Genomic DNA, 144,179 nt, shown 5'->3' on the forward strand with positions numbered 1-144,179 from the left:
CCTCCAACCACCCCTCTTCCAATTACCCCCTCCCCGGAGTCCGTAATAACCCCGCCCCGATCTTTGGGGAATGGAGGGTCCTCCGAGGAGGACGATGGTGGGACTTCCGGAGCTGCCGTTTTGTCAACCGGTATGTTTTTCTTTCGCCTTTTTTTAAAGCACAAACTGTTTGTATGTAATCATGTGTCGTTCCTTTAATCGGGGTTTTTGGGTCGACTTTTGTGGATTTAGCAGATTGCCTTTACCTGTTCCTGCTGATTTCAACATACACATATCACACCTGGGGGAATTTGTACATAGGCCTTGTATTTTTTGCAGCCTCCAAATTTTTTTGTTTTGGTTTTTTTTTTTTTTGGGAGTGATTTCGTTGTATTTTAAAATTTCTAATGTGGTTTCCCTATTGTTGTATTAATCCACACATTTTTCTCACCCACAGAGGAACAGAGGCGTCGTCAAGAAGTCCAAGACTGTGTGGCCCAGATGCGCCAACATATAATTGGGGTGCTCATGGCCCTTGACCGTCTGTCTGGCATCCTTCGCCAATAGTTAATTTTTTGGTTGTTTTTTTTTCCAATTAAATTGTATTTTTCAAACATACGTTCCGGCTAATTCGTTTTTTGAAACCCAAAGATTGTTTACCCTGACATAAGTAGACTGTTCCTGCAAGGATTTACATTTTTTTAAAGTAAGATTGTGTTTTGTATTTGTATGTAAAACAGCCACAAGAAACACATAACAGTCACAATGTCATTTCCCTTTTTGGGTGTAGTGTCAATTAGATATTTCTACATTTTACAGGTTCCTAGTTGGTGTGCAAGCTGCTTAGGCCAATCTTACAAAGCCAAATGATTGTACAGGCTTCCTTTTGGTGTGGGTTTTGAACCTGAAAACATATTTCATTTTAGCTCAACTGGCGACAGTACTGGATTACCCCTTAGTCAAATGTACTGTGTGTGAACCTGGTTACACTTGCTGGTAACGTCCAAAAAAAGGAAGAACATTTCACTCTACAAACATTTATTTACAACATAACTGATAAATCAAAGTGGTCACTCACAAAAAAACACACAGTGATAATCTCAAATACAACACATACCAAACAAAAACAAACCAAAAACAACAAATCAAGAACTGGTTGACGAAGGACCATGCCAACATGATTCCACAAACATGGCGTTGCGATATGGGTTCCATAATATATTCCCAAAATGTCCAGATCCAGGTTTGGTAAGGGTAGCAGGAAGTAGTGAGCGTTGGAGTGCCAAAGATTATGTGAAAAAACAGAAGATGGTGAAAAAAACAAAAAAAAATTAGAGGTTCGCAAACAAACCCAAACACATTAGGTATAAACACTGTTGTTTTGTAAAAACTTACCTAAAAAATCTGGCCACCACATCATCGCGTATGGCCCCCCCACATACTGACCTCCGACCAACCTCGGGGGGGCCATCCTCAGGTAAGGCATCCTCTGGCTGCATTGGAACACCACTCCTTATGGCGATGTTGTGAAATATCCCACACAGGACCACAATTTTCGACACCATATCCGGCAAATACATGAGCTCGCCACCAGAGCGGTGGAGGCATCGGAATCGGCCTTTTAAAAGGCCGATACAGCGCTCCACCACTTGCCTGGTGGCTGTAAGTGCGGAATTATACGCACTTTGTGGGCCTGGTGTGGGAGCCAAATAAGGAGTGAGCAGCCAGGACATGCAAGGATATCCACTGTCTCCTGTGAAAAAGAATAGACAACATCAGGAACACTGTGTATCAAGCTTAACATTGTTATGTACTAAAGGTCTCCACTTACCCAGAAGCCACGCATCACCAGCTTGTAGGTTGTTTAATTTGTGCCATATCCCTGATTGCCGGATGACGAAGGAGTCATGTGCACTTCCGGGTAATTTAGCATTCAGGGACAGGATCTGGAGGGAGGCATCACATACCACCATTACATTCAGGGAGTGATAGTGTTTCCTGTTTCGAAATATGGCCTCCAGCCGTGCTGGAGGCTGAAGTGGTATGTGAGTACCATCCACAACCCCTATGATGTGTGGGAAGCCAGCTATTTGGTAAAAATTGGCCTTGGCCACACTAAGGGCACCCATATCCAAAGGCATTTGAATAAAATGATGGAGGTGCTTGAAAAGTGCCTCCATCACTGCCCTCAGGATCCGGGAAAAGGAGGACTGGGAGATGCCCGCCACTATTCCCACCGTTGTTTGAAACGATCCTGAGGCACAGAAATGTAACACCGCCATAAATTGCGTAAGTGGTGGTATTGCTGTTGGACTGTCAATTTGCCGCTAAAGATCACTTTCTATTAATGAGAGTGTCTATGATGATTTTGGGAGGTAGACGGTAGCGTCTTAAAACCTCATCATCGGGCATTCCAAAAAGGGAAGACAGACACGTGTTCGAAATATCTGGGGCCTTGCATGCCTACGATGCCTACGCCTGGGACGAGATTGAGGTTGGTCGGCTTCCGGGAGCATGGCCAGAACAATCCGCCCCAGATCTACCTGAAATTCTAAGATTTCAATGTAAGGCTTTTGACCCACCCCAAAAGTAAATTAAAACAACTTAGCTTGATGATACCATCCATTGCTGCTTACATGCCGGGGTATTGTCATGATACGTCCAAACTGAAATTAAACACAAAAATTATTTGAAACATTTCACTCTGTGCATTTTTGTTTCGAATTTTTGTGCTAGACCAAACTTAAAATATGCGAAACACACATTTTGCAAAACAGCAAAACGACATTTCACACAGTACATCAAAATGGGTTTAAATGTTTGCACAAAAAGCGAAAGGGAAACCTCAAAAAAGATAAAATGATTATTAAGCATTTAAAAAAGCGCAAATTAGTTCGCAAATACAAGTCACAAGAGTAAGTAGTAAAAATGCGCTAATTAGTTCGCAAATACAAGTCACAAGAGTAAGTAGTAAAAATGCGCTAATTAGTTCGCAAATACAAGTCACAAGAGTAAGTAGTAAAAATGCGCTAATTAGTTCGCAAATACAAGTCACAAGAGTAAGTAGTAAAAATGCGCTAATCAAATGGTCTTTTGGTTCGAAAATAATCAAAAACTAAAATAGAAGAAATTATGGATCCAAAATTTTAAAAAAAAGAAACACAATGAAACAACAATTGATCAAAAGTTAGACTTCACAAACGGAAAATAAAAACGCAAATCTAACCAACAAAAGAATCTCCAACCGCCAACTCCTTTCTACGCAATCAATAAACTCCAGCCAAGGTAACCTCCAACAATCCAAAAACGCCACCTCGACTAGAGACACACCAAGCCATAAATAGTGTTTCGTTTCCCGCACAAATTAAGGAGGGATCATAGGGACGCACAATCAATGATGCGGCCGCAAAATAAGGACGCATGTATAAATACGTCACGAAAACACATTCAAATTCTGGTGTATTTCTTGTTTGGACCTCAGACATGGCGACAGACCAGGGAAACAATGCCCAAGAGTCAGGCGGTAAGTCTTTCATGCATTTTGTATCAATGATTAATTTGAAACATAAGATTGGGCAAGTTGTGATTTTGTGAATTCTGAAAATTTACACAAATAGGTGAGGAGGATGACATGGAAGAGGCTGCTGGGCCCAGTATTCCGGCCAAAGCGGCCCCAAAAAAAAGGCAGCCACATTTCACAAGAAAGGCGATGGAGGTTTTGATCCAGAAGTGTGTGGACATCCTGCCACAGGCAGACAGGAATATGAGTCTAAGCCAGAAGTGGAGAATGTGGGAAGAGGTAGCCGTTGCTGTCAATAGGGTGGGTGATTATGTCCGTCTAGCCCGGGATGTCAAACGGCGGTAAGTAAACCCTTGCCCCCCCTAAAAACAAACACCATTTTAAACCAAAGGATAATGGCTTCCATTTTTTCCCACAGATGGGGCGACTTCAAATATCGCCTAAAGCAAAAACTCGCGGACAGGGCTAGGCATGCAAGGGGGACAGGTGGGGGTCCCACCCCTGTGTCATTGGAGTTGACGGATTTAGAAGAGCTGGCACAGGGGTGTGTGCAGCCTGTGGAGGTGTTTGGCATGTCCAACATGGATACGGACATGCCAGACTTTGCGGCTCCTCATGTTGGCCCAGGTAAATCTTTTGATGTCATCAACTCAGAAATGTTATTGGGTCAATATGTAGATTTTAATGTGAGGCATTTCTCTTTTTTCCTAACAGAGACACAGGCAGATGAGTCTGCTCCAGAGGGGAGCCTTGGCCGCCGAATTTCTGCTGGCTCTGCAGGGGAGGAACCAGTACATCCGGCTGAGGACCCTGCAGAAGCCAGTCCAGGGCAATCCCCCTCGCAGGCAGTGTCCCTCCTCACAGAACTCAATTTCAAATCGGATTTCCATACGGAGATTCTGCAGAGGATGGACGCCAGTCTGGTACGGGTGGCTGAGGCCCTGGAGCAAAATGCTGCGGCCAACGTGACCATTGGTCAGGCCCTGGCGGAAAATACCAGGGCCAACATCCGCATCGCCATTGCCCTGGAGCAGCTCGTTCGCCAGCACATGGTGGAGCCGACCTCCCTTCCTGCCGGAACATCAGGATCCTCCACCTCTGGCACAACATCAGCCAATCCTCCAAATGTGCCTAGCCCTGTGCCTAGTCCAGAGGCCACAACATCTGCCTCTGGACAGGCCAGCCCGATGACATCCCGGACCCGGTCTGGCGCCCTCCCTCCCCCATCCAAACGGGTGAAAAAACGGTGACAGCAATGGTGACTTTTCCCACAATCCTTCTGTGCTTGGCTCATATTCCTTTCTGGTCAAAACTTCCCTCTCCTTTCTTGTGAAATGTTATTACTTTTTTGTTGTATGTTTATGTCAACAGTTATGTTGGGCCAATTTGTTTGATTTTGGAACATATCTTTGGCCAAAAAAGATGTCCAAAATATTTAATTTATTATTTTTTTTTTTTGAGCAATAAATTGAAACAAAAAATCTGACATTGGATTGTGAAATTATTGTACAAATGGGTTACATTTAATCCTGGACCAAAAGGCAAAAACTGGCCCAAAATAAAAAAAAAAAAAAAAAATGGGCTCTTTAAGGAACGTTTAAAAATTCATATAACGAGGCAAATTCAAGAGGCACAAATAAAATGGTGCGAAAATTAAAACATGATGACATTATTGTTACAATAGGCCCTAACCACCAAATTGAGGGCAAAATAAACCCCCACAAATGTACGCAAATTGATTGTGTCATCCTGACATTAGCAGCTCTGAGTTCCACCTGCGTACGGTTTTGTGCCATCCCAAAAAAATGATTTCAAAACACATACCAAGCCGGTTCTCAATCCAACACTAATTGCTTTTCTGCCCGCCCGCGATTAATCGCAACAACATCGTGGAGTCCCGGGACGGAGGAGAAGGCCATCGCCAATGTGGTCGAGTAATCCAGACCCTAAGCTGTGCGAGCATTTTGAAGTGAAAGAGGATCATCCAGTGACGTATGAGTCGGTCCGAACACATTTTACGCTCGCATCTGCTAATGTATGTACACCCCAAAAACGCCTCGCCACGCCTGCGTTTTTCCATCTCCACCCCCGTCAACACCCTAAAACCCCCTGTTCTGTCAATCACATTTGACATGTCACTTCCTGTACGCTATTTTAGGAACGAGTCAAAAAAAGCTCGCAATCTGCCGTACGCACATGCGCAGTGTTACACCGACGCATGCGCGGTTAGTCAACATCGGAACGCAACGAGCGTACTGCTGTTAACGAGCGGCTCTGAATGAGGGCCTTTGTTGTTTCACTTTTCGACATAAAGAGTAAAGGCGCACATCCACTTGCTGATTTCAATGAGTGATTGAACGACAATGATATCGTTATCGTTCAATCGCTCATTCATTGTGCATGAATCAGGCACTAAAATGTCGGCAAATACCAGTGATGTGCGTTCACGCTGGTCATTGCTGGCATCGCTCCTTGCCCAAACATGCTGGTCAACCTGACGATATCCTCAGGTTGACCATGTTTGGGGATGATTGATGTGACTACACTGAACGACTGATCGTTCAGTGTAAGAACAGCACAGACTGTGAAACGATTGCACGATTACAATGTTGTAATCGTGCAGTCGTGTCACAGTTTGCTAGTGGATGTGTCCCTTAAAACTAAGTATAATGATTTTGAAGGGTGGATCGGTGGAAATAGCCACACTTACTTCAGGATGATTCACTGTTCACATTAAAATACAGCTTCTAAATTAATTGATCAAAACATGATGACTAGTATATTGCATTATACTTTGAATTTTATTATTTTTTTACATTTTGTTATAAAATATTATTCATTTATGAAATAGGAATATAGAAATTTAAAAAATCTTGAGAATATGTGAGATTTATAGTCTTAAGTTATGTGTATACTGTGATGAAGCTGCATTATGAAAGTCATTTAAGCTTGCTGTTCATGATTGGCTAATTAAGCCCTACAAAAATAATTAATTATACTATAGAAGCAGCACTTTTTATGTTTCTGACATGGAAATGCCCCTTTTAACATCACATGCAGGAGTTTTTATTAGTAAAGTTTATAGTCTTCGACCACTATATATACATAGTGTAGTTATTATTACTATTATGTAGCAGTTCCTATTATATATTTTCTCATGGGGTAATAAAATAAGTATAAAGTAAACATGAAAATGTTATTTGAACACTTGGGGCCTGATTCAGCTTGGCTCGCAGTTGCAAAGACGCACGGAATTGGCCGATGTTCGCTTTCTGCACATGCGTATGCATCGCCGTGTGCGAGCGGCTTACTGCTTACTGGAAAGCGATTGCAAAGACTACGCAGATTCATTGCAAAATGATTGACGGGAAGTGCCATTTGTGGCTGGATACGGGGAGGGGTCGGGCGAACGCAGGCGTGCCAGTGCGTCTGAACACGTTGCATGGGCAAGCATAAATTAGCCACTGCTAAACCAGACACAACTTGAGTACTCATTGCGTGCCTGGATGTTAGGAATTCCTGTGTTAGGTCTGGGCTTGGTCAAGTGTGCGTATGGGTCCGATGTTACCGATTGTTTCGCTATATTGTTCAGTATTACGGATGTGTGTATGGGTATGTGGGCGTCCTTATCTGAAGTTGTGATCGCACAGCAAAACATAGTGGGCGTACTAATGTTTTGCTTGTGATAGCAGATTAGCATACCTTTGCAGCGGCAGATTGCGCGCGTCTTTGCAACTGCAATCCAAGCTTGGTCTTCAATCTTTGCCGAACAAGCCACACAACTACTGTTTTCAAGTATCTAGTAATTGCTTTTCAACTAAAACTACCTCTCCTTCTATTTCTGTACAGAACATTTAAATATAATCATGTTTGAGCTGTCACAACGGCTGCACAAAGCCTTCTCCAAAGTTGACATGTCCTTCTATACTTCACCAAGTAAGGACGAGACACTTGGGAACAATAAAGCTGCTCCCCATTGTTTGCACCAGCAGCGTGCAAAGCTTCTAATGGTCAGAAAAGAAGGGTCCAATAAGGTATTGTGTATATATTTCATTCTAACAGTAATTTGTTGGGTTTATGAAAATAGATGAAGCTCAGGATTCCTTTCTGCCCTAAGCCCTATATAATTCTGTGCTCTAGTACACTTATCTTACCAAGTAACGCAGCAACAAACATTTTTCTTCTAATATGGTATAACTAGCACAGCTGTGGTATACCAGTTCCACAGTCATAATGTCGGCATCCGAATATTGCCATGGTCTGAATGTCAACATTGTTAATAATATTTCAAAAAAATACTTGATAAAATGGCGCTACACCTCAGAGCAGCTAAGGTTAAACAAAATGAGTCACCACTTCATAATAAACATAGAAAATACAGAAGAAAAACCTCACAAGTACTTAGAAGTCTTTTTCAAATATGAGTATAGTCCCAAATGTAGATGATGATGTCATTTCTCAGCGTAGCGTGTACTGAATCGGCTCTTACCCTTTCCATCTCGTATGGATAAATTATCCAACTTTTTAAGTGTGTGTAAAGTGTCATTAAAATAATGATTTATATCCACACCGTGAGTTTTTCTGTCTTTCCATGGGGATTTATGGGAAAACCAAAGGACTTTATGGAAAAGATACCTTTAGGAGTCTTCAATATGCTTTGCTGGTGTAAGCATATAGTAAGCATCATTCTACATACCTCTTCCTATTTGTACAAGGGTGTATAAAGTTTTCAGTATATATATAAGAAGCACACCTTCGGGAAATCTGTACATGGACTATCCCAGTAGTTCTTTGAATATTGTAAACTAGAAGGTTTTCTTAACATATTATTTTTCATTTCATTTTTTAAATTTATGAACCCCATGATGAAATCCTGAGAGAGTAAGATTGCTACGCAGAGAAATTACATCATCTACATTTGGGACTATACTCATATTTGGAAATAACTTCTAAGTGCTTGCAAGGTTTTTCTTCTGTATTTTCTGTGTCAACATTGTTAATGTTTACAGAGTCTACAAGTCAGCATTGACATGTCAACATTCACTATGTCGACGCTGGCACATTCTGAATGTTGACGTTCAGAACCATTCCACATCAGTGTCGACATTCTGAATGTTGACAGTAGGACAGCATACCAGTTGCACATATGAGCTGTAGCCAACAGGACTCACCCTTCACGGTCTGTAACTGTGGAGTACTGCTTCCTGGTGCTGGGTCTTGGAAGAGGGGACATAGTAAAAGTAATGCAGTTACTAGTGTGAACTGCTAACCTGAGCAGTGGAATGAAATGGTTTGTAAAATTAGAATTGCTTATTTGTAAAGTACTGAATAAGAATGGATTAGGGAAAACTATGTCAGTGATTATTAAACTATTGTACTTCAGGCCGTATTCAGTTAGTAGTGAAAAGCCGTTTTCGGCAAAACTTTTTCGCCGATGACGTCATTTTCACTGATTTCATTTTACCAATTTCAGCGTCTTTTTGCAGACGCAATAATGCAATGTAATAGGCAAAAACGTTTCGCCTATGAACACCCGGCAAAAAAAAGTGCAGAATTGGGGTGCATACTTTCGGAAACCACCCTGCACCCTTTGGACACCCCTCCCGACGCTAACTGCGTAAAAAAAAACGCAAAAAAACCCCACAAAGGACACCCCAAACAAGCACTTAAAAAAAAAAAGGCTAAAATAAATAAAGTTTGGGTACAAAATCAAAAACTATCGAAATAGCCTTTGGGGGGTCTGGAAGTATGGGGGAGGTTTTTTTTTATTGCAGATGCTTGCTGAAGGTGCGTTTTTTGGTGCACTTGTAAGCTTTTGTTTTTTAGTGATTTAGAACTATGCTTGCACCCATTTTCATGTACCCCAAATTTGATGGGACTACCTAATTTCCCCCCAAAAAGTTGCAAAATGCTCTTCTTCACCACTTGCTCAATGATGCTAAGTAGTGCCTAATGAGACCATTTAAAAAGCCCAAATACCTTTAGCAGGGTTATTCGGGGGTACCCCTAGTGAACCCCATGTTAGAGCATCTTTAGGGGGGGTGTCAGGCTGATTTTGCCAAAATTGACAGAACTTTTCGCCGATTTCCAATTTGCACATTTGCAATTGAATACGGGGATACGCAGAGACGCGTGCGATACTTTTTCACGCAGAAAAGCGGCGAAGATGGCGAAAAGTCCGGCAACTGACTTTTCGCTCCAAATTAAATACGACAGTGACAGTGAGGTGGTAGAAGCAAGAAATGGGTGGGGGTAAAGGGATAAATCAAGGAATAGTGCCATCTCAGTAAGTCCTCGTACCCACTGGTACAGTTACATGTGTTTTCTATATCATGATGTCACTGTGACTGTGATGTCACTGTGACAGATTGACAATAGATGGAATGCAGGTCTTGCTCCTGAAAGAAGTGGCTGTATGGCGTTATGTCACATTCTCCATCCACACTAGCTGGGCCGTATGGAACCTTAGAATTCATATTCAGCTGAATTTCAGTTTCAGAATCATACTGAATTCTGCTCTGATTTGCCACAGTTGTGCTGCAAAATTCCTTAGTGCTGGTCCTGATTTTATACACATTAAGACATTTAAAAAACAGATTCTTTAAAACCCTGCCTTAGCTGTGGGTGCTGGGATAGTGAACAGATAGTGAACAGACTTTGCAACTTTGACAACCCAGTGGTTTCCGTATAATGGACAAGTATCCCTTAGACCAGCTAAGAGCCCCATTATGCAAAAAGAGAGTAAATATAAACACACATCCACAATTACAATATAAAGTTTAATTGAATTCAAGACTTCCCTAAACGATTATTGACTATGCTATGAAATATAAAATATTCTTGAGTATTTATTCTTTACTCTTGGATTTAAGGTAATCACTTGTTGCCTATACTAATCCCTATATATACAATAACTTATTATCTCTGGTGTATTTAAACAGAGCCCACATTTTATTAGTTTGAATTATATGTGATTACCCCTTCTGTGCATCCTGTTTTAACAAAGTTATATTTTAATATATTTCTTTGAAATATGTAATATTTAATATGTTTTGCTGATTGATCTTTCTTTCAGGGCCGTTTCTTTTATACCTGTGATGCACCTAAAGCTGATCAGTGTAAGTTTTTTAAATGGCTGGATGAAGTAAAGGGGACACATCCAGACAGAGTGAAACCTGAATCAAAAGTGGTCTTGGGGGATATGAAGAGCCTGTCTAGCTATATAAGATGTCAGAATATAAAGCTGTATGAAGAGAGCCAGCTCACTATTAGGTGTGTGCTTTATGGGTCATTTATGTCCTTAATAAATTAGCATTTTGGTCATATGAAATATTTTAGATTCCAATGCCAGATTTACTTTTATTAACAGAGTGCAAAAGTGCCGTTACCCACAGCAACCAATCAGCCAATTGCTGGTATTGTCTAATGCTGGCCATATATCAGGCATCTGTTGAGCAAATTCCCCGTTCTGCCGATGCCTAGGTCAGGTGATCGGCAAAGTCCAACATGTTGGACAATCTTGAATTTGCCAACTCTGACCCCAAAATAATCCGAATTATCCATTCAGGAATTTTTAACATCCACCAATCGGCAGATGGGCTTCTGGGAATCAAAGATTCTGCCGACTGATGTATGGCCTAACTTACACTAGACTGATTGTAGCTGTTCCGTTACTACATTTGTAATCTGGTGCCACGTGTGACAACATGGGTGTATTCACCAGTAACTTTTTTCAGGTAATGGGGGTGGAGGGTGGCTTTGATCTAATGAACATTGACTGTAACATAATAAAGTACGGTCCCTCTAGGAGTAAATCTAGTAAAAAGTAAATGCTTCAAATAAATAACTAGAAACCCTCCTTTATTTATGGGAGTAGGGTTGGTCCAGTGTATTGTGAATCTAAGAAACTGTTGTTCTCACATTGTCTCTTACAGGAGAATGTCCTCATTACCAAAGAGACAGTTTGGGAAGTTTACAAAAGTTGTGAAAGCGGATTCAGAGTTTAGTGATGTATCAAAAACCAAACTTTATCTTAAGCTGAGTAGGAAAGATATTTCCTCTGTTTACAGTAAAGGTACAGTATGACTCTACTATGGTTGTTATAATAGGATATGTATGAAGTTACATATGCTTACAATGGGTAGCCAGACTGTTGGAGAATTTTGCAGGTTTTCATTAGACCTGTTTATTATCTGTAAACTGATATTTTAGTATAATCCTCTGATTTGTAAGGATTTATCTGAACAGCTTTGTATTTAAGTACAGCAGTTACTAAGTACTAACCTTAACAAAGTAATAGTTCATTGAAATTAAATATCATTGAAAGATATATATAATTCCAGAATCAAGAGGGCACTCTCTTTCAAAAAATAGAAAAAGCTTTTATTAACCATATGAACTTAGGGCCTGATTCAGAGCCGCTCGTAAGCTCCGAGCGATGTTTGCCCAACTGCGCATGCGTACGGATCGTTATACGCATGCGCGAACCAGTCAGTGCGGTCGAAATTCATGTGCTCGCAAAATAGCGAATGCCTGATAATTTGAGTGAGAGAAAGAGGCGTATGTGGGTGGTAACGGGGGAAGGTGCTTGAAAACGGGGAGTGGAGCTCCGAACGCAGGCGTGCTTAAAGGTCAAAACAGGCGTTTTATGGGTGTGCATAATTAAAACAGCAGCGTCATTGACCACGTCACTGGGTTATTTTATAGTCAGAACTGCTCACAAAATTGTGGTAGGAAAAACCAACCCCAAGAATAGCGAGCAGTTCATACCCTGGTCGATGTACTCGATTAATCTAATAGCGGAAATGACGTAGGATGCGAGTGGCCAGGGGGCGTATTTTAAAAAAAAACTACCGCAAGTTTGGTTCGCTCGTTCAGACCTAGAGGCGTGGACAGACCGCAAAGAGCGAACGGTTGATTTGAATAGCCACCCCTATTTTCTGGACGAGTGAGCGCTAATTGCGTCCGGCTCTGAATCAGGCCCTTAGTCCATTATTTTTCACCAATGTTAATCCAGCCTCATCAGGCAACTTTTCATCACCACCCAGTAAAATTTAATCAGTATTAGCCTCCTAGCACAATCCAGCTCTGCAGCGTCAGGCTGATCAATAATCACCCATATGTACGGTGCATGTCATAATTGCATATCCATTCTCTATTCGTCTGTCGACCCCAGTCCCTTTAGCTCCAGACCTTTAAAGACCAGCAACATCACATCACCTCTGCACACTATGGAGAAACAGAGGTGATGTGATGTTGCTGGTCTTTAACGGTCTGGACGAATTGAGAATGGATATGCAATTATGACCTGCGCCGTACATATGGGTGATTATGGATCAACCTGAAGGCTGCTGAGCTGGATTGTGCTAATATACCCCTGCTACTGCAAAAGTATAAGTCATGTGAATGACCACACATACACTAGCAGACGGATGGGGAACACAAAAGGACTAAAAAGTTAATTAATCTCTGCAAGGACTGAGATGCTGCCAGTACATTTGTAACACACATCTCATGTCCTCACATTCCTCTCCCACTTTTTAGGCCTTGTTCCCCGGGGGTGATCAGGAAACATTACTGACTGGGCGAGGTTGGGTGCAGGGTAAAGCATCTTGTGGGTGAGTGTGTCACCAGTGTCCCACAGAGTAATGTAACATAAGACCCAGGCTGTAAGAAGCAGTCTAGTTAGACAATCCGCATGTACAAATTTAGAATATAACATTTCCCCTTTTTCCACCAGAGGATTTAGCAATTCCCCCAAGTCAGATGTTAAGTGTTCCCCCTTCACATTAACCCACCCCTTTCCCCAGAGCATACCAATTGGGTGTCCTAATGCCCTCACTTCTGGAACACAGGGGCAGTGGGTACCTTCCCCCTCTCCACCTTGTACAAGTAACGGCTGCCCATGGGCAGGCAAATATTGGGGCTCTGTACATGGCACTTCCGTGGCAGTGTCCATTCCTTCCTCCCCCAAACACCAACTGGGGGGCTGACAACTTTCAGTGCAACATGTGGGCTCCTCAATGCCCCCCGATGAACCTGCTATCTGGAACAATGCAGTTAGTGGCTGCAGGGGAGCCACCAGGACAGGCTGGTCCTGTCCCAGCCCTCCCCCCTCAAAAGCCAGTGTCTCACCTGGAACTACTTCTGGGCTGTCCTCCTCCTTGGTAACTCCCTCTACTAGCCTGGTTGGCTGGATAACTGGTGGAGTACCACACAGGGTTTTAACTGCTGAACACTCCAAAATTATCTCCGTGAATGCCTCGTGTTCTGTGAGATGCAGGGGGCCGGGTTGTGCAGTACCTTCTCCCTGGGTTGGGAGAAGGGGTTGCAAGCGCTGTCTCCCGACATCCACCTGGTCTGTACTTGCTGGAATCTTACTAGGGGTAGGCAAATCCCCTGGCACATAGTTACAGTCCAAACCACTGTCAGGGTTATTACAGGGTTATAACAAATCCTCTTCTGATTTATGATCTGATGTTAGGTTAGCAGTCTTTGCTACCCATGTTCCATTTAAATCACAGGGTACGTACCAGCAATTTGCCGGCAACTCCTCAGTTTCCAAATAGCTAAACGGGAACAATTCTTCATCGTCTTCAGGTGGGGTTAGGATAGCAGGATATACACAGGGCATTTTCTCCTCAGCCTCCCCCAATGAAATAAATGAGTCTGCCATTACCAGTTCATCACGATGGGACTCCCCCAGCTGAATATGCTGGGCAGCCTGTGCCATCTGCGACTGGTATGCTTGTGGTCGGGAAGGGAGACAGTACCCCCCCAACCTCTGGGATCTCCTATCAAACACCATCCTCATAGATCCCCTGGCAGCTGGTTAATAGGTCTACATCTTCCACCTCAGAAAAAGGGAAGGTATAATGCGACTCCTCCTGGGGTGCCTGTATTGTGGGCACTGCTTCCTTCACTTGGGCGCTAGCCTCTTCCAGTACAGTACACTGGGCAGCTGTGTCCTTTGGGAGTGGGAGAAGCTGTTGCAGATGGTGCCTTTCCGCATCCACCCTACAACGCTGGTCCCGCGAGCCTGGGGTATCCAGGAGCCCCCGATCTTGGGCCCTCTTCCTCTGCCACAACAAAGCACGACTCCAGACACTCCAGTTGTTCCCACACACTCATCCGTGGGCCGTGACAGAGGATAAATGTCCGATAAGCAGTGAACGCTTTGGTGGGGTCCTCCTGGTCCTGGAGTATACACTGTAGGATTTCCCTGCGCGTACCGAATTGGCCATGGATGCCCCGCAGCTGGCATTCTGCTATCAACTCCTCCATGCACAGTTCTTCCAGAGGGCTTAGAGGCCCCACTGACAATGATTTTTCTCCACTGGTAACACATAATTGCAGGGCAGGCCCCTCGGTTGTCTGCTCGGGTTGCAGTGGTCCTATTTCGGATTTTTTTCTCTGGATTTGTCCAGGAGGACAACTTATCCTGGACCTGCCCTTCTGTCTTTGTACAGTGGCTTCCTTGTATCATTTGGGCCATTGTAACCTTCACTTCCTCTGTGAATTCTTCAAACTCTGGTTCATCCAGCATATTCCATGTGACTGCTTCACTTCTGCAGTGCATGAAAGCATCTCCCACATAACACAATTTGTCTGTTAAGCTGGATACTCTCCACCCGCTGATCATCCTCCGAGCTTCATTCCAGTACGCCCATATGTACTGCATCCTTATAATAAATAACATGTCCGGCTTCCTAGGCTGCCGACATGCCAACGTACCTCCATCCACGAGCTTCACTGCCCTAGGAGAGTTGAGGCACTGACTTTCTTTCCTTAGCACCATTTTACCTTTTACAGGACTGACGACCACTCAGTTGCTGGGACCACTTTACTGCAAATTCCTTACATATGGCCTGATCCTCTCTTCTCTATTGTGAGTGACTTCACGCTTTCACTGCTCCTTGATTGATGTCTGAATGATCCCACTGTAGCTGCCGCCAAATGTGAGGATACGGGGTTCTCTCAATCACCCAGACACCAAGCAGATGAAACCAACGTGATGGTTTATTTTTCCACAGCACACAGCAACAGATAATATGTATGGACAAGCGGTAAATACAGTGAACAGGCAATAAACAGGTAGCAGTCCAGAAAGAGGCAGTCCCAGTAGAGTATAACGTCCCAGAACAATTCCACGATATAGCTAGAGACCCCCAGTCCCCACAGTAGAAACTATCACTGATCACACTTGCAGTGAATAGCGCATAAGTCCACTCAATTGTTTCCAGGACCCCACACGTAGAAACTATCAGAGATCACACAGCAATGATAGTCCTTAGGCCCAACCGAGCGTTTCCAGGATCCCATACAGTAGAAGCTAATCACAGAACACACAGCAGTGAACAGCGTATAGGTCCTTGCAGAATTTCCAAAGTATAAATCCACATAGAACTGGTGATGCGTTCCACTAGCACCTTGGCAGAGCGAGGCCTCTTAGCCAAAGTCAGCGACTAAAATGTGGAGCTGCCTTCGGTGACCTGTTTTGAAATCTTCCCATTTCCCACGATATTGTGACCACCCAGGGTGGTTGCACCGTTTCCTGATTGGTGCGCGTCCCTTCTGCTGTCACTTTCTCCTACCTCCTCCGGATATTACTTCCCTGATGAACACCTGCTGGGTTGGTTCCATTCAGTCTATCAGATTCACGTGAGGCACAAAACAGGCAAATGGAAGGAGGAGTAAATCATGAGCGTCCCCTGGGGAGGTGGGAATTAACTTAGAGGGTCTTTTGTTCTGGGAGGTGTCACCTTGCTCTAGTGGTTATGAATAACACAGACATATGGACCAGACTAACATCAAGGCTTATCCAGTATTAAAAATTACAGTTACTTACATTATCACAGTACATAATATACCCCTGCTACTGCAAAAGTATAAGTCATGTGAATGACCACAAATACACTAGCAGACGGATGGGGAACACAAAAGGACTAAAAAGTTAATTAATCTCTGCAAGGACTGAGATGCTGCCAGTACATTTGTAACACACATCTCATGTCCTTACAATATGGTTAATAAAAGTTTTTTCTGTTTTTTGAAAGAGAGTGCCCTCTTCATTCTGGAATTATTAATGAACTAGTTTAGTATTATGCTGGCTACTTTAGGGTGAGCACCTCGTTGGTTGTGAACTCTTATGGTGAGTGCATACTATTTCTATGTGTATGTAATATGTATGTGTGTGTGTGTGTGTATATATATATATATATATATATATATATATATAATATATATATATATATATATAGTGTATATATTATATATATATATAAAATATACAGTAGGTCCCGTCAGTCCACACTCAATTTATTGAAGAATTAGTGCTGGGGTAGCAATTGAAGCAGAGTCTCCGAACTCCAAAACATATTTACAATATAAATTGCACTCACAAGACTTTTCTATTCAGCAGACAGGTCCTTTATTGGTTTTAAGAAAAAGCCATAGAGGGAATCAACGTTTCAGTCCTCACTGGGACTTTTGTCAAGAAATATATATAGTGATCGCGCTAAGTGAAAAAATGTGTGGGTCCCGGGGACCCCTCACATTAAAAATCAGTTCCTACTTCACTATTTCTGGGTCTCATCACATATTATGGTGGTGAGGTCAGGCAGCAGTTAGGACCGTGCTGGAGGAAAGGTAGCAGATGGGATAGAGGTGGTTATGGGCAAGCAGCAGTTGGGGTAGAACTGAAGGTAAAGGCAGAGAGAAGTTGGGTTAGTGAATAAGGCAAAGAAAAACTCTGTTTGGTGAGCACTCTTTGTAGATAAATGTAGTAGTAGATTAAGTATAAAATTTAACTTTTATTCTGTCTAATAAAATAAATACTACCTGATATCAAACAAAACAGGACAAACAAACATATAATCACAAAAATATCAGCAAAAAGGTTCATACAGTATATCACAAAATGTTGTAATAATTACACGTACAGTACATGTATATTAATATGGATCAATCACCCTATTGTAATGCACCATATGGAAGAAATAGACTGATATCTATATTACCAGTATGAAATTATAATGATCCTCTATGTTCATGGCGAAATATAATGAATACATATACTAATTAATTATTAATAGATTTTCACAGCATCATAGTTCAAGTTTGTACCCTTAATTGTATGATAAGGTCTACCAAATTTATTGTATACACATCTGAAGATATACCTCATATAAGAGTTAGAAAAGTCAGGGTAAAGGACTGCTAATCCTCAATCTGCTGCTCCCCACCTATGCCGCAGCTATCTGTGAGAAGTGAGTGATCTTAAGAAAGCAGTTACCCTTGGAAACAACAGACTGACAGGGACGTTACTCAATTTTTCATTTCTGCTGTCAGGTGTCTTACTGATGCATTGGACAACTGATGAGAAATTTACTAGTTGAGATTGGCCACAGTCATTCGCTCCACACCGGAAGTGATGCGGCAGCAGTAACCAGGGAAACGCCGGACGCTGTAACCAGTGACGACGGAAATCAACATCCGGCAGACGGCACTGGGTGTAATACCTCTCTATACACACCCATTTTACTATAAAACATACAATGGATATCAAAAGACAATAATGTTATGCCTGCCTCCTAAAAAAGGGCAGGATGGAGATGCAGCAGAAAATACATACTTCAACAATGCACACAAACACTAAATACAATAGGACCACATGAGAATGTAGAGAGCCAAACCAGACTAGACAATATTTAGCTGTATTAAGGATCAACCCAGAAATGCAGAAAACGTGAATTCTTCGTTTAGTCCATGGGGCACCATGGTACCAAGTTTATAAATCCATCGGCTCTCTTATCTTAACAGCATCTTATGTATGTCACCACCTCTTTTAAGAGAGGGCACATGATCAAAGGGCATGTACAGTAACTGAAGTCTTTAATGGAATGCCCTGCTTGAACAAAATGTCTCGCCATTGGAGGAGTATTTCCCTCTAGTTGTTTGAAGGCTTTTTTTGATCGAGGACCTGTGCATAGAGATGCGCTCCTTTAACATGCGGATAGTTTTTCCTACATATATTTTATTGCAGGGGCATACTATTATGTATGTCACAAACTTAGTATCACAACACATCCTGTGTTGGAAATGATATACAGTTCCATGAAGTGGGTGTGTGAATGTATTACCAATTTTCATAAACTTGCAATTCACACAACCTGTGCATCTAAATGCGCCCCTTTGAGAAGTTAGCCAAGTGGCAGAACTGGTGGAACGGGAACTAATGTCGTCACTTGAAATTTTTTCTCTGAGCTTTTTGCTTCTCTTGTAGCAGAATAGTGGTCTTTGACTACAGACGTCTTTAAGAATTGGGTCCGTCTGTAGTATGTGCCAATGCCTCAATATAGCTTGTTTGATTAGCCTTGAGGTGATTGAATATGTGCTCCCGAACATCATCCTTTTGTCCTGTAATTTGATTGGTCTTGTTAAAAGATCCCATCTATTTAATGTTAACCATTTTTGTATAGATTGTTCGACTTCTTTTCTACAATATCCACGTTGGATGAATTTATCACCCATGCTGTTGAGTGCCTCCTGCAGATCTTCTCTATTTAAAGTGCCCGTATTGCGTAAACACGCACTATAGCGCCTATTTTGCGATCACTGATATAGATATATATATAATATATTGCATGCAAAGCCTATTAATAAAGTAGTTAACAAAGAAATCATCTAAGAATGTCAGGGATCCAGTTAGTGAGACTAAACTTTGAAATAATTTAGAGATAAGTATAAGCTGGGGTCGGTTAGAAGTCTTTGGGGAAGTAGTGACTAATTCTAACCAGTTTTTCCCAATACTAGAATACTTACCAGATCTCCTCCGATGTTGATAAACCCCTTTCTTATATGGATGGGAAGCATTTATCGAATATTTCCACTGTGGCTGTGATACTGTAACATAGCATTTTGCATACAGATACACCCGCAGTCGCACACAGAATATAGGCATGCCGAATTTCACTTTAATCAGCAGAAGCTGCTTGTGTGTCCTAATCTCTTTGCTGTGAATAAGACACATTTGAAGCTAAAAGTCACACAAAAAGACGCTCAGCACTACTGAGTCACACCACGGCGTGGCACGACTAGAAGAGCTGTGTAACATGCAAGGAGGCTAGATGTATGTGTGGACCCGTATGTATGACATTACATTAAAGGAATTGAAAGTTCATCTTTGATGATTAAGGTGCATGTAATGTTTAGTAGGCATATTTAGGGTCATAATACACTACTGAACCTGGTATGATGCAACATAAAGGCAGTGGAAGAAGGGTCAATAAGGAAAAGGGTTTCAAAACATTTGCTTAATAATTGATCTAGGCAAGATATCTGACATCTTTCCACATGTGGCATCCAGGGTAGATACATTAAAAATGAAAATGGACAGGATCCACACAGATTGGTTGCAATAATTATTATGATGAGGCTTCACTGTCACGCCCAACCCATCCATATTGGTAGTATAGATAAGGGCCTTGTAGGTATGATGGCATATACAGTCAGGTGCATAAATATTGGGACGTTGACAGAATTTTCACATTTTGGCCTCTATTCACCACCACAATGGCTTTGAAATGAAACAAACAAGATGTGCTTTAGCTGCAGACTTTCAGATTTAATTTGAGGGTAATCACATCCAAATCAGGTGAACGGTGTAGGAATTACAACGGTTTCTATATGTACCTCCCACTGTTTAAAGGGGCCAAAAGTAATGGGACTATCAACTCAAAAGCTATTTCATGGACAGGTGTGGGCTATTCCCTTGTTATTTCATTATCAATTAAGCAGGTAAAAGGTCTGGGGTTGATTCTAGGTGTGACATTTGCATTTGGAATCAGTTGCTGTCGACTCAATATGAGATCCAAAGAGATGTCACTCTCAGTGAAACAAGCCGTCATTAGGCTGAAAAATCAAAACAAACTCATCAGAGAGATAGCAAAAACATTAAGTGTGGCCAAATCAACTGTTTGGAACATTCTTAAAAAGAAAGAACGCACTGGAGAGCTCAGCAACACCAAAAGACCCGGAAGACCACGGAAATCAACTGTGGTGGATGACAGTAGAATTATTTCCCTGGTGAAGAAAAACCCCTTCACAACAGTTGGCCAAATCAAGAACACTCTCCAGGAGGTAGGTGTATATGTGTCAAAGTCAACAATCAAGAGAAGACTTCACGAGTGAATATAGAGGGTTCACCACAAGATGTAAACCATTGGTGAGCCACAAAAACAGGAAGACCAGATTAGAGTTTGCCAAACTACATCTAAAAAGCCATTCCAGTTCTGGAACAACATCCTATGGACAGATGAGACAAAGATCAACTTGTACTAGAGTGATGGGAAGAGAAGAGTATGGAGAACGAAAGGAACTGCTCATGATCCAAATCATACCACCTCATCAGTGAAGCATGGTGTTGGTAGTGTCATGGCGTGGGCATGTATGGCTGCCAATGGAACTGGTTCCCTTGTATTTATTGATGATGTGACTGCTGACAAAAGCAGCAGAATGAATTCTGAAGTGTTTCGGGCAATATTATATGCTCATATTCAGTCAAATGCTTCAAAACTCATTGGACGGTGCTTCACAGTACAGATGGACAGTGACCCGAAGCATACTGCAAAGCAACCAAAGAGTTTTTTAAGGCTAAAAAGTGGAATGTTATGCAATGGCCATGTCAATCCCCTGACCTGAATCCGATTGAGCATGCATTTCACTTGATGAAGGCAAAACTAAAGGGAAAATGCCCCAAGAACAAGCAGGAACTGAAGACATTTGCAGTAGAGGCCTGGCAGAGCATCACCAGGGATGAAACCCAGCGTCTGGTGATGTCTATGCATTCCAGACTTCAGGCTGTAATTGCCTGCAAGGGATTTGCAACAAAGTATTAAAAAGTGAAAGTTAGATTTAGGATTGTTTAGTTTGTCCCATTACTTTTGGCCCCTTAAAAAGTGGGAGGCACATATAGAAACCATTGTAATTCCTACACCGTTCACCTGATTTGGATGTAATTACCCTCAAATTAAATCTGAAAGTCTGCAGTTAAAGCACATCTTGTTTGTTTCATTTCAAAGCCATTGTGGTGGTGAATAGAGGCCAAAATATGATAATTCTGTCAATGTCCCAATATTTATGCACCTGACTGTAGTACTAGCAAGTGCCACACTTCGTGTTATTTTTTACTCTATGACACACTGTTACTCTGTAGCATATTTGAATGTTGGCCTGAGTGTATTCTACTGTGATTTCATATGTTCCCATTGTTGAGGGGGAGGGGTTGGGTATTTTAGATTTGCATTTTGCCTTTTATCTTGGATTTGCATATTTTAGTTATACATACTGTTCTTTTTATGTAACTGATATTAATGGAGTGATGTAGTTTGCATTTAGAATCCTGTGAGGCACCAGAAAACTGTATATATTTAATACAGATAATGGTAAAAATAATGTTTCCATATACTGTATTTGCACAAATGTAAAATTGGAATTTTCTGTAAGGATCCTTCTATATATGCTGAGACAAATAGTGATCATACACGTTTGAAGCAAAATCATTACATTACTTTTTAATAATGTTTAGTGAATATGTTAGAATTGTTTGAGGTATTAATGTCAATCTATCACAACCCTGAGTGTAGCCTACAAGTTCAGTGGTCTGACCTGTACCAGACTATATCACAAGAACATGCCCATTTATTTTGACTTTGTCATCTTGACACTGAGCTGTAATTCATATTTATTCTATGTGACCTACTGTGTAATTTGTTTAGGTGATCTCTGGGTTGTTTCAAAGACTTTAAACTTCGATCCACTGGATACATTCATTGCAAGCAGTGTTTTCTTTGGTCCATCCTCTAACAATGATATAGAGATTTCTCCTTTGAACGGATATAGCCCTTCTAATTGGCCATCAAATAGTAAGTGATTGCCAAACCTATACAGATAACAAAAATGTTTGTCATTTGGATACAATCATTGTTAAATATTAGTATAGATTTGTTCTTTGTTAAGGTGGAAATATGAATAGCATTGTATATTTGCACAACTAATGAACCTGTCTGTCCTTATGCACTCATTGAGTAGACTGCACCAACTTGCACAGCATCAATCAGTAAATGTGTGCTATGACAAAGTAAGGTACAGAATAATACAATGTAAAACATATACACATATTAGGAAGATCTATAGAATATATCCAATTAGTATAAAGATCATACAATATTTAAAGGTTCAGGGATTTCGCCTCTGAAGATCCATCATTGGAGCTTTAAAGGTGGATGAAGTTTCACAATGTGGATATGACTAACTGCACAGGATCAGGAATTTGTAGGATATTGACACTGTACAAGGCTTACTAACATTTTCATTGAAGATGTCTTATACTACTGATGGCCTCCTCTCCATCACAGATCATGTCTCAAGTTACGTGGGACCTCTAGGTAATCCTGAGGGGTTGGAGTGGTGTGCCAGTATGGGCTTACTTTGCCACCCTATTGAGGGGGTAGGGGAGGTCATTTTACAGATATGCTTGCCTTCCAGGATCTCTGTTCCAGGGTCTTGCTACAGCCCAGACCAAAATGGTTTCTAGAGGGGTGGTAGCTAAGCCTTGGGAATCACAGGAGACAGTGGTCATCTGAAATCATTTTCATCCAGGATGCGTGGTTAGAAGCCGATCTGATGTCACTGCTCTGTAATTGATTAAACATATGCATTTTAAAATGTACATGATTATACATATCAACACATATCACAGAGGAAAAATACTGCAAAACTCTTCCTGCAGCACCAGCAAGATGTGGGAGCCCCTAGTTGTTTTGTGAGTGCCTGTAACATGAGAATACCTGGAACGTTGAGATGTATGTGCATTAAACGTCTGCCAGCCTATTGTTTTTTCATTAGTTTTTATTTCCATCTTGTGATGGGAAAAGCTCAAATAACAGGAATCTATATATTTCAAAGCGATGGTACTCCATTGGCTGTTGCTCATTGTGGTCAAGTACATTAAAATAAATAAATATATTTCCCTGTCCTAAATTATGTCCCATACCCCACCACACTAGTGTATTGCAATTTACAGATAATCACAGCATTGAAGTGAAATTGTCATGAAAATGTACAATCTGTTTTTGCAGTGATTGTCCATGCACTGCTAGTGTGTAATGCAAGCACAGAGCTGACATCTTGGAGAAATATACAGGAGCACTTTAACCCATCCACACTACCTCTCATGCCTCATCTCCTTGCAATGTAAGTATTGTGGTGCAGTTATGGCACTGCATGCTCAACTAGTTGTGAAAAGCTGCCTTCCCCTGACAGACAGAAGTAGCTTCGAAAGGAACCACTATTTCTGCATTGTTATGCTACAACTTACACCTATGGAATCGGTATGGGATGCCGGCAGTCAGGATCCCGGCTGTCAGGGCTAGCATACCGACAATTGTTGTTCGGTATGCTAACCCTCCCCCTCTCCCTACCCTAACCCTCTCTCTTCAGTGCCTAACCCTAACCTCTTCCCCTAGTGCCTGAACCTAATGTCCCCCTCCTCGCACTCTAAAGCTAACCCACCCCCTTAGTGTCTAACCCTCCCTGTAGTGCCTAACCCCCACCTACTTACCATCGGTATGCCGGAGGACGGGATGCCGGCACCAGGATTGTGATAGGTGCCGGTAATATCAGCGCCGGCATCACAGCTGCTGGGATACTGACTGTATCTTATACCTACACATGTTATGATGCATTAAGTATTTAACTATTTAAAATTATTTTTATTTCTTTTGTGTTTTGTTTCATTATGCTATATAGTAACACCCGTTCATCACCTTATTTATAAGAGTGGTCAGTGTTTGTTTGTGAGATTTAGATGCCCAGATGTATTTCCCTCGCTCCAGGTCCTCTGATACTGAGAACATTAATAAGATTTCTAGAGGAAAGTTCAAATCACCTGCCATTACTGCCAAAGTGTCCTGCAAATGTGAGATTCCTGATTATACCTATGTGCTGAGTTTAGCAATGGGGATGATTAAACAATTCTGTTTGAATGAAGACCAAGGAAAAGCCTTAATGCAAATAGCACATATGGTAGCTGGCTGTGATGGACACCAGAGGCAACAGACTTCCCCCATCACAATCATACATGGTAAGAGAACATGCTCGGTTTAGGCAGAAGTGTGTGTAACCCTGCCTCTTATCAGTAATAACCCTGTCATATTTTCACTTGTATATGGACAGACTTAATGATATATTGCTCACACTAATAAGAAAGTATGTAACTCTTGATTTCAATATTCTTAAAACACATTGACTCATTTGTAGAAGTATTGATGTACTGATTTTCTGTATTGTTTCATTAGATATACTGAATATAATTTAGAAATGTATATTTCATAATGGTGATATATGAATTCCATACAATTTATACATAAATGCTTTGTCTGTAGCATCCATTTTTGCAAAAGGCAGTAAGTAACGGAGTTCCCTAGTTGAAGTGTGCATCACTCATTACTAGTCTGCATTTAATTGTTTGGCATCATTATGGTTATATGCATAGGAGAATCACATTTAAAATGCAAATCAGGCTCATAATAAAGCAATCTAACATATTAATGCAAGTCTGCCTGTAAAAGACACTGGCATCTTGTACTTGAATGGTCTGCAATAGAGCCTCTGAATATGAATGCTATACTTGTGTATTTCAGGAGTTTTTGGTTCTGGAAAGAGTTACCTGCTGGCGGTGGTAGTTTTGTTCTTAGTTCAGCTATTTGAAAGCCATGATCCTGCCAAAGACCCTGGTTCATCTCACTGGAAACTTCTCATCTCATCATCCACCAATGTTGCAGTTGATCGAGTTCTTCTGGGGTATGTTTAGTATTATGAATAAAATGCATTATAAATACATATGCAATGTATCATTATATAACCTAATCAACTGGTTTATTCTTAATATCTCAAAAATACAAAACGAGAGAGGTTTTTGTCCTTTGGGTGACGCACACAAAAGTTATCTTTACTTATGTAGTAAAAAACGTAACATTTATTAGGTATACTTTAAAAATGTCCTTTTCTAAGGACAGCAAAATAGAGGTTAAAAATAGGAAAGTAGGGATGACAAGTGTATTAAAGAATGTGTAATAAAATAAAATGAACCCTGCTGTGTGTCTGTATTGCTACGTGGTATATAGTTAAATATTTAAGTTAGACTCTGGGTCATACAGATAATGAGAAGGTGAGAATTTTATTATATTCTATTGAAGTTGATCATATGGAAGCTAGTGAATATATAATATCCAATCATAGCAGATAAAGTAAAGCCTAATATATAAGACTGAGTACAGATATCCTGACTACTCCAGTCAGTATGTTGGTCACATATCTTTCACTTATTCCAGTATAGTGTAATATTTGTCATAATAAGTCTGGATATATACTCCACTTATTGATTTTATTATTGCTATTATTATTGCTATTTATATTAGCATTTGTTAAGATTCAGTGGATTTATTGGTCTCTTTCCCCTGACCATATATTATTATTATATATAATTCAGACTTTTCAATTCTGTTCAGAATCTCCTATCTTGCTTTAACCTTTAATGATGTGTATGTCTATTACATTCACGGTCCGAGATCAACTTGAATTAGTTATTTCCAACTTAGTGTGCATCAATGTTATTTCTCCCTACAAACTGTTCACTCTCTCCCATTGCCACATTGCCACTATCAAAACATTGAGAAGAGATACATTGTTGTACTACTACCTGAAATTATTCATTTGGAACTATGGCCATGATTCAGAGCCGGACGCTCTGACAGAGTGCTCGCTCTGAATCAGGGCAGTCCTTCTGAATTTTATAGTGGCCTCCTGGCCGCTCGTATAGCCGTGGGTGACCACCCACAGCTATAACGAGCGGCCAGGAAGATGGTCGCGATGGTCAAGACCATCACGACCATCGGGCTTGCGACGAGACCCTTGTGGTAGGGTCTCGTTGCCGCAAGCCCTGGAGTGCTTTTGGCTCTATCAGAGCCGAAAGCACTCCCACTGACATCACTTGTGATGTCAGTGGGGCCGGCCCCAGACGGTAGGCGTTCCCATGGGAACGCCTCCGTCTGGCCAGCCACGCCGCCGGCACGCCCACCAAAGGGGGCCTGCTATCACTTACCATCGACAGCACGCCCCCTTTCTAGCGAGACCCATAGCGACGGCTTGCCCGTCACCATCCGGGTCTCGCGCATGCGCATGACGGAGCCAGGTCCGTCGTGCGCATGCGCACTGGGCCAACATCGACCCACTTGCGAGCGCTCAGCGCTCGCGAGCGGGTCTGAATCAGGCCCTATGTTGTTAAATGGCTCATTTACATCAAAGTCCCTTTAATTAGAATAATTTCCACCAAGTTATTTTATATTATCCCTTTAAAATATTTAGAGGTTTCTCATTGTAGTCTGCATGTGCTTCCTCTAATAACTGTTATCAGGGTAGGAATGGGAGTACCTGATGATCTGCAATTTGCTCCTAAATGCCAGAAAACAGATGAAAATGGTCGTCAGACAAGTTTGTTAAATTTTTGATCTAAACAATTTGTCCAAACAACAGTTTTGGTCCATTTTCCAGCGTTTGGGAGCAAATTGCTGATTGTCATTTGCTTTCATACCTTACCAGATTTTCATTCCAACCAATCAACTAGTTGGATGGTTGGACAAAAAATCTTTACATGTGTATCCAGCTTTATACTAACAAAGAATGTGGAGATACCAAAATGCTATGTGGGAAATTGTCCTAGTTACAGGGACATGTTTGACAATCGAATCTCTGAGTCATATAAACTTGGACGGAATAGAATGTTGATTTGCTGCTGTAATTGGTGATGTTTAGGTTGTTTGGGAGTGCACAAGTTTATTTTTATGTACAAATGTGTCCTTATACACCTAGCATCTATATGCCAAGTGGCGCGAGATGCCTGGCACAACTGTGCCGCTCCGAGAAGTGTCGCGTACTTTCTTTTTAAAAAAAAATAATTTGTGTCTTATGCACATTGCAGACGCAGCAAAATACCAGTCATCGTATAATAGAGACGGTGGGCTGTTAGTTTAACCACTCAGGAAATAGTATGAAGCACATACAAAATTACAGATGAAGCACAGCGGAACTTGGCGTAAGATAAAACTGCGGCTGCTGCATCGCGGCACTTCATATACAGATTCAGACACATTCGCACACACATGTAGAAATGCTGCACATCAAACTGATCAGTGTAAACTAGGAGAGCAGTTTTGTCGCTTAGTTATTTATGCAAATAAGATGCACACAGTTTGCGCATGTGGCGTGCTGAGATGGGGATGCTTGGTGCGACTGAAACCTCAATGTATGAAGACACATCTGTACTCTAAAATACGTTCGTTATTGGAATCTGTAGATTAGATTGTCTGTCTCAAATAAAACAAATTACTGTTTTCTAAGCTCAGTATTACTATATTGAGGCCATTATACTGAAGTGTTCTTGTCTGCCACATGTCGCAGATAATCTCCTCCTGCCTGTATTTTATGTGTGCATTGCCTGCAGGCCTCAGCCAGCATGCCTCCCACACATCTGTTCTCTCAATCCGCTCTCACCTACCTGCGGAGATGGGTTTTTTATAGTAATAATAAATACTGGCTAATTTAGGTCAATTACTGCAGTAATACAATAACACCTCCCAAGTAAGCTATAGAAGTCTCCAGGATAAGTGTGTCTTTTATTTTAAACATACGGCGGACATTAGAGCGTGTCATGGTGTGAATGTGCTAAGCAGATACAGTTGGTAAGGCATTTCGGTTGCTGTGTTTGTTATAGCTAGACATAAAAATAGTGTTAAAATGTAAATATACTCAATACATTATCTCTGAGAAAATTAGTTGTATTTATCCTGTGTATTACTCTGTCATATCTTTTCAAAATGGTGGCAATTGCGAGCATGAAAAATTTAGCTAATGTTACATTTTAATGTAAATAAATATAGCATTACTAATCCATAAAGTACTGTACATTACAGGCTTGTACTAGATAATGATGCTAAAATTAGATTAGTAATTAAGATTTTAGTTGGTAGTACATAAGCAATAGCAGTGTGCTCCCCAGAAAATTTTTCCAGCCAGGTGGCATCAAGAAGTAGCCGGGTGGGGGCCTTCGCAATAATAAAATATTTTAAATCCTGACCTTTATAATGATTTAAACTTGAAATAACAATTTATATATTAATTATCTTCTTAGAGGCCCAGATACTGTCCCCACTTGCAGGCTACACAGAATATATTTTTTATACAGCTCTACAGATACTGGCCCCACTTGCAGGCTCTCTTTAATCAGTTCAGGTGATTGTTCCCGTCTGAACTTTTATACAGGAGGAGGAATCTTTGCTCTCCAGCCTGACACCGCCCCTGCACTGTGATGGACAACTACCCCCCCGCCCCAATGCCACATTGCCTGCTCGGCACTCACCCCTGCCCCATTGCTGTGTTCCCTGCCCGAACCTGCCCCAATGCCGCATACCCTGCCTGGCACCTCCCCCCGCCGCAATGCGCCGTGTCCCGTTACCTGGCACCTTCACTTACATGTCCTTATTGCCGGTGGACACGGAGCCTTCATTGTGAAGAACGTGACGTCAGTGCAGCTTGGCGTCGCATCCGTGTCCGTGGCAACAAGGACACATTGATGGTGACCAGGACTGCGGTGCATTGGGGCATGGAGAAGTGCCGGGCGGTAGGCTGTTTCTGCCAGGCGATGCGCCCGCAGAAAACAGCCTGGGGAGACCACTGCATCACCCATGTTTTTGGAATTGACCCAAACGTTACTAACCACTGGTTTAAAGAATAGATTGTTTATAGATGTGATGAATCTTTTGATCTGTGTGTTTAACATTTATATGCAGTTTAATAAAACAAATGGAACTGTACATCCACTAAACGATTAAGTTGAGCGATTGAAAGTTATTGTTCATTCGTTCATAAATCGTTTGCAAAAATATCCCGCTCCCGCTGGCCGTTTAGACCTCTATCATCGGGCAAACATGCTGGACAATCTGCTGATAACGTCAGGTTCAGCATGTGTGCATATGATTGATGTGCCTACACTGAACGACTGCTCATTCAGTGTAGGCACATCACAGACTGACAAATGACTGCACGATTGCAATGTCATAATCGTGCAGTCGTTTTGAGGTCTGCTAGTGGATGGGCAGCATTAGAGTAGAGCACTTATCTTCTGGATCAATCCTTGAACATGTTCATCGGGGAATGTGTGACGAAATGTCACTTAGGACGTGCGGAGTGGTCCAGATTAAAATTCTTCAATCCCCCGCTAATGGTTCTCAGTTTCCTCCATGGTGTAAATCACAGAGGGAAAAACAAATAACAAAACAACCAATGTGTAGATCTGTTTTGTTCACAGAGGAGTTCTAAGATGATAAGAATCCACTATATCCCACACATACAACTCGCTAGTGGAGTGTGAGTCATATATCTTGGAAAATGAATTCTCCTCTGTATGTGCACCATTCTTTTAAGTTTCCCCCAGCCAAGATAGAGAAGTGGAAAAAAGAAGAATCACAGGGGGCTTACCCCACTCACTCTGCAGTAGATATAATCAAGTGTATCAAGGTTTCTTTATGTATATGCATATAGGAAGGTGATATAATCGTATCAAGATATCTTTGATGTATCAAGTCTCCCATACCAAAGGAAAGATGGATGTCCACCAAAGTTCTTAATCTTAAAAATGTATTTATTCCATAACAAGCAATGGCTACTGAGTCCAGACAGTACAAGGTAACAGCAGATCTTATACACTCTTTAGCTTTCCGGATAAGAAAAAAAAAATGTGCATGTACCTTAGTTGGGTTTCAGTATAGTTGCCAATCCTAATTCCATAAAGGTAAAAACACACAAACTGACGTGTTTCGACCCTGAGGGTCTTTATCAAGGTTAGTCACAGTAAGTCTCCCCAGTGTATCTTAAATACCCACAGGAAGGCTGTCATTGGTGAAGGCGGAACATACACAATTAGCTAAAATCAACTAAAGACTTAATGCCTCATAGTCTAGCCTGCGTTAAAAACAATCCTCAAGTCTACTGTATGCCTCTACAAACAAATGTGAAGGGTACAAAGTTGGAAAATAAGCCTTTACCTGCATTTATCGGCATTGCGTTCCAGCTCCTGGAACGCAGCCGTTTCCGGCAGTACTGCCCGGCAATTCCCCACAGACGGGGAAATTGGGCTCTAGTGTCTGGAGGGTGACAGGCTGCGTTCCAGCTATTGGAACGCAGCTATATCCATCAAAACTCCCTGACAGGGGAAATCTGGCTCTAGTGTCCGGATCGGTGGTATAGGTGAACTCTATATAGAGTAAAATAGCCCTATTTACTACTTTATGTAAGAAGAGTCCCAGATCACTTGGATCGGGCTATAAAATAAAACACTATGCCTCATATAAAATATTCTGCTATAGAAGGATATTATTGTGAAAGATATCAATACCATTTCTCATATTCATAATAAACAGCAACAAATGTAAATCATTTGGTAAAATAAAAAATCGGGTAAAATAGTAGCCTCTATATCTCAAACAGTGGTTCAAGACAACATGAATCCGTATTGGACCACACTTACTTTCACATAACAGTTGAATCCTTTGGTCAAATGTAAAATAATATTCATTTTAAACTATATGACTAAGAATTTCAAAAAGGTCCTACATATAACATAGCATAAATAAAGTAAAATTCATCATAATAAACATGGAATATACACACTAAAGTGGGAGATAGTTTGTATGCAGTTAACTACTATAGTTTTTTACAGTATATTTATATAATAAAATCAACCGCTGATGGAAAGGATGTCATCACGATGGCACATGTGTACGATGCACACCTCCCATTGAGTTTAATTAAAAAAACTTTGACACACTGATCAGGGACTGCTACCCTGGTAAGAGCTGGCAGCCAGTAGCTAACTGGGGAGTGGTGGCAGCCACCAAAGGCAGTGAGGGGGCCTGGTAGCCACCTCCTAGGATGCTGCGTTGAGTGAGAGGGGGCGCTGATCCCAGGTGCACCTGGTACAGGGAAGATTTCTCATAATGGAAATAAAAATGTTGTAAATTGTATATAATTTTACCAGTTACTTACTGGTAATATTAAAGTTACTTACTTACCCTTACTGCTGGTTATGGTCTTCATTAGGACTGGTACAAACAGGCACTGAAAAAAAAAACATCTAGTTCAGTGGTTCCCAAACTTTTTTAAATCACGGCGCCCTAGAGTATCAGCATTGTTTTCAAGGGAGCCCTAAGCCAAAAGTTTGTTTTACTGAGAAAAAAATTATTAAATAAATTGTGCTTACCTGTCATCCTCAGGTTCAGTTAAGTGGTGATGAACAGGTCTGCGCTTCTGTTTGTCCACATATTTACATTACATTGACTATAAATAATTTGATTTTGGTACTGGACCACCAACCTGAGGCACCCCTGCAAGTGTCCCGAGGCACCCCAGGGTGCCACGGCACACAGTTTGGGAACCACTGCTCTAGTTATAAGTGTAGACAAAGCCTTGCACTAAAAGCATATTCACAAAGTTTCTCAGCAGCAATAATGTACCATGTACTTAGCGTTTCTATATCACTACAAAGTTTTTTTTATTGAGCATTAACCGTTCTGAAAGCTGCTTGTCAGCAAGTGTGTGTGTGTGGTCAGGTCCATTTGCTTACATTATTTTATAGGCGATCTGTGTTAGTGTGCTTTGTAGGCTTTAATAACACATGTTAAAATAATCATGAAGAAAGCCTTTATATTGCTATTTTGACTGTTCACCACCAATCAGTTCTCAAGTGCTAATGCATGAAATCATTACACATTGGGGTATATTTACTAATGTGCAGGTTTTTAGAAGTGGAGATGTTCCCCATAGCAATCAATAATATTCTAGCTATTATCTGCTATAAAATGCTAGATAAATGATAAGTAGAATGATAAGTAGAATCTGATTTTTCTATGGGCAACATCTCCACTTCTAAAAACCCACACTTTAGTAAATATACCCCATTGTGTAAAAACATGTGGAACTCAAATGTATTTTATGTTTAGCAACTGTGTCTAATGCAGCATATTGTCCTCTCTATGAAACAGATTACTTGATCTAGGATTTGACCAGTTTATTAGAGTCGGAAGCATTCGGAAAATTGCAAAGCCCATCCTGCCCCATAGGTAAATATAGGTCTCTGTGTTTTGTATAGTGTTGTCAATAGTGGATTTAGGGCCTGATTTGGCAGACATCGCTACTGCGATTACAGCTGTGAAAATATTCTAATGCTTGCAAAACCGCCGACATAAAGATGCCCACTTCACATCCATCCACTGTCTCTTTTCTGTGTAAACATCGGTACCCACGACCACTCACGAAGCATTTGCACCAGGTCTGACCTGCCGCAGACCCTGCAAGTCTCTGCGCACTAAGGGCTCACAAGCTGCGTATGCAATCGCAGTGGCTAATTTATGCACACCCAAGCAACTGTGTTCAAACAAACAGGCACTCCTGCGTTTTTCCTACCACTCCCGCGTCACCACTCCCAAACACTCACAGCCTGTCACTCACTCTGCAGTGGATTCCTCTGTGCATGCGTAATTGCAGTGCTAACGTAGCGCACGCGCAGTGCGACCTATAAACATGTCCAGGGCCGCAACTAGGGGGGGCTGGAGGTGCACGTGCACTGTGTGAGCCGCTGTACCTGGTGCCAGTGACCTCCAGCCCGGCGCTGCAGAGAGGCTCCAAGCCGGACGTCCGCTGGTAATATTACCAGCGGGCGCCCGGCTCCTTCTCTGCAGCGACGCGGTGTAGCCGGAGCCGGAGGCTGGAGTTTTCTCCCGAACTCCAGCTTCCAGCTCTCCCCACGAGCACTATGGGGGAGACGTCATGACATCTCCCCCATAGTTCCAAGGAGCAGCCGGCGGACCGGACGCGACGCTGGATGCAGGAGCGGGGTTCAAGGTAAGTATTTTTTTTTTTTAATAAGCTGCACTACAGGGGCATTATTATGGGGGCAGGGGAATTACCACAGGGGCATAGGCAATAAGGGGCATTACTATTGGGGCATGGGCACTACAGGGGCATTACTATTGGGGCATGGGCACTACAGGGGCATTACCACAAGGGCATTACTGTGGGGGCATGAGCACTACAGGGGCATTACTGTAAGGGCACTACAGGGATATTACTATGGGGGCATGGGCAATACAGGGGCATTACTATGAGAGCATGGGCACTACCGGGGCATTACTATGAAAGCATGTGCACTACAGGGGCATTAATATGGGAGCATGGGCACTACAGGGGCATTACTGTATGGTGGGCACTACAGGGGCATTACTACATTACTATGGGGGTATTAACATATGGGCATTACTATGGGGGCATTACAATATGGGCACTACTGCAGGGGGAATTACATGGGGGGCGCCAAATTACTGTCTTGCCCCTGGTGACAAAAATCCTAGTTTCGGCCCTGACATGTCCAATGGCTAACAATCGCTCAATCTGCGTAGTTAGTTGCATTTGCGATCACTGCTGAATCAGATCCTTAGTACAAATTATACTTTAGATGAAATGGTTCTGTTTGTCTGTGTTTCTCACATTTGTTTATTAGAAAAAAATAGGAAAAAGTCCCATTTTACTGAGCGGTTAACAACCCATGGAAGAAATAATTTGATAGAGGAAAAAAAAAGAAAAGAAAACCAGCACGCTATCATGTAGCAGCTGGTAGTGGGTTGTCAACCCCACAAAATAGTAAATAGGAGAAAATATATAAACAACCAGCACTTGTATATAAATATAAAGTTAAATGAGAAAAATATGTATTATTTCATAAGCAATAATTATTATTATTATTATTATTATTACATTTTATTTATAGGGCGCCACAAGTGGTCCGCAGCGCCGTGCATACAGTAAAGGTTACACAGAATATTACATTACAATACAGTAACCAAATATAAACAGAACACAAGGAGCAATTAGCAACACAATTCTCCATACACAATACAGCTGGGAAGGTGAAGGCTGTCATAGAAATGCTAGAGAAGAAGGCTGTGAGACAGTGGGGAGGAGGACCTTGCTCCTAGGAGGGTCAATAATCACATTTAATACAAGAATATTATTATAAAAGACAATTTAAAAATAAAAATTCAATTGTTTGTATAAAAAAAGACCAGATAACTATTTTCATATATAGCCATAATATAAACAAGGCAGACTCCCATAGGACTAGAATAAAGTGCACTGCAGGAGGAGTGTGGACTGTACAAGTGCGCCTCTGAACCTATTTACTCTGGAGCCCTGCCGTGGAACATAAACCCACCACTCTCTGGTTCTGATTACGCCACTGACAAGAGGTTCTGGAACTTCAGCCTTACAAACTACAGGTGGATTACAATTACAGCCCCATAAATTGCGGAATATACGCTAAGAGGACTGTTTATACCATCTAACACTTGCTAATTATCAGCTGCTTATATTACTGGGCTTCATGAGAACTGGTCCATATGGACATTTTGACAAATCGACTGCACTTTATTCTAGTCCTATGGGAGTCTGCCTTGTTGATATTACTGCTATATATGAAAATAGTTATCTGGTCCTTTTTATACAAACAATTGAATTTTTATTTTTAAATTGTCTTTTATAATGATATTCGTGTATTAAATGTGATTATTGCTTCTGAAATAATACATCAGTTTCTCATTTAATTGCTTTATATTTATATACAAGCGCTGGTTCTTTTATATAAGAAATAATTTGAGTCTGAATTCATTACACATTTTTACCCCATGCAAAACTTTACCCTTACCTTACAGGGCTATAATGCACAAAGCTGGATGTGGTATATTTTGTCGATATTCATTATGTCGACAATGAACATTTTGACATGTTCATAATGTCAACATTAACCACATTGACACTGATGTAATGTCGACATTGTTAAAGTATCGACTTGCTTTTGGTCTGTTGCTATGAATAACCCTAATGGAAATGTCAACATTTTGCAGCTGTCGTAATTCATCGATGCTGACATTTTGATGTCGACCTTGTAATTGGAGACATTGTATTGTATTTCTAATGCCTTTTCACTTTTTATATAATAAATTGTGTGACATAAATGCTTCATGCTCAGGCCAAGGAAACTGTTATACACTGTAATTCCTATAGCATTCTGAGTTTGTAAGGTGAAAGATAATAGAACGGTTTTGTAAAAATAAGAATAAAAATGATTTTGTGGTTGTGTTTCTATAATAATATAAACTCACGAGTGACACTTTTTTTTCAACAAGTATTTTTATTGAAAAATGTTTTCAATAACAAAGCATCAAAACAATAAAATAGAAAAAATAAATATAAAGTACATGAGCATAATATCCTATCAAAATGTAAGTGGTACGTATACATTCACGGATATCAAATATGGTATACAATCAAAGCAACAAAATTCAACTAGGAAATAGAATACAATCTAAAGCCATTAATACACTAGTATCCGTCATACACTTGCTAAGTCTATGCACAGCAATACAAAAACTGTTGTTTGTACCCCTACTTATCTGTCACTGTGGACCTGCATTATCCTTAATAACCTCTAGTATTCTGTGTCATTGTACAGCCTTCATGCTGCTGGTTCAGAGAACGAAAGTGAGCAACTCAAAGAGCTTCTAGCACTTTTAAAGGGAGATGACCTAACTCCTGGAGAAAAGGCTTATGTTCGAAAAAGTGTTGAACTACATAAACTGGGTACCAATAAGACACTGCTGGGCCAGGTAGTAATTATGTGCATGACTTTTCATTTAGCTTTGTTTTCAGTAGTATTAAGGCCCCATACATCAGCAATTGATTGCAGCAATTGTGCAATTTGCAATCGATTGTGTATAAAAATCTTCCCCTTTTTCAATCGATGCAGATTGCAGAATTGCCACAATCGATTGTGTATAAAAATCTTTCCCTTTTTCAATCGATTGCAAATTGCAGAGTTGCTGAATTGCTGATGTATGGGGGCCCTTACCCTTCCTTCCAGTGTACTGTATAGTATGAAGTTGTTTAATGTACCAAAAAAAAATTAATTTCTCATTCATCTGATCTGGGGGACACTGGTATGTGTACCTTGGGTGTAGAGGGCACCGTACCAGGAGCAGGCACATAACTCATATTGAACTTGTTTGAAAATCTGATTCACCCCCAGCATCCAGTTATGCCTTTTGATCCACAGGAAATCAGTTTTCACTTTTGTGCCTCGCAGGAGCAGCTGAGGGGAGCAGAAAGGAAGACCCAGGGGGTTCCAGGTTACACACCTGTGACCTCCGGGCACTGCACACAATCTCCAGCAACAGAGACTGAAACTTTTCTGCAGCCATCTTCTTTCATGCGATTGGCAAGTTTGGGTACTGACTTCCAAGGTTCTCATGATATACCCGGTTACTCTCTCTCCTTGTCTAGATTGAGTACTGACTTCCTGGCTTCTATGTTCTGCAATTGGTTATCTCAGTATCATTTACATGGAGAGGCGAGCTCATGTGTTATGTTTCCTTCTTTTATAAGGGTTTCTACTATATAAGCTATGGCCTTGCGTTGCGCTGCTTTTTACACTTTGTATTGATGCAGACTTGCAATCTGTTTGTTATTCTCAATCATCTTTCCATCATCGTACTGTATTCACTGAGTACATTTTCCTTACGCAAAGTGGTGTCTGCTGTTTCAGCTAAAGGGTTTATGTGTCTGTACTCTCTCCACTATAATTGTGGCGTGCTGACCCTTTCGTCAGCTAATGTATCCCGTCCATTTTACTTGGTTGAGTCCAGCTCCTGCGCTGTCTCAATACAATATTCTCCCTATTTTACTTTTTTGTGTACTGCCTTCTAGCTCACGTGTTGTTACGGTACTCCCTCATTTTTATAATTATCTAAATAAATATACTGTATATAGTCAATATGTAACATTATATGTAATATATTGGCCACAAACCGAACATTATCACCAAAGCTATCTATACAGCAATGGAATATCCTTGTGCAGATATGCACTTAATAAATGGAAAACATAAAATACTGTAAATCATCACATTAGCAGATGCTCCAGTTACAGCAATTCTCTCCTCTTGACTTTCTCTATACAATCTGCTACTGATGACAAGCTTGTCCTATGTGCTGAGAATAGTTTTAAGTAGTTACAGGCCACATAAAGGATTAGCATGCCTGTGAACTCGCACACGATTGTGTTGAGGGCAGAGGCGGGCTGGGCCGGGGGGCAGGGTGCCATGTGCCCCCCGGGCAGGTAAAATTTTAGTGGTCCAGGGCCGCCCGCAGCCGTGCTCTGCATATACATAGCACGCTGTGGATGGCCGTCGGCTGGGGCTGGTCCTCTGCTCCATCGGATGTCCTACCTCTTGCTCCGCCTCCTGATCCCCGTGCTGAGTGAACGTCATCACCCTGGGCACCCTCGCAGCGGATCCCCCGGCCATTGATAATTGCAGTCACAGTGCAGTGCAGTTCGAAGGTGGCTAACATGGAGGCGGAGTCGGGGCAGGGGGCGGGGCTACACGGCAGTCAGAGGCCAGGCCAGCATCATGAAGGGAGAGAGGAGGTGATGGAGGAGACAGTAAAGTGAGTATATTGGCTGTAAGGTGATAGAGAGGAAGGGGGGGGGGGGGGGGAGTTTCTGTGACTGTGTATGTATTTGTGTGTATAAGTGTGTATGTCTCTGTATGCATGTATCTGTGTGTATATATGTGTATCTGTGTTTGTGTAACTGTGTGTATGTCTGTGTAAGTGTGTGTATGTATGTCTGTGACTGTGTGTGTCTGACTCTATTTATGAATGTGTGTGTATGTGATTATATATGGACTGTGTATGTGTATTAATTTGTAACCATGTATGTGTGTATTAGTGTGTGACTGAATGTGTGTGTATTATTGTGTAACTATGTATGTGTGTATTGGTGTGTGACTGTGAATAAGTGTGTCTGTATGTATGTGTGTAACTATGTATGTGTGTGTATGTGACTATGTATGACTGTGTGTGACTGTGAATAAGTGTGTCTATGTATGTGTGTAACTATGTATGTGTGTGTATGTGACTATGTATGACTGTGTGTGTGTGTATTGGTGTGTGACTGTGAATAAGTGTGTCTGTATGTATGTGTGTAACTATGTATGTATGTGTGTGTATGTGACTATGTATGACTGTGTGTGTGTGTATTAATTTGTGACTAAGTGTGTATTAGTGTGTGACTGTATGAATGTGTGTGACTGTGAATAAGTGTGTCTGTATGTACAGTATGTATGTGACCGATGGCTTCCTGACTACATCCCGTGCTGTACATACTTAATTTTTATGTTTCTGGGTGATTATAAAGATGCAGTCATAGTAATTTGTTTTTTAAAAAACTTTTCTTCATTTTATCCTGATTGTTTTGGGCTGTGCAATAGAGTAAATCTGCCTCTAGTTTTAAGGTGGCCATACACGGTGCGATGTACCGTGTAGTGCGACTGCTGATCTGCCAGCAGACGGATCGTGCTGTCACTGCCGGCAATCGTACAGTCCCCGCAGACCGCACGATATGCCGGCTCCCCCCTCCTCTATTTGCATGGGATCGTACATTGCATCCCAGATCAGATGGTTCTGCAGGAAGACCTGGGGATGCGATGTACGACCCCGCGGAACCGCACAGCCCTTCCTGGTTGTCCCTTCACTGGTTTTCTCCACACTCCTTCCAAAAAACTGGTCAGTGTGTGCTTTGGGCAGGTCACCAGTTCTGGTTGGTGTTTACATGTTCCTGGTAAGGTTATGACTTTCTCCTCAATGCGATAGCATCCATGACAGGATGAATTTCTGTACCACTCAGGCTCAACTTTTCTCCTTTTGCTCCATTCTGTTGCTGGAGGAACTGCTGGCACATGAGATCCTGCATCATCCATGCCTAGTGCCACATTACAGGTTCTCCTCTTCGACACTTGCTTTTATAGGCTTTTGTCTTAGAGAAGACTATTCTTGAGTACAGGCTGCTTTACTATTTTGCTCTTAGATATCTGCTCTTTATTGCAATCTATGAGGGGGACAATGTTATCCTGTTTTGCTGATGTGCAGAGCACTTTTCCATTCCCTGGCTTCCGGATCCAGTTGGTCTTCTGGTAGTTATGGGCAAATTCCACTTTGGTGTCCCATTGACAACCTTCTCTCCTATGACTTGTGGGTAACTTGGTGATGGCTGTAATGATGCATTTTCAGCCAAGGTTCCTTCCCATTCAGTTGTGGCTTATCCATCTTCAGTGTTCTCCCCAGAATTTTTTTCCAGCCGGGTGGCATCAAGAAGTAGCTGGGTGGGGGCCTTCGCAATAATAAAATGTTTTAAATCCTGACCTTTATAATGATTTAAGCTTGGGGCACTCTCCCTGGCCCCTGTACGCTGCAATGCTAAATGATGGGCACTCGCGCCCTGCGGCACAAACAAGTGAATCGTTCCTGGCCACTTTAGACTAATTGAATTCTCCCTCAAATAGTTTTTTTTAGTAGAGTATTTGAACTATTTGAATGTCCTTTGCATATCCTGTCCTAGCTAATTCAGTAGGTGGAGTAGGTCCAATCTGCAGCAGCTGACCAGTCCCTGTGGGTCTGTGGCGTGACAGGCATAGAATGTGTTATCCATGTGCTAATGCTTGTTTAGCTCTTCACTTAGAAGCAGATAGTTGCTGCACCTCTTGGAAATGCACAAATGCATTGACTCCATTACTGGCTGCTCCTCCCATTATATGCAGATTACAGTATATTGGGGTAGAGAGGGTTTATCAGATGTTCTATTACTGGAGAAAGAACTGGCTCAGTAATCTACCTATTAATGAACCAATGCAACTCCCTCCCGCCGACAATGCGCCGCATCCCGTGGTCCAAAACCCTCACTAATGTTTCCTTATTGTCGGAGGACACAGATTCCCGACAGACTGTGATGTCGGCGCAGCTCGGTGTCACATCCGTTTCCGTGGCAACAAGGACACTTTAAGGGTGACCGGGCAACAGGATGCAGCACATTGGGGTGAGAAGTATTGCCGGGCAGTAAGTTGTACAAGGACACGGCGCATTGGGGCGAGTAGGTGCCGGGCGGTAGGCTGTTTCTGCCGGGCGATGCGCCTGCAAAATGCAGCCTGGGGAGAACACTGATCTGGACCATGGATCATGGTTGTGGATTCATCTTCTGGTAATTAGATCCAAGTCTCATCACATTGGGGACATTTTATTTCACTGTATTTTTATATGGTGCTTTCATGTAGCACCTTATTAATAAATACATGTTTTTATGGTAATGCGCTATTGTATTAGTGTATTTTTTGTTTTATGTACTCTGGAGACTTAAGTCCATATTGGAAATAAAAACACTTTATATGAGTCTATTACTTCCAGACCTTTTTTTGTCTGGAATACTGCACTATGATTTGTCTCGTTTCTTATATGTCTAAGGCAGAGCTTGACAAATTTTTCTAAAACCTAGGAGCCAGGATGAAAGTGTAGGAGCCAGACCCCCCCTTCCCCCAGGGCAGCATTACTGAGCACCTACGCCCCAGGCAACCAACCCCCATGGCCACACCACTAACGGGGTACCCCAGGTAAACCACCCTTCCACAGCCACATTATTGAGCAGCTAACCCGCCTCTCCAGGTAACCAACCCCCAGAAAACAACCTCTCAGCAGCAAAAAAAACCCGGGCAACTAAAGCCACCACCGCCAGTGGGCGAACTAGAGAATGGTGGGCCCAGATGCAAGAATATGCTTTGGGCACCCCTATGCAGTGCCCCCAGTAGTGGTCCCCCCTATGCAATGCCCCCAGTAGTGGTCCCCCCTCTGCAGTGCCACCAGTAGTAGTCCCCCTTCTGAAGTGCCCCCAGTAGTAGTCCCCCTATGCAGTGGCCCCAGTAGTAGTCCCCACTATGCATTGTCCTTAGTAGCGCCCCCCTATACAGTGCCCTAGAAACCCCCCCCCTTATACAGTGCCCCAGTAGCGGCCACCCCCCCTATGCAGTTCCCCCAGTAGCGACCACACCCCCTATGCATTGCACCCAGTAGTGGTCCCCATATATAGTGCCCCCAGTAGTGGTCCCTCTATGTAGTGCCCCCAGAAGTGGTCCCCCCTATGCATCGCCCCCAGTAGTAGTCCCCGCCTTGTAGTGCCCCCAGTAGTAGTCCCCCCCTTGTTGTGCCCAGTAGTGCTCTCCCCCTTGTTGTGCCCAGTAGTGCTCTCCCCCTTTTAGTGCCCCCAGTAGTGCTCTCCCCCCAGTAGTGCTCTCCCCCTTGTAGTGCCCCCAGTAGTGCTCTCCCCCTTGTAGTGCCACACGTAATAAAAAAAAATCACTTACCTGAAACCCCACCATCCGCTCCTCCGTTCGTCCTCCCGGGCCGGGCCGCTCTGCATTATGGGAGAGACGTCATGACGTCTCTCCTATTACCCACTGCAGGAGCCGGAAGATGGAGCGGCTCTTGCAGTGGGCGCAGCGGCAGTCAGTGAGAGTCTAACAGACTCTCATTGCCTGCCACTCAAAACAAACACACTGCTGCCGGCGGCTGTGTGTTTGTCAGTCACTGTCACTCCATCTGGTCAGCGCTACACGCGCGGTGCAGTCTGTGTCACAGAAACACAGACTGCCCGCGGCCTGCATGGCGCTGCGGCCCGGGGGGCACATGGCACCCCGGCCCACCCCTCCACTGACTACAGGGCCCGGGGGTTGCTGAAAATCTGGTCGCCAGGCAACCAAATCTGGTCGCCATGGCGACCTGGCCCCCATGTTTTGTCGAGCCCTGGTCTAAGGAAAATTGGGGATCTATATTTGGGAATGAGATACCAGTGATTTGTACCTTAACCTCAAGGAGACTTCACGTTCCATTGAGGAAAATAAACTTTTAGATGTACACTCATGGCGCGTACAGACTAGACGATAAAAGTGAATGATAATGATATCGTTCAGCAATATATCATTCATATTGTCAAGTGTGTATGGGTCGAACGACCAACGATGTGTGCTCCCGTTGATCGTTAACGATATTCCCAGTCGGCTGTACATGCAGCCGAATCTGGGGATGTTGTGAGCGATGCCATGTTGCTGAATGCAGCATGGCCCTGCTACCCCCCTGCTGTCGTTTGTCGTTGGTCGGCACTTGCCGATGCCCGGTGGGCCCGCCACTGACTAGTGTGTATGCAGCTTTACCATTTACAGGGTGAGTGCAACCAATTGAGGGTATTTCTCCTTCATCCACTAGGGGACACTGGAGGCTTCAAGACAGTATAGATGGTGCTAAGTGGGAGCTGGCACTTCAAAAAAGTTTTAAGTGTGACTAGCTCCTCCCCCCTCTATACCCACCTACAAGCCCAGTCTTAGTTTGTGCCCGAGGGGAGCTGGACGTGTATTACACTCTTCCTCAGGGTTTAGTATTTCAAGAGCACTGCTGCGCCGAAGACATTGAGGACAGACAGGCAGTAGCTGCACTGCCTGTCTGCAAGGAGCTGCCGAGGAGACCTGCTTACAAGTGCACGCACTTCGCCTGGAATCCCTGACTACAGAGACCTCTGTCTCCATATAGGGGATGCTGCTGCTTGCAGCACGCATAGCGGACCCCCAGCAGTCATTACCGGAAGCGGGCAGCTCCGTGAGTACTACCTGGCTCCCCGACTAGTGGGGTAGCCAGGTTAACCCTACATAGGCGGTTCATAATGCAGAAGAGCTGCCACGATTAACGGGGCAGCCAAGTGTATAAGTGCGCATATTTTAAAATAGGCGCCATAGCGGGGGGGCAGAACTTAGCTCAGTAGCCCTGCTCCTTCCTCCCAGCGGCCCCAGCGCTTCTCTGGAAGTGTGCTGGCGGCCATTACAGGGAAAATCAGCATCTGCTGCATATCAAATACACTGCGGCACAAAACTGGTAGCCTAACCTGGACTGTAAGAAAACAGTGGGGTTTAGGCTGGTCAGGAGAGCATTTAAGGCAGGTTAGTAACTACTTATCAGTGGTTATTTCCTTCTATGCCTAACGTTTTCTGGTACTGTGAGGAGCACTGTTAGGCAAGTGTGAGTCTGTCCTGCCTCTCTGTAGTTAAAAAGGTCAAAAGAAGAAACTGGGATACACTTTACTGTTGTTTGTGTGGGTCTGTATGTAGCATGACTGGCAGATCTAAAGCTCCTCAAAAGTTATTTACCTGCAAAAAGTGTGCAGATGAGTTTACACAGGGGCAGTCATCTACCTCCCGATTGTGTGACAATGGCAATACTGAACAACAATCTGCAGGGATGTCAGAACCACCGTCTCAGACACAGATTATTTCAGTTATGTCCTCTCTCTCTACTGAGCTGGAGGCTTCCCGCAAAGAAAGAGAGGTTTACAGGTTAGCGGCTCTAGAGGATCCAGCATGGGAGAGGTCCTTAGCAATATCCATGGAGGGGATTTCAAAAGCCATGACTCTTTCCCGTACCACAACGAGATCCTGTCCTCAGGTCTCAGAAAAGAGACTGTTACCCTCAGTCCTCCAATCGGAGGAGGAGGATTTACCAGATTTAGAAGAAGGCGAATATGCTCCAAATTCGCCTAAAGAACTCCAGGAGGAGTCTGAGCCGGTATCCGAGGGGATAGAGGCTTTGATTTCTGCAGTCCGACCGGTATTGCAGATACAAGAGGAGAACACAGGTCCTGCTCAACAGTCTTTCTTTCTAAAGAAACAAAGACAGACTATTGCTTTTCCAGTCTCGGAGGAGCTGGATTCTCTTCTAACGTCAGCTTGGGAACATCCGCATAAAAGATTTCGGATGTCCTGGCGGTTATTATCCTTGTCCGGCAGATAACGACTCCCCCCTACAGTAGATCCATCAGTATCGCGGCTGTCTAAGAAGACTACGCTACCAGTTCCTGGGACCACGTCTTTGAAAGACACATCTGACAGGAGATTGGAAAACACTCTCAAGTCCATTTACACAGCTGCAGGGGTGACTCTGCGTCCTGTGATTGTAAGCTGCTGGACTAACAAAAAAAAACCGACCTTCTCTGGTAGTTGAACTCGGTACACCTACTGAAGGGAAAGAGATTCGGAGTGTGGGATTGGACTCTTCTCACCACAGACGCGAGTCTGAGAGAAGGGGGGCTGAGATTCAGGAACATCACTTCCATGGCCGCTGGACAGCACAGGAAGCGAGTCTGCCGATTAAACATATTGGAATTGCGGGCAGTGTTATACGTGATTCAGACAGCAGATCACCTCTTGCGGGGCCGAGAAGTCAGGGTCCAGTCGGACAACGCCACAATAGTGGCGTACATAAACAGACAAGGCAGCACCAGAAGTCGAGCGGCTATGAAAGAAGTAAGCAGGATACTAACCTGGGCAGAAAGGTTCACAATGGCAATCTCAGCAATCTTCATTCCAGGCATAGAAAATTAGGAGGCAGACTACCTCAGCCGGCAGGATGTGCATCCAGGGGAAGGCGCACTACATCCGCAGGTTTTTCAACAGCTGGTCCAACAGTGGGGTCTTCCACAGGTCGACCTCATGGTATCCAGGCAAAATCATCAACTGTCCTCTCTACTGCTATCGGAAGATAGACCCAGTGGCAGTGGGCACACTGTTAACTCTGTGGCAGTTCCAATTTGTTTATCTGTTTCCTCCGTTTCCTCTTCTCCCTCGGATTCTACAACGCATCAAAATAGAGAAGGTACTATTGGTAGCTCCGGATTGGCCTCGCTGAGCTTGGTATTCCAATCTTCAACTTCTACTGATCGACAATCCATGGCTCCTTCCTCTGAGAGTAGATATCTTACTACAAGGTCCTTTAGTCTATCCAGACTTAAATCGGCTACGTTTGACGGTGTGGTTGTTGAAAGGGCCATCCTGAAACGTAAAGGGATCCCATTCAGGCCAATCCCTACTATGCTTAGAGCTCGGAAGGAAGTTACTTCTAAACATTACCACCGTATTTGGAAGACTTATGTTTCATGGTGTGAACATAGAAAGGCTCCTCCTACAGTATTCAACCTAGCCAGACTTCTGCTTTTTCTGCAAGCAGGTTTCCCATCCGGTCTGCGGTTGGGTTCTCTGAAAGTTCACATTTTCCACATCAACCGACCTTTTGTGGTACCGGTTCTTCCACAGGATTCACCTTCTTCAAGATCCTTGGATATTGTCAGGGCTCTCATATTTATGTGGAGAGGACTGCAGCCATACGTAAAACAGACACACTATTTATTTTGTATGATGCAGCTCATCCTGGTTGGCCAGCAGTTGCTGGCCAGCTGGATTCGTCTGACCATCAGACAGGCGTATATGGCCTCATCTAAGGAGCCTCCGCATACAATTAAAGCACATTCCACTCGCTCTGTGTTCCTCGTGGGCGGCTGCTCACGGGGTTTCCATGAAGTCACTTTGCCGAGTGGCTACTTGGTCTGGCCGACATACCTTTGTTCGGTTTTATAGATTTGACACGTTTGCGGCCTCTGCAGCGCAGTATGGCCGGTCTGTTTTGCAGGGTTCTCAGTGCTCTCCCACCCGTGTTGGGAGCTCTGGGACGTCCCCACTGTCTTGAAGCCTCCAGTGTCCCCTAGTTGATGAAGGAGAAAACAGGATTTTGGTACTTACCGATAAATACCTTTCTCCGATTCCATACAGGACATTGGACGCCCTCCTTGCGCTGTTCCTTCCTGCCAGGGTTGTGGTCGTGTTATGTTACGACTGTTAGAGAACTGTTTGATGTCTCTGGTTGTGTTACTGTTATCTCAACCTTTTCATATGTTCTGTGTACTTGCTTCGCCTCCTCCTCTTCCGTTTGTCTTTTTCTCAGCTCCCCACGGGCACAATTTCCTAAGACTGGGCTTATAGGGGGATATAGAGGGGGGAGGAGCTAGTCACAATTTAAAAAAAAATTAAAGTGCCAGCTCCCACTTAGCACCGTCTGTACCCCACTGTCTAGAAGCCTCCAGTGTCCCCTAAATCGGAGAAAGGGATTTATTGGTAAGTACCAATGTCCTGTGTTTTGTCCAGAATTCATTTGAGTATTATATTATGATCATTTGTTTGTTTACACATATGTGAAAGTGAGACCCACATGAACAATTGAAGACCTATTTGGACGGGGAAAAATAGCTAATAGCTGTATGTCACAGTGTGTGAAGCTGCTGTCTTTTACACCTCATTCCATATCACCAACAGTATTTCAATCCTAGGGTGTTACATTCTTTATTTGCTCGCTGGCTTATCTTTGAAATCTCAAAATTACATATTGCTGCATTTGTTATTGTGTATATATGAAATTAAATGTATGTATGTGCATATGTATATAATGATATGGCTGCACTAGCACTGTGTATATTACTTTTTAGCTTTATCTTTTTGGGAACCAACAGACTCCCTTACAAAGCTACAGTGCTGTATTAATGGTAGACGCCTTAAGGCACTTTCTTACTCCCCTTTCTTTAATTCTGCTCTGGTCACTCTTGTGTAGTGTGGTTTTGGTTAGGGGTCCTCTTTTATCGCTAATATAGGCTTATTAAATTGCTAATTATTTCCTATGGATCTAGACCTCATGGGATGTAAAGGGGAAAAAAAACAACCTTTGTAACAAGTTTACTATTAATTTTGTGCCTTTTCCTGGTATGGCGCCCACTACGCCACAAGGTATACTAGTGTCCCCCAGATGGATTTAAAGAAATTAATTTAAATGGGAGTACCAAAAATCCTCTTATGGGCCACAAACTAGAAATAGCTCTTTGAATAATTATAATAGAAATAATTTATACTCTAATTCTGCTTAATTTAAGGTGCGTGTGGTTGGTGCTACATGTGCATCATGTCCTTTTGCTTGCTTAAGCAACCTGAAATTCCCAGTTGTGATTCTCGATGAATGCAGCCAGATGACTGAGCCAGCCTCTTTGCTTCCAATTGCCAGGTAATGTTTTATTCTTACATAGAATTTTGACGGCAGAAAAGAACCATTTGGCCCATCTGGTCCGCCCCCTTAATATTGTACTATTGTTTATTTTATGCCTCTCATCAGATTTTTAGACTTGAGCACAATACTGTAAAGTAGTATGCATATGTTATTAATGGATCTGTAACTTGTTGCCCTCCACTTCTAACCATATTACACCTTGAGTGTATGATGCTTAATTATTATTTAACATTTACTTATGACACACCACAAATAATGGGATGCGGTCAGGATACCGGCGGGCGCTATCCCGCCCACCGATATCCCGACATGGGATTAAAGATAGGTGTCGAAATCCCAACGCCTATCATTAGCCCCACTACTAAATCCTGACACCCGGCATACCGGTGTGAAGGTAAGCCGGGTGTCTTGGCGTGTAGCCGCGGGGGGGAGGGTTAGATTTAGGGACCTTCGAGGGGGACTTAGGGTTAGGCACCCCCCCGGGAGCGTTAGGGTTAGAGTAGGGAAAGGGAGGGTTAGGGTTAGGCACCCCTAGGCGGGGTTAGGTTTAGGGTGCGGGTAGGGGGGTTAGGTTTAGGCACCACTAAGGGAGGGTTAGGGTAGCGAGAGGGGAGGGTTAGAGTACTTACTGGCTGTAGGATTTCGACCGGTCGGGCTGCCGCTGTCGGTATTTGATCCGACAGCTAAACAGCCGCCGGCATTATATACCGATTCCCATCTTTTAAAATGTGTCAGTAAGTAATGAATACACCTGTGAGATCTAGAAATCTTGCCCTGTTAAGCACTGGAGTTGGCAAACACTGACTTATACATTCAAGGGGAAATCTCTGGAATGGTCTGCAAAACCAACCTTTACATTATGGTGTGATATTTACTTAAACAGCATCTTACCATACATTGTCATCAGCTTTAATTGTTTTAAAATAGCTGTATTTCTATTTTGTGTATTCTTGGGTATTCTCCTCCATAAGCTCTGTTTCATTATTTGTAACACTTTAATGTGTTTTGATAGGCTTTGAAATATCGGAATAGAAATAATTGTTGACAACGTTTTGCAGATAATTTCACTCATTCAAATTAAAAGTATATATGAATTATATCAGGGGTGGGGAATCTTTTTTTCTGCCGAGGGCTATTTTGATATATATAACATTATTTGCGGGCCTGGTGCAGACCTCACCCCCTATATGTGACGTCACACGGGGCGGGGCCACAATCGCCAGTGATTACAGCAATGCCCGGAGCTTAGGGCAGCGGTGTGACCGTCTGAAGCGTCCTAAGGACGCTCCAGGCGGCACTGCTGCATAGATTCTGGCTGCATGGTGCCATTCTAGTCAGGCTAGCAGAAAAAAGCTCAGAGGGCCAGACCAAATTATTCCACGGGCTGAGGTTCCCCATCCCTGAATTATATAATGCATTGATGATGATCTGTTTTATATTAATCCTCTCTGACATTTGCAGATTTCAGTGTGAAAAGCTGATCTTGGTTGGGGATCCAAAGCAGCTGTCTCCCACTATCCAGGGCTCTGAGTTTGCACATGAATATGGATTAGAACAAACTCTTTTTAGTCGGCTTTGCTTAATGGTATAATCATTATGTTTATTATTTAGGAATTGTCTGTCTGTTGTGCTTCACATTTTATTCTCTCTGCATAGAACATACGAGGTGGAGGAAGAAAAGGTTGAGGATAATGACTGGAGCTGTAAAAGTGACAGGACAAAGGATAGGGAAAAAATAACAAGGCGCAGCCTAGAATTAACCCTGATCCTTCCCTTTAGGACCAGAAAGTGACAATGTGAATAGGTGATTGGTTAAAAGCTGGCGCTGGGAACAATGTACAAACAATAGGAATAAATGGTGTATCAAATTAAATATAACTTCCCTTGAGTATAGATCTTGTGTTGAACCAGAAGATGAAATCTGGGATAGCAATGATTCTGTATAAAAATTGTAGTGTAATACCATACAAAAAGGATGTAGTAAACCCAGCACAATGGCACCTTCTGTACATAAATAGTATTACAAGGATAGAGTATAATATCATTGAAGAGGGTATAGAAACCTGGTTTTACTACAACCTTATTGATTGATATTACACTATAATTTGGTTGATGTCCCATCACTGCTCCGACCCCCTTCTGTCTCATCCCACCCCCTCTCTGCCCACAGCGCTGTCCCGCTCCCTCTATGCACAATCCAGTACCATTTAACACTGCGCTATCCGCTGCTCTGTTCCCCATCTGTCCATTTTGCCCTCTCTCTTTCTCCTGCGGCTGCATATTTACCTCCCGGCTGGTCTTCCTCTCTTGCTAGTGTCTGTCCCATCTCTCTAGCAGTGGAGGGGCCTAGTGCACCCCGATTCCCACCGTTCATGTATATATCAGACGGGACAGACATTAGCGGATTATATAAATTAAAATTCTGTGTGTTCTAAAATTCTTTACTTTATATCTATGATATCCAGGGCCATCAAGCAGTTATGCTAAGGACTCAGTATCGCTGTCATCCTGCTATCAGCTCTGTAGCTAATGAACTGTTTTATGAAGGGCATCTTTTAAATGGAGTGACTGAAGAAGACCGGAAACCTCTTTTAGACTGGTTACCCACGTTATGCTTTTATAATGCCAATGGTACAGAACAGGTGCGTTCTTAAATAGTTTTATTTTGTAATTCCGTTTTCTTTCTAATCCTTATGTTTTGTACATATTCAATCTTCTCTTTCAATGCATAAATTATAAGTACAAGAGCAGATATATTGTTGTATTTCATCTATACATTGCACACATACCAGGAACATACATTTTCATGGGTGTGTATAGACAGACAGTCAATGGGTCAATACCAGATGGTCAACAGGGTCAAATGTCCGACATGAACTAGGATCAACAAAGAAAAGGTTTACACTTTTTTTTTTTTCAATTATTATGAGCCTAATCTTTCCCCTGGGGCCTAACCCTAACTGTCCCCTTCTGCAACCTAACCCTCAGCCAAGTGCCTAACCCTCATCCTAACCTTAAAAATGAAAAACCATGTGCAGACCATTTGTGTGTCGGCCATTTGACTCTGTCAACCATCTGGTGTCAACCTATTGACTCTATTTAGACACTGTAGATCTTCCATCCGGATACCCATTTTGATCAGATGACCGAATTATAATTAGGGTACAATACATTCAGTAACTTTGTAAAATGATTGATCAGTGACAGTATGCTAAATTAGAAGATGGAATAAAGCTTCTGTTTTACCAGAGTAGTAACACATATTATTTTATTATATATTCCATATATATTGAAGTTTAAAACGCTTTTGTAGGATCCACTTAGAAAATGTAACATTATAAATGGTGGCCCTACTTTATAAATTGGGGCATATACAGGGAATCTGTATGAATGAACGCCAGCAGGCCGAACAGCGCAGATCCCGATTGAGGTAAGTAAAGTACCTAACCCTCTCCCCCCCCCCCCCTAACCCTCCTTTAGTGGTGCCTAACACCTCCCCCCCTAGTGCCTAAACCTAATCTCCCCCCCCCAGGGGTGCCTAACCCCCCCTTCCCCTAGCCTAACCCTCCCCAGGGGGGGGTGCCTAATCCTAAATCTCCCCGGGGGTCCATAAACCTAACCCCCCTCATTCCCGGCTTCATGGATACTTACCCCCGACGTTGGACAATTGGTCCGGCGTTCTGTCGGGGTCCCCGCGTTGGGATTAACATAGGCGTCACTAACTGAAGTCAGTTCAGGCCTACAGCGCTGAGCTCACTAAGATGGCGCCTGACGCGGCTCTAGTTGAGGTAACTTATATAATTAAGGGCGGAACTGCGCGCCCTGCTGTAAAATGGCGGCCTGACTCCGCAGCACAGCCACCTCTGAAGCTGCATTTACTGTTATGGCGGCTCTACTAAGCGTCGCTGTCCACTTGTAAAGTGACAACACTTATGCAGCCTCAGACCGCGGGAAGCCCGTAGACCGAAAGACCGGTTCCTTGACCCCATAGAGGCGAAGGTGGGAGTGGGCTATTCTAACTAACTCCCACACCCTAGTGCACCTAGTCTCCTGCTAGCAGGGACTGAAGCGCTTACAAAGAAAATTATTATAAATAAAAGCTAACTAAAAAGTCAGAGAGAAATAAAAACGTGCCTTACTCCTGTGGCACTAAACTTAAAACTGAGGTTATGTGCAGGAGGGAGAGGTTATAGGGGGTGGGGTTTCAGTTTCTGGGTTTTTTTTTAACTAGTTCAGTGCCAATCTCCTATACCTAGACCTCAAACCCACATGTAATGGCTAACCGCAGTGTTCCCCAGATGGATGATAGAGGAAGGGATTTTACGGTGAGTACAAAAATCCAATTTCTGTTCAGTTTTATTAGTTTCTAATAATACATTTTCCTTCTTGACTTGTGCATAGGTGCACGGAAATAACAGCTTCCATAATGTAGAAGAAGCCAACTTTACAGTGAAGCTTATCCAGTCTCTGATAGCAAGCGGGATACAGGGATCCATGATTGGAGTAATAACCCTCTACAAATCTCAGATGAATAAGGTTTGTTTCTAGACATATGGTACAGAGTCTGAAATGAGGAATACTTATAAAGGGAATTCCAACTTCAATCATTTTAATTTTGTAGTCTAATTTTCTATTAATTGTCCTTGTGGAGAGTCATCAACAGCATGGAACAAGGCAAGTTCACGATGATCAAGGACTTACAGTATACTTACATGTTCTTATCTTGGAGTGTACCAATGTCTTCTCACATCATCTTCAGTTTCAGGCCCTACCTTTCAGTCTAGCCAAAGCACAGATGATTTTCACCAAGATTATGGCTGTGATGGCTCACTTACCTGATAACCAGCATTATTCCAGCACAGACCTTGGAGACTCGCATGTGGATTATCAAATTTTCAACCTGACTCCTTCCTAACGGATGATCTTCCTGCCTTATGTTCTACGCCCTTCACCAGGTGTTCTTACCAGAAGAGAAAATCCTCTCGCTGCAGGGTCTCACGAGGCCCCTGTTGGTTTGCAGGCAGATGACTGTTCACCTTTTATATGCAGGCTCGGGTGAAGATGGTGTCCACCTTTGAAGCAATGACATTTGCACAGTTTTATTAACAGGCATTCCAGATTGACCTGATTTTGAATTGGAACAAGTCTGACCAGAGCTTTATCAGTCAGCTATCCAGGGATGGAAGGGACTGTTAAAGCTCAGCTAGTAGGTTCAGGTCTCTGCATATTGGTTTTCTTTCAGAAAGGTATAGGCCTCCTTTCAGAGAGTAATGCATGTTGCGCCTCCATACGTCCCTCCTGGAGCTCCATTTGATATCAAAGTATTGCTGACAGCTCTGCAGCACTCTCCCTTCAAACCGTTGAATTAGATGGATTTGAAATTCCTTATCTGGAAAATTGCTTCCTATTAGCTGTCTCCTCTACTCAGAGAGTTTTGGACTTGCCGTTGTCAGGGCTTTTTTACATCTATATGGCACATGATTTTTGCAGGTTAGACGACCGGTTTGTCCTTTTTTCGATGTCCACAAACATGCTGGCCAAATGCTGAGCCATTGTCCGGTGAATTACTATGAATTCTCCAGGCTTACCTTGGGGCATGTAGCCTATTCCTGATCCTGTGAGGGTGTATTCCATGAGTAAATGGATTCTGGGCAGGGCAACACAGCGCAGCATGGGGCGTTTGCTGAGCAGTTGTTCAAACCGGCAACACCTGCAATGAATTTGATAGATTTCATACTTTGGGCGGAATTCAATTCTCTCCAGCCCCTATCGCGCCCAACGTAGCTATTCTATTCTTGCTCCTGTCGGGCGCGATCAGCTGCCAAGCGCTACACTTCAGCTTGCAGCCCCTGGGGGATGAGAGCTGAAATGTGCGAAAAGTGACATGTTTGGGCGCCCAAACATCACTTTTCGCGATCGCGCCCAGCACTTTGGTCGGGTTTAGCTGCTTTACGCGGCTAAACCTGACCTCTATGGGCGCGATCAGCATGAAATTCTGGCACAATTGAATAGCGGCCCGCGATCTCCTGTCACTTTAGACGGGAGATGCGGGCCGCAAAATCAATTGAATTCCGCCCTGTGTGTCCAAAGATGCCAGCTTTGTTTGTATTGTGACGTCCCTATGTTTTTCTCCTGTGTTCCCAAATGTCTGTGTGAGAAAACACTGTCCTCGATTTAAAAAAAAAATAAGTGTTTGTTTTGTTTTGTTTTTTATCTTTTTTTATCTATCCTCATTAGGATTGTTCTCATTGAAAATTATATACATTATTTCTCCCACTTGTTCTGGACTCCTGGCCTGTATTGGAGTTTTTTTGTTTAGACAAAATGGAGGCTCCGAGGCAGCCACTGTTATATGGAGGGGGAGGATTTTTTAAGTTCTTTAAGTGTCCAAGCTCTGTGTACTACTTCTGCACCCATGGCCTTTTCCAGGACTATGAGAAAAGGATTTAACGCAAGTACAATAATCCCATTTGTTCATCTCTGTATGTTATCTTACCCCACACAATTTCTGGTGTGGGGTAAGATGCTTTATTTTGTACCCATGGTGCTGCACTGACCACTACTTGCTACAGGCTCTGCACTGTATGAATCCTGGATTTAAGCCACTACACATCCACTGCACAACTCTGAAATTTCCTACATTAAATCCCTATGTCCTCCAGATTTCACCTTCAAAGCAATCAACCCCAAGCCTTCATACATCTCAAGTCTCTTAATATATTTTCCTTCACATCCTTGGATGTCCTTTGTGACCCATGTCTCACCTATCCACTGATAATGGCCTTTCCTTTATACCTACAGTATTTATCTAATGCCACTACCCATGTCTGGAGTTCCTAATGCCCAAACTGCCTATGCTCCCACCTATACTACACACAACTGTCCCATTCTCCACTCCAGGGTAATCATAGTAGGTTACATTACAGACACTTCTCAAATCAGTGCAGTAAAGTCAGTGCTACAGTCATGGTTACAAGATTAGTAATGGTACTCTAATAATATAGTCTCCCTAGGGGAAGTAACAGACAAAATAAATAAAGGGTTTTGTAGAGAACCAATGTAACCCTAAACCTAGTTAATGATAGATATGCCTCTTTTTTTCAGCATGTCTTGTTAACATTGTATCTTGGAGTGTTTATAGCGTTGCCAATGCTATTTTATTGTTAACAAAATAATAATCTCTGTGTGCAGATTTCCTGTATGCTTGCCTGTGCTGCTCAGTGCAACCCAGTAGAGGTGAAAACAGTCCAGGTGTCCACTGTGGATGCTTTCCAGGGAGCTGAGAAAGAAGTCATTATCCTGTCCTGTGTCAGGACAAGGCAGGTCGGATTCATAGACTCAGAAAAGAGGATGAATGTGGCACTAAGCAGGGCAAAGAAGCATTTATTGATTGTCGGCAGTCTTGCCTGCTTGAGAAAGAACAAGCTATGGGAGCAGGTGATCCATCACTGTGAAAGTACGTTGAAAGCATGTTAGGAAGCATCAGTCGAAAAATCAAGTTTGGAGTTTTGAGTTCCAAGTTTTAACAGAAGTCAAAACATGTTGATGTCGATTTGAGTGGAGATGATTGATAAGATTTTACATGCTTTGCAAAAAACTTTTTTGCACAAAGCAAGAGGAGACTCTTATTCACAGTAAATATTCTAAATATACATCCGAGGTCTAATTTCATATTTTCGCCGTAATTTTGCAGAATCACCACCTTTTTATTTATTTTAAAGATTTTACATTCACAAAAAAAATAGTTTTGATAGCACCATTTATCAGGTGGTATAACTGAATTTTTGAGGCTACTATACATAAACTAGAAGAATAGGTCCTCTGGTTCTATAGCATACTGTAAATTTACCAATTAATACTGTCAAATATACCAATTAATTTGTAATATAATGTGATTAAAAACTCTTAATATACTCAAAAAAGACAGCATGACACAAAAAGTGTGAAGGACAGTTCTTTTTTAGCCTTAATATACACGGAGTGGCCAAGCTATTATGACCACCAGGCGATTTATGCAAAGTAGCCATTCTGCAGGATATGACGTAGGATATCTGTATAAGAACAGGAAGACGAAGGTATGCAAAGGCTAATGAAGTGTATCACTCATGAAATAATGACTAATTGATGCAATCTGATGGACTTTGAATGTGGAATGATTGTTGGCATTCGCAGCAGTGAACATTCGCAAATCAACTGCATGGGTAAATTGTTTGAGGGTGGCAGTGTACACAGAGTGGAGTAGCAAACAAAAATGTTAAGTAACACAGGGATTGGACAGTAAATTAATGAAATGGGTCACGTGACCAGACGAATCACATTTTTAATTACACCATGCACATTGTGGGGGTCAGGATATGGAGAGAACAGCATGAAAGCATGAATCCTTCTTACATTGTAATGACTCTTCAGGCTGGCAGAGGCAATGTCATGGTATGGGACATGTTTTTATGGGAGTATTTGGGCCCTTTGACTCGAGTGGACAGTTAGTAGAATCCATATCTAAATGAATTGAAGCCGTGTTAAAGGCTAAATCTGGCCTAACAAAGTACTAATCCGGTGGTCATAATAATTTGGCTACTCAGGGTCTCTATCCCAAAATCCCTTATCATTTTACAGGGCTTCCGTCCTGCTTATGTAACATTGCCAGGCGATAGCATAGAGAAGCTCATCTATTACTTGGCAGCCTACAGCTGCATAATATTTTTATATGGGAGCAAGTGGATTATATCACGTTTTTCACTCAAAACTGATTGCTAATGACAAAAAATAAAAATAACAAATGTACAGGTTAAGCTTAGCTGATCAGGCTTCTCTAGTAATGATTATGTCATGAGAGACATGTGCAGGCACTTTGCATCTATGAACAACCCCTGCTATGTATTAACTGCTTCTTTCTGGATCCAGCCAGTGGGGGAGTTAACCTAAGTGATTGGATCCCAGGTGACCTGGTGCATAAATGTTTGACACCAGTGAGGATACCCAAATGAACTGTTTCAAGATTATATCAATATCTTTAGCCCTTCTACTCCATTGAACGTTTCTGTCCTACTTGAGCTCACTAAATATATCAAGTTGAAGGTTCTACAGTGGTTATGTTTGAATATGCCAAATTTACAAATATGTAAATGTTTTTGTATCCAGGGCATAAGAATGGATTAAAACATGTGAGTCAGAGTGATGACAAGCTAAACGCTATACTTGAGCTTTACCAAGAAAAGAAAGAAGAGGAAGTTTCAAGTATGCAAAAGAAACCTGTCAAAGCAACAGTTGGGAAGGTAACAGTAATAATGGTTTTGTAATATTAGATGTTGCTGATGTGCCTTTTTTATGAACTTTGATGTTATCTTTATCATGCAACCTTTAGTATGTGTGTGTGTATATATATATATATATATATATATATATATACACACAGTCAGGTCCATAAATATTGGGACATTGACAGAATTTTCATTTTTTGGCCTCTATTCACCACCACAATGGCTTTGAAATGAAGCAAACAAGATGTGCTTTAACTGCAGACTTTCAGATTTCATTTGAGGGTAATTACATCCAAATCAGGTGAACGGTGTAGGAATTACAACGGTTTCTATATGTGCCTCCCACTTTTTAAGGGGCCAAAAGTAATGGGACAAACTAAACAATCCTAAATCTAACTTTCACTTTTTAATACTTTGTTACAAATCCTTTGCAGGCAATTACAGCCTGAAGTCTGGAACGCATAGACATCACCAGTTGCTGGGTTTCATCCCTGGTGATGCTCTACCAGGCATCTACTGCAAATGTCTTCAGTTCCTGCTTGTTCTTGGGGCATTTTCCCTTCAGTTTTGTCTTCATCAAGTGATATGCATGCTCAATCGGATTCAGGTCAGGGGATTGACTTGCCATTGCATAAAATTCCACTTTTTAGCCTTAAAAAACTCTTTGGTTGCTTTTGCAGTATGCTTCGGGTCATTGTCCATCTGCACTGTGAAGCGCCGTCCAATGATTTCTGAAGCATTTGACTGAATATGAGCATATAATATTGCCCGAAACACTTCAGAATTCATTCTGCTGCTTTTGTCAGCAGTCACATCATCAATAAATACAAGGGAACCAGTTCCATTGGCAGCCATACATGCCCACGCCATGACACTACCACCACCATGCTTCAATGATGAGGTGGTATGTTTTGGATCATGAGCAGTTCCTTTCCTTCTGCATACTCTTCTCTTCTCATCACTCTGGTACAAGTTGATCTTTGTCTCATCTGTCCATAGGATGTTGTTCCAGAACTGTAATGGCTTTTTTAGATGTTGTTTGGCAAACTCTAATCTGGTCTTCCTGTTTTTGTGGCTCACCAATGGTTTGCATCTTGTGGTGAACCCTCTATATTCACTCTTGTGAAGTCTTCTCTTGATTGTTGACTTTGACACATACACACCTACCTCCTGGAGAGTGTTCTTGATTTGGCCAACTGTTGTGAAGGGGTTTTTCTTCACCAGGGAAATAATTCTTCTGTCATCCAACACAGTTGTTTTCCGTGGTCTTCCGGGTCTTTTGGTGTTGCTGAACTCTCCGGTGCGTTCTTTCTTTTTAAGAATGTTCCAAACAGTTGATTTGGCCACACCTAATGTTTTTGCTATCTCTCTGATGGGTTTGTTTTGATTTTTCAGCCTAATGATGGCTTGCTTCACTGATAGTGACAGCTCTTTGGATCTCATATTGAGAGTTGACAGCAACTGATTCCAAATGCAAATGTCACTGCTAGAATCAACTCCAGACCTTTTACCTGCTTAATTGATAATGAAATAATGAGGGAATAGCCCACACCTGTCCATGAAATAGCTTTTCAGTTGATAGTCCCATTACTTTTGGCCCCTTAAAAAGTGGGAGGCACATATTGAAACTGTTGTAATTCCTACACCGTTCACCCAATTTGGATGTAATTACCCTAAAATTAAATCTGAAAGTCTGCAGTTAAAGCACATCTTGTTTGTTTCATTTGAAAACCATTGTGGTGGTGAATAGAGGCTAAAATCTGAAAATTCTGTCAATGTCCCAATATTTATGGACCTGACTGTATATATATATATATATCTATATACACTGTGTAAATGTGTGTGTGTGTGTATATATATATATATATATATATATATATATTATACTGTATGTGTGTGTGTGTATATTTAAATATATTTAGATTTATTGGTGGCATGGTGGAGGTTTTGCCGACACTGTTTCTAAGCTAAGCTATGGGGCTAAATATAATAGGTTGCCATCTTCTGATGCAGTTACAGGCTCTGTATTGCATGAATATAAACTGTAGTCTCCCCATATTTTTAAAGTGAATACTTTTAAAGGCTAAGATAAGCTGGTGTAACCTTTAAAATGATTGTCACTTTAAAAATACGGGGAGACCCAAATAAATCCCCCCCCCCCCCTTCCCCGACATCGGAAGATCACAACCTATTACATTTAGCCCATGGTATGCACTATGGCAAAATTATGATTTTTCTTTTTTTTTCCCGTGGAATCTAAAGCAGTACATTTTTTAAAGGTATAATCAGGTTGGTATTGCCTTTATAAAAAAAAATCTTTAATTCCCGCAGCAGTATTGATGACTTTTACCATATAGCAGCCTATTACATTTTTCCTCTAGAGCAGGGGGTTCTCAAACTCGGTCCTCAGGACCCCACACAGGTCACGTTTTCCAGGTCTCCTGGCAGGTGCACAGGTGTAGTCATTACTTACTAACACATTCTCAAAGTTACACTGGTGGAGCTATTTATTTCACTTGTGATTCTGTAAGGAGACCTGCAAAACATGAACTGTTCGGGGTCCTGAGGACCGAGTTTGAACCTGTGCTCTACAGGGATCTTATTCCCTGAAGCGCAGACACCTCCCTGTCCTAACAATTAGGTTCCTAGAGAATGTATGTGTTGATTTGTGCTGCATTTTTCCTGGAGTGATGAGGATGGGGTCATAGACAATTTGGTAGCCCCTCTAGAATCTGATGAGTCACTTCTTGCAAGTGATTCTGTCGAAAGTTTTATCAAAGTGGTATTTTGTCATTGAACATTCAGGATTCACAGACCCAACACAAAATTGTCACTTCACTGTGTACTTGGGACCTTCAGAAGTGTTTCTCCCTCAGGACAAAATGCGCTCTCTTAAGGAAAGAAAATGCTGCAGGCATGAAATCTATATTAGGCTGGAAGTCCTACTATGCGTGGTATGAGGAACAAAACATTTCCAACTAAGATTTTTCCAATTTTTGGTTTATTACTTTTTTCCTCCAGAGGAACCTAAAGATGCAGCGTTTTTATACAAAGGAGGCCACATTAGGCTGCCTAATCTTTTTCTGTGGGACCAGACCCTAGTTCTGAAGTTCTTGTTTTCCAATACCATTCCTCCTAGGGGTGGGTCATACCCTGTATACATGCCCCCCTGCAGTCTTGGAGAAAAGGTTTGTATCAGGAAATACAACAATCCCTCTTTTTCTCACTTGCTGAAAGGATTGTAAAAATGTCCTTTTCCGGAATGTAAGTAACTATAGAACAGAAACGGATCAATTTCTTAACTATTACACAGCAGTTATATCAGATTACCAACAACTGCCCCCACCTGCTAATTGGTTCATCCAGTGGGGAATGGTCTCAATAGGTTCTTAATCAATCATTATTGAAGTTATAGGTACTCATGGGCCCAGACAGAGTCTGTGTTCATTGAACCTTGGTACCTAATTCAACACAAATGACTGCCCCACTATGGACTGTCAGCATGGGAATGATATACCATAATGTAATGGTCTCACATCAGGTATAATTAATTGTCTTGCCAACCTTTTAATTATTCTTTTGCAATAGACATTTACAGTATATATTGCCTTCTGCTAGACTAGGGATGGGAAACCCCCTGCCCGGGGGCCTTATAAGGCCCTCGGTATGATTTGGTCTGGCCCTCAGAGCTTTCTTCTGCTAGCCTCATTTGGCTAGCTGGGTGCCTAGAATGGCACACTGCAGCCAGAATCTATGCAGCAGTGCCACCTGAAGCATCCTTAGGATGTTTCCGACGGTCACACCGCTGACCTTACATCATTGCTGTAATCACCGGGGATTGTGATATCACGCGGAGGGGGCAGGCCTCCAAATAATGTTATATATATCAAAATGGCCCTCTGCAGAAAAAAGGTTCCCCACCCCTGTGCTAGACCATTGTAGAATTTGTTTGTCAAACCACCACTAGGGGGAGCCCAATGAAAATTTCATTAGGTGCATTTACTGTATGAAAAGCACATTAAGCAATACTGACATTTAATTGTAGTTCTCAGAGATGAAAAGTTTGACATTTATTGCTTGTGAATCTCTCTTACAGACCCGAAATGATGAAACACAGTAGAAGAATTATGTTCAACTTCAATTATGAGAGAGAGAAGACTTCCAGCATTATTCCTACCATTCTTTTCATTGTGACTTTCATCAGAACATCTTTATACAAACTGGCACTGCCAGGCATTTTGCTATGTGCTAACTCTAAGAGCTGAAACTATAAAATGAGCATCTTATTTCTACAATTGTTTTGAGTGCTGTGTATACTGTATGTGTTTTTCTTGCTGATACTGTAAATTACTCATGATGTAATATCAGCATTGTCACACGTTTCTCACCTTTATGAAGGGAAAATTCACAGATTTATTTATTTTGTATGAATTCAGACATTTCCAAAAATCTGCTGTTTTGCAGAGTACAGTAATATATTTGTTTTAAAGGTTATTCGTCTATGTAAGTATTTTTCTATGTATATATGGAACATTGAAAACAATGACTAATAAATGAATTGTATAATTTACACTAGGTGGCACTATAGTACTTTGTATGTTAATTAAAATCTACAGTGTTGCTGTTATTTTTATGTTGTGCATAGTGCATGTGCTGTGTAACTACATGTGCTGTGTAACTACATGTGCTGTGTAACTACATGTGCTGTGTAACTACATGTGCTGTGTAACTACGTTATCGCTACAGTTTTACCACATGCTAGACAGCCACTGATTATAAATGTGAACTGCATATCCAAAATGGAAATGTAATTTAATGGAATACTACTTCCGTTTTGCTTATTTAATAGAAAAATGAAACATCCTAATATGTAGAACTATCATATTGCCATTTAGTTTTTCGCCGCTAATTTATATATGCAAAGTTCTATGTATTTATTAACATGGTTCAATTATATTAAAGCAAGGAGCTTAGAAATTAATAAAAGCCAGATCTAGGGTGCCTTGAATTATCTCATTTAAATTACTGCTGACATCTCTGGATAGTTCCTTAAAATCTCAATCAACAATCCATTACAGCTCAACAGGAGTAAAACTAAATCCTCGTTTAAGTGTATTTATCCAATTCATTTTCACTCTTTCAAATGCTAAATCCATTTTAGCATATGCCCCTTCTTTCTCTCGCCTTTTTCTAAAGCCTAGCAGCTTCTATTACCCTTGTAAATATGAAAGATGCTAATCATATGACATATCACGTCTCAGTCGGAGCTTGGAATAAAGCCTTGAGATGTGGGATCATTGCTTCCAGACAACAGCTTCATCAGCTGGAAAGTTGTTTTTTTTTTTTTTTTGTCTCTTTGCCTTCAACTCTCAATCCCCTCTTTGTCTGTGGGAAAATGTAGGCAGTACCAGCTTCCCTGGCCATATGCTTCACACTGTATTCTGCTAGCATGCTTTCTGCGTGTGAGAGTGTGGCTATACAGGGGATCCCTCAGCTTGTGTTGGCATTACTTACAGATAATGTTGCCAATTGCTGGCTTTGCTGCTTAGATTTGTGTTTTTGTAAGGCCTGCTCCCAAATGCATAATCTTTAAGAGTTTATAGCAGTGATGGGGAACCTCAAGCCCGCAAAATCATTTGGTCTGGCCCTTGGAGCTTTTCTCTGCTAGCTTCATCTGGGTAGAATGGCACCCTGCAGTCAGAATCTATGCAGCAGTGCAGCCTGATGGGTACTTTGGAAGCTTCAGTCACACCACTGCCCTTACAACTCCCATGAGTATCCTCAGGATGCTCCGGGCATTGCTGTAATCACCAGCGATTGTGCCCCCGCGCAGGGGCATTTTAAGAGAGGAGGGGGCCCGTGTGCACTCGTGCGGGGCCCCCTCCTCTCTCCCTGGTGGCTGGCAGCTAACTTGCGCAGCTGGCCAGCCACCGGAGCATTAGTAGACTTCGGGCACACTCTAGTGCCCGGAGTCTACTGCGCATGCGCAGAACACCGGAAAATGGCTGCGGTGGTCATTTTTCCAGTGTTCTGAGCAGCAGTGACACCCGACGTGGGACCTTGGACAGGTAAGTTTAAAAAAAATATGGGTGCAGTACGGGGCCCCGCTGGAGCCGGGGGCCTGTGTGCCCCGCACACACTGCACCCATTATAGATACGCCACAGCCCCTGCGTGACATCACATGGAGGGGGCATGGCCAGTATCGGGCCCGCAAATAATGTTATATAAATGAAAAAGGCCCTCCGCAGAAAAAAAAACTTTCCCCACCCCTGGTTTATAGTCTGTGACAGAATTGCTATGAACTAGTTATAAAGGTCATTTCTTATTTAGTGCTGGAAAATGATATATAAAGATATATGGTTTCCACATTATTTATGGTTGTTAATTTTCCCTGTTCTATACCAGAGTTGCTATTAGCTGTTGTCCTGTGTGAGTAATACTGTGACTGCCACAAACATAGTCAGGACCTGGTACATTTAACATTTTCGTCTGTAATAGTGGAATTAGATGGAAGTGTGCACATATGAAGGCATTGGGGTCAATCCTGTTTGGTGCGATGTGCCGTTGAAATGTAGTTTAAACGCCGGCAACAGCCCTGCATCCCACACCCTTCGCTATCCGAGCCTGGATTCGCATCATTTTGCTCACAGCCCTATGGGGCTCCAAGAGATATTAGGCCAATCCGGGCTGCCGTAAAGTGCGGCCACTGCCGCGATGACTCGCACTGGCGACATCATAGCGGCTAATAGGATTGACCCCATTGTATGATAAATGTTGAAAGACAGTGATCCTTGGGAAGTTTTTATAGACAGATGGTTTCTTACTAAATCCTTTAGATGTTACAGATCACTTGAGAAAGTTAGAGAAAAGCTATTCTATACAGCAACACAGAGTATGTGTCAGGGAAGAAGTAGTTTAGTGTTGGGAAACAAACTTACACCCAAAATGTGGTAATTCCCATACATTTCATATGCCTAGCAAGACTGCTAGGTGAGCTCAAAGCCTTTACTTCTAAACAGGATTAAAAGGGAAAGTGAAAATATTATTCACCTGTGACCACTGCCCTGTTTACCAGACCCCTGATTACAATAAAAATCTCTTAGTGGAATGTACAGTGCTTTGCAGATATGTATTTAGATTACCACAACGAATATGTTTTTATTTGTAAAATGGCATAGCCTAACTTGGATAGCTGCCTGTAAAATCCCCTCCCTCCCTTCTTTTTTATTCCTAGTTCAAACCCCAAAAGGCTTTCAGCCAAATCATTAAATTCAACAGAGGTGGCCAAGCTAGCACAGCTTTTTAGTGATGCCGTGAAAAGAAAGGCATCCTTGAAGTTTAGAAGATGCCCAAGGAAAACTCCCTGAAAGACATGAAAAGATTGAGTTTCCATAGCTGTTGGAGCACGAGAGCAGTGTAACAGCACAAAGGGGGATTGGAGCACAGCCACTGGCCCATTGCTCCATCTCAGCACAATTGGGTCACTGAAATGGGGAATTAATTACCATTGGTGAGTGGGCAGTCCATTCACCACTGGCTGAGTTTTATTAAACGCCAATATAAATAACAAAACAACTCTTGTGGCTGCACTATTCCTACACGCCAAAGGAAGGATTATGCTGAGGATTAACATCTTAAAGTCTATGAGACTTTCTGACTCAGGGCTCCGAGCTCGTAATCGTATTTGTCTGCTGTATCAGCGATTAGTGCTCTTATTCTCCCACTTTTGCCTGGATGGCCAATGTCCCTTTTTGCTGGCAAGAGCTTCAACACAATAGGCTGTTCTTTTCTATGCATCTTTGTAGTATGAGAGGAATATAATAAAGCACAGTCTGACTGGTCTTAATCTTACCAATTGCACTAGGAGGGTTAACCTTTGTTGTTGTGTTAGAAGAGGGTATGTGGTCAGCAGGAGGTAGGCTCAAAATGTAGTGGATTTCTGTATATTTATTGCTCTATGGAACATGATAAACCTATACATACAAAGTTTGTATATATAATTTATATATCATCTGCATATATCCATCTTTTGAGCCCTGCACTGTGTTTTTGCATAGCTTTTGGCTATGTATTATAAATTCTAATTCATTATGACAGTCTATGTCACATTGGCAGTTATATGATAGGGTGCCCGTTGGCTATAAGAAATAAAACTAACCAGGTTGTAATGAAATACACTGGCTTCACATGAGACATGTGTTTCACAGCCAAAAACAGGATTATTTACAATACACAGCTTAGTATAACCACAACTTATTCTACTGTGTAGCTTACTATTTACTCTGCATGTGTCCCATACTGAGTCCTCTAGGATAGGAGGGTAAAATAAATGGGTTGGTTTCTTTAAGACAGGTGAATATAGTGTCTTACTATTAGATCCATTACAGAAGAAGTAGCAGTGACTTAGTGAGTCATGAACAGTATATGAAAGTGCCTTAAGTATTAAAGTTTCAGAACCACATATAAGGTAACTGAGCAACTATGGCATGGACATTATACATCAGTTGTAGCTTTCTATATATATCTTCACATGGCTGCTCATACCTGAAACATTCTTTTATCTGAGAGCCTAGAATATATGATGACTATTTATAAATGACAATTCAATGTATTTTTCTTAGTTTTTTTTTTTTTTTTTTGGGGGGGGGGGTTATTTGTTGTCTCTGTGTCTCTCTCTCTCTCTCTCTCTCTCTATATATATATATATATAAAGCCCCCTATAGTTCTTTCCAGTTGACCTATAAAATGGTAAAAGAAAGACTTGTTGCTATCCTGGTAATGCTACTTGTGGGGTCTATTTCTTTCAATGACTATATAAACACCTAGACTTCTGTGGTTATATTTCAACCCTTCAGACAAACAAAGAGATTCCTGTAAAACTTGGAGAGATCCCTTTCTTGCAGAATTGCTGATGGCACAAGCTGAAACCATTGTTTGTGAATTCTTGATCCTTGCCTGGTTTTGTGCCTTTGTTGATGTAAAGTAGGATTTCCCTACAAAGGGATGGAATTGAACAGTTTGACCCTCAGGACCAGTTCATGTCCTGGACAGTGGAGATGTGACTTTTCTTTATCACGTTAGGCATGGCTTTTTGTTTACATTTTATGGCCAATTATTATTGTACTCGTGATGAGCTATCTCATTGGAGCAAGTTCATCAACAACAAGATACATTTCTATAATTGAGAGCATGAGTTTGTTGTCTGCACATTACCATGATTACCTGTGGTTTAGAGATGTGTTCATAGTGGGAAGAAACCTGATTAGAAGGAGGAATTTGGTGTTGCCCATAGCCATATGTCTTGTACTGCGCAGAAATAAATGCAAACATTTGATTGGTGGCTACAGGTAACATCAACTGTGCAACAATTGCATAAATGTTTTGATATCTACAACACCAGCTGCAACTTATTAAAATTCACTTGTAGCTCGTGTAAGTGAGCAAAGTTATATGTAACTTGAATATATTTGTAGTCTACCATAAAATGCGGAATATACCTACACCATTTTCTGTACCAACATACTTTCACCTTCATCCATCTGAGGTACACTGCTGACCATGCGATAAAGTGAGCTTTTCTAGTATAATTCTCCCCTCCAACCCCTTCCTTAGTTTTAAATTAAGTGTTGAATGAGTAGGTAAGCACTAGATTAGTTAGCTAGCTTTTTTTGTTACTTTTAGCTGTCCTGCACCCATTTTCTTCCCCTCCTTACCTGCAGCTCGAGCAGCAGTATGGCAGCCAGGGGGTTGGTTCAGCTCGTGATGGCAGACAGTCTCTGGTGTAGATCTAGAAAGGAGCTTTCCATCTTCCAGTTGCAGGCTGCAGAGAGGTGATTGGTGCAGAGGCCATGTTTGATAAACTGGGAGCGGTGCACATTTGGGAACCACTACCAAGACACGTTCAGAGAGCAGCGCCAGAATTGATTGGATGCCCTCTCTATGATGCAGGGCTGCTATCCATTATCGATGACAGTAGTTCAGCAGCAGGAAGTACATCCGGACCAGGTCACCCTGCCTGCAGAAAGGAGGGGTGGCTGGATCTACGTCAACTATTGCTCCTCTTTGACCCAATTGAAAGTGTCAGAGTAGTAGGCAGATTTGCCCAGGGCCTATCCTTAATCAAAAATGTTACACACTGTGGTTAGACTGACCATCACGCAGACTGGAGGAGGTGCAGCAGATGGTACAATCCAACACCTGAAAGGAGGATTTATTGATGGCTGAAGCTCCTCTCTTCTCATTTCTCTCAGAGACATCCCAAACTCCAGATGCATGGAGTCAGTAAAGTTATTTACTCTGTGTGTGTGTGTATATATATATATATATATATATTCCTATTCAGATATGTTATGTATTTTTCTGCGTATGCTGTGTAGTTTTAAACTCAGTATAGTACTTGTGTAGATGGAATATATTCATTGTTGCAATTTTATAAAAATGACAGAAAAAGGGAACCATTCCAAGACTAAATCTGGAGGAGGGAAGACTAGGGGCCGGATGTAATAGGGTGCAAGTGTTCAGTAAAAATCCAACTCGCACCTTCCTGCTACATTGTAGCCTTTGATGGTAACCGCAAGGTTAATTGAGGTGAACCTTGTGGTTAACTTCATAGGCTACAATGGAGTTTTCACACCACTGAAGTCTATGGGGGAAAGGCTGCCCACACACAGCCAATCAGCGGGCAGCTCCTACGGAGGCGCCCGCTGATTGGTGGGCGGCTCCTGCAATGACAGGAGACACCTTGGTCCTGTCATTGGCACGGGGGAAGGGTATGTGTAAACACATACCCTTCCACATGTCTGTAAGGGTATCCCCATGGATGCCTACATGGACCGAAGAGGACGTGACCTACGCAAGGTATAGGTGAGTATTGTTTTTTTGTTTACAGGTGTCACGGATTTCTACATGGACAAGTGGATGTGTGCATGTATGCTCTAATAAAACTTTAATGTCAAGATTTGTGTCTCCTGTGTTTATTTTAATATTCTTTTGCAGGTGAACTACAGGTACCAGCAGGCCCGTAATGGCCCACATGCTGGTACTTGTGGCTTTCCAAGTACCAGCATGCAGGGGAGGCTTACTGGAACCTGTAGTTCGCCAGCAAAAGACAATATTAGTTCCTCTATTTTTTACAATATACTATACAGAAACAACCCAGCATCCACTGCCCAGGACTGGGGCCACTTTATTGGAGAGGGTCCCCACCTTCCCAGAGATCCCCATCCTGTTCTGACTAGCGGTAAGGGGTAATGCTTTGGCCGGGGGACCTGGTGAAAGGGTTTCCCTGGCTGTAACATTACTCCCCCGCTAGAAAGAGCCCGATGCTGGTTATGGAAAATACAGGGGACCCCTACTCATTTTGTCCCCTGTCTTTCCACAACCAGGACCAGCTCAGCAAAGCCTTGTGCTGGTTCTTAATACAGGGGACCCCTATGCATTTTTTCCCTGTATTTTAAGAACCAGGACAGGCTGTACAGATCCTGGGGCTCGTTATGCTTCCATTTTTTTTTTAATTAAACCGTTTTTTTTTAAACACACAGAAACATGCACGTGTCTCATGGATATGTGCATGTTTCTGTGGTATTTTGACCTACTCAGGCTAGACTCGCTAGCCTGAAGCTGGCCTATTCTGGAGATTTTTGGTAAAGTTTTGTGTGTGATGTGTAAAATTGCACCCTATTACATATGCATTCTTTATTGCTTTCTATTGGAAAACATCTGGATGCTATTTTACCCATGTGATTTTTAGTAGAGGCTGAAAACTTGCTATTTGCATGATACTCGCACCCTATTACATTTGAGAGTTATACAAACTGTGCGAATTTGCCTCAGAAATCGCATTTTTGACAATCACACACTATTACATCTGGCCCTAGTTCTCATCATTTTTGCACACATTGTCAGGCAAAATTGCTTAGTGAGCACCTACATGCTCTCTGTGCTGCCTGCAAGGAGGTCTGTGATTTGTGACTGGTTGCGGAGGTCTTTTCTCCTGGATTATCAGTAGGATCTTTTACGCAAATCTGTTTTTAGTTCAAAAGCCAGACAGTCACAGACTTATCTTAAATCTAAAAGATTGAAATACAAGACTAAATGTAGACAGATTCAGGATGGAATCATTGTAACCAGTTATAAACACATTTTTGGCATGTATAGGCATCAAGGATGCCTACCTCCTCGTGTCCAGTTGGAAAGGGCTTCAATGTATTTTAAGGTTTGCAGTCAAAGGAAGACATCAATTCGGGGCTCTCCCTTTCAGCTTAGCCACAGCCCCTTGTATCTAAGGTCATGGCAGGCCTTCTAAGATATATGGGAGTAAGGATTGTTGCTTAAAGCAAATTCAGGACAAACTCTGAAATTTGCTCTTCTAAGGGCTTGGAAATGCTACAGTCCCACGGCTGAATTATCAATTAGCAAAAGTCCAACATGATTCCCAGTCAATACATGAGGTTATTAGTTCTTGTTTTCAATATAAAGTTAGGAAGGGTCTTTCTGTCCACAGAAAAGATCATAGACATCCAAAAGTTGGTTTGAAAGACCGTGAAAGTTAAAAGTCCATTGGAAACTACTCGGAAAGATGGTGTTCTCGTATGCAAGACTGCATTCTTGGATTTTTCAGTTCCATCCATTGACTATCGACACTTCATCAATCTTTCACCAGAGAACCAGGTAAGAAAACATGAACAAGGGCAGGAGTTTCTTCAATCAGGACTTAACGGTAATCCCTATGGATGCTAGTCTCTAGGGACTTTGGTCCAGAAAGGAAATAAAGCTCCAATCAATGGCTTGGAACTAAGGGCCTGATTCAGAGCTGAACGCTCTGACCAGAGCGCTCGCTCTGAATCAGGGCCCTCCTACCTTTTTTTGGAGCGTCCTCATGGACGCTCGCATAGCTGTGGGTTACCACCCATAGCTATAGCGAGCGTCCATGATGATGGTCGCGATGGTCTTGACCATCGCGACCATCGGGCTTGCGACGGAGACCCTGCGGTAGGGTCTCGCTGCCGCAAGCCCTGGAGTGATTTTGGCTCTATCAGAGCCAAAATCACTCCCACTGACATCACTAGTGGGGCCGGCTTCAGACGGTAGGCGTTCCCATGGGAACGCCTCCGTCTGGTAGGCACGCCCCCGGTTCGCCCACCAAAGGGGGCGTGCTGTCAATCAACATCGACAGCACGCCCCCTTTGGTGCGAGACCCGGAGCGACAGCTTGGCTGTCGCAGTCAGGGTCTCGCGCATGCGCACGACGGAGCTCCCTCCGTCGTGCGCATGCGCAGTGGGGAACATCGACCCGCTTGCGAGCGTACTGCCGCTCGCGAGCGGGTCTGAATGACCCCCTAAGAGCAGTTCTGAAGACATTGAAGAAAGTGCAGTAGGTACAGTTAATACATGTAAGAACACTGCAGAGCAACTCCAATGTGCATTTTGCTTAAGTAGCTTTATCAAGGCTTTAGGCCAGAGGTTCCCAAACTCTGTCCTCAAGGCACCCTAACAGTCCAGGTTTAAAGTATATCCATACTTGACCACAGGTGACTTAATTAGTACCTCAGTAAATTTGATTTAACCGCCTGTGCTCAACTCTCTAAAACCTGAACTGTCGGGGTGCCTTGAAGACTGTGCTTGGGAACCTCTGCTATAGGCCTTAATAATAAAGGATTCAGCTGGTGTATTGCCACTTTTGGTCAGTAGATGTCCTTGAAATAGATATTTTACCCACATCTGCAAAGATGTAAAGAATGGATGCCTGTGTGTTAAATGGTATTTAATGTTTGATCTGCTATTTAATTATTCTGTAACAATTAAAAATACACATCTACTAATACCCCTTTCAGACATACGACCTGTGAAATTTACTGCTCAGACCCGGGAATTTCTCCTGTGCAAATTCCCGGGTATTTGGTCAAGACCCCCCTTTCACACTACAGAGTCTACCTGGAAATTTCCAGGTAGACCCCTTTCAGACATAAGCCGGGTTTTTTAGTTTCCAATATTACCTGCCTCTCCTCTGCCCTTCCTAGCCTATCCCCTCTCCAGCTGCCGCCGATTAGGTCATCATCACGCAGCAGGCAGCCGACCAAACACTGCAGCCAATTTTATTTTATTATTAAATTATTTATATCTGCCCTGGTGGTCTAGCGGGAGTGCGGGCGGCCCGCTGTGACAGAGACTCGACGGTGCTGTACACAGCCACCGGCGCGGGGGGTGGTGAGCAGCAGCGCTGAGCATCCTATAGGACGCTCTGCACTGCCAACGAAATGTAAAAGCTGCTTGATGCAGCCTGGGAGTAAATTCCCGGGAAGCACCATTCAGACATAAGCAGGGTAATTTCCGGGGACTTAAGTCCTGGGAAATTCCCTGGTCGATTGAAGAGTCGTCTACCCGGGAACGTGTTCCCGGATAGGTACCTTTCAGACACACACGGCAATCCAGGAATTTGGCCTGCTTGGCTGAGGCAGGCCAAATTCCCGGGATCTCGGTATGTCTGAAAGGGGTATTAGTTATAGCACTCTAACTTGCAGGTGGCTGTTGTTCTAAGAGCCAGGACCAGTAGGAGATTGTGCATTACTGTATATCCCACTGAGCTATACAGAGGTAACCACAACGACTTATAGTTCCAGTACACTTGCAAGGCAGTAAAATGCTAATAACAAATTACAGATTGAGTATCCCATATCCAAAATGTTTGGGACCAGGGGTATTTTGGATATTGGAATATTCCGTAATTTGGAATATATGTATACCATAATTAAATATCTTGGGAATAGGGCCCAAATATAAACACAGAATGCATTTATGTATTATATACACCTTATACACACAGCCTGCAGGTTATTTTATACAATATTTCCAATAATTTGTGGCTCACACAAAGTTTGTGTACACATACATGAAATTAATTTATGTTTCATATACACCTTATACACATAGCCTATAAGTCATTTTATATAGTATTTTTTATAATTTTGTGCCTTAAACAAAGTTTGTTTACATTGGACCATCAAGAAACAAATGTTTCACTATCTCAGTCATGATAAAAACATTCCGTATTTCGGAATACTTGGATATGGGAGACTCACCCTGTATTCCCAGCGCTGTCTAAAACCCTAACAATGACAAATCTCAGATTTACAGATCACAGTCCACTTCATCAGGCAGTAGACACTATTGCTTGAGAAAGAAGACTACGATCCATAAAATGTGTTGCTTTTGGACTCCGCACAGATTATTATGGATTTTAAAAATACTATTTTTAATATTATACTGTAAAGTTTTTAGTGTATGCCATTTTGCTCTTCCGATACTGATTTTTGCACTAATTACGTGTGAGTGAATTATAGGAACACTTTACTCCAGAACCCACCAGTTTATATATTTTATGATTAGATCATTTTTAAACATATTAGTTGTGTTTGTTATTGATGCTGTCTGTCTGTTTTTCCACCCTTAATTGCGAAGGGTGAACATTTATTTATACTATAGCTCATGATAGTATGTAAAATAACGCTCCAGAGTTGGTCCAAGATTTTCCATTTAATTGTTTTATACAGCGCTGGGAAAAATATATTTGCATATTCCCTGAGGAGTTATTTTGGGAGCTCTTTCTCTCCCCCAAGGCTACAGTCCTATTTACCCGCATGTACCCTTAAGGTGGCCAATATATATCCTTTGATCACTTAGGGAAATGCTAATGTCATTTACTGGGCTTGTCATTACGAGATATTTCAATCACAGCAAGTAGGCACTTCTCAAAGCACATAGGACCTCATTCAGAGGCGGACGGAGGATGCAAACGGTCGCTCAGAAACTGGGCGGCCACTTGCATCCTGACCGCCCGCCTCTGTTTCGGGCGTTAGGCTGTGGGTTTACACCCACAGCTCTAACGACCGCTCGGGTGATGGTCGCGATGGTCAGAGACCATCGCGACCATCAGGGCTTACGACGAGACCCTAGGGTAGGGTCTCACTTGTCGTAAGCCCCGGAGAGTTTCTGGCTCTGTCAGAGCCAGAAGCTCTCCACTGACATCACTAGTGATGTCAGTGGAGCCTCCCCCAAACGGTAGCCGTCACCATGGGAACGCCTCCGTTTGGGCTGCCACCCCCACGGCCCGCCTTCCAAACGGGGCGAGCTGTCAATCAACATCGACAGCTCGCCCTCTTTGGATCGAGACCCGCTACGACCGGCGCTGTCGGTCGTAGCGGGTCTCACGCATGCGCACGCCGGCGCAGGCGTGCGCATGCTCTGTGGGGGCCATCGACCCGGTCCCAGCGCATCGGCGCTAACGACCGGGTCTGAATGACCCCCATACTCCCCACACTCCAATTGAATGGTTGACAACCATGAATAGGCCAGTCCAAGGGGGGGGGGGTGAGGAATGTGCCTAATTCCTATGGATCCCCATAAGTGATTGGTTGCTGTGAATATAATCTATCAATTCTTGTTGCCTATTTTTTAAGGAAGCTCTAAAGCAGCCACTAATAGAGCATTTTATCTGATCTAATCTTATGCAAGAAAATATTAAGGATGAAGAAATTAAAATATATATATATAAATAATGTTTTCAACTAACTAGCAATATTTTCAGCCATAACAATCTTAACATGAAAATTGTCACTTAATTTTGTCAGACTTGTTTTTTTCAAATTCTTTGGAAAAATATAAAATTATTTGTATGTGTGTGTATATATATATATATATATATATATATATATTTTAGTGTGTGTGTGAGAATGATTTCAGCGCCAAATAGATTAAGATTATAGTTGAGACCTATGTTCTGGTAATATTTATCAATAAATACCTAATATGGTGCACTCCCCAATTTATACTATCTTCTTAATATTTAACTGTATTTATTCATTTACAAAGCACTATTGGTGCTCACTATCAACTTCATTGTCTTAAGTATGTATGTATATATATATATATATATATATATATATATATATATATATATACGGCAATGTGTACAACATTATTTTCTGGATATTGGTGATTAAATAGGAAAACACTATCTATTAGAGGAGAGGTGTCAATTACTGAGACCTCCAGCATGTGCCTGTAATCTGGAGGTTTCGGGGGATGTCCTGCATTGTGTACAGCTCTATTCAATTTACAACTAAGACACATCGAGCAGCATACATCAGGATTCTGAAAACATTTCCAAGGTCATTGTAATACCTAGCAGTCACTTATCCCAAATTTGTCACCTTTTATCAAGGTTATATTTGCACCACTTAGTTTTGAATGCTGAACTTCTAGGATTTCTGCTACTTTGTAAAAGTCATTGTAAACTGCCACTGTTTCCTACTGTCTTTTATCCACATTACCCTATGTTAAAAAGATTCTGTGCATTACTTCATAGGTGTTAATGCTCCATAGAATCCTGTGTAAACCCTGCATTCAGCATACAAAGGTCAAAACCATATAGATGAAACAACACTTCTGGGGGAAGATGTTTCAAGCAGTGTAAAGACTGGACAAGTTGCTCATATACTTTGTTTACCGGATACGGATATAATTTAATCTCTCTCTCTCTATGAAGTGTGTGGGTCTGTAAAGCCCTACTATAAACTAATTTCTACACATACCAGCATAGTACTAAATACATGTGAAATATTGACAGCCTCTTTGAACAATACACCTGTTCAGTGCAGACATACAAAAAAAAAGCATAGGGCACTTGCAGGGGTGCCATGGGTCGATAGACCACAACTAATTTGATTTGGTTCTGGACTGTGTGATAGACAAAACCAGTGCTAGTGGCAGCCAATGATAACATATGTGGACAAACAGAAGCACAACCCTGTCCACCCCACATAACTGAACCTAAGGTCAGGTCAGCACAATTTACATAATTTCATTGTTTTATTTCCCAATAATAAAATTATGGCCTAGTGGTGCTGTGAAAAAATAAAATGCTGATACTCTGGGGCACCGTGATTCAGGAAAGTTTGGGAAACGCTAATATAATGTAATACAATTGAAATACTACACTAGATCACTAGATGGCGCTTTTTCTCACCCTTTTTTAGTACACAGTTTCTCTTTAGACTGGATAACGACAGTCTCCAAGGAGAAAGAGCAGCAGCGATCCGAATTGATAGGAGTGTATTTCAGCGTGGGAGAACATAAAAGGACTTTTTAATTACACACTGACTTTTATAGGTGTAGCACTATTTCAGTACACTATATCAATACATTATGTATGTATTTAAGACAAGCAGTTATTTATCTGGTTGCACTCACATAGTAATCATATCAATCCTCCAGCGTGCGGCACTCCAAGCATGAATAATGACACTAGACTCCAGCGGCTGAAATAGTCAACATTTCAATGCATATCAAACAGCATTTTCATCAGGACAAACGTATAAAACAACATATTACCTTAAATAAGAACATACACCTTGTACAAAACTGTGCGGCATGACTGGGACGGGACCACACACCCGGCCAGCTTAGCGAGTCCAGTGACGTCATGGCGCACTGTTGCACCTTAGATCATTCACACTGTGTACCATCACCATAGTAATTCTAATCACAATACAATGATTCACATAAATGCACAAACTGGTATAAAGTCACAGCAAAGCAATCGAGGCTTTAATCTTAACTAAAGTAATTATTGAGAACCCAGACTTATTGTTCATTAAGACACCTAGGAGCTAGGGTGCCTAGTCAATGTATCCATTGAGTTTCACATTTAAGTAAACGTAAAGATCTATTACCGCCTCTGACTGATAAAGGAATATGGTCTATCATGCGGTATTTCAGTGAAGATAAAGAATGTCTAGCAGCAATGAAATGCCTGGCGACACAGACAACTGAGACTCAAGGAATATTTTTCAAAAAATTCACCACTCCCTGAGAGCGGGATGTACTAAAGGAAAAATGCGGTAAAAACCCTCAGGGTTTTGCCGCATTTTCCGTATGTATCAAAGGCTGGCCGCCATGGCTTCGATGCAGAGGGTAACGCCAGCTTTTGCTGGCGTTAACCTATAGAAGCCTAAGGGCTTATACTGCATTCGCGCTGCTATGTGGGATCCAATCGGTTCCCTCCCAGCATGCCCTGCTGCCGCCGCGTCACTCTGCGTGTGTGCAGATGGACTCCCGTGTCATAAACCTGGAAGTTCACTGTGCAGTGCTGATTGCAAAGGACAGCACTTATTGGAAGAGCTGCCCTTTGCAGTACTGATCGCATATGTTAGTACATATGCGATCAGTAGGAATGCGGTGACTGGCGGTATGTAGCTCCAATGTTAGTACATCCCGACCTAATAGTGATGTTAACAGACTTCCTCCGAAGTTACTCAAGCTGCAACTACAGTCTACTTTTGACCCCCTTTCATCCAATCCATCTATAAAGACTTTTAAGTGGCTGCTTAACTTTGAGGTGAACGCTGTTATTCCCAAAATACCTCAATATCGCTTTAAGTTGACAAAGGAAGAACATACAGCACAATTGAACTTGTCAAATGATGATAGCTTGATGTTTCGCCCAGCAAAGGCGTTGCATTAGTGACATCTTAATGATGTTAAAACCTACAGAATGCTTCCCTATGATCCATCTAAAACGGTCCTTGAGGAATTGGTTACAATCTTGCACAATGCCTTTGAACGTATCGATGTATTGACATAGAAGGCATTTATCCCACAATACCTGATGGTACCCATTATGTATACTACACCAAAAATCCATAAAAATTTGGTTGCTCCGCCGGGACTTTTGTAACCTGCATTCGCCATCACCCCTATTGTTTACTTGATACTTCTACATTATTGCGTAAACTTAATGAATTACCCATACTTCAGGGCAAAATATGACTATGCAGTAAAGATGTGAGCAGCTTTTATATAAAGTCATTCCGCATGCTGAGGGTCTTGCTGCCATAAGAAAGTTTTTGCTCGTTCAATACCTGCATGTGGGTCCTGATCTGGATGTTGTACTGGAGTTATTAAATCTTTCTCTCACTAGGAACTTCTTTCTGTATGGCAATAAGTTCTATCTACAGCTGATTGGGTGTGCGATGGGGTCCAGTGTGGCCCCATCATATGCAAATATTTATATGTTCAAAGATTAGAAGGCTTTGTTTTTTTGGATAATTCTGTGATATCTGGTAGAATCGCGTTTTATAAGCGCTATATTGATGACCTACTCTTTTTCTGGAGGGGCCCCAAAAATGGGAATCGGTATGATTTACCGACAGCGGCTGCCCGACATGGGTGAAAATCCCGATCGTCCCTAAGGTAAGTATTGACTAACCTAATTCCCTCCCCTAACCCTAACCCTCCCATAGGTGTGCCTAACCCTAACCCCCCCTCTAAGTGCCTAAATTTAACCCCCCATCCCCGCCACATAATCCTAAATCCCCCATGGGGGGCCTAACCCCCCCTTCCCCTAGCCTAAACCTAATCTGCCGGGGGGGTGCCTAACCCATAATCCCCCCCAGGAACCCTAAACCTAACCCCCGCGGCTATCCGCGCTCGGCGCCCGGCGTCCCATCGATCGGGATGCCGGGCGCCGGTTTCCCGGCGATGGTAAAATGACAGGTGTCTAGATTTAGACGCCTGTCATTTAACCCTCGCCGGGATTAAGCAGTCGGGAAGCTGGCTGTCGGGATTAGGTCCGCCGGCTTCCCGACTGCATACCCCAAAAATGATCTCATAGATGTCATTAATACACATAATAACAGCCCCAGCCCAGTGAAATTATCATGTAATATCAGCAAAGAGCATGTGAATTTCCTTGATGTTTGTATCTCTATTACTCAAGGGTTTCCGTTGATTAATACAAGTTTGTACTCTAAAGACACTGACAAAAATAATTTACTCTAACATGATAGTTGTCACCCTAAATCATTGATCTCCCATACTCTCAGCTAATAAGGGTTAAACGGATCAACTCTGACCCAGTGCTCGCTGAAGCACAAATAGATGAGATGATCAGCAAATTTGTTATGAGAGGTTATGATCTTAAACATCTCAATAATACCAAGAATTAAGTAATTAATCTAGATAGGGAATTAATACTGCAAGAAGGTATGCCTAAAAGTAATCCACAAGTTACACCATGGGTAAATCATTACTCACAAGCTAGTGGGCATACTAGTCGTATTTCCAAAAACCTATGGCCAGTAGTGCAGACAGACCCCGATCTCAGTCTGAACAATACGAAATTGATGTCCTGCTACAGATGTGGACGCAGCATTCATGACATCCTAGTCAAATCTGACATATCTGACATATCGAGTCTCGGTCCCGAGACAGATATTCGTGACCTTGGTAGGATGGGATGCTTCAAATTAGGGATGTGCAGGCTCGGTTCTACTCGGTTCCGTTCGGTTCTTTTTACCGAATCTTATTGGCTATCCAAAACTCGTGACAGCTGAAACCCAATAAGATCCGGTAAAAAGAACCGAACGGAACCGAGTAGAACCGAGCCTGCACATCCCTACTTCAAATGCACGTGGAAGACAGAAAGAACAATTAAAGAGCGTATAGCGGTCCATCACTCTGGTATAAGGCCGGCTATTCAGGCAATAGCGAGCAGCCTGTCGCCAGGCATGTCACTACTGCTAGATATTCTTTATCTTCCCTCTAATGGTGCATACACACGGTCAGATTTTTCTTCAGATCTGAACGATAACGATTTAAAAAATCGTTCATATCTGAAGGAAAATCTGACATGTCTGAATGATGAACGATGCGCGTTCCCGATGGTCAGATAACGATATCTGACATCTGATGTGTTTGCAGTCAGATTTGGACGATTCCATTCATTTTAATGCAGTTCAAAACGTTAGTCAAATCACTCATCAAATCGTTCAATCGTTCATCTGACACATCTGACAAATCTGACCGTGTGTATGCTCCATTATGGAGCATGAGAGACCATATTCCTTTATTAGTCAGAGAAAGTAATAGATCTGGATTGCCTACTTTGGAACGAAGAGGACCTGATCCATGCATAGGAGGAGGTGAGTATGGATTTTTTTATTACAGAAACACCATTGGATCATCTACATGGAGAAGAGGACCGATGGGCTACAGGTGAGTATGGGGCCCATTTATTAATGATAGCATTTTGCAATGCGATCAGGGCATGCAGTACCGCCCATGATCGCATTGCAAAATGCGATCATAGCGGCCGAATGTATGATCCGGCACATGCAGGGTGACGGGCTCCAAAAGGAGCCCGTTCCTGCGATGTGGCCGGAGGCTGCTGCTCATGTGCAGTCCCGCTGACTGCACATGAGCGGCGCCCATTGCCGGCGGAGAGATCTGCGCTGACTTGCGGTAAGTCCCCATAGGCTACAGCGGCAAACGCTATCTTCAGATGGAGTTAGCTGCTGGGGCCAATATCGGGAATGCTTCACATTCCCGATATTGATACATTTGGCAGCATCGCATCCCCCATAGAAACCTATGGGGGAGGCGGCTGCCAGCGGTAATACCTGCTGCAGTCCCTCCTTCATACATCTGGGGGATACTTAGTATTTGAGGTAAACCCCCGAAAACAGGTGTTTTTGGGGAATTTACCTCAAATTCCCTTTGATAAATGGGCCCCTATGCAGGGGCGGATTGGGATCGAAAACCAGCCCGGGAAATTTTTTTGAAAGCAGCCCTGATGGGGGCGGGCTCTGTTGAGAGGACGAGGTCCTGCTGAGGGAATGGGATACTCCCTCCTTATAGGGCCTGATTTGTACGCAGTCGCGGTGCTACTACTAACCCCTTGCAAGGTGCACACTCGTGTGTGTATGTGTGTGTATATATATATATATATACACAGTATATATACGGAAGGAAATGGCAGCGGCACTTGGAGACTGTCAACAAATATTTTAATGTGATCCCTCACATAGCTCCAACGTTTCGGGGCTCACATGCCCCTTTGTCAAGGTATATACTGTAAGCCCTGAAACGTTGGAGCTATGTGAGGGATCACATTAAAATATTTGTAAACAGTCTCCAAGTGCCGCTGCCATTTCCTTACGCATTCTATTCATCAGAAGGCACAGGATCACCTAATCGTTTGTTCAGCAGAGTGCCGGCGCATCCACCATGTACAGTGTGTATGTACGTATATATATATATATATATATATATACACACACACACACACACAGTATATGTATATATATATATATATATATATACACACACCCACACAGGGTATAAGTATAGCAAGTGGAGATGGGCGCCACTTTAGATGTACTGTATCTGTGTGTGTGTGTGTATATATATATGTATATATATATATATATATATATATATATACAGTCCCAGCAGGCGGCACTCTGAAAAAATGTAGGCAGCACAGGTACAAAGTGAAAAACCACCGACATTTCGGGGCCTCTTTATTGCCCCTTCATCAAGGTGGTTTTTCACTTTGTACCTGTGCTGCCTACATTTTTTCAGAGTGCCGCCTGCTGGGACAATATGCATGAAGCCTTATTGGGCTTTTTTGGAGGGCACCTGCACTTTTATTTATTCTATTGGAGTGCCACCCTAAGGGACCTTCTATATATATATATATATATATATATATATATATACGACTTTGTAAGGTGTGGCACTCCACGCAATAAACACACAGGAAACGGCTTGTAGAAAACGGTTAACGTTTCAATGCATCAGCATTTTCGTCAGAACAAATTCACAGTGCAAAAAACATACCTTATATACATAAGCATAATCACCCAGTGATAGTAAGCATGCTTGCTAAGGCGCGACTGCACGCCCGGGCTCAGGCAGCTCCCTGATGACGTCATCACGTCGCTCCATGAGTGACACATTCCCATCACCATAGCAACCCAGTAACAAAATACACGAGCTAACATCCAAAGAAACCAAACGGCGCTGCACCATACATATTACAATGATGATATCAACATTAAATACATTAGCACTCAACAAAGTGTCAAAGCACTACATATATTCCACCTACTCATAACTAGAACGGCACATATCATGCCCGCTATGATTCCCAAAATGCTGGCTATACTAATCGATATAGAGACCTAAGGCATAGATCTAGCACACTCACATGTACCTATTACATCAATTCTACAGAAATGAACTTAAGCCAAGTTGCTCATTAATCCCTCTAGGTGCCATGGTACCCAGGCGATGTATCCACCTAGTCTCACGCTGCATTAGCAATCTACTTCTATTGCCACCCCTAGATAGGGGGGGAACGTGATCAATCATACGGTACTTAAGCACAGACAAAGCATGCCTAGCACTGGCAAAATGCCTTGCAACAGGCTGATCACTTCTTCCTCCATTGATTGCCGTTCTAATGGCACTTCTATGTGCAGCCATGCGTTCCTTAAATGCCCGCTCGGTCTTGCCAATATAGGAAAGACCGCACGGGCATACAATTTGATAAACTACATATTGCGAATTACACGTGAGTTTATGCCTGATAGTATACCTAAAGCCCGAATGGGGATGGTAAAAACTGTCTCCAGGAATCATGTATCTACAGGTGGTACACGTACATCTAAAACATCCTAATTTACCATCAGATCTACTATCTGCCATGGGAACAGGGCTCGATATATCTGCTTTAACAAGGATATCCTTAAGACTACGTCCACGTCTATAACATGACATAATACGCGTGTCATGTAGTTTCAAATGCAGACAGCGTTCATTCCTGCCCATGCACGCTGGTCCTGGAGGCGGGCCGCAGCCAGCTTGTAGACGGAGCCGTCAGTAACGACTGACAGGCTCCGCAAAGGCTTATGGGGGATATCCCCCGTCGGCCATTTTTGTTAAGGTCACAATACTGCCCGATCGGAGCTGAGCTGATCTCCGATCGCGGCAGAGAGCAGGCCCTGGGTAAGTTGAGGAGTGGGTGAGGGAAGGGCGGCTGCCGGCTCCTAAAAGCTGTAAAAATGGGCCGGCCCAGCGGGAAATGGCCCGGCGGCCCAATCCGCCCCTGCCCCTATGTGAGATAGTGTGTGTGCATGTATGTTTCAATAAAATTTTACTTTCTATGGCGTGTGTGTTCTGTGTTTTTTTAATATTGATTTTGCTGTGGAACTACAGGTACCAGCAGGGCCGGAATGCCCCACGTGCTGGTACTTGTGGTTCTCCAAGTACTAGCATACGGGGGAGACTGTAGTTCCACAACAAAAGCCAATATTTTAACTCTTTACTTGCACCACACTTTACATAATCAACCCGGCACCCACCGGCCAGTGGTGCCAGGGATAGCCCCGGGCCATCAACATGGACCTGGGGTGCCCTTTATTGGGGGGCTCCTGGCAAAAGGGCTCCCCGGCTTTGGCATTACCCCCCCCCCCGCTAGAAAGGGTCCGGGTGCTGGTTCTGGTAAATACAGGGGGACTGTACGCATTTCCCCCCTGTATTTCCAGAAAGAGGACCGGCTCAGAGCCCAGTGCTGGTTGCGCTGAATATGGGGGACTCCTACGTCACTTCTCCCCTGTATTTTTGCAACCAGGACTGGTTCTGAAAAGCCTGGTGCTAGTTGTGCTTAATACAGGGGACCCCTACGTCGTTTGTCCCCTGTATTTAGCACAACCAGTACTGGGTCTCCAAAGCTCGGTGCTGGTTGTTGTTTTTTGTTTGTTTTTTTTACACAGGTTTTTTTTTTTTTTAAATAGAAGCACAGACGGGTCGCACTGATCCCGTCCCTGCTTCTGCGTTTGTTTATTTATACACAGATGCAGGTATCATGGATTTTTCAGGCATCTGTCTCCTGCTACCTCCCTCAGGTCCTGCCGCCTGCACCACCTCCATCTGCACTATCGCTGCTGATAACGCCCGCTACCGTCCCCTGGTCCCAGCCGCAGCTATCAGCCACTACCTCTCCCCCTAATGAAAGCTAATGACTGATTTCTTCCCCCGAGCCCACCACCGCTGCCGCCCGCACTGGGCAGCCATCTTGGTGCACCCAAGTGAAGCCACAGTGAGTACACCTGCTGGAGGCTCCTACTGAGGCTGCGCAAGGAATTGAATCTTCCTATCTCTATAATGGCGCAATTGTGAGGTAATAGTTTCAAAACTGTAACTTTCTCAATTACCTGAACCAGAAAAAGGCCCTACCCTGGAACAATAGCTACCTAATAAAACAAGCCCCAAGTTTAAATTCGCCCCCTACCCTGAGTTATGCCTTCCCAAAATCCCCGATAGAGAACAGCAGAAAAGTGGTCCTAACTGAGAGTGTCAGAAAAAAATTACAGTTGGAACTTTAGATTACTCCCAAATCCTAATTTTTTTTGTTTTTGTGCTGAAATTTCGCATGAGGTGAGGTGTAGCCCTTTAAACACCATGCCCCCTCCCCCCCCTCCGGAATTCTCTATGGAGATTTCCATTTTTTTTCAGTTCAGCCTTAATATAAGGACACGACTGTGATATTTTATATATATATATACAGTCAGGTCCATAAATATTGGGACATTGACAGAATTTTCAGATTTTAGCCTCTATTCACCACCACAATGGTTTTGAAATGAAACAAACAAGATGTGCTTTAACTGCAGACTTTCAGATTTAATTTGAGGGTAATTACATCCAAATCGGGTGAACGGTGTAGGAATTACAACAGTTTCAATATGTGCCTCCCACTTTTTAAGGGGCCAAAAGTAATGGGACTATCAACTCAAAAGCTATTTCATGGACAGGTGTGGGCTATTCCCTCACTATTTCATTATCAATTGAGCAGGTAAAAGGTCTGGAGTTGATTCTAGGTGTGACTTTTGCATTTGGAATCAGTTGCTGTCAACTCTCAATATGAGATCCAAAGAGCTGTCACTATCAGTGAAGCAAGCCATCATTAGACTGAAAAATCAAAAAAACCCATCAGAGAGATAGCAAAAACATTAGGTGTGGCCAAATCAACTGTTTGGAACATTCTTAAAAAGAAAGAACACACCGGAGAACTCAGCAACACTAAAAGACCCGGAAGACCACGGAAAACAACTGTGGTGGATGGCAAAATAATTATTTCCCTGGTGAAGAAAAACCCCTTCACAACAGTTGGCCAAATCAAGAACACTCTCCAGGTTGTAGATGTATATGTGTCAAAGTCAACAATCAAGAGAAGACTTCACAAGAGTGAATATAGAGGGTTCACCACAAGATGCAAACCATTGGTGAGCCACAAAAACAGGAAGACCAGATTAGAGTTTGCCAAACAACATCTAAAAAAGCCATTACAGTTCTGGAACAACATCCTATGGACAGATGAGACAAAGATCAACTTGTACCAGAGTGATGGGAAGAGAAGAGTACTGAGAAGGAAAGGAACTGCTCATGATCCAAAACATACCACCTCATCATTGAAGCATGGTGGTGGTAGTGTCATGGCGTGGGCATGTATGGCTGCCAATGGAACTGGTTACCTTGTATTTATTGATGATGTGACTGCTGACAAAAGCAGCAGAATTAATTCTGAAGTGTTTTGGGCAATAGTATATGCTCATATTCAGTCAAATGCTTCAGAACTCATTGGACGGCGCTTCACAGTGCAGATGGACAATGACCCGACGCATACTGCAAAAGTAACCAAAGAGTTTTTTAAGGCTAAAAAGTGGAATGTTGTGCAATGGCCAAGTCAATCCCCTTACCTGAATCCGATTGAGCATGCATTTCACTTGATGAAGACAAAAGTGAAGGGAAAATGCCCCAAGAACAAGCAGGAACTGAAGACATTTGCAGTAGAGGCCTGGCAGAGCATCACCAGGGATGAAACCCAGCGTCTGGTGATGTCTATGCGTTCCAGACTTCAGGCTGTAATTGCCTGCAAAGGATTTGCAACAAAGTATTAAAAAGTGAAAGTTAGATTTAGGATTGTTTAGTTTGTCCCATTACTTTTGGCCCCTTAAAAAGTGGGAGGCACATATAGAAACCGTTGTAATTCCTACACCGTTCACCTAATTTGGATGTAATTACCCTCAAATTAAATCTGAAAGTCTGCAGTTAAATCACATCTTGTGTGTTTCATTTCAAAGCCATTGTGGTGGTGAATAGAGGCCAAAATATGAAAATTCTGTCAATGTCCCAATATTTATGGACCTGACTGTATATATATATATATATATATATATATATATATATATATATACAGGGCCGGCTCCAGGGTTCTGAGCACCCTGTGCCAGCTCTTGAGAGAACGCCCTAACCTCTCGGAGAGACCGAATTTGGGGGCATGGCCTAATTACCATAGGCCACTGTTGAGTTCAAAAACTCTCCATTTGCAAGTATGGATAGGTCTGGAAAAAAGCCCTTTCGGGTACCAGTAATTCGACCAGTGACACCGTATTGTAGAGGATATGAGTGCCAGTTAAAGAAGTATATATATATATATATATATATATATTTCCAGAAAGATCAGCTTTCCCAAGAAATGGGATGTGAGCTGCTTTTTCAATGCTATGTGGTATCCAGACAGCCACTAGAAGGAAAGGTGCGCAACTATGTATTACCGTTTTTTATTATTCTTTATTAAAAAAAACAACATAAAATATACTAACAATAGTGTATAGAAATATCAGCTTATCTGAATCGAGTCACGCGATTTGGTAATTATATACTAGTGTTACTTATGTTTCGATGAAGCGCTGCAATTAGGATAGGGATGGATAATGTCATAATGATGTTTTTTTTTCTATGCAAAAAAAAAAGAACTGGTACTCACCTACAATTGCAAGTCGATATAAGATTTACAGTATAGCAGCATCAATGCTTATTTTATTTGTCTCTGAAATAATTTCTTCCTATTTCTAGAGCAAGTTCTAAGAATTAAAAATTATACAAAAAAGTGCCGTACTGTAGAGTACCATAAGGACAAAGATAAGATAGGTAGGAACTGTAGGTGATACTGTAGGTAGGTAGGTGATATTAATCAGATAAAAGATGACTTTTATCCCTAACTAAAGTTGATAAAAGAAACTTTGATAGACGCCCTAATGTAGGATATACTGTACACAGATGTAAAAGAAAAGAACTGTAATATCAGGACTCAGGGCTAGTACCGAGTATACAGAATTGCAGACTTTGTTGATATATTTTCAAAAGGACAAATGACTGAAAAAAGTAAATAGGAAAACGCGTTTTATTTAGAATTATTGTACAAACGAACTTTCCTCATTTTAAAAACAAAACAAAAAAATACATATTGTCATTGTATACTGTACGACTTTGTGTTGCCATAGCATAGAGTGTGTATGTGTGTGGTGACTATTGTATACAGTATCACTGTGACTGTGTTGCCATGTACAATGGAGAGTGTGTGTATATATGTGTTGTGACTAATGTATACAGTATGACTGTGTTGCCATGTGCAGTAGAGTGCGTGTGTATATGTATGTGGTGACTATTGTATACAGTATGACTTTGTGTTGCCATGTGCAGTAGAGTGTGTGTGTATATGTGTGTGTGGTGACTAATGTATATAGTATGACTTTGTGTTGCCATATGCAGTAGAGTGTATGTGTGTATATATGTGTGTGTGGTGACTATTGTATACAGTATGACTTTGTGTTGCCATGCGCAGTAGAGTGTGTGTATATGTGTGTGTGGTGACTATTGTATACAGTATGACTTTGTGTTGCCATATGCTGTAGAGTGTGTGTATATGTGTGTGTGGTGACTATTGTATACAGTATGACTTTGTGTTGCCATGTGCAGTAGAGTGTGTGTGTATATGTGAGGGTGGTGACTCTACCCCCAGCTGCCTCCCCTCCATCCCATCATCATCAGCTGTGGTCACACACATGGTGCTGCAGGCGCGCGTGGCGAGGGCCCCCCTGGCCCGGGACCCGGCTCCTATCATTGGCTGCCACAGACCCACCTATTCATTAATGAAATTAGCGGCACGCTTCAGCCGAGCGGGAGCCACCAATGGCCGTGCAGGAAGCCGGGGAGCGGGCGGCTAGCAGCGGCCAGGAGTAGGGTAGGAGGAGGGGCAGTGAGGAAAACAAGGGGGGACGTGGGGAAAATGAGTGATGATAATGAAAAGAATAACCCTGAGAGGGGGCACTGTGCCCCGGGGTAGCTGTCATTGTGTTGCTGGCTGTATATAAGGGGGTTTAGAGGGTCGTGTGCCAGACGCGCAGCCACTCAGCCACAGGCAGCTCAGCAACTTGCGCTCGGAGGGCAGGACGCGTGCCAGCCCAGGGCGCACCACCAGCGCTGCCAGAAGCACACCCGGGGACACTCTCACCAGCCGGCAGCAGCGCTAGCTAAGCAGGTAAGGAACAGCTCTATGCTAGTAATAGTGCTATTACTATTTATTCCGCAGAGACTTCTACACAGTAGTATATAAATCGTGCGCTGAGGTGACCCCTGTGCCAAGAACTCAATGTTTGTATATGGAAGAGAGATGTATAGTAAGATGTCAGTGTAGAAGGTGTGGGGAGGATGCCTGGCAGCAGTACTGTATAGTAAGATGTCAGTGTATAAGGTGTGGGGAGGATGCCTGGCAGCAGTACTGTATAGTAAGATGTCAGTGTAGAAGGGGTGGTGAGGATGCCTGGCAGCAGTACTGTATAGTAACATCATGTCTGTCCCTTCTTGTCACAGGAGAATGATGATACACCAGAAAGAGTACAGAGAGGAGGAGGAGCTGCTGTCCTCTCCCTGCTCCGTGTCCTCCTCCAGCAGCCCGCCCTCACCCCAGCAACAGCCCTCCGCCGCCGCCTGCAGTAGTTCCGACGACGAGCAGCTCCTCATCCCTACCGCTTCCCTGCACCTGCACCCACAGCCGGAGGAGGAGGAAGGCAGCAGCAGCAGCAGCAACAAGAAGCCGAGGCGGCACCGGGCTCGCAAGAGCGGGGAAGTGGTGACCAAGATCAAGAAGGGCCGGCGCCTGAAAGCTAACAACCGGGAGCGGAACCGCATGCACCACCTGAACTCTGCGCTGGACGAGCTGAGGGAGGTGCTGCCCACCTTCCCGGAGGATGCCAAGCTCACCAAGATAGAGACTCTGCGCTTTGCGCACAACTACATCTGGGCGCTCTCTGAGACTCTGAGGCTGGCGGAGCAGCTTCACCCCGGGCCCCCCACCGTCCTGCTCACCGACTCTCCTCCATCTCCCAGCTCCTCTACCTCCTCCTCATGGAGCTGCACGTCCCCTTCTTCCTCCTGCGGGTCACTGTCCCCGGCCAGCCCGGCAGTCTCGGATGCCCTAGACTATTGGCACCGTTTACACTGTGCCCAGGGCAGCCTGGCATACAGCTGAGCAATGCCCCGGTGAAGGACCACATAGTGGGGGTATGCTTCCTATAGAGGGTTAGATGGTGACAGTCATAGTATGTACCACATCGCTCTTATCAGTCCTGGCTCTGCGCCACAGTGACCATACAGGTTACATGCCAGCTACAACTTTCCCATGCATCAGCTGAATGGAGGAAGCACAAGTCAGACGGGAGGATTATTATCCGGTGACTGTAATGATGGCTGGTCATTTTGCCAGTGGGAAAGTTAGTGAGGTATAAACAGGCCTCATGTTACTGTATGTTGTCATTTATATCGTTGGCCACCCAGTCATGAGACATGTAATGGTTTGTGTAACTGTCACTTATGTTAGAATATGATCATGAGATTCTGTTCCTAAAGATAAGGGTATGATAATCTGTCACATCTTATTTTCCTTCTGCCTGTGTTTGGCTGTGCTGGATTAACAGGGTGGCCAGGGATGTCGCACAGGGGCCCCCAAATATCAGAGCTCCCCCCCACATAGCTATATCATCAGTGTGGGGGCATTGTGTCGTAATGTCAACTGGAGCCTCTAAAGTGTGTCCAACACATTTGTGGTGCTGGGAGTGTTTATACATTATACTTCTTAATAACATTGCCACTATATCATTTTGACAATTTTAATGGTTGGGTCCCTACAAACCTTAATCCAGCCCTGGTGATTGGTGTGGGAATTCCACCTGTCAGACCAAACTCTCCCTCTGACTCGCACTTGGTCCACTTTGCCAGATTTGATCACAATACCTTTTTGTTGTGCTATTCTCCATCCCCATTTCCATCTGTCCTGTATGATTTATTTGGGGGAAAAAAAGTTGTTCTCCAGAAGGCCAGGTTAGAAGTCATCGTATAATTTGTAGGCTTTTGTTCTCCCTGAATGGAAGCGTGAAAATGTAGGCTGAACTCACTATCAAAAGGAGAAAATGTGGAAAAAAAGGGAGAAATAAAAAGGGAGGTTTCCTTCATACATTATTTATCTTAGCTCACAGAGGATGAGAAACCCCCTATTCTTTTAGGAGATTATATGAAAGCAGCAGAACAGTAGCATGACTGTGATCAGATACATGTGTTCACTTTTATTTATTACAGATGACAATTTCACGGAGTATATGTATTTTTTTGTATATTTTTGAAAGAGTTTATTCTAGAATGTATTTACAGCAAGAAAAACAAATCTTGTGCTAATAATTATTAAATAAAATTTATAATTTTCTTAATATTTGCCTATTTCACTTTTTTCTGTGTTTGCAATATATATATATATATATATATATATATATATATATATATATATATATATATATATATATATATAATTTTATTTCTAGCAGAATGAAAACTTTCCTCATACAGTTTAAGCTTGCATAATTGTCTTAGGATCTAATTAACCATATATTAATAATAAATGGAAAAAAAATATATCTAAAAGCAAGTTAACAGTGTTAGCCACCAACCTTCTTTGGCACAGGGGTTACGTCAGTACACAGTTTATTTTTCCAAATAATGTAAAGACGTACAGGGGAAATATATAATAACAGCACATAGTTGGTGTAAAAAAAGACATTCATTACAAATACCCCAATGCGTGTCATCTCTATAAACGTTATACTATCCTGCACATCAGCATGTTCCACATTAAAGGTCTCACCTCTAATTTTCAGGAAATAGATGCATTTGTTATTACAGTACACTCTATAACCTAGAACATGCCAGCCTGCAGTCAGTATCAATTCTATTGTGTACCATGTAAACAGTAACCATATTCTAATATTGTGCCCATGAGATATCTAACATAATAATAATTATAAGAAGAATAAAATGAAATCATGGGTCTCCAGGATGATCCCATACAAGGCTATCAGAATCAAAATAGTTTAGTACTAGTCTAAAGTGTTAACTGTACAATCAAGTTGCAACAAATATTGGCACTGATTTTTTTTTTTTACAAATGTCTTGGATCTTTAAAATGATAATCCCACACTTTAATATAGTGATTATATGTACCTATTATTCTACAGCACAACCTTCATTGCATTATTCAGTGGAATCTATTTAGTCTGCCTACAAGAATTTAGTGCACATTGCATCAAGTGTAAATGTTCTGCTTTCTCTGATAACTCAAGCTTTTTTTTGTAAATTTGTGAAAAAAAAATCAGTATATAATTCAAATATTAAAAATAATTAGATTTATATAGATCTTTTGTGATAGGAAACACTAGAGGAAGAGAAAATTAATAGATGGGGAAAAAAAAGCTTTCATACAAAAGAAACAGAAAAGTGATAATTTGGAGAGCGTTTACATAATACAGTAACATAACATTATATAGGAAAGAAGGAACCCGGAATGATGGGATTATATGTTAATTTTGGGGGAAGCTAATTCTAAAGAAAACTGGAAGAGTTTGAAAACATAAAAGTGGTGATATAAAGATGATGATGGTGGTGATACTCCTAGTGAAACAAAACTGAGTTTAAAGAACTGTACAGTGTAATGACAGATGATGAACACATATTTTAATAAGCCACAGGCGTTGGCTCACGTATGTCCTTTGGGGGTGACATTTTTTTATATCTAAATCTTAGTTTCCATGCATAATTTATACATTTGTGGAATAAAAAGAAATTCATAGTTTAGACATAATTTATTCATGTAAAATAGCAATAATTTGTCCCCAAAGTCATGTAACAGGCCCACTATGTGGAGAATTAGTATGCTAAATAAAGATGCAAATATAGTTAAAGCTTAAATATGGCTAATTAGCCGGAGGCATTCCTGTATGGGAAAGCACATGTGTTACGAGCTACCTGCCTCCTACTGAGTCTTCTTTAAACACTTGTCAGTCCTCAGGCTTGTGAATATAGATTGTCTACAGGCATTGCCCTGCCTGACAGGCTCAATACCCCTGGCAGAACCCAAGCACAAAGGCATTAAATCCTCTATGAATAAACATCCCTCCCACAGCAATTATAGGCTGCAGAACGCAGTGATATCATATACTGAACTTCGTTACCAGTAATTGGGGTAATGCTAAAAAGGGCAAAAAAGCTGTGCTTCTATTCAGTAAACTCACAATTATAAATGTTCAATAAAGGGTGAGCAGATCTGACCATTATAATCGTATTCTCTCATTTACTCTGCAGTGCTGCCAAAGCCAAAACTTTCACTATTCACATTATCCAACCTGTTCCAGGCCCTACAATAATTTCATTGAATCACTTTTCACATGAAGTGACATTAATAATGTTGAGACACAAGTCAGTTATATTTACATGTATATACATTATCCTCCTGTATAATGTATATTTGCGTTCTTTAGCCTGTCTTCAGACTCCCTCAACAGGGCATGTTTTCCACATCTAATCAGGGCACATTTTTATTAATTGGTTACTGAGTTATTCCTTTAGATGCATATGGTACTAATTTCACCTCTGAATCTGTAAGGGGGATCTAGATTTGGGAAACATAAACTGTAGGGTTGCCTGAGGACAGGGATTAGTACACTGATGCCAGAAGTTTATGAGCAGCCCAAATAATGCCAGCCTGTGCCCAGTGTGCTGATATGGTAACTATTAGCCTTATTGGTGCCATGATAGCAAGAGACCTGTAAATGCTGCTTGACAGTTCCACATCCCATCAGGACAGAATATCATTTACCTCTGCTTCTACTATAGGACACAGGAGCACACACAGCGCTCAGTAGCACCAGCCCGTGGAGAAGATAGAAAATATATAAAACAGGAACATTCAGGGTAGACAAAATAAAATATATATTTCATTGGCATATAGAGTTTTGCAGAGGTTACACCCTGTAGTACAGGAAATTGAGATGTGTGGTAATGTAGCTTATTGACGCTCAAGACCTTGTGCACGTAGGGGCTGATTCAGAAATGTACGCTAATTACACATCCGCTGCGTCTTGTGGTGCCATGTAAATAAAGGATAATTTGCAGTGACTGTGCACAGAACTCGCCTGGCTGACTATTATAGCTATTGCCAATGTGTTTAAGCAAAACTTTAATACAACTCTGATAAAGAGAATATATGATTTGTTGATATTCTCACATCGATATCCAGAGAGAAATAATGATAATGTAGTAGGACAGGGCTTGACAAATGTTTCTAAAATCTAGGAGCCAGGATGAAAGTGTAGGAGCCAGACCACTGTCCCCCCAAAAAAATTACAGGAGTGAGCACAGCTCTGTGTGTTATGCAACTGTTATACACACTATACTAGTCCACAAAATGGATGCAGTTGAATGGATATAGTAAAATGGAGGCCCCCTCACTGCTCTGCACAGCTCCACCAGGGCAACATTCATGAGCACCTACCCCCCAGACAACCAATCTCACTACTGAGAGGGTACCCCCAGGCAAACCACCATTCTGCAGCGACATTGCTGTGCAGATTCCCCTGGGCAAACAACACCCCCTTCCCCATGGTCACATTACTGAGCAGCCAGCCCCCCCAATAGCCGCACAACTAGGGGGGTACCCGCCGACAAACCACTCCTCCGCAGCCATGCCACCCCCCTCGTGGTCACACCACTATCAATCTGAAGCCGCTCCGCAATCCCTGGCCACACATAGACCCTCTTACCAGAGAGCTCTATGCAGCCGGAGTTAGGATACAGCAGACAGCCGGGACGTACAGGAGGATAAGCACAGACTGGGACAGACAGCAGGAGTCACAGCAGGCCCGGGATGGAGAGGATGAGTCAGTGCAGGATGGGACGTACAGGAGAAGCCAGCGCAAGCCAGGACGGACAGACACAGCAGTCACCGCAGGCGACTCTCAGCACACGCACTCCTGTGCATTAAATGACCACTGCAATACTACAGACACTAATCTGCACTGGGGCTGATGAGGATCTGCTCCCGCCCTCCCTGCAAAATCTAGTAGCCAGGCAGCAAAATCTGGTCGCCATGGCGACCTGGCCCCCAGGATTTGTCAAGCCCTGTAGTAGGACATTCTTATAACTAATGCTAGGGACACATCCATCCAGCTGTCCGCCACGATTTGTTATGTGGTATGCACAAACGATATTGTGCATACACACTTGCCAATATGCCGTCCGAAATGTCTGGCCACAGAAACCAGTGGTGATGTCTTTATCGGCAGATCCTGGGCCAGCATATGGGTTTGTCAACGGGTCGGCTGAACAGCCAGCCAGATGTACCGATATATCTGCAAGGTATATCACCATCGGCTGTTTTGCAGGGCCGACGAGATATGTCTGTGAACGACAATGCTCACGGACATATCTTTTGTACACAGAAACAGATGCACATGCGATATGTCATTCATCAGCTGATTGAACGACATATCGCAGAGTGTGTACCCAGCATAGCATTGCAACTGAATCAGTCTTTGACTTAAACATCTGAATACAATGTAACAAGAGTGCTTAAGGGGCATATGTGTATCAAGCCCTTCTTTACTTAAAGCATGGCGAAACTGCAGTTTACCCATGATTTTAGGTATCGGGGCCAGATAGCAATAGTCTGAGCAGGCGATATCACAAAGCAAAAGTTAATTAGCGTGACAGACCACAGTCTACATTATTCTCAATCGGGCCTGCAGTTTGATTCCTACATAGCTTTCTGGAGTTTGACTCCAAAGGCTGATACCACCTTCAGATGGCACTGACGGCAGGCGGCGCCTTAGCAGTTCTACAGTCGTCACCTGAATTTAGTACAACAAGAATGTCTCTCTCACAGACATCCTAAAGCTGCACACACACCTAAAGATTTTCTGTCCAACCATCCAACTAGTTGATTGGTTGGAATGAAAATCTTGTAATGTATGGGAGTAAATGATGATCAGCAATTTGCTCCTAAATGCCAGAAAACAGATGAAAATGGACGTTCAGACAAGTTTGTTAAATGTTTGATCTAAACAATTTGTTCAAACAACAGTTTTTGTCCATTTTCCGGCATTTGGAAGCAAATTGCTGATTGTCATTTGCTTTCATAATTTACCAGATTTTCATTTCAACCAATCAACTAGTTGGATGGTTGGACAGAAAATCTTTATGTGTGTATGCAGCTTTAATATTGTGATAGGCAGACTCTTTGGCGCCCCCCAGACCCCAGCTCCCTAGGCAGCTGCATAAAGCTGCCTAATGGTAGAGCCGGCCCTGAATCAACTGCACTTCACTTTACTGTCAATTCACCTGATTCAGATTTGAGAATAGAGTAAGATGGAGCAATTAACTGTGAACCTGGACAAACCATGTTACACTGCAAGGGGGCAAATACATACTTTTTTTGTCATGCAGGTTAAATACTGGCTGCTTTTGCATGTAGGCCACAAATGCTGGCAAGCTTTATTCTTACACTGCAATTTAGATTTTAGTTTGGACCCGCTTCCCAAATCTAAATCTCTCTGCACATTTTACATCTGCCCCACCTGCAGTGCAACATGGTTTTACCAAGATGCAAAATCACTTGTTATATCTTAAGCTGGTCATACACCAGACCAACTTTCCAACATGATTTTATTTAAAAATATATATATATATTTTTAAACACAGTATATCATAAAAATAGCCATTTATGGTATGCTGTGCATGAACTTCAACTTTAAACACTTTTAAACTATCTAACCATCCCTAATCATTGGCCCTATATCAATATTCTTGATCAATAATGGATGTCTGTAATCAAAAGGACACATGAAATCAGGTATTCAATTAATATAATCATTTATAAATATAGATTTTTCAGGTATATCGGTAAAAACAATATATCTGTGATTGCGAAGCAGGGAGGGGGGCAGAGGATTTGCTATATTTATATGGGGGGTTGAGGGCTGCTGCATTTACATTTCAGTGATCGGTTCCACAGCACACACTAGGGTAGGATGCAGAGGGGCAGGGAGGTCCCTCTGAGATTGGCGGCAGCTGGAAGATTATCTTCCAGCTGTCGCCCAGTGGGTGTTTCTGACTGGTCGTATCTGATACCAGGCAAGTGGTTAATGGTGGGTACACACCTGACAGATATATCTGAAGATGATGGTTGTTCATACACACTGAACGGCCATCATCTATTTGTGCTCCCGGGTCCCGGCAGACGGGGTGTGACCCGGTGGGCGGGTCGGGGGCATGTCCCGCCCCCATCCCCACGGCTACCGCTGTGTGTGCACGGGCGGTCTGGAGACATATCTGTCCATCGGCTGTGCAGCACAGCCAATGCGATATGTCTGTGAACGATGCAGTTCACAGACATATCACGGGTACACATTGGCCAACGGGCAGCAGATATATTGGGCAATAAATTTCTGATTTGACAAGAAATGGTTAATTTTGTGATTTGTTGAGTGAAGAGGTAAGAATCCTCTAGATTGGACATATTAAAAGTTAAGTTTTACTTATCCATAGCAAATATTTATTTACTTTTGAAGTTTGTGCCCCCACACATGGTTTTTTCTTTCTTGATACTCCTGCAGACCATTATTTGACATATAACACACAACTTGTCCTTATCCATTACAAGAGAGTGTGGGTATATAAATCTAATTATACATACATTTTCTAATATATATATAATATTATATATCAAAGCATTATTTAAACTGATTATTGTAATTAGCAAAATATTACATTGTTTCCTCGCTCCATTTCCTGTCTGACCTCACTCTCCACCACTATTCCCAACTGACTTGTAAGCATGGAGTGTTCAGCCTAGCATTAGGAAATGACATGGCGCTCAGTCACGAGAGCCCTTGTCTTGGCACACGAGTGCTCTGTGTGTAGCCTATAGTCTAGTTCTCAGCCTGATGCAGACTCCCCAGAGACCAGCTCTCAGGGCTTTTAATTATTCAACACCAACTCTGCCTGTCTCAAGAAAACAGTATACTCTGGTTGGCGTCTGTTTCCTTGACAATAAACCCCATAGTAGATTTTCTAGTAATGTCCTATTTATTACAGGCTAATAATGACACTGCCACATGCATAAAAAACATATATACACATACTGTACATTATAGTGTTATTATAAATACTGCTGCGTTTCACTGGTGAAGTCACAGACAACAACACGTTATATAAGGCATGGAACTCAACTTGCCAAATTCTTAGTACCGGCACCGTTGCTTTGGTCAAACTTTTAATTTCTATAACTAGTTCTAGCAACAGGAAGAAAGTGGTGGAATCATATCAGAAATGAATAAAATAAACACCTGCACCTAATCCAGAGTATGGAAACTATTATAAATCTTATATCAACTTTAGGAGAACAAGCACCTTTTTTTTATAGAGAAAAAAACACTGAGTGTAACAGAAATTGTTTATGACTGGTCAGGTGCCTTCTAGAGGGGAATGACTGGTCTACTGCTGGGTACACACTTGTATACAGGTGTGCATACACCCTTAAGGTGGGTACACACTATACAGATATATCTACAGATCAAGTGATCTGCAGATATATCTGCAGATGATGGTTGTTCGTACACACTGAACAACCATCATCTGTGGCTGCCCGCAGGTCCCAGCGACCAGGGGGCGTGTTGGGGGCGTGTCCCGGTGACCAGGGGGCGTGTCCCACCCTCCTCGTGGCTGCCGCTGTGTGTGTACGGCTGCCAACCACCCGTACACACTTGCCGATGGACAGATATGCCTGCAGACATATCTGTCCATCGGCTGTGCAGCACAGCCAATGCAATATGTTGGTGAACGCCGGTGTTCACCGACATATCGCTGGTACACACTGCCTGACGGGCAGCAGATACATTGGCCGATCAATTGATCAGCCAATGTATCTTTCAGTGTGTACCCAGCTTTATGACTGATAAGTCTGGCCAAAGGAGCTGGCAGTGACGTCATTATTGGCAGTTCCTGCGACTGGCATGTGGGTCGGTCTGTCCATCATCCATGTACACAGGCAGATGTGCACAATATATTTGAAAGATATATCGCATCTGCACAGCTGACATTATATAACTGTGAACAACATTGTTCACAGATATATTGGGTGTACACGCTGTTCGATGGTCAGGACAATATATAGTTTGTCTGCTGTACGCACGATATATCAGCCAGTGTATACCCAGTATTAAACCGCTGCCTATGGGAGATGAAGGAACTTCCTAAAGTTCTCCAGAGGACATAGAAATCCTGGTGCTGTCTCAGACACAAATAATATATAGCGGTAATATAGTTAAAATAAATATGGAACAATTTTGTTGCTCACTCACTAGGAAATGAACTGATTGCCAGCAATAAATCCTCCCTAGTGTTTAGTTAGTTTGAAAAAAAGATTTTATTTTTATTTTACATCTACTTTTGTACTTAGGTTTCCAATAAAGCACATAGGCCTACAGAGCAAGATAGCAGATTTTGTGTAGTAGCCATGTTCATCCAAGCCGAAGGGTAGATTAGTGACACTGATGTCCTCAGTTTTACTGCAGAGAAAAAAATAGATTTTTGCAAAGAAAAAAAAAGAAAGGAAAATTGAAAACAGAGTAATACCACTTTTCCACCAAAAACCCGGGTCCGACCTGGGTTTTTGGACATGGTTCTGACCCAGGTCAGACACCATTTACACTGCACCTTTGATCTGGCTTACTCCCAGGACAACCCTATTCACACTGAACCCAGGTCTGCCCTGCTAAACCTGTGATGTCATAAAAAGTGGGAGGTGACTGCTCCGCAACCACCAATCAGCTCATTTTTGCCATGACCCAGGTCGGATAACCGAGGTCGCGCCATTTACACTGCACCATTACCCGGGTCCATCGTTGGTCCGACCCTGGTAGCAACCTGGGTAGGATTGCTCGGTTACTTGACCTGGGTTACTTTTCAGGGAACCTTTTACACTGAGCTGCGACCCAGGTAGACCCAGCGAAAACCCAGGTTTTTGCTCTGGTGTAAAAGGGGTATATCAGAGCCATGAATGAGGTTTTATGGAGCAGTGTTGTTCCCCCCAAAAAATGAAAACTTTTATTTAATGACAGTGGTGGTTCTAAAGAAGGGGTGCTCAATATGCGGCCTCCAGCTATTGCTGAACTATACATCCCAGGATGCCCTGCACAAGTTTTGCTATTAGGGCTTGCTAAAACTGTCACAGGGTATGCTGGGATGTGTAGTTCCACGACAGCTGGAAGGTGGCATGTTGAACACCCCTGTAAAAGAATTAGGAGGATGTACTTTTGATGTACTGCACATTACACCCTTTCCTGCCTCCTCCACGCACACTTAGGTGCACTTCCTGTATATGGTGGTGTAGGACAGGAGTGGAGAATAGTTGGACAACTTGATGTGCAGGGTGTATCATGTAGGCACACTGGGCATGAGATGGACACAGGAATGATCTGTGCTGCGTCTTCAGAAGTTATGTTAATGTAGCAGGAAAAAAAAAGACACCCATTGCTGGTTTCTCAGTTGCTACTCTGTCTGTGTCCGAAGACACAACATCGATCACCATTACAACCATCAAAACCCTATGGTTTGCTCAGAATGTTCAGCTGCTGAGGCCAGTGAAGCTGTGTTCAATGGTGCAATCACTGTCTTTGGCACGCCCCTAAAAAACTGGCGACGCCTACATATTAGACACTCCGCCGCGTTGCGGCTTACCCCACACTACGACTGGAGCCACAGCATTACTGCGGCACATGCGTGTTCCCAAAACATCGGTCAATGGTGATCAGGGCTGATTCAGCCCTACTGTTCCAAAACAAAGGCATTTTGTGCTGCACACGGCGTACGTGTGGTAAATGCAGTCCAGTATCTTTTCATTACGTGTGCATGCCTAAAACTATAATGACATGTAAAATTTCATCGGCCATGAGAATAGGAAAGGCTATAAGATTGCTGGGGGCCAGGATAAAAACCTTAAAACAAACACTTGGTAACAAAAGCTTCTTCTAATAAATGGTGAGGGTAAATTGCTGTGTCCACTGGCTTTGTTGCACTATTCAAATAAAACTAGAGCTCGTCCTTTTATTCACTTTCTCTTTTTCTCCAGATCTGTAAGCCACCAGCACCAGGCACCTGGAAATCATTCTGAGGTGCAAAATCCACTTTGCTCAAGTGAATGCATTAATTAAATAAAATCCTCTGACCATGAATCTTCTAAATGTGGTGGGATCTTCAGAGCGTGAAGCTCAGCTAGCAAAACACTGACTAATAAAATAACGTGTGATAATAGAATTAGTGAAATTAGGTTAGGCTAATAAATTGTGAGGAGCTCTTGTTTTTTTTCTACCAGCCCTGGGCTAGAAGTGCTAGCTTGCCTGATCTATTGTTTCCTATCTAAGCAGGGGGTTTATTGTGTGATCAATAATTCCTTTAAAAAAGTGAATATTTGCATAATCAGTTCTTTGAAGTGTCTAACATTCTGAAGATTGGTCCCCAGATCTGCAATAGGCCCTGAGTCACAAAAAGACTCCAATCTTTCACCGCAGTGACAGTGTGCAGCAGCTTGTCATAAACAGCTTCACCCTTCCTCTTTTTTCCAATGCCCTTTAATGACTAAACTTTAGGAATGCCACAAAATAGAGGTTGTGTTTTTTCTTTAAGTCAGGCGTGATGGATCTGATTGTTCTTCTTAACCTCTTTCCAAAGTCTACATTGAAGACTACACTGTCGGTACAGCAATTGCTTAAACAGAAACTTCCAGCATAATATCCACCCACTGGCTAAGAATATTCAGTTATCTTGATCCTCTTATAGAGAAGACTGCAGCAATCAGTAGGTCAAATTAGATTCAGCTAATGATCATTATCAATGTGAACATTGCTCTTTGTTAAGACAGTTAAATTGTAAAATATTTTCTAATCAGATAATACACTTTATGGACATTCTTATTACACACACAACGATTTTTTGAACGATTATCGTTAAATGATATCGTTTAACGATAATCGTTTGAAAAAAATCGTTCACTTTATGAGTCAAACGATGAACGATTTTTGTTCATGTGCGTTCACGTTTGTAGTTTGTAGTTTGTAGTTCAGTCAGACTTGTCAACTCAATGATTTTCATTAAGTTAATATGCAAAAATCGTTTGTAGTTCATAAAAATCGTTCATTACATTTAAATGAACATAGTAAATGAACAACTTTAGTAAAAGATTTTAGTTCATTTTTTCAAGGTTGAAAATCTTTTACTAAAATCGTTCATTAACTAAATCGTTGTGTGTGTATGCACCGTTAGTTTAAAGTGCCAGTAAAGCTGCTGCGATGGGGACTGTGATTGCAGAGGCTTCGCAGACCCATCGCAGAGTGATTGACAGGAAGCACCGTTTGTGGGTGGTGACTGGGGGGTTGGTCGGGGAAACGCAGGCGTGCCAGTGCGTTCACACGACGTTGCAGGTGCGTGCATAAATTATCCACTGTGATACCATACACAGTGTGAGGTCTTATAGCGTGCGTGGTTGTTAGCAATTTCTGAGTAAGGTCAGAGCTTGTGCAAGTGTGCGTGAGGCTGCGATGGTACTTGATTGTCCCGATGGTTACGCTATTCTGCTAGGTGTTACAGATGTGTGCAATATAAAGTGGGCGTCCTTATGTAGTGCTGAGTTTGCATTGCGATCGCAATGGATTAGTATACTATCGCAGTTGAACTGCATGCATATACAATATTGCGATCTGTAATGAATCAGGCCTGTAGTGTGGACTGTAGGCAATAATCATAATTTCTGTCCCCAATATCCTCTTCTGTATTGAAGAATAATTTTGATTAATCAATTGATTGTTATCAATATTATATTATATAAAGTATTTTAATAATGTTAATTTGAGATTTCTCTGTAAGTGAACTATTCACATTCAATTAATAATTAACAAAGTCTATGCACACTGACGCACAACACTGCAAAATAGAAATTAAGTACAGTACAGTAAATAAGGGTACAGTATGCAGCCCCAGATAAAAAAAATACGGTATGCAAATGTCGCAGCTGCATACAAATGACTGCGACAGTCGCATACTGTATTTTATATTTTCATTGGTGTTCTGCGTAAAAGTCACAAACTTCACTGCTGATACTGTATGTCGCATATGCGGTCTTTAATAAAATTAGATATTTTCATAATGATACTTGAACTCTAGTTTAATGCTGAAATATCCTCTAGTCTAGCAGCTTACACTACAGTATATTATTGCTTGCAATAATGTCTCAGACAGCGGCCTTATTCAAAGTACAAGCTTCTCATCCTGCTCAGGCCCCTAGTGCAATAACAGTGAGAATAATCAGGGGCTTGGGAGGTGTACCTGAGCAGTTGGCTTCTGTGGCTTAGTGGTTTGTTGAATGCGTAAAGCTGGCCATAATACACTAGACCATCTTTCATCCAACTAGTTGATTGTTTGGAATGAAAATCTGGTAACGTATGGGGGTAACTGATGATCAGTAATTTGCTCCTAAATGGCAGAAAACAGATGAAAATGGCCATCAGACAAGTTTGTTAAATGTTTGATCCAAACAGTTTGTTTAAACAACAGTTTTTGTCCATTTTCTGGCGTTTGGGAGCAAATTGCTCATACCTTACCAGATTTTCATTCCAACCAATCAACTACTGTAGTTGGTTGGATGTAAGTTGGTTTAGTGTGTGGCCAGCTTTACATAACCTTAAACATGGGTTTGATTCCTGTAGATACGGTACAGTGGTACATGGGCTCCGGGTAACTTTTTTTTTTCCCCGAAGACCGGATGCCTGCTTGACAGTGTCCATGTCTTGTCGTTTTCTTTTATATTTTTTCACAGTGGGGTTACCAGTGCCAGTGACAAAGGACAGGCAAGCTGATACCTGTAGTTCAGCTGTGAAAAACAATATTAACCATTTATTTAAACCATTACTTCGGTATCCACCACCTCCAGGGATGCAGGAAAGAGCCCTGGGCTGTTTAATGCATGGGAGGGGGGACTCCATTTTTGTGGGAGGGGTCACACTTTTCAAGGATTGATAACCCTGGGCTGACCAGTTTGGGGCTAGTTTACATTAGGGCAGGGGGACCCCAGGCTGTGTGTCTTCCTGCTGTAGTGTAAACCACCCAGCTGGTTCAGCTCGGTGCTGGTTAAACGAAAATAGGAGGATCCCCACGTCGGGTTTTTCTCCAATTTTCTTCTACCAGACCGGGCTCAGGGCTGGTTATGCTTTTGGGTCAGGGACCACATGCAATTTGTTTATTTTAACTAGGGGTGAGCGGGTTCGGATTTCTGAAATCCGAACCCCCCCGAGCCCCCCCGATCCGAGGCCGATCCGAGTCAGGCTCGACTTTTCCCGCCTGACTCGGATCTGAAATCGAGGCAAAACGTCATCATCCCGCCTTCCGGGTCTCGCGGGTTTTGGATCCTATATAAGGTACCCGCGTCGGCGCCATTTTCTCACTCGGCTGTGGACAGTGAAGAGGGAGGGTGGGAGTTAGGGCTGGCTGGGCTGTGTAGTGTAGTGTAGTGCAGAGTAGTGTTGTGCTGTGCTGTGCTGCGCTGTGCTGCTGTTGTCCATAGGGGCTGTGTCCACTACTTCAAAGTCCATAGGGGCTGGCTGTGTTGTGCTGTGCTGCTGTTGTCCATAGGGGCTGTGTCCACTACTTCAAAGTCCATAGGGGCTGGCTGTGTTGTGCTGTGCTGCTGTTGTCCATAGGGGCAGTGTCCACTACTTCAAAGTCCATAGGGGCTGGCTGGACTGTGTTGTGCAGTCAGTTGTCCTAGTTGTCCACTCCAAAGTCCTGTGCAGTGTCCCAGTCCTAAAGGGGTGCTGTAGTGTTGTCCAGGGGGTGCTCTGTCCGTCAGGGGTGCTCCCCCCAAGTGCTAAAAAAAAATATATTTTTTCTGTGTTTGTGAATTGTGTGCGCAGTAGCCGCACGTGCATCAACAAAGTAGTGCCAAGCGTGCGCCTGTGTCATAAGTAAAGGGCCGGCTGGCTTGACCGTTAAAGGGTGCTGTAACCCCCAAAGTACACTCCAAACCAAATAAAAAAATATTTTCTGTGTTTGTGAATTGTGTGCGCAGTAGCCGCACGTGCATCAACAAAGTAGTGCCAAGCGTGCGTCTGTGTCATAAGTAAAGGGCCAGCTGGCTTGACCGTTAAAGGGTACTGTAACCCCCAAAGTACACTCCAAACCAAATAAAAAAATATTTTCTGTTTGTGAATTGTGTGCGCAGTAGCCGCACGTGCATCAACAAAGTAGTGCCAAGCGTGCGCCTGTGTCATAAGTAAAGGGCCAGCTGGCTTGACCGTTAAAGGGTGCTGTAACCCCAAAAGTACACTCCAAACCAAATAAAAAAAATATTTTCTGTGTTTGTGAATTGTGTGCGCAGTAGCCGCACGTGCATCAACAAAGTAGTGCCAAGCGTGCGCCTGTGTCCCATAAATAAAGTGCCGGCTGGATTGACCGCTAAAGGGTGCTGTAACCCCCAAAGGGCACTCCAAACCAAATAAAAAAATATTTTCTGTGTTTGTGAATTGTGTGCGCAGTAGCCGCACGTGCATCAACAAAGTAGTGCCAAGCGTGCGCCTGTGTCCCATAAAAAAAGTGCCGGCTGGATTGACCGCTAAAGGGTGCTGTAACCCCCAAAGGGCACTCCAAACAAAATAAAAGAATATTTTCTGTGTTTGTGAATTGTGTGTACGCAGTAGCCGCACATGCATCAACAAAGTAGTGCCAATCGTGCGCCTGTGTCATAAGTAAAGGGCCAGCTGGCTTGACCGTTAAAGGGTGCTGTAACCCCAAAAGTACACTCCAAACCAAATAAAAAAAATATTTTCTGTGTTTGTGAATTGTGTGCGCAGTAGCCGCACGTGCATCAACAAAGTAGTGCCAAGCGTGCGCCTGTGTCCCATAAATAAAGTGCCGGCTGGATTGACCGCTAAAGGGTGCTGTAACCCCCAAAGGGCACTCCAAACCAAATAAAAAAATATTTTCTGTGTTTGTGAATTGTGTGCGCAGTAGCCGCACGTGCATCAACAAAGTAGTGCCAAGCGCGCGCCTGTGTCCCATAAAAAAAGTGCCGGCTGGATTGACCGCTAAAGGGTGCTGTAACCCCCAAAGGGCACTCCAAACAAAATAAAAGAATATTTTCTGTGTTTGTGAATTGTGTGTACGCAGTAGCCGCACATGCATCAACAAAGTAGTGCCAATCGTGCGCCTGTGTCCCATAAATAAAGTGCCAGCTGGATTGACCGCTAAAGGGTGCTGTAACCCCCAAAGGGCACTCCAAACAAAATAAAAGAATATTTTCTGTGTTTGTGAATTGTGTGTACGCAGTAGCCGCACGTGCATCAACAAAGTAGTGCCAAGCGTGCGCCTGTGTCCCATAAATAAAGGGCCGGCTGGATTGACCGCTAAAGGGTGCTGTAACCCCCAAAGGGCACTCCAAACAAAATAAAAAAATATTTTCTGTGTTTGTGAATTGTGTGCACTGTGGCCGCACGTGCATCAACAAAGTAGTGCCAAGCGTGCGCCTGTGTCCCATAAATAAAGGGCCGGCTGGATTGACCACTAAAGGGTGCTGTAACTCCCAAAGGGCACTCCAAACAAAATAAAAGAATATTTTCTGTGTTTGTGAATTGCGTGCACTGTGGCTGCACGTACATCAACAAAGGAGCAGCGCCAAGCGTGCGCCTGTGTCCCATAAGTAAAGGGCCGGCTGGCTCATTTCTTAAAGGGTGGTGTAACCCACAAAGTGCACTAGTCTCCACCAAAAAGAAAAAATAATTTTCTGTGTTTGTGTGCGCCTTAGCCGCACGTATATATCAATATAACATAAATGGAGGACCAAACTTTCTCCGATAAAAATAAAATAGGGAAAGATCAAGAACCACTTCCTCCTAGTGCTGAAGCTGCTGCCACTAGTCATGACATAGACGATAACATGCCATCAACGTCGTCTGCCAAGGCCGATGCCCAATGTCATAGTAGAGGGCACATATAATCCCAAATGACAAAGTTCAGGAAAATGACCTTGAAAAAAACATTTAAATCATCTGAAGAGAAACGTAAACTTGCCAATATGCCATTTACGACACGGAGTGGCAAGGAACGGCTAAGGTCGATCCCTATGTTCATGACTAGTGGTTCAGCTTCACATGACGATGGAAGCCCTCCTCCCACTAAAAAAATCAAAAGAGTTAAGCTGGCAAAAGCACAGCGAAGAACTGTGCTTTCTAAGAAGATATCACAAATCCCCAAGGAGAGTCCAAGTGTGGTGGTGGTTACGATGCCTGACCTTCCCAGCACTGGACGGGAAGAGGTGGTTCTTTCCACCATTTGCACGCCCCCTGCAAGTGCTGAAAGGAGCACACACAGTCCACTTGCTGATATGCAAATTGAAGATGTCACTGTTGAAGTACAACAGGATGAGGATACTGGTGTAGCTGGCGCTGAGGAGGAAGTTGGCGAGGAGGATTCTGATGGTGATGTGGTTTGTTTAAATCAGGCTCCGGGGGAGACAGTTGTTCTCCGTGGGATGAAAAAACCCATCACGGTCATCCCTGGGCAGAAGACCAAACATTCCACTTCTTTGGTCTGGCAATATTTCTATCCGGACAACAACTGTCTTGCCATATGTACCTTATGTAAAGGTGAAATAAGTAGGGGTAGGGACGTTAACCACCTAGGAACATCCTCCCTTATACGGCACCTGCAGCGCGTTCATAAAAAGTTACTGTCAAGTTCAGAAATTTTGGCTAAGACCGTAAGCAGTCCAGGGACACCTAAATCCCGTTGTCCTGTTGTATCCAAGCACCTGCAAACCACACCGTCAACTCCCTCCTCGTCAATTTCCCCCTTAGTCAGGATCGGAAGTAGTCCTGCAGGCCATGTCACTGGCATGACTGACTCTCCTATCCGGGATTCTTCCGGTGGATCCTGCATTGCTACGCCCTCTGCTGCCGCTGCTGCTGTTGCTGCGCTGGGAGTCGTTCATCATCCCAGAGAGGAAGTAGGAACACCACTACTTTTACTAAACAATTGACCCTCCAACAGTCCTTAGCGAGGAGGATGAAGTACGACAGCAGTCATCCTGAAGCAAAACGTATAACTGAGGCCTTGACTGCTATGTTGGTGTTAGACGTGCGTCCGGTATCCGCCATTAGTGCAGTGGGATTTAGACAATTGATGGAGGTAGTGTGTCCCCGGTTCCAAATCCCATCTAGATTCCACTTCACTAGGCAGGCGATACCGAGACTGTACAGAAACGTCAGAAAAAGTGTCCTCAGTGTCCTGAAAAATGCTGTTGTACCCAATGTCCACTTAACCACAGACATGTGGACAAGTGGAACAGGGCAGACTGAGGACTATATGACTGTGACAGCCCACTGGGTAGATGTATCACCTTACGCAGCAACAGCAGCAGCGTCACCAGTAGCAGCATCTCAGAAACGCCAGCTCGTTCCAAGGCAGGCTACGCTGTGTATCACCGGTTTCAGTAAGAGGCACACCGCCGACAACCTCTTAGAGAAACTGAGGGAAATCATCGCCCAGTGGCTTACCCCACTTAGACGCTCCTGGGGATTTGTGATATCTGACAACGCCACCAATATTGTGCGGGCATTACATCTGGGCAAATTCCAGCACGTCCCATGTTTCGCTCACACAATAAACTTGGTGGTGCAGAATTTTCTGAAAAGCGACAGGGGCGTGCAGGAGACGCTTTGGGTGGCCCGAAAAATTTCTGGCCACTTCGCCATTCAGCGACTGCGTGCCGAAGACTGGAGCGCCAGCAAACACTCTTGAACCTGCCCCGCCATCACCTGAAGCAAGAGGTTGTGACGCGGTGGAACTCAACCCTCTATATGCTTCAGAGGATGGAGGAGCAGCAAAAGGCCATTCAAGCCTATACATCCACCTATGACATAGGCAAAGGAGGGGGTATGCACCTGACTCAAGCGCAGTGGAGAATGATTTCCGTGTTGTGCAAGGTTCTCCAGCCCTTCGAACTTGCCACACGTGAAGTCAGTTCAGACACTGCCAGCTTGAGTCAGGTCATTCCCCTCATCAGGCTTTTGCAGAAGCAGCTGGAGAAAGTGAAGGAGGCGCTAAGACGGAGCGATTCCGCTTGGCATGTGGGACTTGTGGATGAAGCCCTTCATTCGCTTTGTCAGGATTCCAGGGTGGTCAATCTGTTGAAATCAGACCACTACATTTTGGCCACCGTGCTCAATCCTAGGTTTAAAGCCTATGTGGTGTCTCTCTTTCCGTCCGACACAAGCCTGCAGAGGTGCAAAGACCTGCTGGTGAAAACACTGTCAGCTGAAGCAGAACGTGACACGTCAACAGCTCCTTCTTCATTTTCTCCCGCAACTGGGGCTGCCAGGAAAAAACTTAGGTATCCTAAGCAACCCGCTGGCGGTGATGCAGGGCAGGCAGGACCAAGTTTGGACATCTGGTCCGGACTGAAGGACCTGGCAACAATTTCTGACATGTCTACTGTCACTGCATATGATACTGTCACCATTGACAGAATGGTGGAGGATTACATTGGTGACAACATCCAAGTAGGCATGTCAGACAGTCCATACCTGTACTGGCAGGAAAAAGAGGCAATTTGGAGGCCCCTGTACAAACTGGCTCTATTTTACCTGAGTTGCCCCCCCTCCAGTGTGTACTCCGAAAGAGTGTTTAGTGCAGCCGGGAACCTTGTCAGCGAAAGGCGTAGGAGGTTCATCAAAATGAATTATCAGCTCTTCCAGGGAGACCAGCCTCCAGAACGTACAGAGGGACCTGTGGTGGTGGATTCCAGTGGGGACGAGTTAATACTCTGTGGGGATGAGGATGCACACAACACTGAAGAGGGTGAGGAATCGGTGGATGAGGAGGATGAGGATGACATCTTGCCTCCGTAGAGCCAGTTTGTGCAGGGACAGATTAATTGCCAGCTTGTTTTGTGGGGGCCCAAACGAACCAATCATTTCAGCCACAGTTGTGTGGCAGACCCTGGCGCTGAAATGATTGGTTTGTTAAAGTGTGCATGTCCTGTTTATACAACATAAGGGTGGGTGGGAGGGCCCAAGGACAATTCCATCTTGCACCTCTTTTTTTTCTTTGCATTATGTACAGTTTGGGGCCTAGTTTTTCAAACTGCCATCCTGTCTGCCACTGCAGTATCACGCCTAGATGGGTCACGTGTTTGTGCCGCCCACTCGTGTCGCTTAGCATAGTCATCCAGCTACCTCGGTGCAACCTTTTGGACATAAAAACACTATTGTGAGGTGTGAGGTGTTCAGAATAGACTGGAAATTAAGGTTATTTAGGTTAATAATAGCATAGGAGCAGAAAAACCTACAAATTCTGTGATTTTAGCTGTTTTTATGCTTTTTTTCAAAAAAATACAGATCCAAAACACAAAACCCAGAACCCAAAACATGGAAGGGTGGTTTTGGCAAAACCAATCCAGATCCAAAACACGAAGAAAGATCCAGATCCAAAACCAAAACACAAAACACGAAAAGTGGCCGGTGCACACCCCTAATTTTAACCCATTTGTCACAGTACTGTATATAATATAATATTGATAAGAAAATCAAATGTAAAAATTATTATTCTATACCCCTGTCCTCAACAGGAATCAAACCAGTTGAGGCCATATTAAGCATTCAACTTACCACCAAGCCACAGGAGCCAGCTACTCAGGTACTGCTCCCCTTCCTTTCTGATGGCCCTTATTATTCTTACTGTTATTGCATAGATGCCTGGGTAGTATGAGAAGCTTGCACTTTAAATAAGGCTGCTGTCTTTGCAACATATTAGCAGTCAAATTTGCAACTTTTACACAAAACCCAGTAAAAAAATAAAAATACCGTATGCGACTGTCGCAGTCACAGGCACATGTATACAGTAGCGACATTTGCATACTGTATTTTTATTTTAGAACTGCCGCTGCATACTGCTACTACAGTAATTTACTGTAATGTACTTAGGGCCTGATTCAGACCCAGTCGCTATCTGTGTACGCTCGCTAGATGCGTATGCAAATTTTTCAAAGTGATGCCACGAGAAGCGATCGCTCGCCAAGGTATAAGCACGCCCACCATGTCTCAGCGAGCGGTCACTTTGTGTGAGCATATGCCCAATCGCAAAAGCAGAGCCGCCCACCAGCACACGTCATCTCCTGGAATTGTATTAAAACATTGGTACATCGAGCACCATCGTATGCTAAAGCAGTGCTTGCGGGAGCTTTACCCTAACGCAAGCATTGCAAGGAAATCAGGGTAAAAAAATGGCAAGTGACGTGTCCTATGACGCTGCCTGTTAATTATGCATGCCTCTGAAAACGGCGTTGAAACACTCTGGCACGCCTGCGTTCGCATCTCCAACCCCCCGTTATTAGTGTCCTGCCCCTGTTACCACCCACAAATGGCCTCTCCTGTCACTCATTACCTTAAGCTGCCTTAGCTGAGCGAGCGAGAGGGTTGCGAACGCAGTGTGCAGTTCGCGCACGCGCAGAATGAATCGTGCGCATGCTTGTATGCAGAACATCGGCCAGCTTGCGAGCGCACAGCGCGAGCGAGTGGCTCTGAATTAGGCCCTTAATTTCTATTTTGCAGTGATGTGCATCAGAGTGCATAGACTTTGTTATAATTACTTATTAAATGTCAATAGTTCACTTGCAGAGCAATCTAAAATTAACATTTTAAAAATATACTGTATATAATATAATATTGATAACAAAATCAAAATTATTCTTCAACACCTCTATCCTCAACAGGAATTAAACCCCTGTTTAAGCATTCAACATACCACTAAGCCACAGAAGCCAACTATTAAGGCGCTGCACACCTCCCTTTCTGAAGGCCCTGATTATTCTCACTGTTATTGCATAGGGCCTTATGCTCACGCTTATGCCCGGTGAGGAGACATAACTGGACACTTCGGTGGGGAGGACCGAGTTCTTATATCATTAGGCCCCACCCATCACGGAAAAAACCGTAATGAATCGTGGGACCGCAAGGAGGGGGCGGGGCCAAATTATGCATTTTTGCCCCCTCCATATGGAGCTGCGATTCCTGGCAATTATCTCTCCATCCTGCCTACTTCACTAGGAAGTGGACGGGATGCGGGAGATCTGGATACTCTTCCGGGGGTGCTGGGGGCTACTCCTCGTGAGCCTCCCGCAACAACCGGGAGAGTAGGCAAGTATGACTGTAAGCTGTTAGAGGATATGTCAGAATTTAACTAGAGTACAAGTCTCATCATAAAAACAACTAATTCTATTAAAGACTGCACGTGCGACACATTTGCAGTCAAGTTTGTGACTTTTACAGAGAAAAATCTCCTTGTGCACAGCTGGTGGTTTTCCATACCTTACATCTACAAATTTATAGCGTCTTCTTCCATGAGCAGCAGATCTGTCTACACTGTATAGTAGGTAATTGGCCTGCCTGTCAGTTGTTGCTGTACTGTAGTGATTTCACGCATGCGAAAATCACTTTACAGTGATTTAGCAAAGGCAACATCTGGTGGACATAAATCGGTATTACACTCTTCTGCATCTAAGGGCCTGATTCAGACCCGGTTGCAAGCGCTAAGCACTCGCAACCGGGTCGATGGTGGCCCAGAGCGCATATGCACGACGGAGCCGGCTCTGTCGTGCGCATGCGCGAGACCCGGATAGCGACGGGCAAACCGTCGCTCCGGGTCTCGCACCAAAGGGGGCATGCTGTCGATGTTGAGTGACAGCACGCCCCCTTTGGTGGGCGGGCCGGGGGTGGCTGCCCAAACGGAGGCGTTCCCATGTGTACGCCTACCGTTTGGGGCCGGCCCCACTGACATCACAAGTGATGTCAGTGGAGAGATTCCGGCTCTGTTAGAGCCGAAATCTCTCTGGGGCTTGTGGCAACGAGACCCTACCACAAGGGTCTAGTCGCAAGCCCGATGGTCGCGATGGTCTTGACCATCGCGACCATCTTCCTGGCCGCTCGCTATAGCTGTGGGTGGTCACCCATAGCTATGCGAGCAGCCAGGAGGCCGTTCTAAAAAAAAAAAAGACCGGCCCTGATTCAGAGCGAGCGCTCTGTCAGAGCGTCCGGCTCTGAATCAGGGCCTAAGTACACTGTGCTGTGACTGAATACATTACAATGCATCCTGATACGTGGATATGAGACGTGACTAGCTAGTTGTGCTACATGTCGTATGGATGCTAGATGAGCGAGGAGACATTTGTACATAGGCACCTTATCCCTGCGATGGATAATAGATGGGACAGCCGTGCTGGCACCACCAGGGTGTGACCAAATCTAACTAGAGCTCTTAGAGGCTCTAAACTTGTTTAACCAAAGCACTTTCCTTTGACTGTTCTCAAACTGTTATAGCTATACTATGAAAGGAAGAAGGGAACATTTATTGCCTCATGATATAAATCTGCCTCAGAACCCAGCAATTGTTGCTTATCCTTCCCAAGATACCCACCTTAGTTTGGTGAACTAGATTGTAAGCTTTGGAAGGCCCTACGGCTTTCATGCACCCTGGTGATCTTTGTGAGAGGATAACATACAAAGCTGTGGCTATGGACATCTAATTTTTTTAGCTATTTCAGCCCTAAGCATTCAGAGGATATCTCACAGGAAACATTTCAGTGACTTAGTACTGCAGGTCTCCATAGAGAGATTATCTTCTATTCTGACAGAGCCGCAATGTTATCACATGAAAAGGCAGTCATCTTAATAAATCGTGTACTGATTTCACCTGCTAACTTACTAAGATTTTAGAGAGAGTCACTAAAAATAATTAAATTTATATGCTCTAATGGTGCATATCCACTAGCAGATAAGGGAACGACAGTACGATTACAACATTGTAATTGTATAGTCGTTACTCTTCCCCTGCAGTGCCTACACTGAACGATATGTCATTCAGTGTAGGCACCAGCGGCGGCTCCTACCCTCTTAGATGAGGGGGGCTGCCGCTGCGAAAATGAGACGGAGGGAGGGTGCAATTACTCACCCACTGCTCCCGTCCTGGCCATGTCCTGGCGCATGTGCAATCGATCTGTCAGGCGCCGGGACCGGCGCATGCGCACTAGCGGTGGGGAGCCTTGCATGCGCATGCCACCAGCATCCAAAGGGCTGCATCGTCTGTAGGAGCCGGTTAGGGCTTGCGGAAAGGCAGAGTAGTGGCTCCTCCTGGAAGCTGCTTTCTGCTAATAGCAGCCTGGACTGGCAGTCTGAGACTGCTTGTATATGGGACTGGCAGGTAGCGCTTCCAGTAGGAAGCCACTGCCAGTCATACAGTGTAGCCAGTGCAGTCACGGACTGCACGGACTACACTGAGGTGGTGGATTTTACTGGGGGGGCTTGCAGTCTCGCAGCCCCTAGGCAAAATCCGCCAATGGTAGGCACCCTCCTTCATCTCTGAACATGGTCAATCTGTCGTTATCTGTCGATGTCAGAAACGACCAGCGGGAGCGCACATCGCTGGTCTTTTCCGACATTTTCATGCCCGATTTGTGCACGATTAATGAGCGATTATCATTCAAACACTCATTTTAATCAGCAAGTGGATACCTGCCTTAACACAAAGCAAGGTTGGTGTTGGGACAAGTTACAGACCAATTTAGTATGCAGGTACTTAATTAATTTTATAATTTCTCTTATGCTTGATCTGCAGTATAACCACAATGCAATCTCATTGCAAGCTTTCCCTATAAAAAGCCACCACAGTCCACCAGTGAAGTTAAAACTTCCAGACTTGAGAGTGCACATACTGTACATGTTATGAAGGAGGCTTTTTTGCAATTTAAATAACCCCAATTTGTCATTTTTTTACTTTATAATGTAACCCCTCCATTCTCTTAATTAAATTGCCTTCTCCTACGTTTTCTAGTAGACAGGTGAATATGTCATATCCAATGCGTGTCAGTGGCATATCAGTTGATCTTGTTATATGTTGTTTAAGATCTTTATACTGTGCACTGTGGGCGACCTGCAAGGGTTCCACCACATCGACGACCTCGATGCCAGCCTCTAGGCATGTTTTGTGTAAACAATATGAGATGAAGTGAATAATGGAATAACGCAGCAGTCGGTGATTAAGGTCCCCACAAGACGCGCTGATATATATAGCTGCAAATAACTGTCACAGTTTCCAGATAACCCAGCAGGTCACATGTTTCAGGTCACCCAGCAGGTGCACAGGGAGAGTTCAGTAGCTGACATACAGTGCAGAGCGGCTCCCCAGTCCCCTTATCAGCGTCATGTGACATATCAGATCTGTGACGCTGCTCACTGATTTGGGGTCTCAAGAGCCACTCTGCACTATATGCAGCAGTGCTGACTGTACTGACTGCTGAATACAGAGCCAGAATCACGAGACTCAAGGTGAGTAATCAGGGGGCTTGATATGCTCTATGTGGCTTGGAGGGGGCCCCCACAACTTAGTTGCCCCAGGGCCCCCACAAGCCTTAATCCTGTCCTGCAGACCACCCAGCAGGTGCATAGCGAGAGTTCATCAATTGTCACATTTTCCAGAGCACAATGGAGATGCATTGTAAATGGCCAGTGGACATTTTGCCACATAACAACCAATTACAATGCCAAAAGTCTTCTGCAAATATTCGGAACAATTACTTTAATTTGGTATATGATGTGCCCTGCTCAGACAACGGTATCATAGAAATATGTCACTCATAAAAGTTGTGCTTCTGCTATTAATATATAGATAGCTAGTCAGATACAGCCCTATCTAACCAGTATTCAATATAGAGATTGTTCTAGTGACTTTTGTTTAATACAGACAGCATTACAGTGACACTGTACAAAACAAAGTGCATTCTGGTTATTACTATTTGATACAATGTGAGAGTTGGTGTAACTTATACAACAGACAAGTAACATAGCTTACTAGTGACAACTGTACAGCTTCAATCCAATTCTGGAAATCAATATACAGTGCAAACCCACAAATGTCTGGTGATATAGAATGCAGACCAGCCCAAAACAATCTCTGTTGGCTTTAGACTGCAGACACTTCAAATATTAAGTAATTTTACAACGCAGACCCTCAATCTATGCTAGCGCAATTACAGAGACACAAATAGATTACTTACTAGAGAGGATGCTTAGCTGGGAGGGAGGGGGGACCAATGTACCCAGCAGATGGCTCCTAGTGCGGGTTGGGTATGATATCCCGGCTGTCGAGATGCCGCTAGTCAGAATACCGACAGTGCCATCCCGACAGCCAGAATCCCGGCAGCTATCGAAGTCAACGGGAAGTATTTTGCTACCCCCCTCCCTTAACCCACCTTTCCCGGGGCCTAACCCTAACCCAACCTCCCTAGTGCCTAAACCTAACCTCCCCCTCCCCATACCCTAAACCTAACAGCCCCTCCCTGGTGCCTAAACCTAAACTTCCCCCCTAATGCCTAAACCTAACCTCCCACTGCCCACACCCGAATCCTATCCCTCCCCAGTGCCTAACCCTAACCCCGCTACCTAACGCTACTTACCATCAGGGATGCAGACGATCGGGATACTGGTGCTGGGTTCCAGACTACATCCCCCTAGTGCTCCATTGCTTGGAACCATCTATTAGGTGTGATAGACATTGTCACACATAGTAGGCAAAGGCTGAAAACATAGTAAATGCATTAAAAAAGACGGAAACCATGTAAAGTGTATTGAAAAAGCCAGAAATCATAATAAATGCATTGAAAAAGCTGGAAATCATAGACAATGCTTTGAAAACTACACAAAAGTCAGATACACATACACACACACACAAACGCACACATTGCCATATACACACTGACTTGACACAAAACCCCCAGATCTACATTAAATTTCCTGCTTTTTTTTAAAATAAACTTTACATGGTTTACATCTTTTTTAATGCATTTATTATGGTTTACGACTTTTTCAATGCATTTACAGTACTACGGTTTCCGGCTTTTTCAATGCATTTAATATGATTTCCGGCTTTTTCAATACACTTTGCATGGTTTCCAGATGTTTCAATGCATTTACTATGTTTCCATTTTTTTCAATGCATTTAATAGGCTTCCGGCTTTTACAATGCATTTACTTTGATTTCTGTCTTCTTTAATATACTTTATATGGTTTCTGGCTTTTTCAATACACTTTACATGGTTTCTGGCTTTTTCAATGCATTTACCATGTTTCCAGCTTTACCCTCTTCCTTTGGAGGAGACAGCTCTAACTGACAAGGAGAGACCATACTTGGTGTAAAATGTGCCCATTCCACCCTTGCCACCCCGCCTCTACACATCTGTTTTGCAGAAACATGGACTCTGAAATTGTTTTTTACCACTGCCAGTTATTTTGCAAAGCTGTGCTTCCTGGACGCTTGCGGACGGTCACATGCACTTTATACACTCGCTGCTCTAGAGGCTTGTCTAGTTCGGTGCGGTGATTGACGCTAGATGCTCTAAATAGCAGCTTTCAGTGGGAGATCCTCGCCAGTTATGTGCTTATATTCCCGTGCTCTTCCTGTCTGCTATTGTGGTTTTATTTTGAACTCTGCTTGTGACTCTGACTCTGCAATGCCTCCAGTACTGATCTTTGCTTTCTATCTTGACTCTGCTATTAAAAGGTGCCTGATCCTATATTTGCTTCTTTCCATTCTCTTCTTTTGCTATTACTTACACAGCTTTTACAGGGGCTCTGTCATACTGCTCTCTACTGCTGAACTCTGCCCGCTGGTAACTTTTTGTTCTATATTCTACATTCCTCATCTGATACAGTGCATCCGGAAAGTATTCACAGCACTTAACTTTTTCCACATTTTGTTATGTTACAGCCTTATTCCAAAATGGAATAAATTCATTTTTGTCCTCAAAATTCTACACACAATACCTCATAATGAGAACGTGTATAAAGTTTTTTTTTTTTAGATTTTTGCACATTTAATAAAAAACCCCCCCCAAAAAATCACATGTACATAAGTATTCACAGCCTATGCTCAATACTCTGTTGATGCACCTTTGGCAGCAATTACAGCCTCAAGTCTTTTTGAATATGATGCCACAAGCTTGGCACACCTATCTTTGTGCAGTTTAGCCGATTCCTCTTTGCAGCACCGCTCAAGCTCCATCAGGTTGGATGGGAAGCGTCGGTGTACAGCCATTTTCAGATCTCTCCAGAGATGTTCAATCGGATTCAAGTCTGGGCTCTGGCTGGGCCACTCAAGGACATTCACAGAGTTGTCCTGAAGTCACTCCTTTGATATCTTGGCTGTGTGCTTAGGGTCGTTGTCCTGCTGAAAGATGAACCGTCGCCCCAGTCTGAGGTCAAGAGCACCCTGGAGCAGGTTTTCATCCAGGATGTCTCTGTACATTGCTTCATTCATCTTTCCCTCTATCCTGACTAGTAATCAGACCAGAGAATTTTGTTTCTCATGGTCTGAGATTCCTTCAGGTGCATTTTGGCAAACTCCAGGCGGGCTGCCATGTGCTTTTTACTAAGGAGTGGCTCCCGTCTGGCCACTCTACCATACAGGCCTGATTGGTGGATTGCTGCAGAGATGTTTGTCCTTCTGGAAGGTTCTCCTCTCTCCACAGAGGAATGCTGTAGCTCCGACAGAGTGACCATTGGGTTCTTGGTCACTTCCCTGACTAGGGCCCTTCTCCTGCGATTGCTCAGTATAGACGGCCGGCCAACTCTAGGAAGAGTCCTGGTGGTTCCGAACTTCTTTCATTTACGGATGATGGAGGCCACTGTGCTCATTGGGACCTTCAAAGCAGCAAATATTTTTTTTCCCCAGATTTGTGCCTTGAGACAATCCTGTCTCGGAGGTCTACAGACAATTCCTTGGACTTCATGCTTGGTTTGTGCTCAGACGTGCACTGTCAAGTGTGGGACCTTATATAGACAGGTGTATGCCTTTCAAAATCATGTCCAGACAACTGAAGTTACCACAAGTAGACATCAATTAAGCATAGGAAGATCTCAAGGATGATCAGTGGAAACAGAAAGCACCTGAGCTCAATTTTGAGCTTCATGGCAAAGGCAGTGAATAATGTACATGTGATTTTTTGGTGTGTTTTTTTTATTATTATATTTGCAAAAATCTCAAAAAAACTTTTTACACGTTCTCATTATGGGGTATTGTGTGTAGAATTTTGAGGACAAAAATGAATTTATTCCATTTTGGAATAAAGCTGTAACGTAACAAAATGTGGAAAAAGTGAAGTGCTGTGAAAGCTTTCCGGATGTACTGTACGGATAAGTTGACACTAATCAAACATATTAGAGAATATCAATAAACAATCACCTGTAAGAAAACAGTTCCTTTCAAATGAGAATAAGGCAGCAAACAGTAGGCCAGCTCAGCTTTTCCGTACAGTGGAGATGCTTTGCAAACCAGCATGCCTGCAGCTTGATGAAACCCTCTCCCAGTCCAGATGCAATGAATTTGCAAAATTCTTTGCAGATAAAGTATCCTCCATCCTCTATTCTGGAGTAAACTCTTCATCACCAGTGCCACTTCCATGCAGTGTCCCACAGGGTTCTATACTATCTCCCATGCTTTTTGCAGTATACATGCTACCATTGGGTGAAATAATCAGACGTCATGGCCTGGTGTACTACTGCTATGCAGATGATACACAACTGTACCTGTCCTTTGCTCCAGGTACAAAGGACCCCATAACAACCCTAAATGGCTGCCTAGCTGAGCTCCAGGAGTTGATGAGTGCCAGTTGGCTGCTACTGAACCCTGAAAAAACAGAGGTCCTTATGATAGGTCACAGGTCAGGGCTACAGCATAGCCAACCAACAGGACTTACGCTTGGGGGATCAGAATTATAAAACACTGAACATGTGCAGAATCTTGGTGTTATCCTGGATAGTGGCTTGACACTTAAAAATCAGGTATCAGCCACAATCAAATCCTCATTTTTTCATCTGAGGAATATTGCCAGAATCAAGCACTTAATTCCCTCAGAAGATCTGCCTAAAGTCATACATGCATTTATATCATCACGCCTAGACTACTGCAACGCCCTCTACCTTGGACTCCCAGCAAAAGAATTGCACCGCTTGCAGATGGTACAAAACGCAGCTGCCAGGCTATTAGCCAACCAGCCCCATTCCAGCCACATAACACCCACTCTCTACTCCCTTCACTGGCTGCCTGTCAAATGGCGAAGTGCTTTCAAGATTGGATTACTAACTTACAAAGCCCTACATGACCATGGCCCAAGGTACCTAAAGCAGCTTATGATTCCGTACCGTCCCACACAAGTACTGCGATCCGTTGACAAAGGGCTATTAACAGTACCTAGAATCTCCCGGAATTCGTCTGGGGGTCGAGTTTTCAGTTTTGGGGCTCCAGCCTTATGGAACTCACTTCCCTGCACAGTTCGAGAGGCCTCCACTCTAGAATCCTTCAAAAATAGACACAAGACTTACCTCATCACCCAAGCATTTCACTAATGTCCCTTGTTTAAGCTTACTTTGTGTTTTGCACTGTAAAGGCAAATGTAAAGCACTTTGAGTCCTTTAGGAGAAAAGCGCTATATAAATAAAATTATTATTATTATTATTATTACGTTAAAGTGGAACTTGCAGGTTAGTCACTTGAACCATCCAGTCTTCCATCTCCAGTGAAACTGGAACTGCTAATATTTTTACTTTGTGTTTAAGTTCTGGGAACCACCAAGTGCAAGCAAACACATAGCTTTCCATAGGAAATTGGCTTGCTATAGGTGATAGTCTCGCCAAGATTGGTTTTGATAATTTATCAATTGCGTGAGTTTCAAAACATTAGATAGTTCTTAGAAAATCTGGTTCTCAGCTCAAAAATTTTAAATGTGCCCCCGGTCATCCATATATAAAAAATCGGAGGTGTTTTATGTGCTGCATACCAAGTTTACTTTAAGGATTGTGTTGGTGGAAAATAGTGAAAATATATATAAGATCAGAAGGCACTCCCCAGACTTGTATGCAGTGTAATGTAGAATATAAATGATAAAATGCAAATGTCACAACTCACGGATGGATAGTGGATGTTAAACCATACTTAGGGATTGACTAGCCCCAGTACTGAGGTGTGGCGTGTAACGTACCAGCGGTATTCAACAGAGACACCTGCAAGGAGGTTTGCACTTAGCTGCGTCTGACACGCAGGTCACGGCCATCAGACTTTCCTTGTACAGCTGCTGGTGTTCTTTGGATCGAGCAGAATACAATACAGGCGTATAAAGTAGTCGACAAGCCAGGTCAGAACCAAACAGACAAGGCTGTACCAAGAGGCAGATGAAAGCAGGTTGCGGAGGATAGCCAAGGTCAAAACTGTAATACAAGTGCAGTACCAGGAAGAAGACAGAATCAGGTCTTGAACAAGCCAAGGTCAGGAACGATCAGGCAGTAATCACTAGGAATCCTGGAGTACAGTTTGGGAGCCTATACTCCAGAGTGTCCCCAGGAACCTCCTTATATAGGAGGAGACTTGAATTTGGCACCCATTTGTCATCACCAATGGCACGTCTAGCCCTTTAAAACTTTCTCTGAGTGGCCTCCACAGCCCTATGTGAGCCGCAGCCACCGACCCGAAGAAGGGGGAACAAGCCACCAGGATCGCACACAGCATGCTCCGAGCGGCTGCATAGCAGGAGAGCTGGCCTAACCTCGCAGCCCGCCACACAGCAGCACCATCAGGGAAGGGGAATAAAGAGCAAAAAAAAAAAACAGGCTTGTGCAAATACACAAGCCGCAGTCAGTATAGTGGAAGAAAGAAAATAAAAAAACCTGGCGCACTGGCTTCTAGGGACTGGCTTCTATGGCTTCTATGGACCGAGATGTCGACCCCTGAAGCTTAAATAAAAACTAAAACTTTTTATCTGCAAATATGATCTTTTTCTGAAGGTGTTTAGCCTTGTATCAATACTTGAAGTCTGCCCCAGCAATTATACCATCAGAACAATCGTTTTTTTCTTCTCTCTCTCTGGGGTATGTTTACTAAATATCGATTTTAATCAATTTTGATTGATTTTAAATTGATCTAAATTTATCCAAATCAATCTAAATTGATGTTATGTTTCTGGGGCTAAATCACACATTTACTAACACCACTTAACTGATGATTTTTCCAGCAAAACCGTCCAGAAATTGCCAGGTCTGCAGGAGAGTCCGGGAGTCCGATGAGATCCATTCTGTACATGTGTAGAACAAATTTCCTATTCAAAAACAAAGCTGGGAGGTGCATTCGCATCTTGTTAGTAGACGCACAGCTAGCTGCGTTTGCATCCCATATGACCACGTCAGTTAAGGCGTTAAAAAAAAATTGTCTGTCAGTAAATGCGATTTAGCCCCAGAAACACAACATTGATTTAGATTGGTTTAGATCAATTTAAAAAAAAGATCAAAATTGACCTTTAGTAAATAAACATCTCTCTCTGTCACTCTCTCAAAGTTTTTACATATTCCAACATGAAAATAAATGGAGGTGGGATACAGAAAAAGAACAGGAATAAAGGGGAAGGTACAAATACAGGTGTGAACAGATGACATACCAGTAAAGTAATCAACCTTACAGAATGAGCATGTAACTTCCACAATATAACAGCAAAAAAGAGAAAAAAAAACAATAAAAAAATAACAAATAGCACACAACAAACAGAAGGTTAATGGAGATTTGAAGATATTTCAGTAGAGGCAGTATTAGGATTAGGATTAAGGTTGGCAAGGTTCCTATGCACCCTAGGCAAAGCTACACAACCATATGCCCCCAATACCATCCAGTCAGCCCCTCACATACAGTACAAAGTTGACTTTTTAAAATATTATTAGATTTATTATCTGATTTATTAACAACATAAATTATAAAAATAATAACACTATAACATAACTAGGACATTAATTTTTACAGAACATGTACTTGAAGAAATGCTCATGAGAAATTAGAGAATTAGTTGGAACCTTTCTAGAGAAGCATGTAATTGATCTTCAACTGATCATTGCATACACACCAGAGCAGAATGATGTAAGTGAGTGTGCAAATCATACCATAGTGGAAAAAGCTTGATCTATGCTGAAAGATGCTATCCGGAACCAGAGTTTTGGCCAGAGGCAGTATTTACAGTGGTGTATCTGAAGAATTGTGCTCCCACAGTTGCTCTAAAAGACAAAATACAGATAGAGGTGTGGTCTGGAAGAAAGCCAAATATCAATAATCTCAGAGGCTTTGGATGCATTGCATATGTAGACGTCCCCAAGGAGTAGAGAGGCATTTCATGGATTTGGTATCTAGCTTAGATCATTCTTGGATACTGCCAAGAGAGCAAAGGATATAGACTTTGGGACTCCAAAAGGAGGATGCTTATAAAATCAAGATATGTTAAATTCCAAGAAACAGCAACACTTAAAACAAAGCTGAAATTGGCGTTACAGAGCAACTATGTCTTACTGGATATGCCAGCAGCTGGAGACATGCTTGAAAAAGAAACTACAAGTGTGGACATCCAACTACAGATAAGAACTTCTGCAAGCTCAAATAGTGGAAAACCACTCAAAAAATATTACAAGGAGTTTGCAAATATCACATTCTGTGAACTCCAAAATATCCAAGAGGCAAAATCAAGCAACGACTGGTGTCAGTGGAAATCAGTAATAAAGAAGGAGATGGCATCACTCAATGACAACAATACATGGACTATAGTTGAGAGATCAAAAGGGATATTTACTCAAGTGTTGCTTTTTAGAAGTTAAGATATTGCCCATAGCAACCAATCAGATTCTACTTAACATTTATCTAGCACCTTCTAGAAGATAATAGCTAAAATCTGATTGGTTGCTATGGGCAACATCTCTACTTCTAAAAACTCACACTTTAGTAAATATACCCCCAAGTCATCACAAAACAGTCAAGAGTAAGTGAATCTTCTGTAGAAAGATAAAAGCAGATGAGACAATCATGCATTACAAAGCACATTTTGTTGCAAAAGGCTATCTATACGCAGAAATCTGGTGTTGAGTACGATGAAACTTGCTCTCCAGTAGCAAGATAAAGTTCATTATGGTTGGTCATTGCTCTGTCTGCCTTGTACAACATGCTGTTATACCACTTAGACTCTGACTAAGCTTTATTAAATGGAGAATTATCAGATAATATAGCTATGGAACCTACAGAGCATTACTGAAAAAAAAAAAAGGGCTGGCTCTTCCAAAAGCTTTATACAGTCTAAAATATAGTGTTCAATGTGGGTACATCAAACTAGATGCTGTACTACAAGAAATGGACTTTGTCCGTTTGAGGACTGATTATTGTCTCTATCACAAATACATAGTAGAGAAACTACAGTATTATCGTTGTGTATGTGGACGATTTGTTACAAGCAGGCCAAGAACAGCACATCACAGATGTCTGGCAGCTGTTAGGACTAAAGTTCAAGATGAAAGATGTAGGTCTTGAAAACTACGTGCTAGGTCTGACAAAAAATCAAGATCTAGAGAAAGGGATCATATCTTTTGATTAGGAAACCTACATTCAGAATATACTCACAAAGTATGTACTGTCATACTAAGCCAATAAGCACTCCCATTGAGAAAGGTGTGAAACTAACTAAAGCCATGTTACCAATGAGCAAAGAGGAAACAGAAAGCATGAAGAAAGTTCCTTATCAGAACGCAAATGGCTATTTACCATGCGCAAGTGTTGGAACTCGCCCTGACATCACACATGCAGTAAGCAAAGTAAGCCAATTTGCAATTAATCCTGGGAAAAGGCACTGAAAGCAGTTATAAGAGCCTTAACCACTTGCCTGGCATGGGTGTATCAGTTACCCCCACAGCAGGCTTATATTCAACTGACATGGTCATCATGGTGACGACCAGTCAGAAACGCCCACTAGGCAGCTTCAGGAAGCTTCTTCCCGCAGCCGCCTCTGTCAAAGGGACCTGCTGGTCCCTCTAAACCCTCAGATTCCCCTCCACTGTGTCCCAATCACTTAAAGAGACAGGACCACACCCGTGAATTAAGCCTGTCATTTATTTAAATTTTGTGGTCACACTTGCTAGGGCATCCTGTTTTTCAAATGTAAGACAAACTTTTTTTGTCTATCTCCAGGTGCCTATTAACTGATATCCCTGGGTGTGGTCCTGTCTCTTTAAGCCAGGACCCATATTAATGTTTAAAACGTATGCAAACTTGAGCCAAAGGTGGCAGACCAAGATCATTTATCTGAGAATCAGTGTAGGGACTGGCCAGATGGGAATGACTGTGAAGTGGTGGTCAGCTTAACAAATTATTGCAATATTTTGGAACCAACATTCCCTGTATTCAAAGGAGTTGCAGTTTGAAAAGCAAGTGAGTGCAGAGTTTGTATGATATTTTTTATGTAGATGGTGTGGTCACATACCAAGGGCACCCCAGATGGTTGAGTCCTGTGGATTAAGGCTGTTATATATATATATATATATATATATATATCTCAGTCCCAATGGAGGCACTCACCAGATGTAGCCAAAATTATTTATTCCAGTGTTATATCAGAGGCCAAATTGGCAGACCTTTTCAAGCCAACAGCATATATCAACAGTAGCAACAATCAAAGGTATACACAATGTTCAGCCACAGCTCCAAGAACTGTCTTACCTTGCCATTAGAGCACCATAAATACATTTTAGAGAGAAATAAATTCCATATCCTCAATATGTAAGTCTTTCAGATATAGTTTGTGTTAAAATCACCAAATGGGTGTTTCTATGGATACAATCCTCCAGCAGTACAGGATGAGATGAGAGTCTCCAAATAGAAATGAAATGATTAAATGTATTGTCATTAATGAAAATGGAATCCGGATTAATGTCCAGCTCTGAATATAATTACCAGCCTCTATTGGATCTTCACGTCCTGCGAATAAAGCAATTGCTGCAGTCGGCGTGGTTCCAAATGGCAAAGAGTCCGCTGGATAGTAGTTATAGATGCCGGTCCGGAAGGGGTGATGATAAATCCAAATTGGAGCACAATCAGTAGAGGAAAACGCCAAACGCGTTTCGATGTGGAATCACCCACACCTTCGTCAGTGGCAGTATCCCCTTAGTGAAAAATGGTGACCTTATATACCATAATTGGATGAGGATAGAAAACATCTGAGAAGTATTTGATTAGCAATCAACCAAGCCGCAATAAAAATCACAAATTCAATCATTAAAAAACAACACACATATATAAATCACCTTAATTGTTATAATACAGAAAGAAATTTACACAAATTGCAAACCGGTATATTAGAAAGTGCCGATTGTATTGCGTCTGAATAGCCGGTCACATGATGTAAACACTGGGCACATGTATTAATTGGACCAATAGTGCGTGTTTCCTTGCAGGGTTCCGATCATGTGTCTAGACCATACCACGTGATACACGGAAACCAAAGTCAACTAGGGGCGGTGTTTTCTATTGTCAGAGGTGTGCACTATGCAAATAGATGGCATCGATCACATGATGTAAATAAAAATTATCTAAACGTAATTTGCAATCCGCAGGTTATAGGAGAACTTCATAAGTAGCCGGTCACATGGTGTAAACATTAGGCACATGCGTTGGTTTAGCCATTAGTGCGTGTTTCTTTACAGAGATCTGATCATGTATCTACACCATACCACGTGATATACAAAAACCAATGTAAACCGGGGGCGGTGTTTTCTATTGTTAAAAATGTGCACTAGGTAAATGAGTGACATCGATCACATAATGTGAATGAAAAATATCCGATCGTAATAGACAATCGGCATGTTACAAAAGAGCTTAATGAAAAGCAAGTCACATATTGTAAACATTGGGCACATACGTTAATTTAGCCAATAATGTGTATTTCTTTACAGGGTTCTGATCATGTATCTATATCATACCACGTGATACACGGATACCCATGTAGACAGGGGGCAGTGTTTTCTATTGTCAAAAGTATGTACTATGCAAGTAAGTGGCATCAATCACATGATATAAATAGCCGATCATAATTAACAATCCGCATGTTGTAGGAGAACTTAATCTCCAAAGAATTATTAAATTAATATAATACAGATAATAGATATACATAATAGTGCTTATACAGCCTAATCTCATAATTCTTTCTATAGAATCTACAATACATGTATAGACACTGTCATCTAGTATAGGAAGTGATTAAAGTCAATGCTACATTGCTCTAATTGTAATAACACATATTCTAGGTATACATACAGAATACATCAAAAATAAAATATAAAAAATAATAATAATAATAATAATAATAATAATAATAATAATAATAATAATAATAATAAATAACTAATAAATAAAAAAATAATAAATACAATTTAGGATTAGATATTGATCACATGATCCAAATCCAGTAAGTATTTGGGATGGAAGTTCAGATCATACTTAAAATTAGGTGTTCGCTTCACCATGACTGTCTCTAATAGAATAGATATACATCTGAAAATGACACATAGATCTGCACGTGTAAATAATTATACATTTAAACTACAAACAAAAACCTTGTTTAAACGGATGTCATATATCTCTTGATGGAGAACTTGATCGCATTGATACATAATGCTATAGATTCTTGACGACCAATAAAGATAAAAAATAAGCACTGGTCTACCATGTGGCCTAACTTGTCAATGATCTATTTTTTCTTCTTTCTTATCCCCCTTTTTATAGTAAATCAATCAACCCACCAAAGAACTTCTATAAGATGGTTATATAATCAATCAAATATATATCTGATTACAGGAAACATAATGCATAGTCACTTAAATCTAAATCATCCATCAGATTGTATTAACCAGAATTGTCATGGAGGAAAAGCGGTGATGGGGATCCTATCTACCTACAAACCTACATGGCAATCTAAATAATGGAATTAAGTTCAACAGTTTCATTGAGGCCCTCTGGATGTAAAGAATTAAGCTTAAACATCCAGAAGACCTCTTGGCGACAGAGAGTCTCGAATCTGTCGCCTCCTCTAGAGGTGATCTGAATTTGTTCCAGTGCTACAATCGTAAGAGATCTATGGTCACTATTATGTGTCTTCAAATAATGAGATGATAAGCTATGCGTGGAAACCTTGTTTATAATATTACGACGATGTTCCATAAAGCGTCTTTTTAGCGGTCTTGTGGTACGGCCCACATAATGTAGGCCACATCCACATGTTATCAGATAAATGATATATGTGGAATCACAATTGATGAAATTGGTTATGGTGTGAATTTCTTTTCCAGAGTCTAGGGGGATTGATGTAGTTTTTTTTTTGCCACATCGGTGAAAACCGGGTGGTCGATATTGTATCCAATTTTCAGAGTTTGTTACTATATTTAGATCTTTTTTCATTTTCGTTTTGAGATGACTAGGTGCCAGAATCGTTTTTAATGATTTCTTTTTTCTATAAATTGTCGAAGCTGAATAATTGGCTGAGACAAGTTCAGTTTAAAATTTAATCGCGGCGACGCCATCTTGCGAATGGCCGCAAGACTCCATTTTGGAAATGAGATCGCAAGACACCATTTTTGTGGTCAGCGTCAATTCAAGTTATAACTCAGGAGCTAAGAACAGATGGCAATGTTTTTGTTAACATACCAAGGGCAACTGGAAAAACAAGCTTTCTGAGTAAAAGTAAATAAGAAGAGACAATGGGTATTTTTACATACAAATTGGGAATCCCTGGATGCAGATAAAGTATAGTTGTGGCAATTGTAATATAATATCTACACAATTGGATTTGTCTGAATCCTAGACAGAATGGCCCCAAATTCCACAGCTTGAGGTGGTAATACATTTGCATTTCACACAAGAGTCTGTGAGAACAAAAGAGGTTTTGTTTTCCTTTGAACACACAACAGGTGGGGGCCTGCTGACAGAGGGCATGTAGAACTACAACCCTCAGCCATCCACACTGCTGGATGTTCACTTCGTGTATGAGAAATTATGCACTGAAATCTCACCCATTAATAACTAGCGTCCTTATATCAAACCCCGAATACTCACACACTACATATTCGCACACAAGGTTCCATTAGCATCAAATTGTATGATTCAAGTTGGTTAAGTTAGTTTAAATGCTAAGAAATAGAGGTTTTTGATATCTAAGGTATTATACATGATAAGCAAGGTGTGTTTGGTTTCGTTCTGATGCGTACGCTTTTTACAGAATCCGGTGTTATCGGTGGAGAGATCGCATCATGCAAACTCAAGTTACGGATCGCAGAACTTACAAGCAACAAAATGTTTAGTTGATGGAATGTTACAGGAGGCGTTACCAGAAAGACTCCGGCTGTTAGAGGCAGGGAAAGTCTATTTGAAACAACCTGTTAAATGTGTCGTTACATATGCTTCTCCTCTGGGAACCAATGAGATCAGCAGGAAGTTCCCCCTTTGTCCTGTTTCAGTCTGGGGGGGAATAAATACATGTGTCCGAACACTGGTTTGCCAGTTCATGCTGAATTTTGGGTGAACTGAGGATATCTAGTCAGAAGTCTATCTCTGGGTCCAGAGGCGCAGCGTATGTATAACCGTACTTGGGTCTGTATTATTTCCTTTTACGCCTAACTTGTGTATGTATAGATTGCGTGTAACTGACTGTACTTTTACCTGAATAATACTTGTGCGTTGGAAACACAGATTCCACTCCTGTCTTTATTTGCGGTTAAACTGCGTACGCAATTAGCGTTCTGTTTAGAGGTTTTAGGCAGGGTTTTGTCTTAGAGGTTCTAGGCAGGTGAATCTTAGAGGTTTATAGGAAGGAATATATTAAAAGGTTTATTGATGAATTCAACAGTGGGGGCTCATCGGTTTATCACACTATCTGATACACGATAACACTCGGTCAGTCCTCTCTCAGCAAAAGGGTGGAGGCGCCTTTTGGGAGACGCATTAGTCTTTCATTACCACAGTGTTGCTGAGAGCGTACTGCCGGTTATTGTGTAGAGGAAGCGCTGATTAGAATCCAGGGACAACAGAGGATAAAAAAGTTTGTTTTTCCTCTGTTGATAGAACCTTGTGTATAGAGGGGTGCTGCAGTATTTGCGTACGCAGCTAAAACGCATTTTTGCGTATGCAGTTAAAAAAAAAAGTAATTATACACTTGTGTGGTAGTCGCATAATTGTGTATGCGGACGATCGCACAATAGCGTATACGCACTTCCGGTTCTGCTGCCACGTGTTTGAACAAAGCCATTGAGGTTTACATTTTTTTCTATCTACCAATATCTGGGTTAAACGTTTATTTTCTGCGCAGAGAAAAAGTGTGTAACAGTGTGTGTATTGTTGGTAGGGGTAATTTATTCCCTAAAGTTAAGGGTACCGTATGATCCTTAAGGGCTAGGTGCAAGGGTTAGCCTAGTCGCTCGGTAAGCAGCTTTACCGTTCTAAACACAGTAGCAGGTGTACATGTTGTCTTTGTTGTATAGAGGTGCGTGAGAGTGGCCGACATACAAACTCTCATAGGTTTGGAAGTTACCTTACTAAAGCTTATCCGGGTCTGGAAGTTGCCTGTTTCAAAACTTATCTAGGTGTGGAAGTGGCCTTACGAAATCTTATCCAGGTGTGTGGGCGCCGCCGACTTAAATTGTTCACAGGTAAGTGAAAGTATCTTGATTGTCTTTCACCAGTTAAAATTTTTATTGAAAAGCGTAGGAGTTGTCTCAAAATGGGAGCCACGCAAACGGTAGAAATGTTAAGCAATGATGTGCTGCTAATGGAGGCTCCGATTGGATCAGCCCGTCGTATTATGCATACTAAGTACGGTACTTATGCAATAAGGTACTGTGATATATGGTTTAATATGACGAGAAAGAGTGTTAGACCGTTTCCCAGAATTGGTAGTTTTGACAAAAATGTGTTAGATAATGTCCAGGATCACATCAGTATGGTGCGATCCCGAGAGAAAAAGTTTAAGTATTTTGAATGTTTAAAAATATGGCAGCATGAAGGGGATGCTTGGCTTAAAAATGTGCAAACGACGCAAACTAGCGTTGCGAACGCATTGCCAGAAAATACATCCGCGACGCTGAGTTGCAATACGGGCGAGCCGCAAATTGGCGCGCACTGGCGGCAACGTAGCGTCGTGGAGAGTATTTCCAGCAGTTCACGCTCACCTCCCCCACCTTATGTGGATGGAGGTGCAAGTACGGTTACCAAAAATACCAATAAAAATGTAACAAGTAATTTGTACCCCCTCTTAAGTAACCATAAAGAAAATGTTTATGATGTAGAAGATGAGCCTATTGTAATGTCTGCTATTTCCCATGCTGTACAAATGATAGATGCTGCTTCACCACAATCACGGGTGGTGCCGCCATCTCCATTGGTAACAGCAAGGGAAGTGTTAATACACTCGGCACCCATTGAGGAAGTTGTTAATACCATACGTAGCAGCAGCAGATTAAACCCCCAGCCAGGTAACCAGGTCAGAGGTAGCAACGCTGCCGGTCTGCATCCCATTCGGACAATAACTGTTCTGAATGGAAATGCAGATGCAAACGGTGTAGTGCCCACGAGGAAAGTAGTAATGCATTGTCCATGGACAAGAGCAGAACTGAATTCCATCATAAATGATTTCCCCAATCCCAAAAAGGAACTAGCCAAATGTCAAAGATTTTTGAGAAATTTGGGTAGTTCTCATGAGCCCACTAATAAAGATTGGCGTGTGGTGTTAAGGGCCTGCCTGCCACACAATACCGACGTGACAAAATTTATCACGGACTGTGTATTGGATGGCGACGTTCCCTTAACAGACCAAGTAAACCAAGGTAACATTTCCCGCATTGTGACTCAATTGGGTGAATATTTTCCAGTAGTAGTTAACTGGAACAAAATCTTCACAATCAAACAAAAAGAGAGTGAAACTGCAGAAGAATATTGCGACTGGGCTCTGCAGGCTATCACCCAGTACACTGGGATAGAAGAGATTAAAGATAGCATTCACCACAGGGGAATGATAGTCACGATATTAATGGATGGGTTAAAAGAGAATTTAAAAACTCGGGTTCACACCTCACAGCCTGGCTGGCGGGGACTTACAATAGATAACCTCATAGAGTCTGCCATAGAACATGACAAAAACATCTCAAAAAAGAGGGAGACCCAGAGCGAAAAATTAATGGCTGTCAGTATACAAGCTCTGGAGAGAATGACGTTAACATCACAGCCAACAGACACGCTTGCACTTGCACACACACTCATGCCAGAACAAGTTGCTCTCACTAACCCCACTCAACAACAAACACAACTCTATCCCACTAACCCAATGCAACCACAGGTCCCAGGATATCCACCCACTTCTTTTCCCCCACAATACCCTTATCCTCCCTATCCTTACCCATATCCACCACCTTTGCCCTCTGCTCAAACTTCACAACAACACATGCTTTCACCTGAATCACGGACATGTTTTAATTGCAAACAAACAGGACACTTAAGTAGAAACTGCACAGTAAAAAGAGTATGGACCCCACACCAAGGGAAACCTGGATATCCCCATAAGGGATATGCACAGAGATCAGCAAATATTCAGCAAGCACCAGCTCCAATTGTAGCCGTAAATGCTTTATTGGAGAATGGTAGCCAACGCTAGGGGTCAGGTCATACCTGTAGTCTACAGATAGTCAGGTTAACGGGAAGTACTAGGGAAGAACCGGTCTTGATGGTTGATGTAGCTGGTACTGAATATCCTTTTCTTGTAGACACAGGGGCGACCAAGTCAGTGATGAAATCTCCCGTTAATTTACAGGTGCCCAACGAGACAATACCAACAATGGGTGTGGCAGGTAAAGTGGAACGTTATCCTTTAACCAGACCCGCAGCAGTTAGTATTGGGCCGTTGCATACCAGACATTCTTTTCTTCTGGCTGCCGTGGATCCTACTAACCTGCTGGGCAGAGACTTGTTATGTAAAATGGGATGTGTCATATATTGCACCCTGATGGTGTATATTTAGATATCCCAGAGAGAATGGTATACGAGGTGCGGGATATGTTAGACACCCCACAAAGGATAATGTACCACTCTACAGTTTTAAAAGAAAATCCATCACAAGTAGATGAAATGTTGTCCCAAATTCCAGATTCCCTTTGGACAAAAGATGGACAGGACACTGGATTAATGGCAGACGTAAGCCCGGTAATGATACACTTAAAAAGCGGTAGGCAAGCTCCAAAAATTCCCCAGTACCCACTAAAACAGGAAGTAGAACTAGGGGTGTTTCCAATAATCGAGCGATTATTGCAACAGGGAATTTTAGTTCGTACAGCTAGTGTAGCCAACAGTCCCATCTTTCCAGTAAAGAAGAGTGGTGGGAGGGGTTATAGGCTGGTGCAAGACCTTAGAGGTGTTAATAAGGTAGTAGAGAGCCAATTCCCTGTAGTGCCGAATCCAGCTGTCATCCTGATGCAGATCCCACCAAATGAAACCCATTTCACTGTCATTGACCTCTGTTCTGCTTTCTTCTCTGTGCCTCTCCACCCTGACTGTCAGTACCTATTCGCATTTACATACAGAGGTGTGCAATATACATGGACACGATTGCCCCAAGGTTTCATAGACAGCCCCAGTATTTTCTCCCAGGCATTGCATGACTGTTTACAAGCTTTTCAACCTGCCAATGGATCAGTTCTAATTCAATATGTGGACGATTTATTGCTATGTTCTGACTCATTAATGTCGTTTGTGAATGATACTAAACTTTTTTTACTTCATCTCTCGCAAACAGGACACAAAGTGGCTAAGGACAAGTTACAGCCGTGCCAGCCCAGAGTAAAATATTTGGGACATTGCCTAACCCAGGGGTTACGACATCTCACAAATGATAGAATCCAGGCCATACAAAACATGACACTGCCGCAGAATCAACAGCAAATTCGTACCTTCTTGGGAATGTGTGGATATTGCCGAATGTGGATCCCAGGTTTTTCTATTTTGGCCTTGCCTTTACAGGAACTAGTCTCTTCCTCAAAGCCCGATCGCGTCACACGCACTGAGGAATCAGAACAGGCTTTTCTTAATCTTAAGGATAGCCTGACAAAAGCTCCTGCATTGGGAATACCCGATTATGAAAAACCTTTTGATTTATATTGTACGGAAGCCGATGGTTGTGCTGCAGGTGTCCTTACACAAAAACATGGTGATGCCAGTAGGCCTGTAGCATACTACAGTGCCCAATTGGACACGGTAGCAAGATCACTCCCCACCTGTTTGAGAAGTGTAGCAGCTACCGCTTTATTGGTGAGTAAAAGTGATGACTTAGTATTGGGCCATGATATGATTGTCTACACTCCCCATGCTGTATCTGCTCTGTTGAACTCAGCTCAAACCAGACACGTCTCCTCGGCTAGGTTCACCAAATGGGAACTAGCCCTAATCGCTCCTGCAAATATTACAGTTAAACGTTGCAGTACGCTGAATCCAGCAACATACCTGCCATATGTACAACATGATGTACAAAGGGTGGAAGGAGAGGAGTTGCTGGCGGGAGGTGAGTTCAGCAGACATGATGACACCCACGATTGTATGACATATCTGAATCAGACCTTTACTGCTAGACCTGACATACATGACACACCTTTAGAGAATGTGGATGTGACTTTCTATATGGATGGGAGTTGTCATAGACAAACAGACACAGGTGAATTATGTACAGGTTATGCTGTTGTAAATGACACAGACATCATGGAAGCTAACCTCTCGGTCCTCCTCACTCAGCCCAGGTGGCAGAGTTAGTAGCACTGACTAGAGCATGTGAACTGGCAGCAGGCAAATCTGCTAACATTTACACTGACTCGAGGTACGCGTTCGGGGTGGTGCATGATTTTGGGGCTCTATGGCGTCTGAGAAATTTTATGACAGCAGCAGGCACACCAGTTGCACACTCCCGACACATAAAACATCTCTTAGAAGCAATCCAACTGCCCAAAGCAGTGGCAGTAATTAAATGCAAAGCCCACACATGTGAGGATGACCCAGTGTCACTGGGCAACAACAGAGCTGACGAAGCTGCAAAATGGGCAGCGGGGTTAAAAATGCCTTCTCCAATTGAAACAATTATGTAATTCCAAACCATTGATATGCTGAAATTAATTGAGATGCAAAATTTGTGTTCAATTCAGGAAAAATCCATATGGAAGTCCAAGGGGTGTGGGCAAGAGTCCTCCGGGCTCTGGAGGGACGGACATGGTAAGCCAGTAGCCCCCAAGGCATATTACCCCAGCCTGGTTGAAGCAGCACACGGTCTGACTCATCTGGGTAAACAGGGCATGTGGTGCGCACCAGGGTTTTCTTCACAAGCAGAGAAGATAGCAATGTCCTGTCTGACCTGCTTGAGAAAGAACATAGGGAAAGCGATCCCTACCGAACCGTCCCACATTCCACCGACTGATGGACCTTTCCAGGTGATACAAATTGATTTCATCCAATTACCACCCTGCAGGAACCTTAAGTATGTATTAGTGTGCACAGACGTATTCTCTAACTGGGTTGAGGCCTACCCAGCAGCCACTAATACTGCTGCGTTTACTGCCAAGAAAATCGTTCAGGAATTTGTATGCAGGTACGGTATCCCTAGAATCATCGAAAGTGATAGGGGCACCCATTTAACAGGTGATGTTTTCCAAAATATGTGTAAGCTGATGGGTATTAATAGCCAACTTCACACCCCCTACCGACCGCAAGCCAGTGCCAAGGTAGAGAGGATGAACGGGACTATTAAAAATAAGCTAAGTAAAATCATGGCGGAGACTGGACTAGGATGGCCAGAAGCTTTACCTTTGGTCCTACATAGTATAAGGACCACTCCTAGATTTCCTCTGAATCTGTCCCCATTTGAAATATTGTTTGGTAGACAACCTCATTTGATTATAAGTCCACAGGAAGATCTAAAGGGTAACAACGAGGTAACTGTGAAGTATCTTATATCAATGAGTAAGCAGTTAAAGCAACAGCAGCAGAAACTGAAATTGTTGTCCCATGATATGCCTGAAATGAACTGCCATGATGTTGAACCAGGAGAATATGTAATGATCCGAAATTTCTTACGTTCAGGTTGTTTGACTGATCGGTGGGAAGGTCCGTACCAGGTGCTGCTGACAAGTACTACATCTTTGAAGGTGGCCGAGAGAGATACCTGGGTCCATTCCACTCACTGTAAAAAGGTCAATCAACCGGTGGAGAAACAGGTCGGAGACAAAGCTGATAGTGTGGATCTGTCACTCGCGAGCTTGTTCCGGCAGGATTGAAAAGGTTGTAGTGAGATACCTGAACTGAGAGAAATTTGCAGGTCTTGTTGTGACAATGGACGGGCCTGCTGTGTTCATTTTCATATTCTCTTTTAGAGTGTTCACCATCCTGGTCAGTTCGGGAATACCCAGTGTCTGTGATGGGGGACCTATTGAGGAAACAGGAGCTGATGGCAGTGCTGATGGAGTGGAGAAAGGGGAGTGCAATGCCAATCAGGGGAGTGTCTGACCAATCTAAATACTGTTATTGTTGAGAGAGCTGTCATTCCGGATACTCGGGGAAGGTGTGAAGGGTTATCCTCTGAAGATTATTGTATTTGTGAGTTTTGTGGGTCCCTAGTTGATGAGAACTGTATTCAAAGGTGCCAACCTAAATATAACCCATACTGGGGAGGGTATCCTTTAGAGGATTATCACAGCATGGTAGGCAAAGTGTTAAATCAAACCGATTGCTGGGTGTGTTCACATGTGCCACAGGGACAGCATAATGTAGGGTTGGTGCTATTTCCGCTGAATATCACGAAAATTTTAGAATTACAAAAGGGGAAAACATTGGATGGAAAATTCCTCTCATCCAAACCGCCTCATTTCAAACTCTATCAATTTCAAGTAGATAAATCACTTTTGTGTTTAAACATAACCAACCCCAATAAACCCGGAGGTTGGGAAGTGACGGGGAATAATCAGACGATGACCTTCTCACAAAGAGCTGATAATGAGTCCATAAACTATGATCTGCTACGCTCAATTAAATCAAGTGGGAAATATTTTAGGTACTGGTATACATTGAGTTCCACCAAAGAAATGATTGGTAAAGTACCAGATGGTTATTGTGCTAAAATAATACAACCAGAAACTTGCATATACCAGATGGAAGAGCCTGAGATAGGATTGTTTGCAAGAGAAATGTGTTTAATGATAATGATGCATACCATTCCTTATATTCTCCCTGATAATGTATATTTTATATGTGGAAGAAAAGCGTATAAATGGCTCTCCCCGAGTTCCGAAGGTTTGTGTTATCTGGGAAGAGTTGTCCCAGAAGTTATGACCCTCACACATGTTGAAATGTTGGGAATACATAAAAACACATCATCACCATATCTTCACACACAATATGAACACAGAGGCAAGAGAAATATGATACCTGGTGATATGCATAAAGCCGCTCAGTTAATCAGTGAGACAACTGGCTTCCAAGTTTTAGTCGCCCTGGATCCCACCAGAATTGCTAGGGGTACATTAAATTTTAGATATATCCAGGAACTTACTAAATTAATAGATAATATCACCGAGATGTACGATGACACATTCAGGTACACAGGGAGAGAATTGCAAGCGTACAAGAAAGAACTAGTGCAACACAGGCTAGTGTTGAATTATTTAACTGCTGTTACTGGAGGGTATTGCGTAATGTTAGCCACCCAATTTGGAGTAAAGTGTTGCACTTATGTCACCAATGATACCAGCGACCCTAAGGAGGTGATAGACCAGAAGATGGATGAGATTCTGCAGCTAAAGTGGTTATTTCGTAAGAACAATAATGCATCAGTGGCTGAAGCAGGGGAAAAGATAGTAGGATGGGTGTCATGGCTGAACCCAGTGAAATGGTTCTCGGGTCTAGGAGAGTGGGTCCAGGAATTGGTCGCCAGCGTAGGCAAATTCTTGATCCTTATACTGATTGTCATCATAGTAATTGGCATATGTGTCCAGTGTGCTCCTATTGTGTTGAAGTGTGGAAAATGTGAAAACAGAGTGAAACGAAGGGATGAAACTATGATGGTGGTCAGAAATGATAATATGTATACCGAGGTAGATACAGAACTGCACTACAACCCTGAGCTAGGAAGTACCATCATTTAAATGTATAATATTTAGACATGCATAGAAGATATTATTGAAATGTTATTTAGAGAAAACACCCAGACAATGTAAAGTCTCAAATTCCCCTTCAAAACTACTGTTATAAGACTGGTGCATCCCCACATCTGTCACATGATCTCCCAAGATCCGCGGTGTGCATATAATAGTAGTTTTATGCCCCCGCCTAGAGACACATTGTTGATGGATTAAGAACCACCTTGTGCCATCCCATGATAACACTAAATAATATGTTAATGTAAGCCAAAAATAAATTTTTATAGCAGATTGTGATAGCATGTTGTTTGCTATCAAAGGGTGGACTGTCGAAGCTGAATAATTGGCTGAGACAAGTTCAGTTTAAAATTTAATCGCGGCAACGCCATCTTGCGAATGGCCGCAAGACTCCATTTTGGAAATGAGATCGCAAGACACCATTTTTGTGGTCAGCGTCAATTCAAGTTATAACTCAGGAGCTAAGAACAGATGGCAATGTTTTTGTTAACCTACCAAGGGCAACTGGAAAAACAAGCTTTCTGAGTAAAAGTAAATAAGACAATGGGTTTTTTTACATACAAATTGGGAATCCCTGGATGCAGATAAAGTATAGTTGTGGCAATTGTAATATAATATCTACACAATTGGATTTGTCTGAATCCTAGACAGAATGGCCCCAAATTCTACAGCTTGAGGTGGTAATACATTTGCATTTCACACAAGAGTCTGTGAGAACAAAAGAGGTTTTGTTTTCCTTTGTACACAAAACAAGTGGGGGACTGCTGACAGAGGGCATGTAGAACTACAACCCTCAGCCATCCACACTGCTGGATGTTCACTTTGTGTATGAGAAATTATGCACTGAAATCTCACCCATTAATAACTAGCGTCCTTATATCAAACCCCGAATACTCACACACTACATATTCGCACACAAGGTTCCATTAGCATCAAATTGTATGATTCAAGTTGGTTAAGTTAGTTTAAATGCTAAGAAATAGAGGTTTTGATATCTAAGGTATTATACATGATAAGCAAGGTGTGTTTGGTTTCGTTCTGATGCATACGCTTTTTACAGAATCCCGGTGTTATCGGTGGAGAGATTGCATCATGCAAACTCAAGTTACGGATCGCAGAACTTACAAGCAACAAAATGTTTAGTTGATGGAATGTTACAGGAGGCGTTACCAGAAAGACTCCGGCTGTTAGAGACAGGGAAAGTCTATTTGAAACAACCTGTTAAATGTGTCGTTACATATGCTTCTCCTCTGGGAACCAATGAGATCAGCAGGAAGTTCCCCCTTTGTCCTGTTTCAGTCTGGGGGGGAATAAATACATGTGTCCGAACACTGGTTTGCCAGTTCATGCTGAATTTTGGGTGAACTGAGGATATCTAGTCAGAAGTCTATCTCTGGGTCCAGAGGCGCAGCGTATGTATAACCGTACTTGGGTCTGTATTATTTCCTTTTACACCTAACTTGTGTATGTATAGATTGCGTGTAACTGACTGTACTTTTACCTGAATAATACTTGTGCATTGGAAACACAGATTCCTCTCCTGTCTTTATTTGCGGTTAAACTGCGTACGCAATTAGCGTTCTGTTTAGAGGTTTTAGGCAGGGTTTTGTCTTAGAGGTTCTAGGCAGGTGAATCTTAGAGGTTTATAGGAAGGAATATATTAAAAGGTTTATTGACGAATTCAACAAAATAATAGTTGGTTTTGGTGGTAGATATTCTCTTAGAATATTATCATGCCGAAGAATTCGATAATTTTTGTGGTTAATTTCTCTAATTTCCTTATAACAAGAATTGTATTTACAAATGAAAGGGGTGACTTTATTAAGTTTTTGATCATTCACACCATCAATAGTGGTATCTGACGATCTCTCTATCTTTTTATTTTGAAATAATACAGATCTATCCATTGAAATAACTTCCTCAAAGGCTTTTCTTAGGATATATTCCGGATAACCTCTATTGTTAAATGCACTCAACATATCTTTTGCTTGTGTTTTGAAAGTCTCCAAAGAAGAACAATTTCTGCATAATCGCATTAGTTGACCTTTTGGAATGTTAGTCTTCCATGGAAGATGGTGTGCACTTTTAAAATGTAGATAGGAATGGGTGCTCACAGATTTGTTATAATTAGAGGAGAGTATTTTGCAATCTCTAGCTTCCAGAGTAACATCTAGGAAGTCTACACGGTCACAGCTAAATTGGTGGGTAAAGGAAAGATTAAATGAGTTGTGATTGAGTGAAGAGACAAAACATGATGCAGAGGACAGATCCCCATCCCAAATAAAAAATAGATCGTCAATGTAGCGGCCATAGAAAACCAGACTCGCCCCGAACTCGCTCCCCCACACATGTCGATCTTCAAACTCGCCCATGTATAGGTTCGCGTAGCTCGGAGCAAATCTAGTTCCCATGGCCGTCCCCATGACTTGGAGATAAAATGTTTCAGAAAACAAAAAATAATTGTGAGTAAGAATAAAGGAAATACAGTCGAGAAGAAAGGATCTATGTCCCTGGCTCAGATCACTGTCGCGGGCAAGAACAGATGTGATGCTCTGGATACCAAGCGAGTGAGGAATGTTTGTATACTGAGAGGAAACATCCAATGTAAGAAAGGCATAGGATGACTTCCACTCTATAGATTAAATTTTTTGTAGGAAATCAGTAGTGTCTCTGAGGTATGATCTGAGTCTAGGGACATATGGTTGAAGAAAAGTGTCTATGAAGTGTGAAAGATTGGATGTGAGGGAACAGATACCAGAAATAATAGGACACCCAGGTGGTGAGGTGAGAGATTTGTGAATTTTGGGGAGGTGATAGTAGATAGGTGTGACTGGGTAGGGATTATATAGGAATCGCCAAGTCTCTCTTGATAAAAGCCCTCCTGCTAGAGCTATATCTAGTATGTTTTTCAGTTCAATGAGGAAAACTTGGGTTGGGTCTGATGGTAATCTATGATAGAAGGAATAATCATTGAGTTGTCTAAATGCTTCTTTTATATAGTCACTTATATCTTGAACCACCAGACATCCGCCCTTGTCTGCCTCCTTGATAATAATTGAAGTGTCTTGAGTGAGAGCCTTGAGTGCTTTCTTTTCTTTCTTAGAGAGATTTGAAATGGAATAATTGGATTTTTTGGGGCGTTGACAGAGAGATTTGAAATCCTCGAGTGTGATTCTATAGAAGGACTCTATTGTAGTACTTTTGGCAGATATTGGATAGAATTCTTATTTACATTTCAATTTACTCACCAGACTATGAGAGTCGGTATCGAAGATACGTATATTTGTTGGAGGTTGGGTAGATGAAGTACTACCTTCCTCCCATAACTCTTCAAGAATGGATAGAGGAATTAAATCAGTAGAATCAAGTAAAATTGGAAAAGAATCATCCTTAACTGTTCTAAGGGATTTGTTCGCAAAGTATCTCTGATGGCATAGGTTGCGAACGTATTTATTTAAGTCCACAAAAAGCTCAAAGATGTTGGGGTCTGATGTAGGTGAAAATTTTAAACCTTTGTTTAATAAAGATAATTGATCAGAATTTAATTGTTTGGTTGAAAGATTAAATACACTCGGTGATGTAATTGTATCTAGAAAATCAGTATTAAAATGGTTGTTAGCCTGATCTGAACTTAAAATCTTTTTAAATTTTTTCTTGGAGTGTAATCCTCCCCTTCTACCTCAGGGCTTTTGTCTCTTTGTCTTTTGTGGATTGGAGCATGAGTGTAGGGCCTGGAGTTCCACTCCCAATGATTTGGTTGGGGGTGGATCTTCTGAAAATCCTCTGATGGTAAACTACGTCTCCTCACCGGTTCTCTTGTAAATGGTTTGATTTTGGAACGGGCTCCTAAAGAATTGTAGTTGGGAGATGTTTTATTTCTAATCTCAGAACTTTTCAACTTCTGTTTCGTGGAATACCTGTCAGTATGTGTAGAATTTTGTGTGAATGGATCCGAGGTCTTAGTGTCTCCTCTGGATCTACTCACATGAAAATTCTTAAATCGAGTTGTGGAGGGATCTTGTTTCTTTCTTTCTTGTTGTCTCTATAATCCTCCAAATCTCTTTTGAATTTCTTTTGTTTATTATCAAATATTTGTTTCTCATACCTTTCGATTCTTTCACATGTGATGTGATCCCTTTCTATATATTCAGAAGTGGTGCTATGTGGATCTAATTCTTTCTTCAAATCATCTATTTGTTTTTCACATTCATAAATCTTAGTAGACCTAAATTTAATCACTACTTTCATTAAAGAAAAAGAACAGGCATCCAAAATTTTGTTCCATTGCAATTGAAACTCAGAATCCTCCGGGAAAATGGAAGGTTTAAACATTCTCAGTCCCCGTGGGATCATGTTTTTTTCTATATATTTTTCCAATTGGATACTGTCTAGCCAGTGTTTGGATTCTGTCCGTAATAAATCTTCTAATAAATAGAATTTTTTCTGTAATTCAGTGTCATTCGACTCTCTAATGGGATCTATATGAGTGTCCCATTTAGACAGATAGGATTGTCTCCTATTAGCTCTGTTTGAGAAGCTAGTCATGACTGCAGCCACTGATAAAATAAACTACTGTCTTGAACAAGCAAAAAAAATTGGTAATTCAGTACGGCGCTGTCACTACGCTGCTGGTTCAAAGGAGGTAGTCAGCCTCCTATAGAGATAGATAATACAAGGAAATAAGGTAGAACCGCGCTGAGTGTCACTATTAGTGAGAATATACTTTTCAATAAAAATTAATGAGTGTTATACATATTAAAATACCTACATAAATGCTAACACATTTGTTGTTAATGAGATTAATTGCAGCTTGGTTGAAATAATCAAAATAGTTTATTTATAAAAACATATAATAAAAGACATTTTAGAGAGAAATAAATTCCATATCCTCAATATGTAAGTCTTTCAGATATAGTTTGTGTTAAAATCACCAAATGGGTGTTTCTATGGATACAATCCTCCAGCAGTACAGGATGAGATGAGAGTCTCCAAATAGAAATGAAATGATTAAATGTATTGTCATTAATGAAAATGGAATCCGGATTAATGTCCAGCTCTGAATATAATTACCAGCCTCTATTGGATCTTCACATCCTGCGAATAAAGCAATTGCTGCAGTCGGCGTGGTTCCAAATGGCAAAGAGTCCGCTGGATAGTAGTTATAGATGCCGGTCCGGAAAGGGTGATGAAAGATCCAAATTGGAGCACAATCAGTAGAGGAAAACGCCAAACGCGTTTCGATGTGGAATCACCCACATCTTCATCAGTGGCAGTATCCCCTTAGTGAAAAATGGTGACCTTATATACCCATAATTGGATGAGGATAGAAAACATTTTGAGAAGTATTTGATTAGCAATCAACCAAGCCGCAATAAAAATCACAAATTCAATCATTAAAAAACAACACACATATATAAATCACCTTAATTGTGATAATACAGAAAGAAATGTATACAAATTGCAAACCGGTATATTAGAAAGTGCCGATCGTATTGCGTCTGAATAGCCGGTCACATGATGTAAACACTGGGCACATGTATTAATTGGACCAATAGTGCGTGTTTCCTTGCAGGGTTCCGATCATGTGTCTAGACCATACCACGTGATACACGGAAACCAAAGTCAACTAGGGGCGGTGTTTTCTATTGTCAGAGGTGTGCACTATGCAAATAGATGGCATCGATCACATGATGTAAATAAAAAATATCTATAACCTGCGTATTGCAAATTACGTTTAGATATTTTTTATTTACATCATGTGATCGATGCCATCTATTTGCATAGTGCACACCTCTGACAATAGAAAATACCGCCCCTAGTTGACTTTGGTTTCCGTGTATCACGTGGTATGGTCTAGACACATGATCGGAACCCTGCAAGGAAACACGCACTATTGGTCCAATTAATACATGTGCCCAGTGTTTACATCATGTGACCGGCTATTCAGATGCAATACGATCGGCACTTTCTAATATACCGGTTTGCAATTTGTATAAATTTCTTTCTGTATTATCACAATTAAGGTGATTTATATATGTGTGTTGATTTTTAATGATTGAATTTGTGATTCTTATTGCGGCTTGGTTGATTGCTAATCAAATACTTCTCAGATGTTTTCTATCCTCATCCAATTATGGGTATATAAGGTCACCATTTTTCACTAAGGGGATACTGCCACTGACGAAGGTGTGGGTGATTCCACATCGAAACGCGTTTGGCATTTTCCTCTACTGATTGTGCTCCAATTTGGATTTATCATCACCCTTTCCGGACCGGCATCTATAACTACTATCCAGCGGACTCTTTGCCATTTGGAACCACGCCGACTGCAGCAATTGCTTTATTCGCAGGACGTGAAGATCCAATAGAGGCTGGTAATTATATTCAGAGCTGGACATTAATCCGGATTACATTTTCATTAATGACAATACATTTAATAATTTAATTTCTATTTGGAGACTCTCATCTCATCCTGTACTGCTGGAGGATTGTATCCATAGAAACACCCATTTGGTGATTTTAACACAAACTATATCTGAAAGACTTACATATTGAGGATATGGAATTTATTTCTCTCTAAAATGTCTTTTATTATATGTTTTTATAAATAAACTATTTTGATTATTTCAATCAAGCCGCAATTAATCTCATTAACAACAAATGTGTTAGCATTTATGTAGGTATTTTAATATGTATAACACTCATTAATTTTTATTGAAAAGTATATTCTCACTAATAGTGACACGCAGCGCGGTTCTACCTTATTTCCTTGTATCATTCTGTGATTCTGATTGGGGAACAGATGAGGACGACCGTCATTCCTATACGGGATATTAACTTCTACTTCTAGTTAAGTTGGTCAAGTAGAAAACAACCCACTGTAGCTTTATCTACCACCAAGGTGGAATATATGGTACTAACAGAATTAGCCAAGGAAGCTTCACACCTAGAAAGAGTCTTTATGTGAATTGGGTCTTGTGATCAAGGATAACACCATCAACATGGAATGTGACAATATAGGTGCAATTGATCTGTCCTATAGCATTAAGCACTATGGAGAATCCAAGCACACTGAAATCAAACTTCATTTGATCTGTGCGCTTATAGAGAATGGATTTGTTGCTGTGGTCCATATAGCAAGTACTGCTGATGTGCTCACAAAAGGTGTTAGGACAGAGTCATTAGTTTTCTTTCTAAAGAGATGTAGACTTGAATATACTTGAAATGTTAAGATATTATTATTTTATTTTTAACCCTTATTTCATTTCAGGTTTCTGCTAGGAACCAATAATTATATGTTTTTGTAACATGGAGAGAGCTTGGGGTTGCATAGGTATATGGAGTGTGCTACTGATTTTCCTCCATGATGCTCCTTTACATGAAGCATATGATCCTTTACCAAGATGGTCGTCATTCTTTAGTCTGCACATGCGTAGCACTATCTTAACTTTCTGTGTTTGGGCACCACAGTAGTACTTGGTTGTGTACTACTAAGCTCCGTGGGTGACCCTGCGTAACCCTATGCTACTGTCTACATACATGACCGGCTGGTCTACTGTATGCTCTGTCCTATCTCCGCTGCCTGTATACATAACTGTACTGACACTGTGCACTACAATAAATACAAGCTCCAGGTTAAATGTATCCGGCTGGTGTGCCTACCAAACTTCTTTCCGAGGAAGTCTACTATTTAATAACAATGTACAGAACAATATAGTTGACACATATCAACACAAGTATGAGATTTTATTGAACAACATGCATTGTATGAAATGACTGTTGCCATTACACATTATACTTGCCTAGTCTCCGGAGGCTCAGAAATGTATCACCCTGAATAGACAAGCTTCCCAAATCCAGTTCCCCAGTAAAGAGGGCAAGCAATTTGCAATAATCTGAAAAGAAATACGGGTCCCTGCGCTCAGCCCTCAAGGGCTCACATCCCAAATTTCATCAGGAAAAATACAAATAATAAAACAAATGTTGGGTCTTTTTTATGACACCTTGAAAAAGGCCCAGTGTGGGTCAAAACGCGTTGGTGGACTTCAGAGGCAGAAGTACCATTGGCTGGAGAGAAGGAGGTATAGCTTAGTAGGGGGAGCTTACATAAATGACCCCCATGCTTTTGACTGTACTTTTTCTGAAAAAGGATATATATGGTACGCAGCCATTTTATGTGTGTATTTTTAAGTGAAATAAATTGTTTGATGGTTTTACACTATGAATGTGTTTCTCCCACTGTTTT

At 42.4% G+C, this 144,179-nt stretch overlaps 2 protein-coding genes across 3 annotated transcripts; both read left to right on the forward strand.

Moving 5' to 3' along the window:
* Positions 1-7,455: 7,455 nt before the first annotated feature.
* ZGRF1 (zinc finger GRF-type containing 1) lies at positions 7,456-61,247 on the forward strand. 2 transcript variants are annotated; one of them, XM_088448321.1, is made up of 16 exons: positions 7,456-7,533; positions 10,575-10,771; positions 11,434-11,573; positions 22,276-22,422; positions 23,638-23,752; positions 24,394-24,641; positions 25,201-25,360; positions 32,653-32,730; positions 36,174-36,327; positions 47,333-47,460; positions 48,925-49,048; positions 49,929-50,105; positions 51,865-51,999; positions 54,655-54,919; positions 56,605-56,738; positions 60,820-61,247. In XM_088448321.1, exons 1-16 carry the CDS (start codon positions 7,507-7,509, stop codon positions 60,841-60,843), a joined length of 2,253 nt encoding a protein of 750 aa, XP_088304447.1. In that variant the 5' UTR covers positions 7,456-7,506; the 3' UTR covers positions 60,844-61,247. The 2 variants fall into 2 exon arrangements, with proteins under 2 accessions (XP_088304447.1, XP_088304448.1); XM_088448322.1 differs by lacking the exon at positions 60,820-61,247 and having other exon boundaries at positions 54,655-54,900; positions 56,605-56,712.
* A 25,574-nt stretch (positions 61,248-86,821) lies between these two features.
* NEUROG2 (neurogenin 2) lies at positions 86,822-89,082 on the forward strand. Its single transcript, XM_088448238.1, has 2 exons — positions 86,822-86,946; positions 87,279-89,082. Exon 2 carries the CDS (start codon positions 87,283-87,285, stop codon positions 87,934-87,936), a length of 654 nt encoding a protein of 217 aa, XP_088304364.1. The 5' UTR covers positions 86,822-86,946; positions 87,279-87,282; the 3' UTR covers positions 87,937-89,082.
* The last annotated feature ends 55,097 nt before the right edge of the window (positions 89,083-144,179 follow it).

This window comes from Taudactylus pleione, unplaced genomic scaffold (genome assembly GCF_031769625.1).
Source record: "Taudactylus pleione unplaced genomic scaffold, aTauple2 ptg000454l, whole genome shotgun sequence".
NCBI lineage: Eukaryota > Metazoa > Chordata > Amphibia > Anura > Myobatrachidae > Taudactylus > Taudactylus pleione.

Coding starts and splice junctions, on each gene's coding strand:
- ZGRF1 (XM_088448321.1), top strand. CDS start 7,507: ATGGTCAGAAAAGAAGGGTCCAATAAG. Junction 11,574..22,275: donor TTCCTCTGTTTACAGTAAAG/GTACAGTATGAC, acceptor TAATTTGTTTAG/GTGATCTCTGGGTTGTTTCA. Junction 49,049..49,928: donor TTAGTCGGCTTTGCTTAATG/GTATAATCATTA, acceptor TATGATATCCAG/GGCCATCAAGCAGTTATGCT.
- NEUROG2 (XM_088448238.1), top strand. CDS start 87,283: ATGATGATACACCAGAAAGAGTACAGAGAGGAGGAGGAGCTGCTGTCC.